Source organism: Podarcis raffonei, chromosome 10, assembly GCF_027172205.1.
Source record: "Podarcis raffonei isolate rPodRaf1 chromosome 10, rPodRaf1.pri, whole genome shotgun sequence".
NCBI classification, from domain to species: Eukaryota; Metazoa; Chordata; class Lepidosauria; order Squamata; family Lacertidae; genus Podarcis; species Podarcis raffonei.
This window is the reverse complement of record NC_070611.1, coordinates 61,292,517-61,436,695: the sequence shown is the minus strand read 5'-3', so window position 1 is coordinate 61,436,695 and position 144,179 is coordinate 61,292,517. Positions and strand designations below refer to the sequence as shown.

The 144,179-nt window shown below is 44.3% G+C and overlaps 1 protein-coding gene and 1 pseudogene across 5 annotated transcripts; one reads left to right on the top strand and one right to left on the bottom strand.

Annotated features, from left to right (window-relative positions):
- Positions 1-36,792: 36,792 nt before the first annotated feature.
- On the top strand, positions 36,793-132,038 carry LMO3 (LIM domain only 3). Of its 5 annotated transcripts, none has more exons than XM_053404555.1 (4): positions 36,793-37,397; positions 59,730-59,943; positions 122,331-122,456; positions 130,243-132,038. In XM_053404555.1, exons 2-4 carry the CDS (start codon positions 59,738-59,740, stop codon positions 130,346-130,348), a joined length of 438 nt encoding a protein of 145 aa, XP_053260530.1. In that variant the 5' UTR covers positions 36,793-37,397; positions 59,730-59,737; the 3' UTR covers positions 130,349-132,038. The 5 variants fall into 5 exon arrangements, with proteins under 5 accessions (XP_053260530.1, XP_053260532.1, XP_053260531.1 ...); XM_053404557.1 differs by lacking the exon at positions 36,793-37,397 and adding an exon at positions 41,196-41,424; XM_053404556.1 differs by lacking the exon at positions 36,793-37,397 and adding an exon at positions 41,536-41,814.
- LOC128422937 (uncharacterized) lies at positions 55,413-55,494 on the bottom strand (annotated as a pseudogene).
- Positions 132,039-144,179: the final 12,141 nt, after the last annotated feature.

Sequence of the window (144,179 nt, the reverse complement as noted above, 5' to 3'; positions counted from 1 at the left end):
GTTGCTCTAAAGGAAATGCGCCCATCAAGCTGGTAAACATGTCCTCATTCCTGTTATGGGGCAAAGCTTTTGCCATCCATCTTGAGCTACTGATAACTCAAGTCCTCTGCTTCTGCCAAGCTCCCTCCAACATTCTTCTAATGCATCTAAAAAACAAACAAACTGCTTTTTTAACCCCACGTTCGGGTGCTTGGTGCATGTAGCGAGCCTCCTTGACAATGAACACTTAAGCCAAACCAACACACATTATTTATTCCCTTCTCAGAACATCTGAAAAGAATCTGTGCATTGGCTCCCAGAAGGAGTTGAGACATCATCTGATTCTTCTCCCTCTCCACTGATCATTAATCAGCCATCGCACAGTCTCAAGCAATCGTGTTGTGTTTGTTACAAAATTAAATGACCCGGCACCTTTTGTCCATGCCAGAAGGTACAGCTGTTAAGCAGGATTCTTTTTCCCATTAGAAGACTGAAATGTAACAAATACAGCCTGACCTTGAGCTGAAAAGAAAGATGTATGCAGAGGAGAGGGGAAAGGTCCCTTCCTAACAAAGGCGGAGATATTTCATAATTCAATTACCATCTCATTCAAAATGACTGTTATACAAAATCCAGAAGTCATTCAAATTATAGAAGTTCTAGAAAGGTTAGGCTTCTTCCCGCAAATGCATTCTTCACTTTTCTCATTGAGGAAAGATGTATTGCAGGGACCGTATAAATTAGGGATGTAATGGCAATGCATGATATGTATATGAGTCCTTTGAACAAAGGGACATGCAGTATTCACTCTTTCCATTTTTCATGATTGTCCTGCACTACTTGACATAAGGACACCTCTGTGGGTGGCTAAGAACATAGTAGAGCTTGCTGGATCAAACCAGTGGCCCACCTAGGCTTTGGATATGATGCAGAGTTATTCCAAAGCATGGGGAGATATGCTTTGGCGGGGAGATATGGGGGGATGTGGGTGGCACTGTGGTCTAAATCACTGAGCCTCTTTTGCTTGCTGATCAGAAGCTTGGCGGTTTGAATCCCTGCAACGGGGTGAGCTCCCGTTGCTCTGTCCCAGCTCCTGCCAACCTAGAAGTTCAAAACCACGCCAGAGCAAGTAGATAAATAGGGAAGGTAAAAGGCATTTCTGTGCGTTCTGGTTTCTGTCTTGGTGTTCTGTTGCACCACAAGCAGTTTAGTCATGCTGGCCACGTGACCCAGAAAGCTGTCTGTGGACAAATGCCAGCTCCCTTGGCCAGAAAGTGAGATGAGTGCCACAACCCCATAGTCGCCTTTGACTGGACTTAACCATCCATGGGTCCTTTACCTTCTTTTTATGTTCATCTCCTGACTTCAGAAGCGATGTGGGAGCATGTTAAGAGAAAGTATGAGTCATTCATGCTTCCACTCTGTGTCACACCCAAGGCTGTCCAGTAGATCATAGGTCTGTCAGCCAATGTATTTCCCCCACTAAATACAGCCCAGGCTCCAGGCTCCCCTCCCCCCTGCCCACATTCCTTTAGCTAGGAGAAACCATACAGATGCCTACGTTAAAAGCCTTCCCATGGGGCTGTTGGTGGTTTGAGCCCACTCAGGGATAGCTCTGGGCAGGATTCCTACATTGCAAGGAGTTGAACTAGATGATCATCTGGGTCCCTTCCAACTCTACAATTCTATGATTCTATGGCATGACTGTCTTACCTGATGAGATGCTGCTCATAAGACCTTCTGCCACAGACCACCTTCCCTGTGAGCTTTGAGCCTAGCTGAGAAAGGGCAGCCAAAAGAGCCAATGGACTCCAGTACAGTGGTTTTGGGAGTGTGGGTCTCAGCAGATGCCTGGTGAAGCCTGATGAATCCAGCCCTGTAGCCTGTAGCCAACATAGTGCAGTCCTCTCTATGTGCTTTGGACTACAACTCCCATCATCTTGACCACTGGCCATGTTGGGTGATGGGATTTGTAGTCCAAAACATCTGTAGGTCACCATGTTGGCTCCGCCTGTTGCAAAGTATTCTGTAACAGGACTACACATTCATCACTGACCACATCGTAGATCTTATTCATTTTTGTAATGTCAGCTAGGTACATGATGCTTTCAAGAGTAACATGTGTAAAATGGGAATCTATATAGATAATGCAATACATGAATAAATAAATAAAATACTTTTTAGAAAACTGGATGTACCACTCTAGCTTTCACAGGCCTACAAGAGTTACTATATGTTTGCAACATAGTTCAACAGAACAATGAAATAAATGATTGGACAGCAAAGCAGAGCATTTTGATGGAATAATCCAGTATGAAGCAAATATGAGGTAACCATCAGCAATTGGTACACACAGTGGGGGAGCAGGTATTGTTCATATTACTGAATATTAAAGTATTATATTAACTATTTAAAAGGTACAGTTGGATGGTACAATTGCCCCACGGTGTTCATACAGAAAAGCTCAGAAATGTATCTTGTGTTACTGCAGAACCAGCAATCAGAAACCGAACAGATCAGCAGGTAAAACTTCTAATGAGGACAGTGGAAGGCTACCCATTTATTTATTTTTCAGAAGCAGTATTTAAGATTGTAAGACAAGCCTCATGCAGGAAAAGGGAAAACAAATGAACCAATGGCATGGTTCTGTACTGGGTTCGCTTCAGACCAGTGAAAACAACAGCCATGATCAGGAACATGCTTCATGATCTCTTGATCAGTAGGACTAGTGTTCAGAAACATTCGCTCAGAGATGTGTCCCTCTGAGTTCAATGGAATTTTATCCCTGAATATAGCTGCAATCCTAATCATGCTTAATAGGGACTCAGCCCCGTTGAATTAAGTGGTGTGGTTATGGGTAACCACGTGCAGGATATATGTTTAGCAGTTCAACAGTATAACCAATTACCTAGAATTCTGGTGGATTCTCCCATTGTACAGGTCTGATAGCCATCTGTTGGAGAGGCTTTGGCCCTAGGTACCCTGCGTTGAGCAAAGAGTTGCACGATGGCCTACAAGCAATGGAAGCTGGTCCATTAGCAGAAGTGGGGCACTGCCCCACTAACCTCTGCCTGCCCATAGCCAACCCCCACCTGCCTGCCTGCTTACTTACAACCAATCAGGGGGTGACTGTGGCTGTCATGGCTCTGGCACCACCTACTTTCTCCCTATCTTCCGCACCAGCCAACACTGCCTATGAGACTCCAGATCTGTGATTCTATTACCCCCGTTGATTTACATGAAAATTGGGCACTCTTAACTTTTTAGAAGTATTGAAAGTATACTAAGACCTTTGGCAATGGGCACACCCTTGTCAAAATAATTCAGAATGTAAAGCAGACCTGCATGGCCAAGCTGAACGCAGCCCCAGCATTTCCTGTTGCCTGTCTGGTGCCCACTACTCTCTGGCAGGCAATCCAGGATTATCAAGTCCCAGAAAGGCCATAACAGACATTCAGTTGCATTTGGCTTAGAGGGTCACAAATTGTTCAGATTGCTCAGCGACAAGAGAGCTACAGAGATCAGGCAAATGTTCAGAATTCAGTTGCAAAACCATAGACTGCTGGGATCTTGTTTAATGCCCACAGAGTATGTCCTTTGCACTCATAAGTTCCCACCTTCAGTCTCCACCATAGGAGCCAACTCCTAGGGGTCAAGGTCCCTTTGCCACCCCCAATAAAATATTTGAGGGGGGCTGCCCTACCACATTAATGGGCACTGCCATTCAAATGATGTGTGCATGATGTGTCTTGTGATCGATTATGTGGGGTGGGGTTTACCTGCCCCCAATATTTTATTCAAGTTGGCACCCCTAATCTCTACCATCTCCAGTTAAAGACAACCTTGAGCCAGGCATGGAAAAATATCTCTCTTAGGCTTTGGAGAGCCAACTAGAGTAGATAATACTGACCAAGAGAGGTCAATGTCCAATATTAGACAGTTTTATACATTAATATGAGAGATTCTAACTTCCCATTGGGGCACCAAGCTTCATAGGTGAGTCTGGAACCTTGAATCCAGGCCAATTTATCCCATCCAGTATTTACCCACAGTTCTGCTGGCTTTTAAGAAATTAGTTATTCCTATTCTAGGTCTTCACAGCTCTTCTATGAATAGAGATTGACCCATATATCCATTTTGGATTCCCTCCACTTTTCATTTTTTTCTCTCCAGTCTTTCGTTCAGCTTACCACATTTCTGCATCAGTTTGCAGGTTTTTTTTAAAAAAAAAGTCCTGAAAGTTTGTCCACAATTTAATCTAATCTTCACATTTGTGCAAGCAATTCTCCCTAATATAATGCATTTTGGGACATTATTTTCACTTATATATGCATTTTTGTGCACATTCCCCCCTAATATGCACATTTTTGTATATATTGTTTGGTTAGAGAACTGCGTCATAAAATTAGGAAAAGTGCAAATTTTGAAGAACAGCTGTGCTTCACTTCGCATATTGTTCCAGGAAATCTGAATTAGATAGGTTCCCATTGAAATGTGAATGGGACCAACTTTCTCATTCCGACCCTATGGGTACTTTTCAAATCACTTGCATTTCTGTGGTTCCCAAACAAGCCTGGTTTGGAAGGAATCTAAAACTGTCTTGGCCTATTGTTCCACAACATCATGCCAATGACTCACATTTCTCCACTATATATCCAGGATAATCTTTTATGTGCCTTATATGTGCTTATGTTTACTATCACATTTTAAAGTAATACAAAGCTAATCCGGGAGGATTACAGGACCCCAGTGTGGAATCAATTCCCTTAAAAAGGGGAGAAAGAGAAGATACTAAATACCCAGACATTTCTCATTTTATATTCCCACAGTGGGATTTTCAGAAGTTCTCAGTCATAGCCAAAAATCTATTGCTTCTGAAACCTGTCCAATGGAGTTAAATAGGAGCAATTTTGAAGGATACTGCTGTAATCCTCCCCCAAATCCAACCTCTAAATTCTAGGACCAGTACACTGGCAGAGCATTCTTACTGAAGGAAAATTCTGATTGAGGTCCAGGAGAATTTTATTAAGTTTGAAAGAGGTTGGCACATGCATTATCTTTGTGATGTGGTTGTCACTGCAAAGCCACTCTCCTGTAGAAAGCTCCTATGCACCGTTGGTCATGTTCTGATCTTTGGAGTGATCTGAATCACATGAATAGGTAAAGGTAAAGGGTAAAGGTACTCCTGCCCATACAGGCCAGTCATGTCCGACTCTAGGGTTGTGCGCCCATCTCACTTAAGAAGCCGGGGGCCAGCGCTGTCCGGAGACACTTCCGGGTCACGTGGCCAGCGTGACGAAGCTGCTCTGGTGAGCCTGCACCAGCGCAGCACACAGAAACGCCATTTACCTTCCCGCTATAAAGTGGTACCTATTTATCTACTTGCACTTAGGGGTGCTTTCGAACTGCTAGGTGGGCAGGAGCTGGGACCGAAAGACGGGAGCTCACCCCGCCGCGGGGATTCGAACCGCCGACCATGCGATCGGCAAGCCCTAGGCACTGAGGTTTTACCCACAGCGCCACCCACGTCACATGAATAACTGGTGCTAATCATGCATGCCCTTAAAGACAGTCTGGAAGATTCCAGTGATTCCAGGCACAGATGCTAAGATTTTTGACCAGAGATAGCTATACTGGCTAAAGGTTTGCTTTGGGGGCTCAGTTCAAAAGTCTTTCTTTAGACCTTTGCTTTAAACAACCTGAGACAACAATATCTCGAGAATCACCAGTCTTCCTATGAACCTGATCAATAACTTTCTTGCTCTTGAAGCTCTCCTTTAAGCCCCACCACCACCACCACCACAAATCCAGTGGGCCTTTTTGGTGGTGGCCCCCATGATGTGGATTAGCCTCCCAAAGTCCCCACCTTAGACAGGCAAAGAAGACAATTTTATTAAATCAATCAATTGCTAATTATTGCTATACAGGTGCTTTTATGCTGCTGTTGCTCTTTGAACACAGATTTTAGGCTGTGATTCAGTGGCTGCTTGGACTGGAGCTCCCACTCCTCACCAGCGAGAACAAGAATCTGCTTATGTTGTGGTTCAAAGCACAGGTGTGCAACCAATGCCCCTTCCATTTGCCTGCTCTTCAGAACAAAGGCACATCAAATTGATGGGCAAACGTTCCACTTAGTGCTACAAAAATCTTGATTTGCTGCTTTGAAATGTGGACAATCTCTTTGTGCCTTTTAATAGCAGTAAGCCAGCAAAAAAAAAAAAAGCGTTTGCTGCCTCCGTACCTGTGCTCCATTCCTTTCCTGGTCCCTTCCATTGGTCACCCTCTTTCCTAGTTTACTGCAGCAAACAAATCACTTCAGATCAAGGAGGAGTGTCAGCTAAAGGACCTAAGGAGGCAAGAGGCAAGTGGCAGAATGGTAGCAATCTCAACTGCACTGGTACCACAGAAGGTACAGGGAGGTCACTCAGGTCACAAGGGAAGAGTCGTAGCTGGGTGGTAGAGCATATACTTTGTATGCAAAAGGTCCCTGGTTCAATACTTGTCATCTTGAGGTAGGGCTGGGAAAGATTCCTGCCCGAAATCCTGCAGAGCTGCTGCCAGTCAATATCAAGGTTACTGAGCAAGATGGATTGATGGTCTGGTTCGGCGTAAGGCAGCTTCCTAGGCTCCTAACCCTACTTACAAATGTGATTGCCCCAAGGTTTTCTGTCATGTGAGTAGGAGTTCCAGGAGGAAAAGAGCCCAATTTGAACTAGTATTTCATGGCCAGATGGAGGGATGCTGCAAGCTCTTCCCAAGTCTTCGAACAGGCATTGCTCAAAAAAGAACCATAGCATGTTGCTACAACTCCAGAATGCAATTACTGCAAGCTCTGGGAACTTCATTACCAACAGTCTACTGCCTGAGATGTTTATTTTTCTTCCTTGCCCAGGAAATTGTGTGTGTGTGTGTAGATGGAGAAAACTAAATCACAAACATTTAAAATGTCAGAATGATTGGCCGGATCTTACAGATGTTCCACCTCTTCCAGCGTTATGGAGACTCTCTTCGTTTTGCCGCACCCTACTCTTGTCTTAAAGAAACATCAGAACCAGCCTTTAAATCACTTGTAATTGGTTCTTTCTTTTCTCAGATGGTGCACCTCAAGCATGGGGAAGGGCCATGGCTCAGTGGTAGAGCATCTCTTTTGTATGTGGATGGTCCCATGTTAAAACCCCAGCATCTCCAGGTATGGGAGGGAAAGATCTCTCATGGAAATCTTGGATGGACCAATGGTCTGACTCAGAATAAAGTAGCTTCATAAGCCCTTATATACAAACCTTCCATTCATACCTGCAGTTAATCACATGAGCCAGTAATTCATGGATCTCAATGAAGACAATTCCCGTTGTGTCTTGAAGCTCCAAAATGTATCACAGTGACCACAGAAAGGGGTAGGTCTAAGATCCTTGGTCATAGTCTGAAAGCACACAGTGCATCAGCCTAGTTTAAGCTAAGCAGACTTGGGTCTTGACATTGTTTGGATGGGGGGGCTGCCTGGGAAAATCATATGGACATGGGTGGCTTTGCACTCCACAGAAAACAAGTGGGACGTATGTTTTAAAATTATTAATATTCCAGGCTCTCCTGTTAACACTGTTCATACTAAGGGTGAATAAATAAGGCATAAGCCAGTTCTAGCACAAACTTCCTGATCATGAACACAGTCAAGATTTGTTTATATACATCTTTCAGATACATGCATTGTCTAAGCAGCTTTATCAAGATCTTTTGAAAAGAGGCATGGCCAAGAGGTTTCTGTCCTTTCACAATATAATATAAAGTGTGTGTGTGTGTGCACAGAAAGATGTTTTAATCATGATTTTTGAACAAGGAGGAAAAAAAGAATCCTGTAAAAGTAACATTCAGGGTCCTTGACTCTTTGTTCCAACAGGCACTGAATTGAGCTTCAAAACTGTGTTTGCAAATCAACATATACGTATGGAGACTGCACTGAACAGAAACTAATGAAATTCCAAGGTGCTCTGGGATGCCTGTTTTATTCTGATCAGTGGTAGATTGCACTATTGACCAAGTGTCAGCCATAGAGCGATACAATGATTGAATAAAAGTGGATACATAATCGGAGGGGAGAACTTTGCCACAACCGGGCTTGTTGCTTTTCTCCTAATACCAAAGGACACGCTATTTTGTTTTTATTTCTTACAAAAAGTTCGGTACCCCCTTTTTTTTCTTTCCTTCCCCCTTTGTTCACTTTTAAAATATACATACATATATAATCCCCGTTCCTCTCTTCCCTTTGTGGATTCTCCCCTCGCCAACCCAGCCCCCTTGATGGCTTCCTCAGATAAAATAATGCAAGGTTCCTCCGCCGGAGATGCTGATGAAATATTTGAGGCCCCGATATTAATCTGTTATCAGTTGTGTAGGTGTGAAATGTGATGAAGATGACAGAGACTCCTGCTCAGCCGGCCTAAAGTAATTTGCACCAAAGATATTTAGATCTGTCTTTGGACACTGCAGATCAGTTATTGCAGGAGGGGGAGAGCCTGTGGGGAGCCTACCTTAAAACATATTTCAAATGCCAGGGGAACCGCATGAAAATTGGGTAATGAATGAAATTCTGATTGCAGAAAAATCACTTAGGAATGTGACTGATGCGGCTCGCTGATGTTCTATATGCAAAGCTGAAACCTGAGATGCTTAATGGCATACACCTTTGTCCTGTGGGTTCTGCAGTGCATTCAGTTTTGCTCTTGCCACCAATTCCTTCCGTATTAGAGAAGATACCAAGACTGATAACAATATTCCTCGCTAAAAAACATTGAGCTGTCATGATAGCTGAACAGGTCTGTGCCATGGGTGCTGTACCATCTATGGCTTAAAGTGGACCTGGAAACAAGCAGATATCCAGTAGCATTCCTCCAAGCCGATCAGTAAACCATCAGCATAAGTACCTACCAGGCCTAGGGATCCACCTAACCCTGTATTTTTACTCTATAACAGGGATGGGGGCATGTGGCCTTCCAAAGTTGTTGGACTACAACTCCCATCATCTCAGACCATTAGCTGCACTGGCTGGGGCTGATGGGAGATGGGGTCCAGCAACATCTGGATTTCCACAGGTTCTCCATACCTGTTCTAATAGCCAGAGTCTCTCTAGGATCTCTGGAAGGACCAAGTATGCCACCATGCACCCATGATTGAAGGGACTTTGCTGCGCCACATGTGCGAGTGATGTGGACACACCACGTGATGTGTTGATGTCATGTGCATATATCATATGGCATGCTGATGTTTTGTGTACTGGCCACAGGGCATGGTGCACAGACTGTGGGATTAAGGTGAGCTTGCCACATGGCATGTGTGCATGGCCGCTGTGGATTTTTGAGGGACCTTGCCCCCCCCCCAGATGGTGCCTATGGGAAGGATGCATTCCTCCATTGTCTCCCAACATGGATGCCAACAATGTGCAGCTTCTAAGGATTGGGCCTGGGATCTTCTGCATGCAAAGCTGATGCTCTCTCACTGAATCTCCTTTGAACTAAGAAATGCATGGTAGATGCATGCTCACTTACATGTGAAAACATTGGTGGCAGTATTGGAATGTAGACCCAAACATGCCCACTCCCACTGATGATGCTCCTCAACCTGTTCCTGTGTGAATAGTTTCATTCTTAGGTGCCTCAAAGTTCCTCATTGTTTTGGCTGCAACTGACTAACACATTTCCCTCTCTGGAAATTCTATATTCTGTTTGCTGGTCACATTGGGATATGACAACATGTTGTTGTTGTTGTTTAGTCGTGTCCGACTCTTCATGACCCCATGGACCAGAGCACGCCAGGCACTTCATGTTAGCAAATGGCAAATTTGCCCGATTGTTCTTCTGGACTCATCAATGGCCCAGTCTGCCTTCCATTTTCTACAAGAAGAATTGCCCGCTCCTCATAGTTGTGTTTCCATTTGATACCTAAATCATTTTATCTAACAAACAACGGGCAGTCGCTGAAAATCTATATCCCACCACCACCGTATGCTTTACCACTTAGTAAATGGATGGTGACAAGTTTGTTTCAGTTTCAGAACCCCTGTAGTTCTTCTGGAGGTTACAATGGATAATGTGATGTAGTACTTAATTTTTATTCTCCAAATAGCCAAACTGATAACAGCACTCTAAGTGTTTAAATACATAAGAGCTGCCTATGATACATCAGGCCAAATATTTGTCTAATCCCGCACTCTTAACAGTCTTACTGGGGAAATCACAAAATGGAAGCAGCCATGCCCTATTGCCATCTTCCAGCATTTCGTACTCAGCCTCTTGATTCAGAGGTTAGATTGAGCAAAAACAGAAAAGCTGGTTCACTTCAGATGTTGTTGAACTACAGCTCCCATCAGCCCCAGTCATAGCTGTCAACCTTCCCTTTTTTTGTGGGAAATTCCCTTATTCCAGTGCCGTTTCCCGCTGCTTCCCACTGCTATCCCAGATTGTTAGATATCCCGTAGACTGTCCCCGGGACAGGTGAGACTGCTGATCCCTTATTTTCGAGGCTGCTGATCCCTTATTTTCAAATCTGAAAGTTGACAGCTATGGCCCCAGTCAGAAGCTCCAATGGTGAGAGATAAAGATAGTTGTGGTCTGAAGGCACCCAGTGGGCACTAGCATTAAGTTCTTGTGGCAAATAACCATTAACACATGCAATATCTGTGAATTCATCTAATCCTTTTCAACGTCTCAGGCAGAGGTCAGTCCTAGACTTGCTACACTAGGGATTGAAACTGGGACCTTCTGTTATTCTCTACCAGTGTTAGGACAAACAGGGCACTGCCCCATCAACCTCAAACTGCCCGCTTGCCTGCCTTCTTGCAACCAGTCCAGAAGGTTACAGTCCACTCATTGTCAGCCTCCTCCTCCTCCGTATCAGTTTTGCCCCTGCAGAACTTCATAAGGAGGAAGAATTAGTTGGCTCTGGCCTCCTTGCTGCTCTTCCTACCATTTCCAATGGGCACCACCAACCTAGCTGTGCCCTTCCAAATATATCTGACGGTTTAACTGATATGTCCTCCATTGTCCACCCACCTGCAAACACCCCCGCTGAAATTCCATCTAACAAAATGCTCCCATTCTTTTCAATAGATGAGAAAATCCAAATGAGTTCACCAAAGACCTTGAGAAGAGTAGAACAATTATCGGAATGTACATTGGTTTTACTATGAGTCAATTTGACACATACACAAATGGCAACAATATCATAAAAATCATTGGGGCCTCATTTCTCTCCTTTCCTCTTAAAGCAGTTGGGTGTCCCCCCCCAATTGAAAATAACATCTTCATCCTATCCATTTTTGAATATATGGTATCACATTTTGCCTTACCCATTCAATGCTGGATAAAATGTGGGCATGCACATATTCCTGAGACAAGAGCTCTGACTGAAAGCTATAAAACGAAACAATCTCTTTCAGGGTTGTTGTTTTATTCTTTCTCTCTCACCCACCCCTCTTTTTTTTCGAAAAAGGAAAATTGCATAAATAATACATTTGGCCCTTGCAATACCAAACAGGCACAATAGCTACTTTACAGCTTTCATCAAAAGAAGACCATCTTTTTTCATTTACATTATGAAACTGGTAATACAATATCATCAGCTCTGATTGGCTGAATCATCTTGTTGGCATGTTCCTGCTCTCCAGATAATGCAGCCGGGTCCTTGTGTCAATGGAATGTATGACTGGGGGAACATATAAGGGAAATTTGTCATTGGCTCATGAAGTAGCCTTTTTAAAAGTGGGGAGGAAAGGGACGGCGGGTTGGGGGAGAGAGAAAGCAATAATGAAGATTTATTGAGAAATGTGTGAGAACAAGCAAAAATTCCCCAGTGGGGGGAAGAAAGGGGGGTAAAGCAACTGCCCATGATGTTGTTTCCTTTGAATCTAGGGTATATTTCGCCGTTTGGCATCTGGGCTTATATTCATCATGTTTTATTATGATAGCCAGACACAAGGAGATGTCAACACACAGCATTTGGGGGCATGGTCTAGCGGTTAGACCAAGGGCAGTGAAAAATGCCTTCTTCTCTCCCCCCCCCCCCCCGCCTTGCAGAACCCCTGCATGACCTTGAAGAAATGATTTCCTCTAGGTAAGCTAGCCTGAGAATCCGACAGATGTGTCGTGGAGGAACATGTCACTTAGAAGCCATAAAGCACACTGAGGTCTCGGAGAAGACTAGCCCAGTCACCCTGATGCCTTGCCTTGCTGTCGGCAGAAGCACCATTTAGGATCAACAGGAATGCCATGGTGCATTTCCCTATGTGTGATTATTCCTCATGAGCATTGAGGAGAAGGTTCAGTGCCAAGGGTGTCCTCAAGCCTGCAGCTAGCCCTGCTTCTGCAGCTACAGATGAATGGATGGGACACTGCCCTGCCAACCTCCATCTGCTCTCAGCTAGTCCCACCACCATCTTACAACAAGTCCAGAGGGTGGCACTGCCTGTCAACTTCCTCCTCCTTGGTCTCAGTGTTGCTCTTGTAGAACACAACAGAGAAGAAAGGAGGATTAGAATGGCCGTATTTTTCACTCCATAAGATGCACCTGACCATAAGTCATGCCTAGTTTTTAGAGGAGGAAAGCCCTGTTTTTTGGGTATCAGCTCACAGTTGCGCAGCTTCTTTTGCAAAGGGGAAAAGCCCCTTTTTTGAGGATCAGCTCAAAGTTGTTGAGATTACTTTGCAAAGGAAAAAATCCTGTTTTTATGGGGTTCAACTCACAGTTCTGCAGCTTCTTTAGGAAAGGGAAGGGAGCCGTTTCTACAGTATCCAGACAGATAATCTAATCAGCCAGTCACATGTCGCTGGGGAAACAAACAGCCTCTGTCTGCAGAACATTCAACAATGGAGGCCTGGGCCAGAAAGGGAGCCAGCGATCGACCACACATTCGCGCCATAAGACGCATAGACATTTCCCCTTACTTTTTTGGAGGGAAAAATGCGTCTTATGGAGTCAAAAATACGGTGGTTGGCTCTAAATGTTAATGACCCTGATTCTACCTACCTGCAGCCTCCTTGCCTTCCACCACCACTGTCTACACAGCATGGACCATTGGGGTTCCCATGGATGAATTTAGATGCAGGTGTACTAGAGCCAAGAAGTATCCTGCTCACTGACTCAGAAAATTAAATTCCAGAGACTGGCAGAAGGGGCTGAACCCTGAAGCATGACAACTCTAGTAACACACAACATTTAACATGAGAAGCCTTGCTCTGGATACCTGTGCTGGATAAGTTTCAGCAGATGTCACTAGGAGCAGTGTCTTTTCAGTCATGGCACCAGAGCTATAGAAGTCTCTCCCCAGAGCCAGGCTCAGAGTGTTCTAACCTATTCACATCAGGAGCCCAGAGAGTAACGGTAGGGCAGTAACATGGATAGCTCCAAATGACCAACATCCTCAGGCAAAGGCTGTAGGTAAACTGAGGCCCTCCAGCAGGCGTACTACCTGGCACACTTTGTTGCTGGCTCTCTGAGCACAGTTTCCAAAGTATCTGCTTGAAGATACTCCTGCCTCTCAGGCAGGGAAATGGGCTGAGAAAGAAGGGAGGAAGTAAGGCAAAGTTGCAATAATCTTTGGTAGTGGCTAGGAAAATTAGACAGTGGTGACAACATGAGGTCACAGAGGAGAAATCCAAGGGCCTCATAAAGTGTACAGACCATAGGTTGCCACTGAATCAGACCAACAGTCCATGCAGCCACTATGCACTACCTCAAGGGTGGAGAACCTGCAGCCTTCCAGATATTGTTGGACTTCAACTCAAATGAGCCCTAATGGTCAAGGATAATGGAAATTCTAATTCATCAACTTCTGGTGGGTCACAGATTCCTCCACCCCTGTCTACTGTGATTGACAGCAGCTATCAGGGTGTCAGGGTGAGGGCCTTGGCTCAAAGGTCAGACATGTGATTTTTATGTAGAAGATCTCAGGTTCAACCCCTGATATCTCTAGCTAAAAGGCTCCAGCAGCAGCAAATGATGGGAAAGATTTCAACTTGAGAACTTGGACAACTGCTGCCAGTCAGAATAAACCATACTGGGATCCATGAACAAATATTCTACTTAGCGTAAGGTAGCTTCCTCTGTCTTTCCCATCACTTTAGGCCTTTCTGCATACAAACCACACAGCTTCCCAGGTAGAATGACAGAATTGTAGAGTTGGAAGGATCCGCAACTAGTCCCTTCATCTAGTTCAATTCCCCGCAATGCAGGAATATGCACCCTTATGGGGATCATACCCGTGACCTTGGCATTATCAACCCCATTCTCTAACCAAATGAGCTAAGAGTATACTCCTTAGTTATGAAAGAGCAGGGTTCAAATGCAGTTTAAAAAAATATTCCTATTTAACAATGCAGACATGTCTCACATGCTCACTTCTGTCAGGATCTACTTTTGTGGATCTTCCGACAAGATTTTCTATGGGATTTCCCACTTCTCAGAGGTGAACATCAGGGAATTCTTCCTCCTCCTCCTCCTTCATGTTCATAAAATAATATTGTGATCATAAAATAAAGTCATCGGAAGCAGTGTTAGAAAGTGGAGAGGCATTCACATAAATGCATGCTTTGCAGCTGGTGAAAGAAATGTTCTGCCATTAAACTGAATTGTGCTTCAGTTTCTTTATTCAACTAGAACCTTTGAAAATAAGGAAATGTATCTGGTTTTCCTATCTGATCAAAAAACACCAACGTTATTCTTTTAATGAATTCCCCCCTTTCCCCCCCCACACACACCAAAAGCAGCTTGTTACAATGAATCTTCTGTTTTAACAAATGCGCTTTGCCAGTTTTGCAAAATATCTGCTACTGAAGGTGCATATACTAAAAGCAAAGGGAAATAATGATTGGCCAGTGGATGCTCGGGTTGCGAACGTGATCCGTGCGGGATACTCGTTTGCAACCTGCAGCATTCGCAACCGCTGCACTGCATCTGCGCACGTGTGGGTCGCAATTCGGCACTTCTGCGCAAAGCAAAGCAAAATTTAGCGCTTCTGTGCATGCACGAGTGCTGAAACCTGGAAGTAACCTGTTCTGGTACTTCCGGGTTTCGGCGCATCCGTAACCTGAAAACACGCAACTTGAAGCATCTGTAACCCAAGGTATGACTGTACAACCATCTAGTCCCCCCAACCCACCCACCTCACCCCACCCTCTCTCTCTCTCTCTCTCTCTCTCTCTCTCTCACACACACACACACACACACACACACACTTCACCAACCCATTTGCAGGTAACAAAATGGGGGGGGGGGATTTCAGCTGATTTTCAAGACTGTGGAATTTAGAGGTAAGGGATAAATTTCATTAGGAAATTTCCTTGTGAGTTTCATTCCCTGTACCATTAGATTTGCCACTAGGAAGGTTAAAACCCCTTCTTTCCCTGCCCACCACCCTATCACTAACCAAATTCAAGCCAAAGATTTTCTAAGGGGAACTTTCTGTTCTGCATTTTCAGCCCATCATCCAGGTATGCTGGCCCACTGAAGTCTCAATATATCTCCCAATTTTACTGCCTCTCTGACTGCAAAGTGAGGGTATATCAGAGCTGGCCAAAGATTTTTTTTTTCCTGCTTGAGATAAAGGGCAGTATACAGTGGTACCTCAGGTTACATACGCTTCAGGTTACAGACTCCGCTAACCCAGAAATATTACCTCGGGTTAAGAACTTTGCTTCAGGATGAGAAGAGAAATTGTGCTCCGGCAGCACAGTGGCAGCGGGAGGCCCCATTAGCTAAAGTGGTGCTTCAGGTTAAGAACAGTTTCAGGTTAAGAACGGACCTCCGGAACGAATTAAGTATTTAACCCGAGGTACCACTGTAATGCCCCTTCCCCATCCATGTTGAATGAACTGGCAGTTGAAACTTAGCTCAGCACTCAAGAACATAAGAGCCTGCTGGATCAAACCAATGGCCCATCTAGTCCTTCATCATGTTCTCTCACAGCGGCCAACTAGATGCCTGTGGAAAACCTATTCAGAAGCATTACTATCTTTGACCATGGAAGCAAAGCACAGCCATCACAGCTAGTAGCCCTCTCCTCCTTGGAGTTGTCTAATCCCTTTTTAAAGCCATCTAAACTGGCAGCCATCACTGTCTCCCTCGGAAGCAAATTCCATAGTTTAACTATGGAACATAGTTAACATCTTGTTTATCTGTCCTGAATCTTCTAGCGGTAAGATTCCTGGATGTCCACAAGTTTTAGTGATGGAATGTCATCCTCTACCAAACCTGAGGCAACAGATTCCTGGGTTGCTCCTGGAGAGTCTGTGTGACAACAAAAGGGGGATGAAGTTACTGACACAGGCAATGCACATAATTTAACAAAACCTCATCTCCCTGTCTTCCCAAACCAACTAGGTCAGTTTCCTTAGACATTCAAAGCTCTGGACTGTCTCACACTGGGCCAGCCCAAGACATTTTGCTACCTGAGGCAAAGGACAAGATGGCATCCCTCTCCATTCCATGTACAGAAGCCAACTAGACCAGTACAGTGGTACCTCGGGTTACGAACTTAATTCATTCTGGAGGTCCGTTCTTAACCTGAAACTGTTCTTAACCTGAGGTATCACTTTAGCTAATGGGGCCTCCCACTGCCGCTGCAAAATTTCTGTTCTCATCCTGAAGCAAAGTTCTTAACCCGAGGTACTATTTCTGGGTTAGCAGAGTCTGTAACCTGAAGCATCTGTAACCTGAAGCGTCTGTAACCCAAGGTACCACTGTAATTGAATCTTACTGCTGTATAGGCAACTAACTGGATGGTGCCCACCATTGCTCTCCTCCATCACAGCAGGTTAGCTATGGGGGTACAGGACAGCCCATGTGGCACTCAGAAGATGTCCAGGGGGCTCAGGAGAAACAGGGGGGCTGCCTCCATTGTCTCCTAGCATTTGCCACCTGAGGTGATTGCCTCTGTATAATGATAGGGCTGGCCCACAACACACAAAATTCTAGACCTGTGAAGTTTACAGCTAACAGGAGACTCCAGTCACCTGCTTTTTTATATAAGTACATTTTTCAGTGTAGTACCTTGGCAGCATTGTGGTTTACCAAGAAGCATACCTCATTTAGCTCTTATTTTTAAGCCAACTGTATTTGAAAACTATGTTAGTATCTGGCAAATGCAGGGAGACTTCAGGAAAATATTAAAATCACTATGGGAGTGACAGGAAAAAATGGAGTGAGACAGATTCCTCTGGTCTGATCCTTTATGATTCTTTGCTGGTTATTGCGTATATAAATTTCAATCCCCTTGAACAAGTGGAGGAGGGGAGTCAGAGAGAAGCGCATGATTATCATATCACTCAAAGCAGCACAACTTTTAAAAAATCAGCTCCAATATAAATTCACTCTATATAAAATGACTTTTAATATTCTTTTTCTTAACATAAGTATTAAATTTTATATGATTAAAAATTTATTTACTTTCTCTTTTCCCTTAATTTGGATTTTTATTTGCTATTATTGCCGGTCCCATCTGATCTTGGCAAAAGGAAAAAAAGGAAACCTCTCTTGCTGCACATTATAACACGAAAGGATGTTAAGACAAGAGCATGCCATTAACTGTGACACACTGTTAGGCTTTGAAAGTCAACTCTTTAAAAACTAAATTAAAAGTGACCTTCTCAACAGGGTGGGCATGGCCCATCATGCAACTCTGCGGCAAAAGGGGAGCCCGCGTTTCAATGGCTAGATTAGTAATTCTGTCAGAGGAGGCATGTGTAGGACAAAGCATCAAGTCCCGGTGTGTGGCCTTCACATTTAAGACCTGTGTTCAAGGTCCAGTTCTCAATGAGGACGTAAACCTATGACTGGGCTGCTCCAGTTCACACTGCAAGTGGGGTTCAGTTTCTTCCTTGATGGGGGGAGTCTCTGCACATAGAAAGGCTATAGCTCAGTGGTAGAGCATTTGCTTAGCATGCAGATGGTGTCAGGTTCAATCCCCAATCATAGAATTAGAACAGACCCCTGTGGATCATCTAGTAGTCCCACCCCCTGCCCTAAAGGAATATGCAGCTGTCCTGTACGGGGATCGAACCCACAACCTTGGAGTAACCAGCACCACACTCTAACCAACTGAGCTATCCAGGCTATCCCCCATGGCATCTCCAAGTAGGGTTAGGAATGCATCCAGTCTGAAACCATGGAGAGATGGTGTCAGTCAACGTAGACACTAGTGAGCTAGGTGGGCCAATGGACTGACTAGGCATAAATAAGCTTCCTAAGTACAGAGTAGACACACACACAAACACACACACACACAAACACACACAAAGTAGGAATAACATTGTGTACAGCCCTTCTGTGCTTCACACAGACAGCAGAAGCCTGCCAATTATTTGTTCTCAGACAGCAGGGAAAAACATACTTCTTTTCCCCAAGTCATAAAACCAGGGGGAACGTTAAAAATTTATGTTTATCAAATAAAACACACAGCCTCCTCATTGTTCTAAAATCCTGGAGAGCAGCTGCCAGTCAATGCAGAGAATACTGAACTAGATGGACCAATATCCTGACTCAGTTTAAAGGGAGTTCCTATGTTCCTACACAGGGAAAGATTCGTTAAAGTTAGGAAAAATAAGTAGAAAATTGACAGGAAGGAAGAAACTGTGATGGGATGAAAACATAGGACAATTTCAGGAGGTGCCGGGGGGCACAGAAAATTGGGTTGGGGGTGGCACTCCCAATTTCCCACCTGTGCTTTAAAATGTCCAGATCCAGATTCAGGCCTGGTAGTAGATGAGTCATGGCGATGGGAACCAACAGCTTTTCATCGCACTCTCGGGATTCTTGCGTGAAGCCTATGGCTTTACGCTTTCAAAAGAAATCAGCCCTCATGATTGAGGAGATAAATTTTAATGTGCCGTGCCAAGAATTTCCAAGGTGGGTTTCACTGGTGGCAATCTAATGATGCACTGCACACAGTTACCTGAGGAGTCACTGACATTATCATATCCTTCAAAATAGACGGCCCGGTGGATCTACATTTTCCTACCTGAGCAGTTAAGGAAACCTCTGAAAGAGGAACAAGTAGACCTATCAGAGATAATACCTGTGTAAGATAGCTCAAAAAAATGAAGATCATGGCCACTGGTTCCATCACCTCCTGGCAAATAGAAGGGGAAGAAATGGAGGCAGTGAGAGATTTTACTTTCTTGGGCTCCATGATCACTGCAGATGGTGACAGCAGCCACAAAATTAAAAGACGCCTGCTTCTTGGGAGAAAAGCAATGACAAACCTAGACAGCATCTTAAAAAGTAGGGACATCACCTTGCCAACAAAGGTCCGTATAGTTAAAGCCATGGTTTTCCCAGTAGTGATGTATGGAAGTGAGAGCTGGACCATAAAGAAGGCTGATCGCCGAAGAATTGATGCTTTTGAATTATGGTGCTGGTGGAGACTCTTGAGAGTCTCATGGACTGCAAGAAGATCAAACCTATCCATTCTGAAGGAAATCAGCCCTGAGTGCTCACTGGAAGGACAGATCGTGAAGCTGAGGCTCCAATACTTTGGCCACCTCATGAGAAGAGAAGACTCCCTGGAAAAGACCCTGATGTTGGGAAAGATGGAGGGCACAAGGAGAAAAGGACGACAGAGGATGAGATGGTTGGATAGTGTTCTCGAAGCTACCAGCATGAGTTTGACCAAACTGCAGGAGGCAGTGGAAGACAGGAGTGCCTGGCGTGCTCTGGTCCATGGGGTCACGAAGAGTCAGACACGACTAAACAACTAAACAACAACAACAAGATGGCTCAGGCTACAATGATATCCCTTGGGATTTTTTTTTTTCAACTGAACAAAAATTACCAGAGATGATTTCTTCGATTCTAGTTGCCTGGCATTTCTCTGGCCTCCGTAGTCCAATGGGGGAAGCCCCTTTGTCTACTTTCTGAGCAGCAAAGGAGGTCCCTGGACCAAGCTTGCTGCCCAAGTAGAAGATCCTGCCCATTCACCCAATTGGTGAATTGCGAGTGGGCATGGGAGCAGCCCACTCGGCGGCGTATAAGGAAAACCCACAATATACACTACAGCCACTTCTTTGTCAGATCTCCCTCCCTCCCAAATTTGCTGACACATTTTGCTCCGTTGGACCTCACTATGGCCCACAATGGCATCCACCAAGAAGGGCCATTTGGAGCATAAAAAGATGCTTTATTTCAGGTCAGACTATTTGTCCATATAGCTCATCTAGTGGGACACTGGGGCCTAAAAGAGGCATTAGTGTGGCCTCTACTGAACAGAACCTCCCTGTTGGTCTCAGATGTCATATGGCAACTACTGTCCCGTTGCAAATATCCCCTTCTTCGGCAAAGTCCTCAAGAGAGTGGTGGCTGGACACCTTCCGTTCCTGGAGGCTATGGATTATCTAGACCAGGGTTTCCCAAACTTGGGTCTCCAGCTGTTTTTGGACTACTAGTCCAACCATCCCTAGCTAGCAGGACCAGTGGTCAGGGATGATGGGAACCACGGTCCAAAAACTTCTGGGGATCCAAGTTTGGGAAACTCTGATCTAGACCCATTCTAGTTTGGTTTTAGTCTAGGGTTTGGTCACACTGGTGGATTATCTTCTCCAGGAAAAACACTTGATGGAGTCTTACCTTGTTGGTTTTCTTGGCTTTTTTCAATGGCTTTTGGTGCCATCAGCCATGGTAAACTATCAGGTAGATTCTGCAGGATGAGAAATGGAGATGTGTTGTTACAGTGGTTCCACTCCTATCTGCAAGGGTAGTTCTAGAAAGTGGCAGTGAGGGACATCCAATCTGTTCCATACCATTTGTGCCGTGGAATACCAAACGGTTCCATCTTGTTCCCTGTCCTATTTAACATCTACAGGAAGTCACTGGATGGTGGCAGCAGGGGGGTTGGAGTTGAATGCAGTCAGTATGTTATTGACATTCAGCTCTATTTCCCTCTTTCATCTGGGTCCAGAAAGTCTGTCCAGATGCTAGGCCATTGTCTGGATGCTGTACTGGGATGGATGAAGGCCAATATAACAGATTCAGTCTCAACAAGACAGGGGCCCTGTGAATAGGTGGCTCTCATGTTGAGGAGTTAAGCAGACAACTTGTAATGCAGGAATCTCATGAAGGAGCAAATCCTGCATCAAGCTTTGTTGCTGGAAGCTCATGTTGCCTCAGTGGCTCAGAGTACCTTTCACCAACTTCAGTTGGTCTGCCAGACATTGCCATTCCTGGGCAGTGATAGCCTGACCACATTAATCCACCCCCCGGTAATCTCCCAAATGTGCTGTGCTCTACATGGGGGTGCCCTTGAAGACAACATGGAATCTACAGCCACTGCAGAATGTGGTGGCCAAGCTGCTAAGTGGAGCAACACAGAGAGCAAAACGACATTAGATTTAAAAGAATTGCATTGACTGCCAAGAAGCTCTGGGTCCAATTTCAAGGTGTTAGGGATGACTTACGGAACCCTGAATTACTTGGGGCCTGGATAACTGAAGGGGCATCTCTCTATACACTGTTCTGCCCAAACATTATCAACAACATGTTGCTTTTATTCAGATTATATGTATACAGTGGTACCTTGGGTTACATACGCTTCAGGTTACATACGCTTCAGGTTACAGACTCCGCTAACCCAGAAATAGTACCTCGGGTTAAGAACTTTGCTTCAGGATGAGAACAGAAATCGTGCAGCAGCGGCAGCGGGAGGCCCCATTAACTAAAGTGGTGCTTCTGGTTAAGAACAGACCTCCGGAACGAATTAAGTTCTTAACCCGAGGTTCCACTGTATTTTAATACTTATTTATTTCATTTATATGCCTCCTTTTTCTCCAAGGAGCTCAAGGTGGTCACATGGTTCTCTCGCTCCCCATTTTATCCTCAGAACAACCATTTTAGCTCAGCTGGTAGAGAATGAGGCTCTTAATCTCAGGGCTGTGGGTTCGAGCCCCACATTGGGCAAAAGATTCCTGCATTGCAGGGGGTTGGACTAGATGATCCTTGTGGTCCCTCCCAGTTCTGTGATTCTATTTTATGTTCTATGTGTGTTAGGTTAGGCTGGTCACCCAGTGAGCTTCATGGCTGAGTGGGTATTCAAACCCTTGTTGCCCAGTCGTACTCCAAAATACTAACTTTTACACCACAGTGATTTTCTAGGTTTTGACATTTAGAATTGCAATTTTGTTTGGTAAACTGCCCCGGGATCCTTGGATAAGAAGCTGACTCTAAACCACCACAACAGCAACCATGTAGATTTCAGTTAATAGGCTGGCTTCTGTTAGTGTGTCTATGTATCCACTGCCTGTAAGATGGGGACATTTCCCCTGCATCTCATTCATCTGAAACTTGACAAGTCTGATCCCTCGAAGTAGTAGCAGAAGGCCTGGAAAAAAAATTATGCCAGCTGGATGGAAAACACAGATATTACTAGCAGCAGAAGAGTCTGCCGTTGGAAGCAATGGGAAATTAAAATTAATGGAAAGAATCAAAACCAGTGGGGATAAGGATGTGATTTCAACAAATGAATAACAAAATGAAAGGCATTTTAACAACAAAAGCAAATAGAGTAGAATAGAATAAATAAATAACATTCTGGCAGACCGCTGGCACTTGCACCACTCCTTCCATAGGAGTTTGATAGCCAGGGTTATATGAGAACTAAAAGGATGTTATTGTGCTACTCATAAGGTTAGGCTCTTTGGCCATCCCCGCTGTAAAAAAAATGTGCAGCAATACAATGTACCTACTGAGTATTCCATTTCCCGGACTTTATTTGCTGAAATAGAAGAACGAGAGGAATCTGAACAACAGTAAATATCACATCCGAGGCATTAGAGAGTGGAAGAAAAGATTGACAACGTTAGCTCGACTGCTCCATCCTCCCCCTGCCAAGGCACAATTTAGTCTGTAGATAGATAGACTGAACTTCCGTAATAGAACTCCTATCTGCGGTAACTATCTAAGCATTTATACTTCACACATCACGGGTAGCTATCAGAGCAGTTGTGACTTCTGGAGCTAAAGGAAAATGCCTTGGGCCTGGAATTTGCAGCTGGAAGGAAAGAGAACAAAGAAGAAATAAAGAGAGAAATCAGATTCCGGGGTAGGAAAGAAGGGGTTGCATGTGCTGTGTGTCTTCTCAGTGTATTTCAAGTGTCCCATGGGATGTCCAGTCTGGGTGTTGTGTGGTGCCTCCATTTATGTGTGCGTCTGTGTTTTGGGTGTCTGTGTTGATTGTGTATGTGGTTGATGGGAAGTGTTATGGTTTATTTCGGTAGCCAAAGCCATTCAAAAAGCAAAATACATAAAGAACAAAACCAAGTGCAATACACTGTTAAAATAATTATTAAAACAAGGCATTCTGTGGAATAAAATTTTCCGTGCTGAAGAATTGGATTTCTCATCCCCACACACTTATCGCTTTAAAATTGCCGACCTAAAGGCAATGCATTGCCCTCACATGCCCTATTCACATAGAATTTGGTGTTTGTGTCCCTCAACGGAATGCATAGACCTGAATCACAAAGCTTTGGTGAAAAAAGGAGACTCAGCACCCAATCAGATTCTGAAATCAACCAGCTCCCATTGAGAAACTGTGTACTCCCAGGTGTTGATGATGGAAGATCACGCACATAAAATTCAAGATGTTGAGGAAAGTTCCCTGCCGTAATTGAATGTCTTTCTTTCAGTATGGTCTGAATGAACGTAACTGGGTGTAGAAACATTGGTCACAATTCACTCAAATTAAAATTACACTCACAGACCAGCTTTAAATGTGTTTACTCAGAAGTAAGCCTTATTTTCAGGAGGACTCAAAAAAAAATCACAAATGGATGTGGTAAGGTTGAGAACTGAAGTTAAGACTGAAAAAGCGGGAAACAGAGAGAAACCAAAATGGAGAGATTCGCCCCTCCCTACTCTCAGGTTATCCTAGCTCTGCAGGAATCAAAGAGTTGTTGCAAATGGTGTAAAGATCTACACAATACCTCCCATCGTAGTATCTTGCCCTCTTGCCCTGGTACAGCTCCCTGCATTTTTAAAAGCATGAAAAACTCTTGTGCAAACATGCCCTTGATATAACGACACAAATCCAAATTCAGAATGCAGCCCTTATGCTTTTTAAAGCAGACATATTTCACTGATTAGAATATATAGCCCCATTGTCATTACCTGTTTTAATTAAACTGTACAGTCTGAAACTTACATGGTGACAAATCATGCTAATTACGCATGCCAGAGTTACCTCCTGAGACTGGTCCATATGTTAGACTCTGCCGTTTATTGTTTAATTGACAGGGGCACTGTGGAAAGTTAGAAGTCTCGTGTTTTCTACGGGATCACACTGCTAACTACGGAAACCTTGGTGCCGTTAAATGGAGGGGTGGGTTTTTTTGTTTGTTTCTTTCAGAAGCACTAGATATGAGAAGTCCCTTGGTGCACCCATTCCAGTGGCAAACACTTCACTGAGAGTTTGCTGAGAGAATTAGAAGGTTGGTTGCAGTAGGAATAGCTGGGGGGTGGGGTGCGTCCACATTTTAAACCGGGGGGGGGGGAGCCTTAGGGCTGGGAGCCAAGTCTGCTCTTCTGCACTGTCCACAGGCCACACCACTCACCTGCTCTACTTTATCCCATCCCTGGGTGTTTTTGCATGGCTGGAGTGTGTCCTTCAACTCTGATAATGCCTCTCGCTCGCTTGGACGGAGGAGAGAGAGAGGTGTGTGAGCATATGCATAAATTAGCCCACTGTACAAAGGTAAAACTCATACCCTCCAACATTTCTCCAATGAAAATAGGGGCATCCTATTCCATCATCATCATCAGAGCTGCACTCTGGGCAGCTTCCAACATATATAAAAACACAACAAAACATGAAACTTTAAAAACTCCCCTATACAAGGCTGCCTTCAGATGTCTTCTAAAGGTTTTCTTCTCTTGGAGGTCAAATAACTCCATACCTTTCAACAATTCTCCAATGAAAATAGGGACATCCTCAGGAAAAGCAGATCATTCTGGGATCAAATCAGAAACCGGGATGGCTTCTGTAAATCCGGGACTGTCCCTGGAAAATAGGGACACTTGGAGGATCTGAAAACTTGCATCCATTGCTCTGTCCTCTTTCACCTCTGGCCCCTCCCATTATTGGGATGTGGCCCCCGGAAGGTTTCCTAGATGGGAATGTGGCCCTTGGTCTGAAAAAGGTCCCCACCCCAGGACTCATGCATGGGCATCTAAAGGTGTTGGCCAGGCAGCCTGCTCAATTTTGGGGATGGGGTCAGGAGCAGGGCTCCCACTCCCTAGTAGTCTGGTAATGCCCCTTTTATTTGAGTAATCTAGAGGGTGCAGATAGAGGACCTAAAGCGTTCCACTTATGCAGAGAATTATGCTTTTAAGTGGATGTATTTCCAAGAGGGATTTCAGTTTTATCGCCAAAGTGTTGCGTCGAGCATGCTTTTAATCAGCGCTCTCTTATCTGCAGACCACTGCATGTTGTCCTTTCCCAAACCTAGGCTCTTCTCCCTCCCCACCAGGCACCCGCCCCGTGCATCCTTCCCCCAGAGATTAATGTGCCCTCAGTGGGTTACAAATTTCAATAAATAAACACTCTACTTAGAATTATGAAAATGCAGGCAGCAGCGTGGGATTTCTAGCAGAATATCTACTTTATGAATCAGCACAGGCTTTTTCTCCCCCGCAGTTACATGTATATTAATAATAAAAAATAAGAGGCAAACAAACACCTCGGAACACCACTGAAGGGAAATAATTTTCGTAAGATTTTTAAGTTGTGGAATCAGATTAGAAAGGTGCGGAGCCGAGGAAAAGGGGACATACATCAATGGGAGGAGAAGTAGCCTCGCAAGAAGGGCTGTTAAAATGCGGAGCATAAAACAAGGAAGCTGCATTACACCCAGGCAGAATATTGGTCCATCTAGCTTGATGTGGTCTGCACTGACTGGCAGCATCTCTCCAGTATTTCAGGCAGTGGTCTGTCTCAGCTTTACCTGGGCATGCCGGGGACTGATCCTGAGACCTTTTGCATGCAAGGCAGGTGGCTCTTCCACTGAGCTACAGCTCAGGAAATGCTACTTATAATAATACGGCTTCATCGGTAGAGCATGAGATTCTGAATCTCAGGGATGTGGGTTCAAACCCTTCGCTGGGCAACAGATTCCTGCACTGTAGGGGTTGGATGCTTGTGGTCCCTTCCAACTCTTGTTGTTGTTGTTGTTTAGTCGTTTAGTCATGTCCGACTCTTCGTGACCCCATGGACCAGAGCACACCAGGCACTCCTGTCTTCCACTGCCTCCCGCACTTTGGTCAAACTCATGCTGGTAGCTTCAAGAACACTGTCCAACCATCTCATCCTCTGTCATCCCCTTCTCCTTGTGCCCTCCATCTTTCCCAACATCAGGGTCTTTTCCAGGCAGTCTTCTCTTCTCATGAGGTGGCCAAAGTATTGGACCTCAGCTTCACGATCTGTCCTTCCAGTGAGCACTCAGGGCTGATTTCCTTAAGAATGGATTGGTTTGATCTTCTTGCAGTCCATGGGACTCTCAAGTCTCCTCCAGCACCATAATTCAAAAGCATCAATTCTTCGGCAATCAGCCTTCTTTATGCTCTTCTTCTTCTTCCAACTCTACAATTCCATAATTCTAATCTATTTTTTGCACCCAGCCCATCTGGCTGGGTTCCCCTAGCCATTCTCCAACACAATATCCAGAAACACTACCACCACCACAACCACAACACAGAACATCAGACATTAAAAGCATAACAATACAGTGTTGCCTTCAGGTGCCTAAAGAAAAGTCATACATTTATTTATCTCTTTGACAACTTCTTTAGTACAGCATAGAAGGAACCAGTTCTGACTTAGAAAGTGGAAGGGTTTTGTTTCTTGCAGAGCAACATGATGTTCTATTTTATACTCCACTCACCTGCTGCCGCCATGATGATCAGTCAGCCCTGGGTGAGAAAGCCTCAGGGACAATTAAACATCTTTAACGATGAAGTAGGGAAAATAGGAGTCTGTGGCTCAGTGGCAGAGCCCTTGGCATGGGGTGGGTTGCCAGCCCCCAGGGCCGTGTGGGATGCATGCAAATTAAACTGCCTAATGGCGTCCACATCACACATGAGATCACAGCCACAGAAATAAGAAAATAAGAGTCATTACACTGTCCGGCAAGGTCACTTCCTAGTTCGCATGGAGAAGCCATTTTAAATAGAGCCCAATGACGGAAGCACTCAGCTGTATTGAGGCAGCATAGGGTGTTGCAATTTTGCACCCCTAACGATTTTGTGCCCAGGGCCACTGACCCTGTGGCCCACCACGCTATACCACTGGGCAAAGCATGTAGCAGCTTGCAGGTTCAATGTTCCACCTCTCCACTCAGGTGGGATCTGAGACTCTCTAGCAGCAGGACTGATCTGCATCCAAGTAACTGGAATTCACAGGATAGTCAGTGTAGACCAGGGGTGAGGAACCTCAGGACCAGGAGCTAAATGTGACACCTTCCAAGCATTTCTTTATGCCCCTTGGATCTCTGCCCAGGCCCAGAGCCTCCAGGCCCATATCCTTCACTGACCCTGGACTCTCCTCTAATGGTTTTACCTGTGTTCTTGAATTGAGATACTAAATTTTGCTTGCCTGGATGGAGAGTGGTGTATGACTGGCCACATCCACTTTTGCATACATCCACTGGTATGAGGCCCATGAGCAGAAGAAGAATCCTGCTGGATCAAGACAATGGCCCATCTAGTCCAGTATCCTGTTTTCACAGTATCCAATCAGGTGCCTGGGGAAAATCTGCAAGCGGAACTTTAGCACAACAGCACTTTCCCTTCCTGTGGTTATTGACAAGTCGGAAAGCACTGGCCATCACAATTACAGGTAATGCAAGATTTTAAAAATCCACACGCTGGACTATTAACAACCAGACTATTCACTTTCTCAAAACTGGTTTCTGCAGCCACTGTCCAAATCAAATGGGAAGCTCCTTGTAATAATTGGTGCATAATGTTGGACTCCAAATCCCATCATTCCTGACTGTTGGCCATGCTGGTTAGGGCTGATGGGATTTGGAGTCAAACATCATCTGGAAGTCCAGATTCACTGTCCCTGGAGTAAACCATGAGATTAACAAGCAGAGGTTGGTGCGGAATGACAATGAGCATGACCGCACAGCACAGAATCATTATTGCACCCAGAATTTTATTTCAAATAATGTTACTGCCCCATATCAATCAGTTGGGGAGGTGCCATTTTGATTTTCTGCTTCTGCAGCAAAATATTTTCAGCCAGCCATGCATATTTTGGCATGCTTTTGTTGGGTTTTTATAAAGAGCATTTCACAATCGATCGTGATGTTAACAATTTGCCAATAATAATACAAGATAAAGCACCCCCTTAACTGAAATTTCACAGGAACGTGGAATTGAATGAAACTGCCAAATAAATCCCCATCTTTGTTCAAACACAACACAAAACACAATGGATCCTTGAAAATCCGTGGCTCCATTTGCCAAAAACTGGGTCTCATGGAACTACTAGGTTTTCCTGCCAAGGCACAGTCCTAGCTGTTGGAAAGGCTTAGTGGAACAATTTCAGCTAGAACCACATGCTTCATAGCCCTTTTTACTACAGGTAAGAGAGCTCTGAAAGCCTGGTCTGGCAAGCCAGATCATGAGCCTAAGGAGAGCCCAATTAAAATCAACAGATTCTCTTTGATACGCCAGAAAATGGGAACGTGCACTTAAAATGGAACTCAGCAGTTAACATGAAAGGCAATTTATTCACTAAACATAATTACCAAAGAAAGAGTAACTCTCGACCAAAGGGGGTGGGGAATCAACTTGTTGAGTATACAATGTGGTCACAACAATCACAAGAAACTTCCCCCAGCAATTCTTCTTCCTGTCTGTCTGGCCATCCTGTAAGTAAAAGAATTTAACTCCATCACACTGTGTCACCAGGCCAATATGAATGGAACACTAGGCACAGTAAGAAGATCAGGATCAGATCAGAGATTAATGACGTTCTACATCTCCTCCCTTTCATCATAGTTAAGCAATACACCAATGCCAACCAGAGTTCCCTCTTAACCAGAATTAACACTAGTCCCTCCAAATAGGTTGGACACAGCTCACCAATGCAAGGCAGTCAATCCAAGGCTCTATAAATCTTTCTTTTTGATGCATGCATGGCACTGCATAAAATGGGAGTGGGAGGCGTAGGAGCTATTTCCTAGTGGCCTGATCCTGGGGTCCAACAAGACTCTGAGAAGGACTCAAAGGTCTAGGGAACATTCCCCATGTCAGAGTCTACAGTAGCTTCTCCTGTGCTCCTCTAGCTGGAGAACACAGCCATGTCACCATCTTTGGACTCAGGGGACAAATCCCCAACAACCCCTGAATCTATTAGTATTCACAGAAGTCAAAGGATACAGAAGCAGGCAAGGACCCTTAAAAAAAACAACTGGCTTACTTCATGGAGTTGAGACTCAATGCAGAAAAGGGTTTGCGTGCCTCTGTAAGGCCTCAGATGATTCTCTGTCCTGGTGAGCCAAGCAAGACTGAACCACCAGGGCCCACTGGGTGCTGCCCAGGGTCCTGAAGTCTGCTTAGAAAGACCTTGCTTTTGTGCTTGCCTGGAAGACACTAGACTTGCCCACTTCCTCTGTGAGCTGTAAGTCTCAACAGAAGAGGAAGCCCCCAGCACTCACTACCTGAAACAACCACCTCACTCTCCCAAATGATCCATTACAGTTCAGCAGTTGGCTTGCAGAGGCTGGACTTTACTGCTCACCTTTCAGCGCGCGCGTGCACACACACACCCTGTTTAAAATTGTGTTGGCTTGGTTTGCTTCTGCTGTCTTTCATTATTTCAGTTATCTGCTTTGGAACTGCACAAGGAAAGGCGGAATATAAGTATTGTGATGAGTAATTAAGTTGCATAGGCCAGTTCTGGATGAAAGGAATCATTGCAGAGAATAGGCTCTTGGAGAGGGGGAGAGGCCAATCCGGTTGCCATTTCTCTGTGGAAAAAAACCCTTCTTTTGAACTACTCAGAGAAGAGAAGAATAGCGCACTGCCGAACGCAAATTTGCTCAACAGGGCTCGCTTCCAAGGCAAGACGGATAAGATGAACCCTATTATTCTAATTTCGAGAGAGCACGTAGGTGTGGCGGGGGTGTGGTGTCATTACCCCAATTGCTTTGTTTGCTTGAGACTCAAAATTATCATTTATCCCAAAGAACAAGAAACATCTCCTTTGATTCCTCGTAAGCATGTGAGAGAGGAGTAGCGATTGCGAATGCATGTGAAAAGGCCATTTAGAAAATTGGTAGTGTTTTAAAGTTTAGTTGTTCACTGTAATTTCTCAGAGCCATGTTTTTCATGAGCTCTCTTAACTCTCCCCCTTCAGGATAAGTTTGTTCAATTCATTAGGAATAGCTTTCAGCTGTTCAGTAAACTGTTATTGTCTGTATTTCTTTGCAGTAAGAGGTCACTCGCGGCTGCCATTATAAGCTTCACCACTCCTTTCTTCAGCTGTTTGTTGTAACTTGGCAGTTTCTAAATGAGAGCTGAAACTTGTTGTGTGTGGTTTTTCTGCCCAGATGCACTTAGTGTGTGCCCACGTACACGCATTAACAACACAGACATGTTGCTGTTTAAAACATGGCTATTCTCCTTTTCTAAGGTCTGCAGACAGCTCACCAAAAATGCATGCCAAAGGAAATTAGAAACAGAAGAAACAATGACAGAGAAGTCCTCTGAAAAGTCTGCAAAACTCTGGTTCAGACAATCACATGCAAAAAAAAAAAGTGGTTTACGCTCTTGCGACTGAGTCATGGTGTACCTGAGAATTGCATGACATGCAGCCCCCCTCCTACCCTCTTCTCTTGCATTTAAAGAAGAATGAAAGCTTTCAGTTTAAGAACAAACCATGGTTCCTTGTAGCATCCAAACTTTATGATTCTAAAGTTCTATAGCAACAGAGGATCTGAAACCACAGCTTGATTCTAGTTTGTTGTAACAAACTTTGGATGGTAGTCAACTAAGTAGACACAATGAAAGTAATGAACATGACTAAGTTAGGTCCATTATTTCCATGGGTCTACTCTGAGTAAAACTGGGATTGATTCCTCCATCCCTAGTTCTATGTCCAAACTGTGAGACTTCCCCACGAACATTACTCTATCCCAACAAGTTTCTGCATTGATCTGCAATTTAAGGTGGGGAATCTATATGAAAATTTGCACTTACTATGTACTTTTAAGCCTTTTACCTCAAAATGAAGAGGCAAGAAGTGCATCAGAACATTCAGGAAGCATGGAAAACAATGGGTAAGTAAGTCTGGAAGGTACAAATCATGTCTGTTCTACTGGAATTTATCAAATTCTTCAACCACCCCCAGTAAGAACAAACCACAGTTCTCTGAGTTCAGATGCACTGCAGAACTGTGGCTGGTTCTTAGTTAAATCTGCAGTTACGTCTGCAATCCTACGCACACTTTCTGATGAAGAGGTTCCATTGAGTTCAGTGGGGTCTACTCTGAAGTACACAATTACATAAGATAAGATATTATATATATATATATATATATATATATATATATATATATATATATATACACATACACATACACATACACACACTGCACATTTCTTTATTATTTTTTGTTCCCCTCTTCATCCAAGGAGCTGAGGCATATACAATTCTTCTCCTATTGTGCTTAGAAACTTTCCCACCAGTACAAACAAATTACACCAGGGGTAAGGAATCCCTTTCAATCCAAGGGCCACATTCCATCACAAGGAACTTTCTGGGGGCCACAGGCGAGTGACAGGTGAGACCAGAGGCAAAAGTGGACAGAGCAACAGGTGCAACTCTTACCTTTCTACAGTAGACTACATCCAAACCACTTAAAGGTCAGGGGTTGCTGAACACCAACACCCTTCCCTCCTTCACCCAGGTGAGCAAGAGACATGATTACGGTTCAAGGACACATTCCGGTCAGGCAAAGGCATTTGAAGAGAGTGCAGAACAGCACTGGAGGTGGGGGGGTGAGGGTGGGGGCTTAGGGAGAGTCCCAATGGCCAAATAAAGATATCTATACCTATACCCAGGACTGAAGTCCCCCATCCCTATATCACATCAATGCTTTTGTCATCTTCATTGGTTCCCAGTCCATGTCTGGGCTCACTTCAAAGGGCAGGTTGTAAATCACAGCTTGGGAGCCTGGCACCTGAAGGATCAGCTCTTATTCTATGGCCCTGTGGTCATCAGTTCATTTGAGGCCCTCATCTGAGTGTCCTCTCGAGTCAGGCTATGGAGGGTGACCATGAAGGAGTGGGGCTGTTTGGTGGTGGCTCTATGGTTATGGAACACTTCCCCCAAGAGTATATACCTGGCGTATACTTTTCTATTTCTTTGATACCGGGTGAAAACCCTTTTCAAGAAAAAAATGAAATCCAAGGCCTTTAAAAATGTGTTTCTTAACAGGTTTACAGTTTTAACAACTTACTGTTAGCATTCACAATGGTACAATGTTGTGCTTTAAACCCCATAAAGATTATTACTTACTATTGTTATTAATTAATTTATATACTGCTTGATACAAAAGAGGCTTCGAAGCAGATTACAAAGTATAAAAACCAGTTAACACAAACAATAATCATCCATAAGTAAAATGGATAATAAAACAAACCCATCAGAACATTAAAATGTACACATCCATAATTAAAATAGATAATAAAACTATCCCATTGTGATTTTTTTTGGTGGTATTCATTCTTTTGATGTTATGACTTTGGCTGAATTTGTTTTAATCTCTGGTCTGTTATTTGTGGCTGTGTTGTATTCCGTGCTGTTATATGATCGGTGTTTTTATTGCATTTTGTGTGTGTGTGTGTTGAATTATTTTCACGTTGTTCGTCGCCCTGAGAATTTTTTGTCACAGGGCGACTAATAAATGCAATAAATAAATAAGATGCGATTGTGCGGAGCAGAGAGATCAAGAAGTGAAAGGCAGAGACAGAGTAGAGAAGGCACTTCCTAGCATGATGGGGAGAGTTATATTTGATAACTGTGCGCTGGGGGCAGGAGCCCTCCCAGAAAAGAAGTTTGCAGTTCTCCATCTGGCCCCTTTGAGCTTTCCCCATCAACTTGGTTTACAATCCTGGATAGCGCTTGCTTGAGAGTCCAGAGGACTGATCCCCTGCCCCACCAATAGTGAAGTATATTATGGGGGTGGGGGAAAAGAATTCAGGTTTCCAATCCTAAATACATTTACTTGGGAATCAAGCTGGTTTAACTCAGTGGGCGTATTTCAGGAAGGACCACAGCTCAGTGGTAGGACATGTGCCTTGCATGCAGAAGGTCCCAGGTTCAAGTGCCCAGCACCTCCACTTTGGGCTGGGACTGTCTGGAACCAATGAGAGCCATTGCTGGTCATTGTAGCCAACACTGAGCTAGCTAGACGAGTGGCGTCTGACTTGTATTCCTGTGTAACATGTGATGGGAAATGCCCTGAAGAGTTTCTGCCAGTAGGAATAGCAGACAATTACTGGACAAGATGAGCAAACAGTCTGGAATAAGGCAGCATCCTATGTTCTAAGGGTTAAACGCTGTTGGCCAAACAAGTACATTTGTATGGTGATGTTCCAGTACAAAGTACAATGCAGAAGGTACCATATATCTAATGAAAGATGCAGAATTAGAGATGGCGTAAGCCTCTAAGAATGGTCAGACCACACCTGGAATGCTGTGTCCAGTTCTGGGTACCACAATTTAAGAAGGATGTTGACAAGCTGGAACATGTGCAGAGGATGGCAACCAAGATGATCCAGGGTCTGGAAAACAAGCCTTATGAGGAACGGTTGAAGGAGCTGGGTATGTTTAGCCTGGAGAAGAGGAGACTGAGGGGAGATATGGTAGCCAACTTCAAATATGGTTCTGCACTTAGGCAGCAAGAATCAGATACACAAATGTAGGATGGGGACACCTGGCTTACTAGCAGTACATGTGAAAAGGATCTAGGGGTCTTAGTAGATCACAAGCTTAACAAGAGTCAACAGTGTGATGCAGCAGCAAAACTAGCTAATGCTATTCTAGGCTTCATCAGCAGAAGTATAGTGTTCCAATCGAGGGAAGTAATAGCACTGCTCTATTCTGCCTTGGCCAGACCACACCTGGAATACTGTGTCCAGTTCTAGATGCCATAATTTAAGAAGGATATTGACAAACTGGAACATGTGCAGAAGAGGGCAGCCAATATGATCAAGGGTATGGAACCAAACCTTATGAGGAACAGTTGAGGGAGTTGGCTATGTTTAGTCTGGAAAAGAGAAAACAGAGAGGAGATATGATAGTCATCTCCAAATATCTGAAGGGCTATCAGATATAAGATGGAGCAAGCTTGTTTTCTCCTGCTCTGGAGAGTAAGGCACAAATAAATGGCTTCAAATTACAAGAGACTCTAACTAAACATCAGGAAGAACTTTCTGACAGCAAGAGCTGTTTGACAGTGGAACAGACTCCCTAGGGAGGTTGCAGACTTTCCTTCATTTGAGGTTTTTAAGCAGAGATTAGATGGCCATCTGTCAGGAATACTTTAGTTTAGATTCTTGCATTGCAGTGGGTTGGACTCCACCCTTGGGGTCTCTTCCAACTCTACAGTTCTACAATTCTATGAATATGGGGTGTGTTTTTGGTTTATTCAACACATTGGTTGGTTCCAAGACTATCAGCCTGCCCTTGCAACCTCAAAGAGTTGTATTTAGGAAAGGACTATAGTGCAGCGTTAGAGCATCTGCTTTGCATGTAGAAGGTCGCACGTTCAATCCCAAGCATCTCCACAGATGACTTGGAATGCTCCCATGCCTAAAACCCTGGAGAGCTGTTGCTAGTCACTATATACAATATCAAGGTAGATGGAACCATGTTCTGACTTGGTAGAAGACAGCTTCCTTTGATCAGAAAAGGACCATGAAATGTTGGCGCTTGAGCCAGGCAATCCAAAGCGAGTTGCCATGGTGATTTTAGGGGGGGGGGACATTGTAATAATAAGCTAAATAATTGGCAATTGGCTGCCCTTCACTGGTACTCCAAAGCCCGCCACCTGCAGCTGACTCCCTGCTGCACACCAAATGCTCAGGATCAGACTGGAGGTGCAAGACATGCGCAGTCAAACAACCAGTTCAAACAGCACTGGGGCAGTGGGGGTCTGAAATCAAAGACCAAACGGGTTGTGTGAAGGCCAGTTCACTAGACTTGCCTGCATGTAGCGGACGTTTCCCCATTTTGGTCCAGCTTGCTTTACCCACATCTCTAAAGCTGCCCGAATCACAATGCACAAGGGATAAGGTGCAATTTGTTCTGTGCCTTGGCTCAATCCAATTCCAGACAGGCTGTCATGGCGCTGCCAACTTGCGATATATTTTTGCTCACGACAGCCTGTTCAGACAACCAGTCTCCACGGCACAAAGCCACGCGTCTTGTGTGAAAGTAATGCAGATTAGCCCATCACTTGGAAAGAAAATGGAGCATTTCAGCAACCCGGCGCAGAAGTTGCCTGCCACAGATTTGGTCCCATGAGCCCCCTCTACTGGGCTAGCTTGGGCCCAGTTTCCGTAGAAAGCAAAGGCAGCTTCCAAAAGGAAAGTGAGAGATCAGAAGCGAGGAGGAGGCAGCATTCTCAGATTCCAAATGTGCTCTCTCTCCCAAACTTTTTGTTTGCCTGATGGCCTTGGGCTTTTTCTCCCCCCACTGTAGCTTTCAAATCCGTTGGCAAACAGCTCACTGCAGCTCTGTGTGTAATCCTTTGGGGGTTAAAATAAAGGTAGCTTGTGAACTCTGTTCTCCTTCAAAACTAATGGACTCTTCCCCCCTCCCCCCTGTGCTTTACACACACACACAGACACAGTTGCTCGCCCCCCCTTTCTCCCCAAATATCCCCCTTTGTCCACTTTTATGAATTGAAACATGCACTCCCAACGTGCACACACGGGGAATCCTGCCCATTAATTAAAGGACTTGTCAGCCCCAATCCTGGATTCTTACAGTGTAGGAAATGTCTCCCCTTTTAAGTGCAAAACCATAACATTACCATTTCCCCAAGTGCTCTCTGTTTTAGGCTGCTTTCCTAATTAGAGGGATGATAACAGCCCCGCTGATTGGCATTATAAAAGCACTAGTTTGGCTTCATCTGTCCCAGGTGTGCTGTGTAATTTTTCCCTCCCCCCCACCCTTCTCACCGGTTCAGAGCAATACCTCTCTTCTTCATTGTTCCTTAAAGTTTTCATCTGAGGAATTAATTCAGATAAAAAGACATTAGAAAAGAACCTCTACTGCCAAAGCCCATCAGCGAAACCTTTTATCAAAAGTACAAACTATACAAGCTAGATATTTTTTTTTCTTTTACCCTTTTGTTTCTGAGGGTTAAAAAAAGGGGGGAAGAAGAAGGAGAAGAAGAGGAGGAGGAGGAGGAGGAGGAGGAGGAAAGGAGAGCGAAGGAAGGAAGGGAGGAGGGGGAAAAATCCAGAGTTCTGTCAATGGACTGAATGCACCATTAAAACTGGCGTCACTACAAAGGTTAGCGTAGATCTAACTGTCAATACAGTGAGTGGAGTGGAGTCCGGTAAGGGGAGGGAAGGGAGCTTTGGTGAGAAAGAGATACTTTGATATTTTGGGATGTTAGAAGGGTGAATGTGAAAAATTGGAGGTTGGGGATCTAATTACCCAACCATAATTGGGGGCTAGGGAATAAGCTGCAGTCCTCTCAACTCACCGCAGATCAATTATGTTAAGAGAACATCTGTAAGTAGAACTTAATGAGGTCCATTAGAGCAACATGTACAGCCTCCTCTAACCGTACTTGTCAGCTTCTTGGATGAGCCAAAGAGAGCTGCTAACTAGGGACCTGGTGGAGGTGTTTAAATACTGAAGGAGGAGAGCTGGCCCGTTCAGGTCTTGCGCTCAGCTGGGGAAGAAAGTAAGGAAAGGGGGGGAGGAAAGAAAGAAAGCAGGCAGCAGCAAAGCGGAAAAAATCTGGGATTTTGCTCCCATTTGATGCTACTGGAACTCAAGTGGGGGAGAAGAAGGGGAGATGTGGTGATCAAGTATAGTTTTTTGCACTTCAACTGAGGGGGTGCGTGCATCTATTTTTTCTTAAAGAGGAAAAAAAACCCCACCAGGATTTGGTATCTTATTTTCTCCCTCCTGCATGTTCATTGTCTTTTTGCTCCACAATAAGAGGTGTACATCACAACGGGCATCTCTCTCTGGGACTGTACAAAAATATTACTGATCAGAGGGGAGGGGAAAATTTTAATTTCAAGAATTGGCAGGTGACTTTTTTTTTAAAAGGACAAAAGTGTCCAAGCTGTGAAACTTGGAAGAATTATTTTACGTTATTATTTTTTCCTGCAGAAGGCTTCTCTTGCACAAAGGTAAGTCTTTCTCTCTCTCTCTCTCTTTTTAAAAAGAAAATCTTAACATCCTTTTTAAATAACACTACCTTGCAAAATTGTACGTGCATTTAAAAAAAAGGAAAGCGGAAAAAAGGAAGATGTGTGGAGAGATCCTCCAGCAAGGAGGGTAAAAGAAAAAGGACCCTAGTTGTTGGTGATGGTTTTGAAACATTTTAGGGGGAAGAAAAATAAAGATTGTGATGTTTCACTGTGTGTCCGGCCTCCATCTGTAACTACACTGGACGGAGGGAGGGAACCGAAAGGAATGTGTTTTTTGTCCGTCTGGGTTTGAGTCTTTAAGAACGTGAGGAAGTAAACAATACCGACAAATCCTGTTTCTGTGGCGATCCCGGTTTGAGGTATTTGGAAACGGCAGAGCTGGAAGCGGAGGGGAGAGCCCGAAAGCAGCGGAGCTGAGGAGGGTTTCTGGTCCTCCTCGCCCCAGAGTCGGCGTGCCTCTCTTCTTCAACTAGATCACTTTGCTCTCGCCTGCATCTCTGCCTCCTCTTCTCGCCCTCCCCCCTCACACACACACACCTTGGGTACTTTGGTTTTTCATCTCCGACACAACACTACCGATCACATCTGTGCAAAGTGCTTTTTAAAGTAATAAACCACTTCGTCTTCACTTTTCTCCCCTCTTCCTTCTCCCCACCCACCCCTTACTTGTGTGTGAATAATTCATATGATTCTGAAGAAAGAGGGAGAAACTGCTTTTCCTCTTCTTACTCCCTTCTTATTTTGCTATAGCCTCCTTCATTCCCCTCTTTTTATTTTGTTATAGCGCGCATATATATATATATATATATATATATATAATTTTCTTGCTGTAAATTGCATGATTGGGGAAAGAGCCTGCTTTCAAATAATTTAATTCATGACAAAACCTAATTACTGTCAGGTAATACCCTGTCAGCTTTAATGCATTTCATCAGTCATAATGAAAAGAAGAGCATTTTATGACCCATCTAATTATCATTACATTTTAGGGGGAAATGAATGGCGTGGAGCTGAATGTTAACTATTCTATTTTATTCCTTTACACATGTGGTTTGGCATATTACTCACCAACTCCCCCCCCCCCTCTCTTTTTATTTTAAAAAGATCCCTTGATTGGTGGAGTGGGAGCGGGGAGAAAGAGGGAACGATTGCAATTAGATGCGGAGCTGTTTGTTACACGCGCGCACACGCACACACACAACGCCAAAAGTGACAAAGTGCTTAATGTCTATTGCAGGATGGTGTTGACACCGGGTATCTTATTGCCACAGTCCAAATAGAGTACTAATTACTGCGCATGATGTCACCGTAGGCAGAGGAATAATCCCATCATTTAATTAGTTGAATGATTTAAACAAAGATTTGCATAGATGCACTAATCAGTTGCCATGAATTACGGAGGCGCCGTTGCCAGCGAGGGGTAACAGATCATGGCGGGGGGGTGGAGAGAGAGAGAGAGAGAGAGAGAGAGAGAGAAGGAGAGGAGGAGGAACGGGCAGAGGGGAGAGAAAAGAGCGCGCGAGAGAATTTCATCTCCTTTAACATAATTAATTTAATTGTCCTCATTAGCTGTACCATTTGTTCTGATTTTATTTCTCCCTTTCTTCACACATAACCTCTCCGTCTCTCTCTCTCTCCTCCCCCTCATCTTGAATGCGTTGGCTGAGAGAGAGAGAATGAGAGAGAGAGAACGCGCGCGCACACTTTGCTGGGTCACTTCAGAGAGGGGCAGGCGGGGTGTTTGTAGATGCAGCGCGTAAACAGAGGCGGTCTGGAGGGTTCCAGGCTGGGATGAAAACTCGCCCTCTTGCCTGAAAGGGAACCGGGTATCAGGTCTCGGCTACCGCCTCTCCCTCGTCACTTGTGCAAATCGGATCAACAGGAAGCGTGTGGGGGGGGCGTGCTGCTTTTGGGGGGGCGCGCGCACACACACACACATCCACGCGCGCGCGTTCCTGGATCAGAGTGCACTTTGGGTTTCGCAGCGCTTGAGCATGAGTGCCAGCTTGCTAAATTAAATGAAGAACTGTCCTAGGCAGAGGCGCGGGGGGGGGGGGGCAGAAAACCCAGGAGTTAAGTGTGTGCCTTCAAGAGAAGACACATTGCACCTCTGCTTTGGCTTTAATTATTATTATTATTCTGATCAGAATTGCTGGATTATCGGGAGGGGGAGGAAGAGGGGAAAGAGAAGAGAGTGAAGGAAGGATGTCAAATCTCTCCAAGGCCTTAAAAGCTTTTCTTGGGGGTCTTGAAAGCACCCTCTCTAATAATAGGTGTCATTCATTTTTTTTAAAGGATGGGGAATTCTAAGCTGACATCTTAAAAAAAAAAGAGGCTTTGTGACAATCTTAGTGTGAGGCTCCTAATGGCAGACAACAGAGGAACACTTTGAAGTCTGCAAACTGCATTCACAAATTCTTAATCGGTTTTTACCCCCCTCTCCCCCCTTCTCTACCAGCTGTGGGTTTGACTCTTAAAAAATAGAAGATGCCGGGGGTTCTGAGATGGTGGTAGTTATTTACACAATAAGTAGGCTCAAGCCTGAAAAAGGCAAGATATTAAGGCACGGCAGCTGACAAATATTTAATATCCTATGTTTTTGAGGGTGGGGGGTAAGGAATCAACATCTGATTGCAGTTTGTCATTTAAACACCTCTATTGTCTCCAGTGCCTCTGTGATGCGCCTTTGCTCAGGGCAGCAGTCTGGGGCAAGAGCCTTCCTATAGTACATGCTTACTCAGGAGTAAGTTCATCGGGACTGACTCCCAAGTAAAGTGCCTTTGCTTTGGTTCGATGGAGCATGGAGAGGAATGGTAGAACGCATCTCTGTCACACCCCTTTATCTCCCCCACCCTAAAAAAAAAGGAAAAAAGAAAAATTGAAAGGATCCTTTAGCTCGGCCCAATACAGGCTTTCAAACCACGTGCAGTGGGATCTACTGTTTGTGCAAGTGTCAAAATGCAGAGGAAACTGGAGGTCAAAGTGCGGTCTTTTGTCCGCACTTCTGTAAAAGCGCGCTATTGGCAGTTCCACAGTTAGCGCGGAAAAGTTTTGTTGCGCACGAAAAGGAAGACTTTCTTCTCACATAACGGTCCTGAAAGCGCCACTCTAATCCTCCCCCCCCCCCGCTTCCCACCACTACTCCTCTCCGGCCACATTCTCATTTTTTCTCGAGAGTAAGAAAGCAGTGTGTGTGACCATGCATGGGTGCTGAGGTCTGCAGACGTTGCGGAAATGGTGTTTAAAACTGGGTGAGCCGAGACGTTTTGCTCACCCACTTAGGACAGAAGAAAACCAGCCAGCCCGATGGGGAGGGGGGGGTCAGGGGGCGTTAGAGCCCTGCAGCCGGATCCTATGAATGCTTACTGGGAAGCAAATTCAAACCAGAGGCTTCTTCACAGGTTAAAGCTGCGCTTCGGTTGGGCAGCGCGGAGTTGCTCTCTCTGCGCCAGAGGTCACTTTGCGCGTGAGCCGGTGGGTCGCTCGCCGGCTGCCGCTGTCCCCGCTGCTCATGTCTAGCATATGCATATGCTTTTCTTTTCCATTCCACCCTCCCGCTGACTTGAACTCGCAGGCTTGTAAATTTTCACCCTGGGAAATTAGCGACAAAGCCCAATCTGTCTCCCGGCTGCTTTGCACTTTGCGAGAGGGAGGTTGTTGCAGAGCCGCAGATCGAGGGGAGGGGGGGCGCGTTGGAGAGAGGGAGGGAGGGAGGGAGGAGGGAAAGGGGGAGGAGGGGGGACGAGAAAGATAGGAGGGGGCACATATGAGAGAGTCGCGGTAAATAGCCTGAAACCGGCCACGAGCCGCAGCTTCGAGCTCGCACGTTCACACGCTCTCTCTCTCTCGCTTTTGCAAGCGCGCAAGCGGCGCTTGGCTGTCTCCCTAATAACAAGAGTGACCTTTCCCCCTTTGCTGTATTATGTCTGGCTGGTTAAGGGATTGCGTCCTGCAGTTGATACAGCCTCTGACTTCCTACAGCTCGGCTCCAAGCACGCTGCTTTAGGTAAGTTGCCTTTTAAACGGGGGTGGGGGGTTGGTTAGGGGGTGGGGGTGGAGGAAATAAAGCCCTGGACTCCGGAGATCCACCGATGCCTTTCCAAATCTCTCTTTCTAGGTAGGAGGACACCTGTAGCTCTGCCGAGGCCAACCCAATTAACTTGGCGGCTCCGTGAGGACTTCATGATTATTATTAATAATACCAATACTAATAAAAGCCAGAGACAGGCAATCGCGTCCTTGCCATCCAACCCTCCCGTCCTCCTTTCCCTTATTACTTTTCTTTCCTGTCTGCAAACAATGCTCCTTTCTGACCTTCCCGAAAGGAAGAACCAGCTCCATCCAGAGCAGCGCCGGGGTTTCTTGAACTCACCTTGCCTTGCTTTTAATTGAGAAGGTAAGTTGAGGCAGCGGTGTCCACGCCAGCTTGGCCCCGGGGGCAGATTTTTTTTTGGGGGGGGTCCTGTTCTTTCCCCCCGCCCTCATAAAGTCGGGATCCTGCTCCTCCTCCTCGACTCTTTCCCGTCTTCTCTCTGCTCCGCAACTTGGGGCTCCCCAGCTCCTCGCTCTTTTTCCCGCGGCGTGTGCGTGCCTGTGTGTTTAAATCAGGGGAGGTTTTCCTTATTTTTATGATGACGAGAGAGAGATGCGAGATCGGGGGCTGCAGGAGGCGAAAGAGCGGCGCGATTGGAGGGCTGGCGAGCAAGAAGCGCAGGCGAAGTTAAACAATGAAACGAGAGCAAACGCCCGCTCGCCCTTTCCCTTGAACCGCGTCGCCAAATCCGGCTGGCGCGCTCCTGGTTGCCTAACAGCGCGAGCGTGAAACGCGATGGTGAGAACCGACTTCATCTCTCCCTTTCCTCCTCCTCCTCCTCCTCCTCCTCCTAAGAATCGGATCCCTTTTCTTTTCTTCCTTGCTCCCCTCGGTTTTATTTCTAATGAAGCTTGAAGGGAGGGAGGGGGAGGGGGGGTCCTGTCTTTTAACCCTAAGCGCCCTGCAATTTTTAGTGGGAGAAAGGCCACCTTTTGCGCATGGGTTTTCTCTACTCGGTGCAGCCTTGGCCGAAAATGAGGAAAGAGGTTGGGGGGGGGGGAGAGACGGGACCAATCCGATGGGCAATTGTGATATCTAGCCCTCTTTTTCTTGTGATGGTGCATTTCTCCTCTCGGTCTCTTCCCCCCCCCCCGCCCGGCCACCCCTTCTCTGCCTTAGAGCCCGAGACAGGCTTGTGCAAACGCTGCATGTGACGGTTTAATCAAATCCATTTGTTACCGCCGAGCTTAAAAAGAAGACCGCGGGGGCGGATAGAGTTAGGGACGCATGTGGCTCTTTGTAGATCGCCACCACCATTGCAAAGATAGATGTGTGTGCGTGTGCATAATCTCGCCCGCTTGCAAGTGCCTGCCGTGTGTGTTGGTAGAGGTGTCGCTTTTTCCAGCAGTCTCTTCCCCCACCCGCCATCCCTCCACCCCCTTTCCAAAGTGCTCTGCACAATAGCCCTGTTCTCTCTTCGCTTTCAACGCAAACCTCTTCCACTTGACCCAAACTACGGGGAGGGACACGGACACACACACACACACACAAACACACTTGCCGCTTCTTGCTTTGCTCAATGCGAAGGAGCTACCCGAGAGTCCTTAAATCAACTCATGCAGAAAAAGGAGAAAAGTTTCGGTAAGGTTGCCATCGATTGTTTCGTTGCTCTTTTCTTAAATAGATATTATCTCTCCTCCCTTACCTTGACGAGCGTTGAGCAGACGTGCATTTTCAGTCTGGATGTTTTGGAGAGGAGGAGGAGGAGATTTTGGGGCATGGAGGGGGTAATGCCTTTCCCCCCTGACTTCAGCTTGTGTTATGAAATGCGCGCTGCCGCTTGGTTGGGTAGGCGAAGGCTTTCATATTTTATTTTTAAGCCAGTTATTTATTTACTTTACTTTAGGTGAAGCGACCGCAGAAAGCTGCGAAACACTTTGCTCCTTTCCACCCCCCCCCAAGTCCCCCTTCCGCTGTAAAACAAAACAACATAACAAAAGCCAGCCCACACGCCATCCTTCTTGTGGCTTTGCAGGGGTGGGCAGAGAAATTAGAGGCGCCTGGCTTGTAGCTAACATTGCACGGGGGGGGGGGGCTTCTTTGTTGTTAAAGAGAGTGTTTCCTCTGTCGTGGCTTTTTTATTTTTTTTATTTTGCATGTGAACTGCATCAAAATTGAGCTCACTCTTGCAAATCTCTTGTTGGCCTTTGCCAACCACTAGCACTTTGCTGCCATGGTAACTGTAATTAAACTGATAAGAGTGGAAAAATGTCAGTATCTCTCTGAGTCTTACAGCTGCATTGGAAGAAAGGAGGTGGGGGCTGAGAGAATAAAAATTGGCTTCCAGCAGCACCACATTGAATTGGGAGAGGTGAGGTTGGAGGGGGAGAGGGAAAGAGAGGATAGGAGGAGGAAATATTGTGTATTTAAAAGGGTATATGGGTAAGGGACTTTAGGAAGAAAATATCCTCTTCCTCTACATCTTGGGGAGGGGTGTAGAGGTGTTGGCCCTTGTCCAACCTCCCAGCTCTTTAAGAAGGGTTACAGGGAAGCTCTTAGGCCCCCAACTAGCTCTCAGAAATTTAGACGATCATGACAAGTTGGGGGAAGGAGGGGGCAGCGCTAAAGAGAGGCAGAATGAAACCTTTTGTCGTCTTGGCAGTTGCCAGATTCTTTCTTCTGAATTGGTTCTCCCAGCTGTGGGGCTGCTGCCTGTCTTTCCCCCCTGCCACTCACAAATAAGTTAGAACACTTTCCTCAGCCTCTCGCTTCAACGGTGCTGTTGCAATATATATATATATATATATATATATATATATATATATATATATATAAAATAATAATAATAGTTTGTGGGGAGGGAACAATTAAAGTGCAACGTAGGAGTGATTTAAGGTGGTGGTGATGTTCCCGGGTGCTAAGGAGTTGCAGTTACTTTTGTTGTATGAACTACAGAATCTCGCCCTCTGTGTGTGTATGAATAGCAGAGAACAAGAGACCACAATGGAAGCAATCGAGCGTTAGGCTGGCTCACAATGCGATCCAGGCAATTAAAAGCTCACCAGAGTTTTTAAAATGAAATGGCCCCTGCTTCTTCCTGATCACCATGCTGCACAGGCTATTATTTGTGCATCTCTCTTTTTTAATTATGCTTTCCCTTAAACTGTCAAACAACTCAGAAGTAGCAGGGGCCTCGGGGGCAGAAGGAAAATTTCCAAGCACAGTCGACCTGAATGACTGACTCCTGAGCTGCTGGGAGTAAAGTCTTTGTTTATTTATCAAAATGCCTTTCTTCAAAATAGGCCTCCGCCCCTTCATCCCAAACCTCTCTGAATAATTGTGTGTTGTGGAGGGAGCTCTGAACGGTTGCTTTATTGCTTTTGATTGGTACTTCCCCTAACCACAAAACTTTGATATTTCTGTTGTTCGCGTGTAGTCTGAACATAATGTAAGAAATCCATAGTGGGAAAACACCTTCATTAGGCCAAACTGTTGCAAGCAAACTGCTGTTCCTCTGGCTAGATGGCGAACAACTTGTTTTGTTTACTGTCTTGCCTGATGAAGTGTTCTGGTGAACTCGAAAGCTTGCACACTACTTGGTTAACATTATGGCAACTGGCTGGCCTGATAAATGTATTGCTTTGCCATTTCCCTCAAGTGGACTTCGATTCTTCTTCTTCTTCTTCCTATGGTCCAGCATGGCTACATTGTTGCTCTTCCATTTTTAAGTTGTAGCATCTTAGCTTCGGTTGTGTTCACAGTGGATACAACCGAATTATTTTTTAAACTTTGGAGCAAGTACCGCCTAAATCAATATGACTTACTTTTAAATAAACATGCATAGGATTGTTTAGGTACTTAGGAGGTATCTAGCAGAAACTGTATAGTTTTGCCTCTAGAGCAAGCCTTGGTCACTTACCGTACATGCTGACTCCGAAGTGTCCTTCTAAATGTCCCATTGCTTTTAAAAATACCAGATGTAAATTTCTGTAGGGTTATGCTTCATGTGGAAATATTGTATGCAGTAAACATGGTGTGAACTTTATTCCTAATGATGCTACTGGGGTGAAGGAAACAGCCATAGTTCAGTTGCCTTAAATAACATTTGCGGCAAAGTTGACAAGTGTTTTAAGACGGAAGGATTAAGCTATGGAGCAGAGTTCAATGCTTGCTCATTTTTGATGCCCAAGCAATTGGAGACAAGTCAATATTTTCTTTTTGGCATTCTCGTGCATTATATGTAAACCACCTCCACCCCCACCCCATCCTCCTGATTTCAGCAGGAGTTTGTGCTTAAAGTGACCATTGAGATCAATGGGCTTGAAAGACTTACCTGTAGGAATCTTAACAAAAAGCTTTAATCTGCATGCCCAGCGCATTGCCTGCAACATCAGCAGAGCATCCTAGTTTATGTGATGGTTTCATGCACCTCATTCCCAACCACAAACTGGTGCAGCGAGTCTTGAGCCCTATAGGATGGGCAGAAGTTTCAGGCTTCCTTGTACTGCGAATCCAAAATTGAGAGTGTAGTGAATGGGGGGGGAAAGGCTGTGTTGGGCAACAGAATTGTCTTAATCGGCAAAACCTCCACCTTAAGCCAAGCAAGTCTAAGGTGACTATTTCTCATTTGAAAACTTGGCAGGCTATTGAGCTGTGACTGTATTAATGTCAAAACCACAGCTCTACTTATAAAAAAGATGGCCAGTGGTTTGCTATAGTCTTCAGAGAAACCTGGCTTTGATTTAGCACATGCCACTTCCTAAACTGAAAGTTGGGTTGGGTATTGCTTTTTTTTGCGTCGGATTTTTTCCTTTGTGGGTTTCCTTTGCATTCATCTAATATGGCAAGAATGGCTGTCTAAAGTAGTGCTGTGCCAAAAAAAATATTCTGCGTTGTATCCCACCCCCACCCCTGTTCTTGATAAATTAATATGAAAAGCGGCTGCATCTGAAAAACATCAAAAGGGAGAGGGGAAATTTGGTGAGAATCAGAGTTGGAAGGGACCCCCAGAGACATCTAGTCTAGCCCCTTGCAACTGCAGGAATCTCAACTAAAGCATCTATGACAAATAGCCATCCAACCTCTGCTTAAAAACCTCCCAGGAAGGAGAGTCCACAACCTTCCATGGGAACCTGTTCCACTGTGAGATCCTCATGGAGGAGGCATTTTGTTGTTGTTGTATGTAACTTTCATTTCACATGGGAGTGTTGATGTGAATCTTTCATTCTACAAATACTCTGCCGGCTTCTTGGATGCTCTGGCTTCCTGAAAGCCTAATGACCTCCTTGGCTGGACTTTGCAGTAAGCGCTGGAATGCTGGGAGGCTCTTTGCCATGCACCTAACAGCTGCTGCTGTTTTTTGTTTTGAAGGAAAGTGTTTTTAGTTTTAAAGAAATTAGCGTGGGAAGGTTTTTTGTTTTGCTTTTAAGTGAAAGAAGAACTTCCCTTGCTCAAGATCAGTGAGCCTGCTGATCTCAAAGGAAGCTGCCTTATAGTGAGCCAGACCATTAGTCCAGCTTGCTCAGTATGGTCTCTGACTGGCTCTTCCAGGGTTTCAGGTAGGGTTCCTCTCCCAGCCTTAGCGGGAGATGGCGGGATTTGAACCTGGGACCTTCTGCATGCAATTTTCAGTTCAGGAGCTATGACCGTTCTCGGGAACTCAGTAGCCATTTTCATGAGCTTCAGATTGGAAACCAGGGAGATGCCACGAGACTACTCCTCTCCTGGGACATTTCCAGATAAGGACGCATAGGCAGCTGGGGGAGAGTATGGGCAGAGGACTGGGGAAGTGTTTAATGGAAATAAAACTCGCACGTCACCCCCTGCCTCAACCTTGCACCCACTGAAATTCTGAAAGGACCTGCAGTGAAACAGAAAAATGGAAGCATATTTTGGGGAGAGGGTTTTTTGTTTGTTTGTTTAAAGAAATTGGAGGGAAAGTTTCTGCACAACCTCAAAAGATGAGCTATATTCGTATGCAACTATATTCGTATCCCAGTATAGCTTTAGGGGCTAATCCCATGAGTCAAAATCCTTGGGCTTACCTGAGTTGCTGCATGGCCTTAAGACAAGTCACTATCTCTCGGTTCGATCCCACATTATGAGAATAATATTGACACATCTCGCAGCATCGAGGATGTAGAAAGTTATTTGAACACTTAGAATCATAGCTGTCAACGCTTTCCTTTTTTTTAAAAGGGAAATTCCCTTATTCTGAATAGGATTCCTTGCAAGAAAAGGGAAACATTGACAGCTATGCTTAGAATGTGCTACATAAGTGTTAGGCACTCCTTAGGTTTGGGGTTTTTGTGAATGAGTTGCTGTCATGTATATGCACTAGATGTGTCTTGCTGGGGAACAGGATCGGCGGCAGTGTCTCCTATAGCTGTATAATAGAATTAAGGAAAGCATAGCCAACAAGGGACCCTCCAGAAGCTAATGGACCACAACTCCCACAAACCCTGACAAAGCTGGCTGGGGCTGCAGGGAGTTGAAGTCCAAAAACTCTGGAGTCCACCGTCTTGGTTATCCCTCGACTAAGGAATGTTTGCGATGCTTAAAAGTAAAGGGACCCCTGACCATTAGGTCCAGTCGTGGCCGACTCTGGGGTTGCGGCACTCATCTCGCTTTATTGGCCGAGGGAGCCGGCGTACAGCTTCCAGGTCATGTGGCTAGCATGACTAAGCGCTTCTGGCGAACCAGAGCAGCACACGGAAACGCCGTTTACCTTCCCGCCGGAGCGGTACCTATTTATCTACTAGCACTTTGACGTGCTTTCGAACTGCTAGGTTGGCAGGAGCAGGGACTGAGCAACAGGAGCTCACCTCGTCACGGGGATTCGAATGACCAACCTTCTGATTGGCAAGTCCTAGGCTCTGTGGTTTAATCCACAGCGCCACCCGCATCCTTAGCAGGACTTAAAAATTTGGGTGTGACACTTTGGTATCCCCATTTCCTGACACTGTGGCTTTTTGACTGAAGGGAATCCTTTTGTGGTTGCCTGGGCAGAACCCTACTTTTTATCCTTAACGCCTTTGTTGCATTTCTCCACAAAACGGCTGTTTTCTACCTGCGGTTCTGAGCCAAGCATTGCTTGTTCGATCTTCAAATTCCCATGCCTGCTTCTCTGATGATAGATGCTGCCTGCATCTGGCTGAGGCGATGCTTAAGGTAAAAAAAAAATGCTGCTTCTGCCATTGCCCGCTGCCGTTTGGTAAGACTATGGGAACCCTGGTTTCTAAAGAGGCACAATATGTAGAGGTTGGTGCTAATGAGGTGTTTCTCACCTCTTGCAAGCAAGCAGCAAATAGAGGTAAACCTCTTTATCACTTTTCCAGCCACCGCATTCAATAGAAAGCGCGTCAAATGCTGTGTAGCATGACCTCATCTGCAATGTGGATCTTGACTATTCTGCATCCGGCTCCACTTCTCCTTAAGAAAAAAAAATAGTTCCTTCAGCTGCAGGGTGTCTGCCAAATTGCCAGGCAACCCCTGCTGACTGTTCTCAGTCCAAGGTTCTGTTCCATAGGTTTGCTCCTCGAAAAGTACTCCCCAAGTCAGTGCCATAGCTGGGGGGAAGAGCCAGGACTTTTGTCCCAGGTGAAGACTCCAGAGGGGCGCCATTGAGGCTTCCAGCCTGCCAGCTATTTACTCTCTGTGCTGGACACACAATTCTACTGTTTGGAGAGACTCTCTTTTCTCCAGCCTCTTTTAAACAACAAACATGAGCAACCTTTCTTTTTCTTCTTTCTCAGAATTGGCCGTGTTTTAGGCTACTGAAGTCGGGTTGTTATTTTTAAAGCCAATTAAACATGGAGGAACTCGTTAAGCTTCAAAACTTTTGGGGAAACTGGTTCTTGACATTTCTAAACCTTCAAGTGCAAATCTTGAGTTCAGCTGAAGCCTCTGGAAGCTGCCCTGCTGTAACAGAAACATTGACAAATAAAATCTTGCCTCCTTTTTATGCAATGTGTGCCTTTAAGAACAAATGTGCTGAGGTGTGTGTGTGTGTGCCAAACCGAGTCTTTGACCCAGGTGAAAGAAAGCCCGGTTCCACCTCTGTCCCATTTGCAGCTTTATTTATTGGTTTTCAAATTACAATTTTATTAGTTGTTGGCCCTTTTCTTTCTTCCTTCAGGATTCTTTGCTTCGCTTTCTTTCAGAAAGGTGATGGGGTTAGAGGCTGTGTTGCAGAAATGTGAGAATGGGGGGCCTGATGTAGAAGGAACATTTGTTGTTTAGTTGTTTAGTCATGTCCGACTCTTCGTGACCCCCTGGACCAGAGCACGCCAGGCACTCCTGTCTTCCACTGCCTCCCGCAGTTTGGGCAAACTCATGCTGGTAGCTTCGAGAACACTGTCCAACCATCTCGTCCTCTGTCGTCCCCTTTTCCTTGTGCCTTCCATCTTTCCCAACATCAGGGTCTTTTCCAGGGAGTTTTCTCTTCTCATGAGGTGGCCAAAGTATTGGAGCCTCAGCTGCAGGATCTGTCCTTCCAGTGAGCACTCACGGCTGATTTCCTTCAGAATGGAGAGGTGTGATCTTCTTGCAGTCGATGGGACTCTCAAGAATCTCCTCCAGCACCATAATTCGAAAGGAATTCAGAAGGAACATAGGAACCTGCTATATACGAGTCAGAGTGTTGGCCCACACAGCTCAGCACTGTCTCCACTGACTGGCAGCAGCTCTCCAGGGTTTCAAAGAGGGACTCTTGCCTAGCCCTATCTGGAGAGGCTAGGGTTTGAATCTGGGACCTTCTCTGTGCAAAGCAGATGTTCTGCCCTGAGGCAGTGTCCCTTCCCACAGACTTAGATTTTGTACACATGATACCTTTGAAGCACATTCAGAGCACATGTATTCTCTCAAAGACTTCTGGGCTTTCACCACTCAGAGTTGCAGTTGCAGGGCCCACAATTCTTGAAAGGGAAAAGATGTGCTTCCAATGTGCTTCAAAGTTATAGTGTGTACACAGCCTGGCTTAGTTTTTGGCCAACTCATGTTGAAGGCCATGTAAAATACAGCAAGGCATATATTTAAAACATTCCTCCTGCCGCTGGGGGGGGGGGGGAATCATGGAAGCTGTAGTGAAATGTGTTCAGAATTGCAGTTTTGTGAGGAGTAGACTAATGTTTCCAGGATGCTTTGGGTGAGAGAGTGGGCCTTCAATTGTGTTGTGTGCCTAGCCTGACTTAAGAACCTGAATTCTTTTGCAGTAGCTCTTCATATGAATGAGGAGTGTATGTTAGGGGAAATGTCCTAGCTTCAGTTGTAGGGAAAATGCAAAGGGTCCCTTGTGGCTCCAGGTAGGGCTGGAAAAGGCCTCTCCCTGAAACTCTGGAGAGCTGCTGCCAGACCGTGTTGACAATACTGAGCTAGATGGACCAGCTGCCTGAGTTGGAACAAGGCAGTTTTCTATGTTCCTTTGTTGAAGACTCTACCTATAGTGCTTGAAATAAGTTCATTGCCTTTGAGGCCTGAGGCCCCTTCCTGGGTGGGGAGAACTTCCTGGGCATAACGCATGCTGGTGGACCCTTATAAACAGGACCAGCCCAAGGCATTTTGCTACCTGAGGCAGGAGATCCTGTTGCCCCATCTCATCCCAACCTCATCTCAAGTGTCTCTTCCTGGGAGTAACAGTAATAATAAAAATTTAACCAACAGTGCTTTCCTTCCATCGCACCCAAAATCCCCTGCCTGGGGCAGCTGCTTCACTCTGCCCAATGGTAGGGCCAGCCCTGTTGGGCTTACCTAATGGCAGCACTAGTGGTAGCTAGCTTGGAGCTGTCCTTTAAATTTCCTACAGTGTCCTAGAACACAGTCTCTCATCAACCTGCTGCTCAACGGATTGTTGGAAAAGGGAGGACAGGGATGGATGGATTTTGCAACATGTCTAAATCTCTTGGTTGTAACAATATCTCAAAGCGGTTTGCAAAAAGAAGCAAACAATAACATTACTGAGTAGCAAAAAAACCAGTTAAAAGCCACAATTCCAAACATTTTAAAAAATTAAATAACCAAGCTCAAAAAGCAGCTCAGAACACATGTCAACATTCTAATATCTCTAGACAGGTGTGTCTAAATGTTTTTAGCAGGCGCTGAAAAGAGTACAGTGAAGGCACTTGCCCAATGTCAATAGTTTGAAAGTGTGAGCTCGCTGCCACACTAAAAGATTGGCTCTTTACAAATGTGGAATGGGTGTTACATGGCTCTTTCAACAGTGCCAATTTCTGTAGATTGATCAGTTGAGTGGGCACCTAGGGGGTAAGGCAATATCACAAGTAAATGGGTCAACAGTTAACACTTCCAGAGCTCTGGCACCTTGGCAGTTGCCAAGAATGACTTGCTGTGTTTGCGGGCATGAGAGGGAGAGAGGAGAGCATAACAAACATGGGTAGAGCTGCTATCGCCCCAGATTGCACCCTGTTCCTTCTCGCAGGGTTATGTTCTGGTGGGCAAGAGACTGAAGATCAGCCTTATTGTCATGTGGGGCTCCTATGAGTCTATACCTATGTACACACACTGCATGGCGATAGCACAATGGAGAAATGACTTCTGTGCAAATGAGTGAAGAACTCTTTCTGGCAAGAATGCCTGTGTGCATTGAGTAAGTGGCCTGCCACCATTCCCTAAGCTCTTTGGCAAGAATGCCATGAAACAAATCCAAAATAGGACAGTGTGCCACCACTCTAGTGCGCTTTGCAGTGTGTGTGCCACCCCTCTGATAGATTGGAATAGTCTGGCATCATAGTCAGGGAGTGGACTGAAGCCCTGATCATAATAAGAGGCTGCTGGATCAGGCCAATGCAAATCTGCCTTCACATGGCAGTTTATTCCATTTCCCTGACCTATTTCCCAACTATTAATTTCTGCATTAGTTTTGAGCTTTCGCATGATGTGAAAGCCACTTCCAGGAAACTAATGGACTGTAGTACATGCTTAGTGCTCATTTCTATGTTGTTTCATTCCAGAAAAAAATCCATTTGCAGCCCACTTAACCTGGAAAATGGCAAGAGTTAATATGGCAGAATTTGGGGTATATTCTGCCGCACAGTTCTTCCCTGTTTTGTTTTTTAACGGGGGAATAGGTCTACAGTTCCCAGACTGTATTAACAGTCAGTCCCCTGTTCATAGGGAATTCTTGAGAATTGTGGCTCTGTGAAAGGAGTAGGGGATCTCCTAACAACTGTCAGCACCAGTAACAAACTACAACTCCCATAATTCTTCTGGAGATACCCTGACTGTGCAAGCTGGTATTGTGGTGCTTTAAAGGTGAATGTGGCCTAAAATGGTTCTGGTTATCAGAATAGCGATGACTTCCCAGCGCTCTCAGAAGCATTAAGAGTTCTGTTAGCAAATTTATGTTTCCCAATCTCTGGTCTACAGTCAATGTGGATGGAATGAAGAGGATCAGGGGCGCATCAGTGCCATACTCCATGCCTGTGGATTCAGCCTTGCAATTACTTCTCAATGCTGGTTTTACCCTGCAGCTGCTTCTAACCTCAGTCTGGCCAAGGGACAAAGCAGTTTTTGAATGGATTGGGAGGCTGCACTTGAAGAGAAAAAGTACACACCCACACCCCACAGATTTTTTCTTCTTCCCCTTTAGAAATGCATGCTACCACCAATTTGGTGTTTACGTAGCTAAAGGAGGGTTGTCACACCCACCCACCCTCATAGCTGTCAACGTTTCCCTTTTTTAAAGGGAAATTCCCTTATTTCAAATAGGATTCCTCGCAAGAAAAGGGAAAAGTTGACAACTATGCCCACCCTACTTTCTTCAAAACATGTAGCTCTGCTCTTAGGGACTCTTCTGCAAAATGGGGCTGCTAAATCAGGTGGCAGCTTTTAGTTTGTACCATAGTAGAAAGAAAAGCCTTGCGACGTTGCCCGTTTTCTACTGAACCGTTCAGCCAAATCTGTTCTTTGGAATATTGGAGAATTTTCTGCCTGTGCGATGGAACCAATATTGTTGGATGTGGGCAACTCCGCTAGGAAAGATGGGCAGCACATTGTTCTGTATGTAAAATGGGCAGGGAGAATCCCTTCGTCCTTCACGAGCCTGTATTGAAAGACTACTCTTTAGTTACCTCCTTTAATCAGGATATTAGGAAATGCTGAGTCCCTTTTGGAAGAAGGGAATAACAACTGAACAGGGCTTTTGGAGCAACTTGCGCACTGAATGCGCCTTACCCTTAGAGCAGTTCTGTGCATCAGTTTAATTCAACTTCCTTATTATTATTTCATTATTATTATTATACATTTATTAATAGTTGCAATTTTTCCTCCACTTGCTTTCAAATCTGTGACTTTAAAATTCACTAGTTCATCTGTTATGGTGTCTGACTTTCTTGCTCTATAAAGGTGATGTGCATATTGCTTGTTGTATCCAGCGATTGTGTGAGCTGAAGGCAGTTCATGTGGTTGATCTTTCCATTCTGCACTCCTCCTTCAGCATTGTCCCGAAGGTTAGGAAGCCCTCCTACACAATGACGGTTGTTTTAATTCTTTAAACTGATTTAATCCTGTAATTATTATTATTATTATTATTATTATTTTATTATTTACAAATTCTCCTTTACGTATGTCTCAAGGAAATTAACCATCATACGGTCATACCTCAGTTGAACAGAATCCATTCCGGAAGTCCGTTCAACTTCCAAAATGTTCGGCTCCCAAAGCATGGCTTCTGATTGGCTGCAGAAAGCTCCTGCAGCCAATCGGAAGCCACAGAAGCCCTGTTGGACGTTTGGCTTCCGAAAGAATGTTCGAAAACCAGAAACTCACTTCCAGGTTTTGATCGTTCAGGAGCTGAAACGTTCGACTCTCAAGGCGTTTGGGAGCCAAGGTATGACTGTACTCTAAAAAATAGTTTTTAAAAACACTACAAAAACAACAACTGGAAACAGGTGTTCATTCTGTACTGTTTTTAAACCTAAGGCATAGCCTTTTGCATTTAGCTGAAAAAACTTCTTTTTTTAAAAAAAGCATTCAGTTGTTTCCAGAAAGAACACATGGAGGGCTGTGATGTATCTCAACAATGATGCTGTTCCATAGGCCAGGGGCAGCCAGACTCAAAGCCCTGCTCCAAATTATCCCTAGGACCTTTATGGTAGAGGGCCAGTAAGAAATCATCATCATATGGGGCTGAAGTGGGAGGGCAGAATCATCCCAAAATGGGCATGGGGAAATTGCACCAGCTAATAATTCCCCATTGCTGCTATTGCCTTCCTTCCTTTCGTTGAATTTCTGTGTTAGCCCCAGTTATTGGGTGCCTTGCAGTTTCTATTAGGGACAGAGGGAGCAGGATATAAATGTGTTTTGAACTGTGGAACAGCAGTGGGTCCCCTGTAGGTTCCTCAGATCACCTGATCTAGCTGGGCTGCCAAGCGATGACACGCCTTCATTGGGACAAACGATCAAATTTGCAATGGGCAAATCTGTCAATTTCAATTCCTCAGTTTCACATGTTTCCAGTCTTTAGTTCTCCACATCATTTCTGATTTATTTTATTTAAAAAAACAAAACACCACAATTTTAATGTGAGTTTTCCTTAATATACACATGTTTGGATGGAATATTGCTAAATATACATTTATTTATTTATTTATTTTGCAAACCACTCTCACCTGAAAAAAGCAGATAATGGGGTAAAGTGTCCATTAAATGCATATATTAAGTGAAAATGTGTGTTTTTATGGGCACTTTGCCCCACTATGTGAATTTTTGTATTTGTTTCTTGGCTGGAGAACTGCATTACAAAATTCAGAGAAGTGCGAATTCGAACGGAAGCTTGTGCTTTGGGTCTCCTGTTGTTTCAGAGAATTCAGAATAGGTAGGCTTACCTCTAAATGTGAACTGAATCCAATTATTCCTGCATCCCATAGCCTTTAGTCCCTCCTGCCTCTGTTGCAGTGGGGTGGATTGTATGGACGAAGACACCCGGGTGCAACCCAGCCAGATGGACGGGGTATAAATAATAAAATAATAAATAATGCCATATTGCCTATTCTACACTTGATCTTAGCCAAAAGGCCGAGAAGCGATGCCATATTGCCTATTCTGAGCCTACACTGGTACCTTACAGTCTATGTGGGTGTTTAGTTCCTCTACAGCCATGTGTTTGCTGCAAGGAAAAATAAGCTCTCCAGTATTTTCCTCCAGTAATTGTGATGCTCGTAGGTTGCAATATTTATTAATTTCAGAAGATCTATATACCACTGGATTGTAATAAAACCTCAAAGGTATTTAGAAAATGGTCAGTAAGCCACACACCCCAGTTAAAACAATTACCTGAAACATTCAAAAAATAATAAGTAAAATAAATGATAAGCTAAACAGATCTGGGTTAATTTTCCACAGAATGCACACTTGACAAATCCCAGCTAATCCTGGTCTTGAAAGCACATTTTATCTGTGGGTGCCTGTTTATTGCATTCACGTGGTGGAAGGGAATTATACGTACACCTAAAACTGCAGTGTGTGGAGAGGTCCTTTGGAGGCCAGTGAAAAGTTATGGGTTCTGCAGAACAGAGCAACTTTGAAACTTGATATTATTTACCAAAATGACACACCGCTATTAGGCAGCTACCTTTCTGTTCATAGCACTTAATATTTTAGACATCAGGTTCTAAATGCAGCTGACTCGCTTACTGCAACTGTTGAAAACGATAAATCTCAGCTGCCCCCAGATATAACAGTGGGCGGGTAAGCATTTATTTTGTAGAGCTCTTGGCTAGAGTTTTCCCCCTGCCTTGCACTGACAGATGCCAATCTGACCTTTTGCAAAGCTCATCTACTTTTCCAAGCCTCCCCCCCCCCACCCACTGAGGAATGGGAAGAGTGGATGTGGATAACATTTGAAATCAGTGTATCCTATCCTATCTCTCATTTGCCTGTAACTAAATGGGGCGCGTAGGCTGCTGCAGTATAGACAAGCTTTCCATTTACAATTAAACAAAGCCAGGTTTCTTTCATATAAATAAGATACAGAGTCACGGTTTTATGTGTTTCACGTGTTTTCTTTGGAGAAAGTCCCACAGATTTCAGTGGAATTTTAATTTCAGTTAGTTCTCCCTGGAGCACAAGTTAAAGTTTCTGATAGAAGCAGTGATTACAAACCAAATTTCTTTTTTAACTTCTGAGAGTTGCATCATCATTCCCAATATTTGCTCGCAATGTTTTTCTCCCTTTTGTCTTTACCCTGTTAAAACTTGACATGTAATCTCCTTGGTGCAGGGACCGCCACCTCGTTTAAACTGTAAAACCAGCACGAGCACTGCCACAATATTAATAGGTTACACAGTGTGTAAGATTCAGATCCAGATAATTGTTAAATAAAGAATTAAAACATCAAGGAGTATTGTTGAAGAAAGTGAATTCTCCCCTTTGTGACTTGCAGAGAAACCTCCACCTGACATATTTCAGTCTCTGAATTTAAAAGGAAAGATGGTTTGCATCTGTGTGCTAATATTCAAAGATACAGGGCAAACGAGGTGGCGGTCCCTGCCCCGTGTGTGCTGATGACAGGACAGCTCTAAATGCATTTGCTTTCTGACTTTGTGGCATTGACACGTCTCGACACAATGCCTATATGCTGGAGAAGTGGAATAGGACTGAGGAAGCATGAGTTCTTTGAGCACTGCCATCAAAATATGCTTGAAATGAAATTTTTTAGCCAGCTGGGAGAAGCAGCTGAGAAATCTTGAGGGAAGCAGTAAGACTGGTGGTTGTTGTTATGGGGGGGGGCACACCAGCAGGTTGCAGGCCTAACTGGAAACCAAGTGTACATTAATGCAGCTGTTTAGTGGAGCTGGCATGTGGTGTGTGTTACCTGCCTCTCACCAGCATTTGCTCTTGTGTTTGGGGGAGTCCGCAGCTGGTGAGGAAATGGTGCTGTGGGCAAAGTAAATTGGAGAACCTAGGAAACCAGTATATACCAAATCGGTCTATTTCTCCACTTAGTTTGGTATTGTCTACACAAACGCGGGTGGCGCTGTGGGTTAAACCACAGAGCCTAGGGCTTGCCGTTCAGAAGGTCGGCAGTTTGAATCCCCGCGACGGGGTGAGCTCCCGTTGCTCGGTCCCAGCTTCTGCCAACCTAGTAGTTCGAAAGCACGTCAAAGTGCAAGTAGATAAATAGGTACCACTCTGGTGGGAAGGTAAACGGCATTTCCGTGCGCTGCTCTGGTTCTACAGAAGTGGCTTAGTCATGTTGGCCACATGACTTGGAAGGTGTACACTGGCTCCCTCGGCCAATAAAGCGAGATGAGCGCTGCAACCCCAGAGTCGGCCACGACTGGACCTAATGGTCAGGGGTCCCTTTACCCTTTACCTTTTACACGGACTGGCAGAGGCTCTCTCCAGGGTTTCAGGCTGGAAGACTTTTCCAGCCCTTCCTGGAGATGGTGAGGATCAAATCTGGGACTTTTGGTGTGCAAAGTCAATGTTCTTCCCTTGAGCTGTGGAATGGTTAAAGTCTCTGAGCTGTTTTTCAGTTAAGCAAGAAAAGTTGACTAGGCAGTAGGGATGGGTGATATATCGTCCAAAACCAGTTTTAAGTCCATCTCATGAAATCAGTTTCATAATTTTTGAATTGGCAATATATCATAAATCATGGTGTGTGTGTGTATGTGTGCTATGCAAAAATCACAATGCAGGAAAAACAATGAAGCCAGCCAGTGCCTCTACATAGCTCCATTCTTATTTCAGACATTGTGACATATCAGTATATTGTGATGTTTAGCTGGTGATATATCATGATGTTGAAAACCAGATATTGCCCAGCGCTACCTTTCATGAAGGTTGTGGGAAAGTGGATAGAGAGCCATTTTTTCTCTCCCATTATCATAATGCTAGAACTTTGGGTCAGGCATTTATACTACTGGCTAGAAGTTTCAAGAGAGGAGCAAAAGAAGCATTTCTTCACACATAAGTAATTTGCAGGATTTATTCCCAAAAGATGTGGTGACTTTAAAAAGGGCTTAGCCATGATGGACATATCTATCAATGGTCCTTGGTCGTGATGGGTCTATGCAGTGCCGGATTTATGTATAAGCTAAACAAGTTATAGCTTAGAACCCCACTCTCTTGGGGCCCCCAAAAAATTTAAAGGGAAAAAACTGGATGTACATTTCCAAAATGCAAGATAAAAAGCAAATAAAATAAAACCTGCATACAGCGACAGTGTTTTGTGTTGTGTAGGCTCCTGTTTGTTATGTGCAAATGGCTTTAGATACCTATTAGGCCATAAATTACCATATAGCATATATTCAACACAAAAAACAGCGACAATTTGTTGTTGACAAAGGACAGCTGGACATATAAAGGGCCCCATTACCTTCAGTAGCTTAGGGCCTCATCAAACCTAAATCCGGCCCTGGGTCTATGAAACTTTTCAGTTCTGAAGCACTATGCCATTGGATAACAGTTGCTAGCGGGTGACATTGGGGAAGGCCTGGTGCCTTCTTGCACCGTGTGGGGTTTTTTTGTAGGCACATGGAAAGCCACTCTCTGAAGGACTAAGATGCTGGGCTAGAAAGACCTCCATTCTGATCCAGCAGGAATCTCCTTACACTCCGGCTATGGACAAGACATGCCACTGCGCTTCATTCAAAACAACATTGGGAGATCCAAATAATGTTCATTCTGCAATTGCAGAGAATCAATATTTGTCTACTCTTTGGAACTCCCCGCGCACTGATATTAAGCAGTTGTTTTTTCTGTATTGGCTTCGGTGGCTGCTAAAACCTTTGTTGTTTCCACAATCCTACCCAGGCATGTAATATTATGATGCACAATAGTTTTAAGATGGATGATTCTATTTACATTTGAAAATGTTATCTTTAACAATGCTTTTGATACTAATTTATGTATATATATTTAAACGAGTATTTTAGACCATCCTTTGTGAACAGCGTACAAGTTTTTAAAATTGAGTAAACACTACACAAATTTTGTTAAACGGGTAAAAATAAATAAACATGTGATCTGGAGCGGGGCTTCCCAAACTTGGGTCTCCATCCACCTGTTTTTAGACGATAGTTCCCATCATTCCTGACGCTGCTCTTGCTAACTAGGGATGATGGGAGTTGTAGTCCAAAAAAAACAGATGGAGACCCAAGTTTGGGAAACCCTGGTCTGGAGAAACATCCAAGGAATTTCAAAGAAAGAGGAAAGCTCTGATAAGTTTCAGTTTGGGGGCAAAGGATCCTGTTCTGGGCATCCCTTGGCTGTGTCACCTGACATCCTCTTTTCCCTCTCTCCTTCTCTTCTCGTTTCAGGTATACAAATGCTCTCTGTCCAGCCAGACACCAAACCGAAAGGTTGTGCTGGCTGCAACCGTAAGATCAAAGACAGGTATCTCCTAAAGGCCCTGGACAAATACTGGCATGAGGACTGCCTGAAGTGTGCCTGCTGCGACTGCCGTTTGGGGGAGGTAGGCTCTACCTTGTACACCAAAGCCAACCTTATCCTGTGCCGCAGAGACTACCTGAGGTAGGACTTTGCTCTTTCTACACACCTCGTACATGTGCCACACTTCCAACTCCTGCTAGGTCCTTTCCCCTCGCGCAGTCTGGTGCACCACTGTCACTACGGATACTTTTCCACCTGGCTGCACCACAACAAGCATACAAATGGTGCTCAGAGTGGAGAAATGGCTTCGTAGGCTCATTCTCGGGCCTTGTGCCCTCATAAGGAAGATGTTTTTCCTAAGTGCTATGCTGAGAGGGTTTTTTTTAGGAATGTGTCTTTGACTGTGCAACCTTTCTACAAACAGTGGTGGTAGGCTGGGATCATAAATAGCTTTATTTAAAATGAAAGATCTGCATAAATCCTATTTCTGTTTTCCTCTGGACAAGCAGCTTACCCACATGATAAAAATAGGCCTCCGTTTCTGGACTGTACCAGTTCTGATGGCTGAAGGATGTACCGTATTTTTCGCTCTATAACACGCACCCGACCATAACACGCACGTAGTTTTTAGAGGAGGAAAATCTGTAGGCATGCCACCCGTAGGCATTCCCTCCATAACACGCACAGACATTTCCCCTTACTTTTTAGGAGGAAAAAAGTGAGTGTTATGGTGCAAAAAATACGGTATGTGTTTGTGTATTTCCCCCTCAGTGAGGGGGAATCCAGACCAATGGAAACTTAGCATGTCTGGGAGAATTGTAGACCAGAATATTTCTCTTGGACCAGTTGCAGAACTGTACTCAAGGTTATGCAGCTGTTAATATTCTTTAATACTGTTAATACTTATTAATAACTCTTTATTAAGCTTGGGTTCAAAAATTGCCTTCTCCTCCTAATTCCCTGTAATGAATGGTGGCACAATGTTGACCTTTCATCTTAAGCTGAACCACTTAATTTTTTACCCTGAGAGTATCTGGAGCTTATTTTACAGAGCACCCAACCCTAGTTTCACTTCATCTGCATTTGTTTCCAGTAAGTTCCCAGCAGCAGGTTATATACCATGCAGCAGGTACTATGTACATTTTGGAAGATGTCAAATCGTTTGTTCCATCCACTCGCCCGCTTCCTCAAGGACCATAGTTCCTATTCCAAACAGTTAATTAACTGCCACAAAGGATAGCTCTTTAACTATCTGCACTGAACAGTACACATTTAATTCCTAGCAGTCCCTACTAGGCTACAACTAGGCCTCTCATCTCCCTATGTTGGCGCAGAAGCCTTTTCAGTGTATTGTGAGTTCAGTGGCCCGCTTAGGCTGTACTAGGTAAACTGCTATCTCTACAAATGTTGTTTTTCGGGTTGCTGGGATATAGTTGTATTTGTAGACCCTGCGATCGTCTTCTGAGACCCTTCTTCATGTGCCCTGTCCACAAGAAGTCTGGAGGGTGGCAACACGAGAACGGGCCTTTTCTCTGGTGGCTCCTCATTTGCAGAATGCTCTCCTTCATTACATATCTTTAGGTGGCAGGCAAAAACATCCATTTTCTCTCAGGCCTTTGGCTAATTAAACAGTCTAGGGTCTTTTAAACTGTGTGTGTTGGGGGTGGGGAGTATTTTGTTTGCTGTTATGTCATGTATTTTTGAGTTTTTATACTTTAAACCACCCTTTGATCTTCTGATGAAGGGTAGCATATAAATTAAACAAACGAACAATCTCTTAATTTAATTCTCTAAGCAAATAACACTTTGGGCTAAGTTAATTGCGTTCGAACATTATGTATTTGGGGGAAAACTGTCCCTATGCAGTCTGCGCCACCCCACCCCCACAAGTGATCTGAATGCATGAGCCAATCACTCATATATGTCAACCTTGGGAATTTTCTGTCTGTCTCAGGCTGAGAACAGATGTGGTGTGGTTGAAGAGGAATCAGAGAATTGATACCAGCTTGAAAGAGGATTAGCTGCATGCAGTATATACATTCACGTCACTTTTGGCAAATTGGCGTTGCTGGTTTTTTGAAACCCCACAAAAACCTGCAACACCTATTTGTTAGAGGCAGCAGGTAGGCAAAAAACTGAGGTCAAAATTAGAGAATTCACTCCCACAAGAAGTAGTGATGACTACCAAACATGCTCCACACCCAAACATCTTTTCCTGTCCATTCTTTGGGTAGGTTTTACGTGCCCCCATCCGCCACCCCGACAAATTGTGGTGAAGAAAGTGTTGGCCCCGAACCCAGGCCTACTCCCAAGTGATGAAGTCTGACTGGAGTGGAATAAAGCTCCCAGCTTCACATGAGAACTGGCACCTTTGGTCCAGCCCCCTTTCCCCGATCTAGCCTTGTCTCTTCCCCATCGTGATCACTTGCTTATACTTAAATGCGCTATTTATGTTAAACTTCAAGTTGATGCACTTAACGTAATTGCAGACAGTCATTTGCCTCATTGCGCCCGTATGTACTTAGCTATGCAGTGAACCTGTAAAAAGAAATCTCCATTTTTATGCTAATCCGGGAGGTAAAGTGTGCTCCCTTTTGTAGGCAAATAAGCTTTCATATTTAGTCACTGACTTGATAGGGATATGAGGAACGAATTGTCTATGCTAATGACTGCATTAGGGTTAGGTTGCAGCTTCGCTCTACCTCCTTTAGAGGCTTTTAAAAAATCCCTTCCTGTATTTTAAGCATCTCGAACACGGTGTTACACACACCTGTGTACTTCTAATTCGTGGCGCTCTCTAGAGGCATGCAGGTTCTGTACCAAATGCCTTCCTCTTTCCCTTAATCGTAACACTCAAGAGAGTTTGCAGAGAAGGAGGTGAAATTTCAGGTACTTGGGTCCTATGTTGTTCAGGGCTTTAAACCCTTGAATTTGGCCCGGAAATAAACTGGAAACCAGTGCAGCTGTTTCAAAACCCCAGCCAGTGATCTGGCTGCCGTCTCTGGGAAGTCCACAAACAAAGCATGAGGGCATTAATCCTCTCTCAAGCTTGTTCTTCAGCAATGCCCTCTTTGAACCTAGAGGTGACATATAGCTATTGATGACTTCTAGCTACCAGTAGCCTTATCCTTCCCGGTTTTTCTCCATTTCCCTTGAAAAGCCACATAGTTTTGATTGCAGTCACCACGTCTTGTGGTAGCAAAACTATAACAACCTAATTCCTCATTTACCTCAGGGGGACTGTAGTATCCAACCTCTATTAATATTCTGCCAACTAGTCAAATATTGGGATTCTCCTTGTGACCTTCATTGACTTCTCTTCCGCACATGAGGATGCAACTAGTAATTTTCATTGGACCACGTCAGATTCTTTGTTTTTTTTAAAAATAGTGTTCATTAGCGTTTCCAGTTTTGGAAATATGAATGAGGTTAGCACTAGTTTGTGGTGCCTTTTGAGGAGAGAGTGGGCCAGTGAGATAATTGATTTCTGTTGAAGTGGTTTGTTTGTTTTCAAATGGTTAACACTGAATTGTGGGTCACCTTTCATGGAACACTTAGAGATGTCCATCCAAAGTCTGAAACAACATTTTGAATGGAAGTCTAAAACGGCCTCCCCCCTCTTTAATTTGAGTGCTTTGTTTCAGGAATTAATGTGGGTTCATCGATCTTTCTGGTGCACTTCTGTGGTGCCCTTTTTAAGTTGGACAGGTAAATGTTGGGTATTTGTGGAGCTTTAACGGTGGGTTTTATTATTGGGATTTTGCCATGAGTTGTCAAGGTGTCTGAAGAACAGTCCATAACAATAAATGCAACTCCTAGAGTTGTGGAACTGAATTACCCTCTCTTCCCCCATTATTGTTTCTCTTAAATTTAGGAATAGTTTTTAAGCTAGCTGATGAGTAGAAAAATTTCCAGAATCAAAGCTTAATAAATACAATTTACAAAGTGTAGTTGGATACAGATTAGCTGAAGGTCTCCTATTTAAATTCTCAGTATGATGGACGTATTGATACTTTGTGATATTTTTCTCTCAAGCAGTAGTTCTAAATTTTCTGTGTCCAGGGATACTGTTCCTGCTGAAGAACTTCCACATACCCACCACTGAGGGCAATGCAGAGGTTTTGGGAGTGTATTTTAGAGCAGCCTGTTCCAAACTTGGGTCCTCAGGTGTTGTTGGACTGCAACTCCCATCATCCCTAGTCAGCAGGGGGCGGACAAGTGTGGCTTATAGATTCCACAAGTTGGGTGCAAACTTTCCTGTTTGGTATCAACAGTCTTGCATTCCACCAGGAAATCTTGAAGACCCTAGTATAGTTCAGGTACGGAGCGCTTTCCTCTGAGTGCGCTGTTGACCACTGCAAAAGTCCCAGGGTTCTCTGGGAAAGAGGGGCGTAAGCTTTAAGTCTGTGGCGTGGAGATGAGAATTGCTAGTCCGGAGTCCATGTTACTTGCTTTTCACAATTCCTTCCCCTAGAAGAGGGGTGGGCTCTACGTGGAAACTAAGCATAGTCTCTAGGGATGCCCGAGGAATTCAATTTTTTTGTGAATTCCAATGTGAATTGGCCTGATCTGGGCCTTCTGGGCTTATACGTGGATTGGATTGTACTTACTCTTCAGATTTTGCACTTCTCCCAAATTTGCAATACCGTACATTACAACTGTCTTCAGCTAAGAACTTGTAACATGTTGTACAATGCATAATTTAGTATCAAGTATGAGTTAGACGTACATTGAGATAAAAACATAATTATGTGCAGTGCTATTTTTCTAGAAAAGAGGTGCCGTAACTCGCCATGAACACCTCCCTTGTTCTCTCTCTTAGAATGGCAATGACACCCGCTTAAGAGGTGCTGGAACTAAGTTCTGGCAAGTTCCAGCTGAAAGACAGCCCTCATTATGTGTTTACATGTGAATTTTCATGTGGATTTAAGACACAAATTAAAAACAGGATGGGATGGATTTAGGAATGAGTGCTTGCAAAGTGACACAAACTAGAAATAGGCTGATCCCTCCGGCTCTGCTCATGACAGACAGATCCCTTTCTCCCCCTTAAAACTGGCATATGGCCTATCAAGATCAAATTTGCCATTTAGCCCAACTTTGCATGCAAAAAGTTGCACTTTCAGCCTCCAACATCTTCAGGTATGGTGAGACCTTGGAGAGCTGTTGCCAGAGTGTGGTGGTTGGTCCATTAGGGCAAATGGGGCACTGCCCCACCAACCTGAGTCTGCCCTCAGCCAGCCCCCCAATTGCCTGCCTCCTTACTGAACAACAAGTCCAGAGGGACTTCCTCTGTCTCCATCTCACCTTTGCAGAACATGCTAACAGGAGGGAGAAAACTGGAATGATCTGCCCTACAAATCCCATTGGTCACTTGTCTCCACTGGGCTTTGATGGCCAAGTGGTCTAACTTGGTACAGAACAGTTCTCCATGTCCTAGTTCCACTCCTGTGGCATCCTGGGCCAGTTCCTTTTGCCCCTACGTGTTTGAGGAGCAGATAAGATTTCCAGGCAGCTGCATGGCAGGGCGCTGTGCAGCTCTGCTGCTGAAGTTAGTATCTGGCCATGTGGTATGAAATAGATGAATGCCTGGCAAGTATAGGTAATTCAGTTGCATTAACTAATGAGCTTCATCAGATGCAATGGAAATAACGAAAGTGCAGCTGCACGGAGCTGGTAGCAATGTAGGTCAATCACCCTTTTCACTTTGGGTTTTTAACTAGGCGTACCCTGCTGAGCAGCCAATGACTACAAAGTGCCGTTTCGTTTCCAATTTAATTTTGGCAGCATTTTACCAAAGAGCCGCTATTCTCCCACACGCGCACACACACACATACACGGCTTAAATTATCTTTGCACTCTGAGACTTTAACTCCAATTTGGAGATGCTAAATGTCTCTCTCTCTGTGTGTGTGTCTTAGCAAAGATTATGGTGCCTTTCTAAAACGTGTTTCCCCCCCTTAAAAAAAAAATCCCCTTCTGCATAGAAATTGAATTACTGCACTTTATACAACTGTCATGTTAAATATTCCAGCCATGCACAGGGCTCCTGTAAAGAGGATTATCAAGCTTGAATATGGGGGGAGTTCCCCCCCTGCCCTTTTTGAAAAATACATCTTGAAGCTTAGTGGTCTCTTCCTTCCCCACCCTCTTCTCATGGCCTGTTTAATTAGACTTGTAAATATACTGCTGGGTTCCTCCAAAAAGAAGCTGCTCTCATGACTGATGCAACGCTAACCTGAAAGTTTGGTGGAGGAAGAAATGAGCAAGGCCCTGGCAATTTTTTGAGTATCGAAGGCAGAGCAGACCCCAACGACACGCTGTCTCCTAATAGTTGCAATGAAGCACAGTCAGCTGATAGGGAGAAGGAGGCAGTGCATGGGGAGTGTGAGTTGTATGTTTGGCAGCAGCAGTGGCAGCCATCATCTCTTCCCCTCCTGAGCCTTCTCCCCAGCGGTTCCCCTCTGCTGGAAGACAGTACGTGGTACCTCGGGTTACAGACACTTCAGGTTACATACGCTTCAGGTTACAGACCCCGCTAACCCAGAAATAGTACCTCGGGTTAAGAACTTTACTTCAGGATGAGAACAGAAATCGTGCTCCGGTGGCAGCGTGGCAGCAGCAGCGGGAGGCCCCATTAGCTAAAGTGGTACTTCAGGTTAAGAATGGTTTCAGGTTAAGAACGGACCTCCGGAACGCATTAAGTTCTTAACCCGAGGTACCACTGTACTGTGCGCACCATGCAATCTGCTCCATGCTCCTGGAACCATCTTGCTGGTGGAGTAGAGGGCCTCATCAAGGCCAGATTTAGGTTTGATGAGGCCCTAAGCTACTGAAGGTAATGGGGCCCTTTATATCTCCAGCTGTCTTTTGTCAACAACAAATTGTTGCTGTTTTTTGTGTTGAATATATGCTATATGGTAATTTATGGACCTAATAGGTATCTCAAGCCATTTGCACATGTTGCCACGCAACCAGTCCATGCAGAATGTAGGCACCCTATATATAGATGGGAGCAAACCAGTGATATTTTAGGGAGCAGGCTAGCAGGCAGGGCCCATTGCTTACATCATAGGAGCCTACACAACACAAAATACTGTTGCTGTACGTATGTTTTATTTGTTTTTTGTCTTATATTTTGGAAATGTATGTCCAGTTTCCCCCCCCCTTTACATTTTTGGGCCCCCCTCCAAGAGAGTGGGGCACTAAGCTATAGCTTGTTTAGCTTATACGTAAATCCGGCACTGGGTCTCATCACCAAACACCAGTCTGGTCATCTTCTGCATGGCATATAGACTGGCAAAGGGACCACCTTGTCCTTTGCCTCAGGCGGCAAAAGCTCTTGGTCTTGCCGCATCTCTTTGACATGGATGGAAGTTGCACTTCCTTTCAGTGGAGAACCACCTGGGCATTTGTGGCCTGTAGGTCAAGTCTATCCACCCCCACATGCACACAGTCGGCTGCTTGAGGTAGGGGCTAGAGTTGCACAATATATTGATATAGCATCCCAAACCCGGTTTGAAGTCCATATTGCGATATCGGTTTCATAATTTTTGACCTGGCAATATATCGCAAATCATGACGTGTGTGCGCTTGTGTACTATGCAAAATTACAATGTGGGGAAACCCATGAAGCCAGCCAATGCTCCTCTAGATTCCTGCAGCCCCTGTTTATTCTGCTGGCTCAGCTGTCCCCTGCCTCCTGCAGGGGCAAGCGAATCGCAAGAGCAGGTGCTGGCAAAAGCCACAAAGTGGGAAAAATCATGAAGTCAGCCAATGCCTCTATATAGCTCCATCCTTATTTCAGACACCATGATATATCGGTATAGTCCTGCTTTCTGAAACAGTATCCAGACTGAAGCACAGCCATCGTTTGAAATTTGCGCTTCTCTGAAGTTTGCAGGGCAGTTCTCCAGCCAAGTAAAATGTGCAAAAATGCACAGACTAGGGTAAATGTCCATATAAATGTATGTATTAGTGAAAATAACAATAATGCATTGCAGTAGGGAAAACTATTTTGTAAAAATGTGTGTATTAGCAGAAATGCATACAAAAATATCTACTAAAATGCTGATGAATTGTCACGTGTGTTTTTTTAAGTTAGCAAACTGGTGTGGAGAACTGAAAATACAATTGGGGAAAAATAATTATCTTTATTTCATCAAGTTTATATACTGCAGTTGACAGATATTCCCATTCCTTGCTGTGATCCATGCTATGTTTTGGGTGGGCTTTGGGAAACTCCCCTCCATCCCGTGTCTGTGCCGAAATTCAGATTCTTAGAAAATTCATTACAGGACTGCATGCTACTAGAATCTATGAGAATTATTTACTTGGTACTGTACAAATTTCTTTATTTGGCAATTAATCCATCAATTTTGAGAGCTTTGAGTGGGTAATAAAACACATCAAAATCTGGCCTCAGGAATAATTTGACTAGGTGTCAATGTGGGCTATGGGTGAAAGCGTTTTGCTGTAGAATACTAAGTGATATAAAGAGGATTATTTCTAAGTTCACAAGCACAGTTAAGGCTTGAGTCTACTTATGTGCCCCACTATACACCAAAAATGTATTTGTGCAGCATAATTTTGTAAATATTTGTATGCACATACAAATGTGTATGGGTAGTTTAGGAAACCTGGATTGTATACATAGATGATATTATACGGATGATGCGTGGGAATTGCTTGCATTTTTTATGCAAACTGTTTTTTTAAAAAGTATTCTCATCAAAATCAAGGAATGTGATGGGAATTAGAAAAAAAAATGTGCAGATAACGCTGACATTGAGGTTTTCAGAATATTCCAACCAAAGATACAGCTATCATAACAGCAAGTCTTATCTTCCATTAATTTTTCTAATCGTGTTTAATGTCATCCTAGCCATGATGACTCACTCCCTCTTGTGGCACTGAATTCCATAGTTTAACTATGTGCTGTGTTAAGAAAGACTTCCTTTTCTTCTGCCCATAAAGTCGTGGCTTTGTTGGAGAGGGGGGAACTTATCACTATCCTCTGTCTCCATGCTGTTCATAATCCTACACACACCTCTCATTTCCTCCTCCTCCTTTTGCTTGCTTTCCTCCCCCTAAATTAAATAGTCCAAAATGTTACAACCTTTTCTCATAGGTACATGGCCCCAAAACAATTTTGCCTGCCCTCTTCTGTACCTTTCCAACGCTTTCTCTAACTTTCCCCAGCATGAATGCAGAGGCTCTCAGATTTGTGTAGTAGAACGATCTTGCAGAGTGTAGAGAGATGCGTGTCAGAAGATAACAAGGAGCTGGGAGTTTCTCCCTCCCCAGTGATTACCGTTTCTCTGTGGAAATGACCAAACAGTTTCTTTCTCCAGCTTCTGATTCTGTTGCATCCTTATCTGATTTCTAGAGCAGCCAGGGAGTCCCCATTGTGTGTGAGCAGAACTAAAAATGTGTTCGCATGTAGGGCTGGCTCCAGGTTTGAGGGGCTTCGGGCTCTGGCGGGCCCCCTTCAGGGCCGTCTTTACCCGGGGGTGCAAGGGGTGCGGGGCACCTGGGTGTTGGATTCTGGGGGGCACCCAGCGCTGAAGCCACCTAAGCGTATTGTATTGAGCTGCTATGTGGCAACGGGGCCAGCGGCACCTTTGACACGACTGATCTTGCGCCACCTGCCTGCTAATGCTACTGCAGGGAGAACTCTCTGGAAAGTCTTGCTCACCAAAGCCGGGAGGAGGGGGAGTGACAGGAAAGAGGGAGAGATAGGCAAAAGAGAACGTGCCTATCTAGTGATGGGAGTATGCACAGGATCCAGAAGAAGAACTCTTAAATGCACGCTCACAAGGGCCCTCCCAGCTGTGTGGTGAGCCAGTGTAGTGTAGTGGTTATAATAATAATAATAATAATTTATTATTTATACCCCGCCCATCTGGCTGAGTTTCCCCAGCCACTCTGGGCGGCTCCCAATCAGTGTTAAAAACAGTACAGCGTTACATATTAAAAACTTCCCTGAACAGGGCTGCCTTAAGATGTCTTCTGAATGTCAGGTAATTATTTATCTCTTTGACATCTGATGGGAGGGTGTTACACAGGGCGGACGCCACTACCGAGAAGGCCCTCTGTCTGGTTCCCTGTAGTCTCACTTCTCGCAATGAGGGAACCGCCAGAAGGCCCTCGGCGCTGGATCTCAGTGTCCGGGCTGAACGATGGGGGTGGAGACGCTCCTTCAGGTATACAGGACCGAGGCCGTTTAGGGCTTTAAAGGTCAGCACCAACACTTTGAATCGGTAGATTCGTAATCTGGGGAACCAGGTTCGCATCCCTGCTCCTCCACATGCAGCTGCTGGGTGATCTTGGGCCAGTCACACTTCTTTGAAGTCTCTCAGCCCCACTTACCTCACAGAGTGTTTGTTGTGGGGGAGGAAGGGAAAGGAGAATGTTAGCCGCTTTGAGACTCCTTCGGGTAGTGATAAAGTGGGATATCAAATCCAAACTACTTCTTCTTCTTCTTCTCCTCCTCCTCCTCCTCCTCCTCCTCCTCCTCCTCCTCCTCTAGAAATAAGGTTGCTCCCACAATGAAAGGCTGCCCAAGATGGCTCTCCCACGCATGTGCACAATGCCCACCCATCTCATCTTTCAGACACTTCCCTATGACTGTAAGTGCATGTGTGGAGTCTTTACACCGACTACCAATGTGTTCTTTGTCTTCTTTAGAAAAGCTGGTTTTAAACAACACACACACACACACACACACACACACACACACACAAATAGGCCTGAGCACTATTTATCAAATGATAATAGTGACATAAGGCATAATAAAAGTAAATTTCAGGGCTAAACTAAATTTGGGGGTTCTGGGCGGATCTTTGCACCCCGGCGGCGCATATGTTAAAGACGGCCCTGGCCGCCTTTCAGGTTGATTTGGCGCCTCAGGTTTATTTGGAAGCCACATTGGCTTTAGCACGTAGCCGGCCCACCCATCAGGCAATGTGAGGTCTTCACCTCAGGTGGCAGGATCCACAGGGGCAACAGATCCCAACACAGTTCTTTCCTGGCGGGGAGGTAGGCACCATTTTGTGATTCGCCTCAGGTGCCAAAATATCTCAGGCTGGCCCTGCTGCAGTATCAAAGTGCCCTGAGGTGCTCAGTGTAGCATTATTCTGGAGCACTGTAGGAAAGTAAAATGGAGGCTCATAGACCAGGCTCTAGGGCCAGGGCAGATGTAAGCACTGGTGGACCTTACTGGAGTCCTAGCAGCTGCCTTCGGATGCAAGTCACTGATCCTACACCTATGTACAAGAATCTCTGAACAGTTTCCACCCTACAGTTGGCAAAGGTCTGAGAGTATCCCCAAAGATACTGTCAGCTTTGAATGGGGCTGTGTTAATGGGTCCTTCAGAGGCACTTTAAGCACAGAATGAATCTTTGATTTGAGTGTTGCTTCCTTGTTGACATTATGGGCAGTTTTCCTGACTTTGGTATCTCATTATTTATGTGAAAATATTGTTAATAATATGCCATGGCTGGTATTTGGTGACTTCCTGTAAGAATGTAGGGGTGAAATACTACCTACTTCACACTATTGTGAGTGCGCATGTAAATAAAATTCCCACAATGGTGCTATCTGTGGCATCTGACGTTGTTCTGGCTCTATAATTCTCGTATCATTTTATCAAAATTAGTGCTTGGGATTATGTGTGGGTTTTATTCTCTTATGATTGATGAGATAATCCGTGTAGGGGATAAGCTCATTTTTGATGCATGCCAAAACTGGTAACGAAGGAATGTTTTATATAATAAAATATTGCTGAGCTAGACTGATTCATGTATTCTCATTTGCACAGTTTTCTGAGGGGCATATTCAATTATGTTATTACACTTCGTGTTTAATGCTTAACAGCAAATTTCTTCCAGCTTACGACAAATTAAATAAATTGCTACAAGTGTTCTTGCTGGTGGTCTGTCTCTTCTCTTAAAGCACAGCACAGATTAACTTATTTGTTTATACTGAATTGCTGTATAGGCTTGTTGACTTCCAAAATCAAAGATTCTGCAACCTGGAGGTGGCAGCTCTATAAAGGTAGTGGATAGCTCAAAAATACCTTGTTGTTTTTTTATAATTATAATTAATTTATAATTTAAAAACCCTAGGGGACTAGGGAAGCATTGGCACCCCTGTTGGTGTAAGGTTGCAAAACTGAGTCGGCATGCATACTTGAAGAGACTAATGTGATATCAAGTCCTAATGTTTTTATTTTATTTAAATGGAACTGCTTTTCAGGATCTTGGGTCCTCCCAAAATATCTTCCCCCCTCAAAAAAAAACAACCCATGAATCTCTGAAAAAAGCAAACACACAGTAGGAATAGCATTGTAGGAATAACATTTCCACAGTTAAAATCAACATGCAGTTGAAAATTCTTTACATATATATATAAAAAACAGAGCATCAAATAGCAATAATGACATAAGCTACAATCTCTCACAAAAACCCTATGAATCCCCAATATATAACCAAAGCATTCCTCAAATTAATAGCTATCCTGGCTCGCCTCAATGAAAAGCAGATTGAAAAAGGAATTGTTTGTTTGTTTGTTTATATGCTGCCCACCTCACTGCCCAGAAATCAAGAAGGGAGACACATTTATCTTGGGCAAGTGAGTCCAATAGACAAAATATGTTGGTTGGTTCCTCGACTCCCCACTTCCTATCCCTAGCCTTGTCATATTCAGTGATATCACAGGGTACTTCTGTGGCTGCTTGAAGGCCCAGGTAGGTTCATATGTGCATAAGCAGTCCTTCAGGTAACTTGGGCTTTAAATGTCATGATACAATTTAGAAATCTTCCTTAGAACCGCCCCGAATATTCTCAAGTTCACAGCTTCAGTTAGAAACCAATGGGATAGAAAATACGATTGTACATAACATTTGCCCATTTGTAGAATCCTGCTGATCATTGTTTCCATAGCATTCCCACCACCACCTTTAGCCACAAGAGTGATGGCACCATCTCTATGGTGTCTAGAGTGGAAGCTCCTTCAACAATGGTTATGAAAAAGCCTCCCTCGCCCCCTGCTGGTATTCAGCCGTGTTTTTCTAAACTTCCTAACAGGTCACCAGCTTACTGTTTTAGGCAGTGCCAGATTTACATATAAGCTAAACAAGCTATAGCTTAGGGCCCCACTCTCTTGGGAGCCCCCAAAAAATTTAAAGGAAAAAACAAACCTGGATGTACATTTCCAAAATATAAGATAAAAAACAAAATAAAACCTACATACAGTTAGAGCTTAATAATTATTTCACAATTAATATACTTCTTCTTAATTGTATTTCACTATTAATATACAGTACTTCTTCTTAAATGTATTTCAGTTCAACAATTACTTCGATAAAATACATATTTTGTTATGTGCAAACGGCTTTAGATACCTATTAGGTCCATAAATTACCACATAGCATATATTCAACACAAAAAAACAGTGACAATTTCTTGTTGACAAAGGACAGCTGGACATACAAAGGGCCCCATTACCTTCAGTAGCTTAGGGCCTCATCAAACCTAAATCTGGCCCTGGTTTTAAGCAGTACTTGCCATGATTAGAATTGTACACTTCCTTGCGTGTCTGGCCCTAGATGTGAGGATCTTCTCAGCCACGTGGACCACCCTCATACTTCATGGTGGTCTTATCTTGTTACACCATGAGGGTGCCGGACTTTACTTTAACAGTAACTAGCTGACAATACAAAAAAATGAGCCTGCTGGATCGAGCCCATGGCACATTAAGTCCCAACATCTCGTTCTCTAGGTGGACAACCTGATGGCGGCAAGCACCACCCAAACACAAGAGCACTGTCTCCACATGTGTTTCCCATCCAGTGGTCTTCAGAAGTGTTACTGCCTCTGACCGTTATTCTCTCCAGCTCCCATAAGCTAGGGTTGCCTATCTTGAAGATATGAAGGCTGAGCCACTGCCAGCCCGAGCTGGGGAAAGAAGCATGCAGGTGAGCGGGACCGCCACTGCACCCGCACGTCTCTTTCCCTGACTCGGGCTGGCAGTAGCCACGGCATGCAGAGCCGCCCGAGTCAAAAAAATCCCCCCATTAGAAATTTAAAAAGACATAAGACCATTGTTCATGTATGCCACCACAGCAGCAAGAATTATTGTGGTGAGGAAGTGGGAAAATGAAACAATACCGACAATTACAGATTGGCAGATACTCATGTTAGAATATTTACAACTAGAAAACTGACGGGAAGAGTTAGAGGAGTATTGAACCAGAAAATATTTGGAGAATGGAGAATATTTAAGGATTATATAAGATCATATTGTGCCAACCACACCATATTAGCAGAACTTGAGTGATACTTGTAAACACAACAAATACCGTTTGTGGAGTAGACAGGAACAATATTAAAGAATATAAAACTGTGCAAAAAACCCGATAGTATAAACAGTACAATGAGAATGATTGGAAGACTCGTTTTGTCGGAAGTCTTCTTTATTTAAGTGTTTATTTAAGTATTAATTAGGAAGATTAAGTTTTTTTATGCACGTAAATCTGCTTTTTCTTCTTTCTTCTTTTCTCTTTTCGTAATTGTTTTTTCTTTAATTTTCTTTTTGTAGTATGAGATTGTAAATTCTCATATATGTGTGTACCGGTAATTTAAATTAATAAAGATTATTTAAAACAAAACAACAACCCCCCCAAATCCCCCCCAACCCAGACATCTCCTTTAAAAATGTAAATATCTGCCAGGATCAATATGTTGCCCCCCCACCAAAGAGGACATGTCCGGGTTTTCTTGGACATATGGCAACCCTATATGAAAGGTTGCTTCTCAGCACCCACCATTTTGTTTTTCCGCACAATGGCCTGAATACTTGCATTTTCCAGGATATTGTGAGGGGGAAATAAACTCACAACTGACAGACAAATGGTCCCTGCTGGAGCTCAGGGCTTCATGGTGAAGTGAGGGCAGACAGCAGCATGGCTAAGCCTACAGATGCTGTGTGTTGGCACCAGGCCTGTTAACTTGTATATGGCAAAAAATAAATGTTTGAAATGGGGCTGCTTGAAACCTGCCCTTCTTGCTGCTTATCTCTCAACATGCTGATTCTGAAGCTCTCTCAGCAAAGGTCTATTGATTGTGTTCCTTTGAACGCTGGACATGCTTCTGAATTTTGCCGAAAGTGAGATTCCAGGCAAATTTGGAGTTTCCTGCTAGCAGGAGCCCTCATGCCAGTGCTTACACTAGGGTACAACGCCTGAGGAATTTTGAGAGCGCCAGTATTTTGCTAAGAGTAATGAAACTTCTCCAGACCTCCCCGGAGAAGGGAAGAGTGCTTCATCTTTGCATTGTTTTATAGACTTTTTTTTCTAAAGCCCAACTGCTCGGAATGAAGAAATAGAAAAAAATCCACTGTATGAATTGCTGAAGACCAAAGACAAAACAATGACTGAGGATTGGTGCAGATCTGGTGTGAAGAAAGCGTTGGGCCCAATTTCTGCACACTTCAGTCAAACAGCCCAATAAGGTCACCAGGAGGGCTGGAAAAGTCCTCTGTTGAGTACATGGATAAGTTTTAAAGTTCAGTGAGGGGGGGATGGGGACCAGGAAACTTTCTTTAACCAAAAAAAATCAAATGGCTGGAATAATTTTCTTCATTTATTATGAAATCTAGGAAGTGAAAAACTAGGCTGCTCCTATGGTCTGGCAAAGAAACCCAATAATTATGTGTGACTATAAAATTAAGCACATAGTTACTTGGTAAGTAAACAATTGGTGATGCAATAGTATTTAAATAGTGGATCAGGCCAGGGAGATTGTACAGCTATTAAAGGTAAGGGGACCCCTGACCATTAGGTCCAGTTGTGACCGACTCTGGGGTTGCGACGCTCATCTCACTTTATTGGCCGAGGGAGCCGGCGTACAGCTTCCGGGTCATGTGGCCAGTATGACTAAGCCGCTTCTGGCGAACCAGAGCAGGGCACGGAAACGCCGTTTACCTTCCCGCTGGAGCGGTACCTATTTATCTACTTGCACTTTGAGGTTCTTTTGAACTGCTAGGTTGGCAGGAGCAGGGACCAAGCAACGGGAGCTCACCCCGTCGTGGGGATTCAAACCGCCGACCTTCAGATCGGCAAGCCCTAGGCTCTGTGGTTTAACCCACAGCGCCACCCGCGTCCCACTGTACAGCTATTAGGACTGTCCATATTCAGCACTGATGCAATTGTAACCATGAGATCCTTGAGTTCAAGATAACCCCGGAATCTCATGTGGACATCTCTCTCATTTTAAGTCTCTCTCTGTCTGTTACAGCGAAAGCCCAGCTGCCTTTGTGCATTTGTGCAACAACCAGCTGTTTGTGGAATGTTAAAGTCGGCCTGTGCAGGGTATGCTTGAATGAAAGAAACCCAAGGTTTGCACTCAACAAAGTCGCCGTGCTTGCACAATGATTTTTGCTCATGCATTGTAACATCTCCTCCCCTGTCTGCTCTCCCCTGGATTTTGCTCTTGGTTTTTCCCCAACCCCCAGAACAGACCTGAGTTCATGGGGGAGAAGGAGGCAAGAATCCCTGCTGCATACGCAGAAGTTGTTGGAGAGGTGAAAGGACTTTGCTGAATGCAACCCATAATTTCTACCTGAGCTTTGAAGCCTGATCTGTAGGAGATCTCTTAGAATGCTGAGAGAGCTATTGATTCAGTGCTGTTAAACTTTCCTAGGCAAGAAAGAAAGGAAAAATGAGGTGGTCTTGTTGCTGCCTTGGTGTAGCTTTTTCAGGAGAAGGTGCTGAATGTGAATTAAGGGAAGGAGCTTGAGTCCAAGTACTGGCAATAGAACCATGATAGGAAGGGATTTAACTTTTTAAAGTCTTGTACTACATAGGGTTTACCCAATGTCTTACTACTGTCTTCCCCTCCTCTGTCAACTTTTCAAAAATGAAGACTGCATTATTTCAATTTAGTTGATAGTTTTGATGGATGAGTTGCTCCTGAACATTGGATTTGTGGGAATGTTCGGGGAGGCAGGAGAGGGTATATTGTTTAATGATATCCTTCCTAACTTGTGCTAGCAAGTTCTATGTCTTAGCAGAGTTTAAACATTCCCCTTTAAACGCACAGCGGTTTGCTTGTTGCAGGCTCGTCTGACCCTCTTTATATAAGATTCCTGGTAAGATCCCTTCTTGTCCCTCTTAAAAGGAATATACACGACAATCTTATTAAAGTGAATATAAAAGTAGTTTACTCACATTCATTCAGTTCACAGTTAGATCCCTGAAGGCGGACTTAGGTTACAAAAGTATATATACATGTGGAACTATCCCATAAAGGAGTTAGTCCCAAGTGACTGCAGACAGGCAGTCACTTCTGCTCACACACAGAGAAAAACAAAATGGAGAAGAGAGGAGCAAAAGAAGATGGTTTGCTCCTCTTCCCCAGATTAGGCCACACACACACACACACTCTAGTCACATGCAGAGGCTGTTTGTCCCAGATCAGGAGAAAACAGGAAGTTTTCTCCTGGCTGGTACAAAGCATCTCCTAGCATGTCCATTCTACGAACGTTGTACTTGACTGCTATGTGTTAAATATCCCACAGGATTATTACTGTTTTTTTATATTAAAAAAAACCCTTAAACTATAGGTTACAAATGTGCCATTAAGGGGCATTCATTCCCATGCATGAGGCAGGGTAAGTAATGCTTCTTCTGAGGTGATGCCTGCTCTAACACATGAACCTCCCCTCCATGAATATGCATGCAACCAATTAAAAACCTGTACAATTTATTTTTATTATGGTGACAGTCCTCCTTAAGATGTTTTACTTATTTCCCAGGTTCCAGTACTAAAAGCTTACCTACCTTTTTATTTGGGAAAACCTTTGGCCCAAACTCCTAGTCACTATTGCCCACTGCAATGGACTCTTAAATATGTTTGACTGCAATATTCTTCCCAGTTTTCCCCCTCTCTTCATTTCCTCTTCTCCTCCTCTTCTACTTTGGAAGCCTCTTGAGGCAGAGACTTGATCCCCACCCATTCTTTTGTAACTAGCACTGTCTCAATAGCTAAGTCGTGCACACAAAAACAAGAGGCCTCTCTTTACGAATTCTAAACTAAATATCAGGGCATTGCAAAATTCTATAATTCTGGATCTACTAGTTGTGTGTGTGTGTGTGCCAAGGAACCCATTTCCTCGAAATGTATGCTCTTCCTTCTGCATGGAAAACTGTGTCCGAACCCCTCCAGTTTCAAAAGACATTTGTGATATGGCAAGGAGGACGTGACTGTTATCCCAAGCAAAAAGGCGTAAAAATGCATAGTGTCCCCTACCCCAAAAAAAAATTCCTGACCCAAGTATTGAGTGTTTCTGTGCTCTGTTTCTATTTTGGACTTGCTGTTATGGAATGCCTGGAGAAATGTTGTAATTAAGTGAGGTCTCCAATCCCAGGATTTTGTTGCCTGTCATATATGAAATACTTAAAAGTGTTTTTTTTAGCTCCAAGTGACTGAGCAAAAGAAGCCAGGCTTAAAGAAAATTAAGCTTTGGTATGCAACCTGACAATCACGTAATACTTGGGTATTGCTGCTCTCCGTTTCCCTAAATTGCAAATCAGCTGGTGGGATGGGAGTGGAGTTTTTCCACCCCACCACCAAGTTGTGAGAGAGCCTTAAAAACCAGTGAATGTGTTGCTTTCAAGACAGGCATATTATATGGGGTGGGATGATGACCCAGATGTGCTGTATGGTCAAAATCCCAAGCTCACTTTGTGACCTCTCTAGTTAAAAGTGATGCAGGAAAGTTTTCTGCCTAAGTCCCTGGAGAGTCTCACTGTCATTGTAGAAATTTCTGGGCTAGGTGGGCAAACAGCTTGACTTGGCATAAGGTACCTTTCTGTGTTGCATTTGAGGGGGAAGTACCATGGCTTCGGGCTTAACCACAATTACCGTTCCTCCATGCTTTCCAGGCACGGCTTGCACTTTAACGTTTCTTACCCAAGCATCCTTTGTTTTTGCTCTAGGGCTTTCCCTGTGAAAATCTACTCTTTAAAGCTGAATCAGAGCAAACAGCAATCTGCAGAAAACCCAAATAGCCATTTGCTTCAATTCAGCTTTAAAGAGTGGGTTTTTTGTGGGGAAAGCTCTGGAGCAAAAACCAAGTGACATGGAACTTTAAAGTTTAGACCTCTGCCTGGAAAGAGCAGGGGAAAAGGCAAGTGTGGATAAGCCTTTAGTGGCAGAACACATGACTTGCATGCGAAACATCTCAGGTTCAAGCCCTGGTAGTGCTGGGAAATATTCCCTCTCCGAAACCTTGGAGAGTTATTGGCAGACCAGTGGTAGGAAATCTCAGGTGGAGGGCTGAACGCCACCCTCCAGACCTCATGAGTGTTTTTCCCCCTGATTGAAATATATCCTTGAAATTCCTCTTACTTGTTGGGTGGGGAGGGGTGTATGTGTGCATGTGTGTGAAACCACACTGGCTGTTGTGTGGCTGGAATGTAGCATACAGGTAAAGGACCCCTGGACACTTAAGTCCAGTCAAAGGCGACTATGAAGTTGTGGCGCTCATTTCGCTTTCAGACCAAGGAAACCGGCGTTTGTCCACAGACAATTTTCCGGGTCATGTGGCCAGCATGACTAAACCGCTACTGGTGCATGGAGGACCATGACGGGTGCCAGAATGCACAGAAATGCCATTTTACCTTCCCACCACAGTGGTACCTATTTATCTACTTGCACTGGTGTGCTTTTGAACTGCTAGGTTGGCAGAAGCTGGGACAGAGCAACGGGAGCTCACCCCATCACATGGATTTGAAACGGCGACCTGCCGATAGGCAAGTCCATGTGGCTCAGTGGTTTAGACCACAGTGCCACCCACGTCCCTTTTTAGTGTGCAATGAAAAGCTAAGGGTTGCAATTTTTTCCTCCACCAGCTTTGCCCCTGGCCCCGTCCACCATTGTCCTGTGGCCTGTGGAAGACTACTCATGAGGAAACACAGCTCTCAGGCCAAAAATGGCCCCTGAACCACATTTGTAGATAGTCCTGAGCTAGGTGGACTTGAAGCTCTTGAGAACTTAAGAAGCACCTGCTGTGTTAGACCAGTGGCCAACATCCTGTTCTCACAGTGGCCAACCAGATAGATGCCATGGGGAAATCCGCAAACAGGCTCTCAAGAGCACTCTCTCCTCTTACTTAATGTAAGACACCTTTCTAGACTTCTAAGCAGTTTTGTGACTGAATCTTTCAAGGAAATTGGGCACTGCAGAAGACCTAGCTGACTTTGCAGGGGGAAAGTGCATTCTGCTCTTTAGGTCACCAGTGAGCTTTCTTTGCGCTGCTGAGATTGCACATTTTGAAAATGTAGCAAAAACCGGGGGCTGGATTGGGGCAAGTAGGAGCTGCCAAACAAGTGAAAAGTCCCGGCCAGTGTGTGTGTGTGTGCGCGCCTGTATGTGTGTGCCCAAATATCCCTGCCTGTATAATAAAAATGAAGCAATCTTGTCTCCTTTATTACAGGAACAGCTTTCACGTTTTGTAAATGGGGATATTGTTTCACTTAAAGGGCATCAGATGGAATTTGTGCCTTAAAGCAAGTTATACCATATTATAAAATCTTGGTAGTAATCTTTTATGGCTTAAGCAGCAAGGTAAATCATCGGTTGCCGAGGAGGCCGACTGAACTGGAGAGGCATTGAACATCACAGAAGCGCTTAGTGAATTGAATTCTTGGCTTTGGTATTGGGTGGGGGCAGAGAGGAAAACTCCTTGCTTTGACAGATTAGCCACCTTGGTCAGTAGAGGTGAGTGTGGCTGGGTGGTGGGTGGGTAGTGCTGTACTAAAACACGCCTGGCAATTTTTCAGAACTTTTCTTCCCCTATAAAAGAGGCTTCCATTTTTCCACCTCTTTTCATGATGCTTGGGAACTTGGGTGGGTGTACAGCTGAGCTTACCTTATCCTTGAGAGGTAGCTAAGGGCAATGCATGTGTTTACCCATCTATGAAATATTTCTCCACTGCTCTGCTGCCTGCCTGTGGTTCCTGATGTGAAAAAGCTCTGTGGGAGGCTGGCTACTGAGGGCAGGAGAACGGTAGCCTCATTTATTTCATTTGATCATAGAATTGTGAAGTTGGAAGGTACCACGAGGGTCATCTACTCCAACCCCCTGCAATACTGCAATCTTTTTATCCAATGTGGGGCTCAAACCCACAATCCTAAGATTAAGAGTCTTATGCTCTAAAGCGTTAAAATCGTGATGTGGAAATATGGAAATAACGACGAGAGGCAGGATTGAGATTTGGAGATATGCTTCAAGGTCCAGACTATGAGAAGTCCCCAAAATTAATAATTATAACTTGGAAGATAATTTGATCTTTTTTTATTGGATGATGATTTGATATGTTAATTGGATGTTTTTTATTGGAAAATTAATAAAAACAATTTAACAAAAAAAGAGTCTTACTGACTGAGCTATCCCACAGGAAAGTCCTTGTTCTTCCTTTAAAAAAATTCTGCACAGATTTGTTGAAATGTAAAAAAGGAACATATTCGCTTAAATAATACTAAACAGTTGTTTGAGGCATGCTGGGTACAGCGGCAGAGGAAGCGGCTCGGGCACCTGGGGCGGGGTGCCCAGGGGTGGAGCGAGCTGCCCATAGGGGTGGGGCGCACTGCATGCCCCTGGAGTCTGCCTGCCTCCTCCCACTCAGCCACCCTACAGCTGGGGGGGAGGCAGCGGGTGGACCATTTGGGCAGCGTGGAGAGGTGCGTGGCTCAGGCGTGCTGCATTTTGTCACCCCCCGAATTTTGTCACCCCCTCAGTGGTGACACCCGGGTCAGCCTGCACACACCCCTTTCTCCACCCCTGGTTGGGTAGCACCGATAAGGTAGACCAGCTGAGGATGTCACATGTTTTTCCAGAGGCACAGTCATCTAGGGTGGTTGTGGAATGCAGATCACTGGGAATTTGCAGAATGCAAGAAAAGACACTCACAAATGCTCCTTGGCAATGGCAAAATTAAGGCGAAAGAAACTCTGCATCCCACCCATGAGAATTTCATTATATCACTGCTGCTGACAAGGGATTGGAAAGGTACAGTAGAAATTCCATTTTTAACAGAAGCGTGCCGAACCTTCCCATCCCCATTCTCTTAGCCAGCTGCAATCTCACTTGCTCACCAGCACCTACTGATCTTCATCGCTGAAATCCACTCTGAGAAGAAGGTGCACAATAATAAAATGAACCTTCCTTGTGGCCGAAATGTGGCCCTCTGCAGTCTCTAGCTGCACATGCCCAGAGGCATGTGTGATGAGGCTAAGGGAGGCTTGCAGTGGGGCCTGGGATACAAATGTTCTTGCAAAACAGGACCAGCATGATTTTTCTAGGATCCAAAATCCTAGATGTGCTGAAGGAGCAAAGAAAAGAACTAAAGCAAGAACAGATGACTGATTCTATGGTCAGCAACGTACACAAGAGCTGGAAAGTGTGTGCTCATTCAGCATCTTAAGACTTGGGATTGGCTAGTTTTCTGTATATCTAGTGAGATATATTTTACCACCAGCAGCTGCAGTTTTACACCCCTCAGTGGGTTTTGCTTTACGCTTACAGTGTGCATGAATGAGAATGGGTGGGACTTGTACCCAGGAAGGGGTGAGGTTCTAGGATCTGGTGACACAGGTGGGTAGAAAGTGAAGGAATATCTGTGGGTGTGAATGAGGAAAGCAGGTAGGTGAGGCTAGCGGATCCTGGTTTGATAGCTAAAGTATTGACCCTAAAGGCAGAAAATGGGCAACTCCTTCACTCTCTGTTCTGTTCTGTTCTTTTCTTTTCTGTTCTGTTCTAACAACTTAATCAGAGCTGACCTATTTGTAAAATTCACTAGAGTTTAGCCGATTTCTTGTGCATTTGCAGGAGGCAAAGAAAGTTGAATCAACTACACTCTGCTTTTGAGCCTGGGTACGTCTTGCTATCTTAGCACATGAAAACATTTGGAGCCGATAAAGACATGGAATTCTCTTCCTTCCCCCAATGTCATCTTTAAAAGGTTCTTTATAAAATTCTAAGGGTTACACACACGCACAAACCTCAGGTGCACACTGCTGGTTGGCTTAATTCTTTGGCGAGCTGTGTCTTAACCACCTGAATTCCTGTAGAGCAAAGTCAGATTCCTTCCTATTAAGAGTGATGCCATTCCCAAGGTAGCAATTTGTGACCAATTAGACTGGCTAATGCGAGGCGCAAGCAATACAAGCACTGGGTATCTTTGTAGATGGTTAAAAAGACTTGTGCTATCAAGTCTCTGCCTCCTACCTCGTTTTCCTTTTAGGCTCGATGGATTGAGAATCTTTTGTTCAAAATCTTTCCTTTCTTAGGTGAAGGGATTTGTCTAGATGGAAGAATTTCAGTCTTGCGGGGGAGACTACTTGATCTGCAGTGCTTGAAATCTCAGAGAGTTTCCCCTAAACCCTCTCTAGCAGACCCCTAAACCCAAGCCAATGCCTTCTAGACGTTGTAGGATTTCAACTCCTATTATTGCCAGTCAGCTTGGCTAATAGTCAGGGGTGATGTGTTGTGGGGCTGTAGTCCAGCAACATTCAGAAGGTGCTGGGTTTGGAAAGCTGGTCTGCAGAGCTGCTACTGCTTCTGGCAAGGTTCTCACTTTTCCTTAAATCATCTTCTAAACTGGAAAGTTATCCAGTGTTTTACCCTTGCCTTACGTCGTCTTGATGATGAAAAATGCCACGTCTCACCTTACTTTGCATTTAAGAGTAAGTCCAGCACTTCATCTGTAAGTGAACAGTATGGCTGGGTGATATCTGGTTTTCAACATTGTGATATATCACCAGCTAAACATCGTGATATACTGATATATCACAATGTCTAAAATAAAGATGGAGCTATGGGATGGCTTCATGGTTTCCCCCCACATTGTGATTTTTGCATAGCGCATGCACACACACACACACACACACACACACAGAGAGAGAGAGAGAGAGATTCGCAATATATTGCCAGGTCAAAGATGATGAAACTGACATTACAATGTGGACTTCAAACCAGTTTTGGACGATATATATATTGATATATTGCCAAGTCCTAGTGAACACTCAACAAGACAAGCAGGAGTTGGGAATCTGTAGGCTTGCATAACTTCTAAATACATAAGTAAAAGTATCCCTAATTCAGGATGAGAGAAGGAGACCTTCATGAGGACCATGTGTGCTCAGTAGGCACCAAAATGTAGCTGGCTGTTTCAGGGTAGGGGAATGTAAAACCAGGATGGAGGGAGAATGGAACAGTATGTCCTGGAAAGGGCATGGCTGGCTGGCTGGAACTGTGAGCTGGAGCATTTTTGCCACATCTTGCTTGCTTAGTCTGAACACTGTTGATAGATTGACCCCCTAAGACTGAGGTTTAGGGGCAAGCTGCCCTGTGCAGTTCCTCCTTAATGCTTCCACTGCAGCCACACAGTGCACCCTGTTAGATCAAGGGGAGATGGAAGGAACCGGAAGACACTCAAAAGTGCAGAGAAGAGGAAGTGATGTAAAAGATTCAGCTCTGCATCAAGAATACAAGAAAATTGTAGAGGAAGTTTGTGAAAAGAAGGGTCACTTGCCACGTGAGGCCAGGAATGAAAAATAGAACAATGATTTTGGGATTTAGGGTAGTGCAGGCATGCCACTTCATTATCAATTAATGCCTTGAGATGGATTGCAATGGACTGTATGTAAATGCTTCTATAATGATATTAAATACTCTCCCCCACTGCCCCCTTTATTTTAGAATGACATTCCCTTTGTGAGTATATTAGAAGGTTTGATGACCTGAATGGTAGATGATCCCAAGGCCATGACCAGTAACACGTTCAGGTGAGAAGTTGATTGTGCCACAATCCATTTAAGCGTCGAAAGTGCCTTGTGCGTGCTACTACAATCTATTCCCTTTCATCATTTTTGATGTTGTTTGCTAGTCCCCAAGGACTAATAAAAACCCACATTTGCATAATGTGTTCTTCATGATCAATGCAGCTGCAGAATTTGAAGTGGCATGTTGGTTTGGTATTAAAATTCCATACAAGTGTGCACAGCCCTGTTGAAAAGTTTGCAGGGGTGATTTTTGGATTTCTTGCCCGTGTGAATGTTGGCCATGGAAGCACTAGGCCAATGTGATTCCTCTTTCAAGGAAGCTACAAGAATGGATGCAGGTGGTGCTGTGGTCTAAACCACTAAGTCTCTCGGGCTTGCCGATCAGAAGGTCAGTGGTTCGAATCCCCACAACATGGTGAGCTCCCGTTGCTTGGTCCCAGCTCCTGCCAACCTAGCAGTTTGAAAGCATGCCAAAAAATGCAAGTAGATAAATAGGTACTGCTCTGGCAGGAAGGTAAACGGTGTTTCCATGCGCTGCTCTGGTTTTGGTGTTCCTTTGTGCCAGAAGCGGCTTAGTCATGCTGGCCACATGACCCAGAAAAACTGTCTGTGGACAAAACACCGCCTCCCTCAGCCTGTAAAGCTAGATGAGCGCCGCAACCCCAGAGTCATCTGCGACTGGACTCAACTGTCAGGGGTCCTCTTTTACTTTTACCTTTTACAAGAATGCAGAGAAAAGGGAGCTGGAAAAGAGCATCTTGCTCTCTAGGCAAAAGGTGTTAATAGAAATTTTTGTACTACTAGCATTTAGTACTTCCACCAGCCCCAGTAAGCGTGACCAATAGGCAGGAATGATAGGGGTGGTAGACCAGGGGCATTGGCTACTAGTTCTATAAGAGTATAAAAGAGTATAGCAAGAGCTTTGTTGGGTTGGGTGGTTCCATCTAATCAGGCATCCTGGTGTGCATAGTGACCTTACATCTTTGTTCCTAGGTGATGGGCTTCCTTGGGACAATAGCCCTCTCATGCTATTTTTCCCCAGCATCTAGAAATCATAGACTGAGTCAGAAGGGACCATGGAGGTCATTAGCCCCAACCCTTTGCTCGGTGCAAGATCTGCAATGCAGGATGCAGCTAAGCCACCCCGAGAGATAACCGAGCCCCACAATTTTCCAGGGCAGAGTGTTTGACTGTACTTACCATGAGAAAGTTTCTCTTAGCGTTCTGTCAAGATCTGCTTCCTTGCAATTTCCACCCACCGGTTCTAGTCCTTCCCTCTGGAGAAGGGAGAAGGGAGAACAAGTCTGCTCCATCTTCTCTTTGAAGGCTGCTCTCATCATGTCTCCCATTAATCTTCTCTTCCCCAGGCTAAACATATCCAGCTCTTTCAACCTTCCCTCCTAGGACTTGGCATTCATAGGCATACAGTGCCTCTGAAGACAGAAGAGCCATGTATCCATCATAATTAATAGCTATTGATAGAGCTATCTGCCATGAATCTGCCTAATTGGCTTTTTATATTTGACTATGTTCTTGCAATGAAGGTGGCTGCGTGGTTTTGAACACAAGCAAAACATACAGTATTTGGAAAGGGCTCAGAAGATGGAACTCATCTCATGATTTACTACTATTAGTAGTATTTCATTTAATTTGTATAAGGTGTCCAGCCTGCCCATCATCATATGGCAGGCCACCATAGAGCAAAACAGTAAAAAGAAAGAAAAAAAGATTCACATACTGTTAAAAGAGAAAAATAAAAATGGGCAGCAGCCAACTAACTGATTCTGTTGGTGTGAGGATTTCTGCTTGCACAATAGGTTTTTCTCCCTTTGCTTTCCTCTAAATTTGTTCTGGGTCCCACTCCCACCCCCCACCCCCCAGGCAACCCTCTGGAGCAGATTTGAGGAGGACACAGGTTGATTCAGGTAAGTTCCATCACACAAGCAGAAATCCTTGCCTTGATGGAACAAGTTGGATGCCACCCTATATAGCTGGAAAATAAGGGAAGCCACAGCATGGGTCCACACTAGGGCTGGGCAAAACTGCTTTTCAACAGCGTGATATATCACCAGCTAAACATTGCGATATATAACAATGCCTGAAATAAGGATGGAGCTATGTAGAGGCATTACCTGGCTTCACGGTTTCCCCCCACATTGTGATTTTTGCATAGCACCCACCCACCCACATCATGATTCATGATATATTGCCAGGTCAGAAACTATGAAACCGATATCATGATATGGACTGCAAACTGGTTTGGGACGTTGTATCGCCCAGCTCTATTCCACTCTTTCCAGCAGCAACAGTAGCGCAAAGAACTTGCAAAGACCAGCATAGGAAGTGCCAGTATTGTATTTCACCACACAATAGTCACATTTTTAATGCCGATTTTTCTTTTCAAAAAAAGGGGGGTGACTATTGTGCAGCGAAAAACCTGAGGCACGACCAATATGTGAGGAAACAATTTTTATTAATGAACATACTTACGTTAATGTTGCTTCTTATTTGTTACTGACTGTTTTCGGTGCAATCCAAGTCTCTCCTCGCTCTCTCATGGCAGCTTCGTCCACCAGCCCACTCCCTTTGCACCTTCGGCTTGTACTGAGAATGTGCGCTGAGAATGCCCTGTGACTATTATACAATGAATGCTTTGGGACCAATTTTAGCCATGCCCCCCAAAAGGGTGAGACTATTATGTGGTAAAATACAGTATGTTGAACTGGACCCTTGGTTCATCTAGTTCAATATTGTCAACACTGACTGGCAGCTGCTCTCCGGGGCTTCAGCTGGGTCTACATTCCCAGCCCTGCCTGCAGATGCCAAGGGTTGAACATGGAACCTTTGCATGCAAAGCTACAGTCAAGGTGCCTTTTCTTTGAATCACTACACTTTTTAAGCAAGAACTTCAGAGGCCTATTTCTAGGAATTACTTGGTATGTTTATCGGTGAGAAGAAGATATAAGGGATTTATTTGTGTCCTCCTGCTCTCTTCTTGCCCCCTGCTCACCCCCCCCAACATTTTTTAACATACCCTAATCCACTTTTCTTGGGTTTTCTTCCGCCTCACATAATAGTCTATCAGGCTCTTGTTTTGTGAAAAATGTGACAGTGTGTTGTTGGCAGTTTACAAAGCTGCAGCCTTCGGCAATTGTTAATGAGGCAAGGTTCCCCCCCCCCCGCCCCGTCCAGGACGCAATGAGATTTTTTAGACAGATGAATGCTAGGAGAAGCCTGTCTACCAAAGGCAATGTTTACTGCATGTAATACATATCATTGTTTGTGTCTCCTGTAGTGAAAAATACTTGTGTCGTGCTGTTAAAATGTACTCCTGACAGAACAGTTCTTGCTGCGCTAGGGTCTACTGCTTTAAAAAAAGGGGAAAAATGATATACTGTCAGAAAATACAATTTAAGAAAATTTAACACCAAGGGTAGTCAACCATGTAGGCTACTATTAAGGGGCCAAAAACTCAAGGCCATGGTTTTTATTGAAAAGGATAGTGTGTGTACATTTGCTGCTAGCTAGTGGGAGGGAGGCTTAAAAAAAAAATGCATAGAGAGAGAAAGAGAAAGGTTCTGAGGGAACTCGCAACTTTCACCTGTAAGAAATGAGGGGGAAAGAGGAATTCAGCCAGGATTTATTGCAGAAATCTTTCATGGAAATTTGCAGGATTTCTTTTTAAAATGGCTGTGGTTCAGAGGTTTTGGATCGTTTGCTTTCATAAATTGATATTACTGAATGCCAGGCGTGTGGGCCATGTATAGCTTTGATTTGGATGGGGAGGTGGAATTGGGAACAAAAGCGCAGAGTCTGCACGTGTAACATTCCAGGTCCTGTGTCTCTGTTGTGCCATTGGAAATTTCTGCATTCACACGCCAGTTTGTTCCATTTCCCGATCATCTTCCGCATTGTGTTTGAGCTTTCACACAATTTAAATGCCAGTTCTGGAATGCTAGTGGAAGTTCGGCTCTTCTTTCAGTGTTAATTGCATGCGGGGGGGGGGGGAATCCATTTTTTGAAGCTTATTGCGACAGTGGGACATGCCGGCATATTGGTCGTAGAATCATAGAACTGTAATAATAATAATAATTAATAATACTAAAATTTTATTTATATCCCACCCTCCCCAGCCGAAGCCAGGCTCAGAGTGGCTAACAACAATAAAAGTAACACAGCATTCTAAAATCAATTCATTTAAAAATCAGTTCAGTAGTGTTGGAAGGGACCTCGAGAGTAATCTAGTCCAACCCCATGCAATGCAGGAAGCACAACTAAAGAATCCCTGGCAGATGGCTACAGAATAACAGAAAATATATTGGTCCAACGGGACCAGAAATGCACAACAAATGGAACTACAGCTTTTGGTGAGAACCAACCAGAAAAGAATCACTGGTGGGGAAGGAGAGGGAGAACTCTTGACTCTTGAACTTAGACTGGGTTGCAAAGGAAACTGCCTGCAGCAGATCCTAGCAGTGGCGGAGGAAGGGGGTGCAGGGTGTGTGGTCCGCCCCAGGTATCATCACTGAGGGAGGGGTGACAAAATGACAAAAATACAGTGGTACCTCTGGTTGCAAATGGGATCTGTTCCAGAGGCCCGTTCACAACATGTAAGGAACACAACCCACGTCTGTGCATGCGTGGGTTGCGATTCGCCACTTCTGCGCATGCACGAGCGACAAAACCCAGAAGTAACCCTTTCTGGTACTTCTTGGTCGCCGTGGGACCTGAAAACACTCAACCTGAAGCAAATGTAACATGAGGTACGACTGTATTAGTTTTTTTAAAAATGGGCTCACAAAACTTTTTAGTTCAGTCAACAAATGTAACGAAAAGTGGCTGGCACTGGGCGCCACACCGCAGGGCCGGCACTTACCGGGGGGCCTACAGAATGCCTGAGCCACGTGCCTCTCCTGGGAGTGATGTGGTGGCTTGGGCGCCTTCAGGCTCTGCACTGCCTGAAACGGCAGTGTGGGCCTTACGCCTGCCCACTGCCTCTCTCTCAGTGCCCCTACGGCTGCAGGATGCACGTGCCGCACAAGGCACCTGAGCGGCTAGCTACGCTGCTGGATCCTAGTAGGGATCACTGGCAGCAACGATCAGCTGATCAGTGCTGACTTCAACCCCTGCTTTTGTCATAGACCAGCCTTACTCAGAAGCTCCAGTTATGAACTGCCAAGTGGAGCTGACCCCATGTAGAGCTTGTATTTGGTGCCAGATTTAAAGGGCATTGTTGAATGATGGGGAAACACTTCAAGGCTCCTGACTATACTTTTGCAGGTACATATTTAGGTGTCCCACACCAGATGTTGTGTATGATGTCAGGTATGGGGCAGGTGGGCGTGGTTTGGAGGGAATTGTGTCGCAAGGCAAATGAGGATCCCTGTTGCGTTTAATTCGGCTTGAGGATCAGAAATTCCTCCCTGCTGATGTAAAACAATCTTCTTCTGGGTGGCAAAACCTGAGGAAGAGTTTTGGTCGTCTCAATCCCACCTCCCAAAATTTAGATGAATGTGATGTGCATATGTCATGCGCTCTTGTGTCCTGTGTTTGAGTTTCGACATTTGCGAATTGACCATCGGTAAACAGGGATAAGTACCAATTTCATAGCACTGTTTATAGCTCCAATAGACCTTTTCTACATGCTACAACCTTGGGCTCCTGTGTGTATGGGAATGTGGCAGTGTTTTCAGGGTTGGTTTATAAATAATGTGCCTGCCATGTTTTCCATCCACTCGGTAGATCTGCTGAAGCAGACTGCTGGCTCTGAAAACTTGTGCTGTAATAAACCACTTAGTCTTTAAGGCGGCCCGATGCTCTTTGTCCTTGCGACCCTATCAAAAGGGTGCTGCTCCGTATCCTTCTGACAATCCGTATTAAAGTAATGGAGGTTGCCTCTTGACACAGCAAGTGCTGGCTACTCGAGCTTTCTCCCGGCACATGAGCAATGTAATACAAGCGGCATTTCTGACCCGCGGCTGATGCACGTCAAGGGAAATGCACTGCTGGTAATCATGTTGCACTTCCCCTGAACTGCACAAGTTGGATTATATTGCCGACGCGCATGAGAGCAAACGTGTGGGAACAACTCCTCTGAATTTTGGCATGTTAGGTGGGAACCCGTGTTCACTCAGGGTTGCTGGCAGCCTTGGGAAGGCAAGCCAATAAGATTTGTTTATTTGCAAAGCGCTGGTATTTGCCGTTTCCCCCCGCTAGATTGGCCTGTGCAAGAATACCTTCAATTGCCTTCATTGTTGTCTCTTAAACAGCAGGCTGTCATTTCTTCAATACCTTCAAGCCACTGCATAACTGTGTGGCTTCCTTTCCCAAATATTCAGAATTGGTTATTTTACTTTTGGCTTGAAGGTTTATCATCATCATCAATCTTTATTACGGTCCAGAGACCCAACAAATCATTACAAATCAATACACAATTTGAAGGTTTATATACATTTAAGTTTTTCCAGTAGGTAAAGAGGGGGAAGAAAATCCTTCAGTTCCCATTTTAATGCTGACCTACCTAATTCGCACTTCCTAAAACAAATCAACCAAACATCAACCAACTAAAACATCAACCAAAACTCAGATAACCTTGGAAAAGGATGCTTCTCTGAATGTCTTGATACAGTTTTCCACCACACCCACCCAAAATATCATGTGCAGACAAGTTCATATTAAGGAAAAGTGCACACACAAATATTAGACCGAGTGAAAATGAAGGACAGAAATGGCATTGTATTAGGGGAGATTGTTTGTGAAAATGCAGACATTGGGTATAACTACAAAAATGCTTACCTGGACTTTTTTTTTTTAAAAAAAAAAATGCAAATAGGGGTAGAAATGGGAAGACAGGGAAGAAAGAGAAATTGAGAGAATCCGAGGCTGACAGATGCATCCATCCCTACCAGAGGATATTTTAATCAGTTGTCTAATTTCTCAATAAAATTACTTGATAATTGCTCAAAACCGGGCCCCCTCCTTTGTTTTGTTTGCTTACCTTTGAAAACTACTTGGGTCCCCCCTCCCCCGTTTGGATAAGTCGATGGGTGGGTGGATAGAGGGGTGAATTTTTCTATGGGTTTAATTTATCGCATTTCCTTAACTTTGTGGGTATGTAAAGGACCTTTCTCCCCAAGTCAAACTGTCTAGTAACCCACCTGTTTCTTCTTCCATTTTGCCCCATTTGCCCCCTACAGCAACAGTTGGGAACCTTTGGCTTGCAGGCCTAATTAGGCCTACCCATTTGGCCCACAATGTGATTTGGCCCCAAACCATGCCCTCCTGCTCGTCATGCGACATAATAATGATGTCAGGCATGGAACAGGTAAACCCGTAGGCTCTGGTTGAAAAGGAAGGAGCTCTGCATTTCTTTTCAGGCATTCCTGCAATTGAAATATTGAAGTAGCCTGTGGTGGGTTTTAGGCAAAATGGCATAGCGAAGAGGACTATGGATTTTTCAAGGATTTGAGCAGAGACACTGGCAAAAACAATATCCCTTCAGCATTTGTTGCAAGCAGAGCCCTGATGTACCCACCCCTGTGAGTGTCCTCTCTCTCTGCCTCAAGTGTCCCAGGTTAAGGGGATGGGCAGCAGTCAAGTCATCAAGCTTGACCCCCTGCTGAAAACTAACATTTTTGTTGTTTCTACCAGGGCTAATGGGGCTGGGAGTCTCTGTTCCATTTCCACCTGAGGAATGAATTCCACTTGGGCCTCTGTGTGGAGCCAGTGTGGTGTAGTGGTTAAGAGTGGTGGACTCGTAATCTGGTGAACTGGGTTTGCGTCCCCGCTCCTCCACATGCAGCTGCTGGGTGACCTTGGGCTAGTCACACCTCTCTGAAGTCTCTCAGCCTCACTCACCTCACAGAGTGTTTGTTGTGGGGGAGGAAGGGAAAGGAGAATGTTAGCCGCTTTGAGACTCCTTTGGGTAGTGATAAAGCGGGATATCAAATCCAAACTCTTCTTCTCTGATGGAAGGGAAATGGGACAAATCCTGGAGATCTGCTGCCAGTCAGGGTAATAATAATAACAACAACAACAACAATTTATTTATATCCCACCCATCTGCCTGGATTTCCCCAGCCACTCTGAGCAGCTCCCAATAGAATATTACAAACATGATAAAACATCAAAGATTAAAAACTTCCCTAAACAGGGCTGCCTTCAGATGTTTTCTAAAAGTCAGGTAGTTGTTTATTTCCTGGGCATCTGATGGGAGGGCGTTCCACAGGGTGGGCGCCACTACCGAGAAGGCCCTCTGCCTGCACTCAGTACTGAGCTAGATGGACCAGTAGACTAAGTATAAGGTAACTTCCTGTTTGGGGCAAGGGAGAGAAGGGTCATAGTTCTGTAGCAGAACATCTGTTTGCATGCAGAAGGTCTCAGGTTCAATCCTAGGCATCTCCAAATAGAATTGAGAATGTTCCTGGCTGAGCTGCCGCCAGTCAGTTTAAATAAAGCAGAGCTTGATGGACCCAATTGTCTTGACTGAGAACAAAGCTGCTTCTTCCTGTGTTCCTATGAGGTAGCAAAGCCTGGTGCTTTCTGAGCTCTTGAACCAAGTGCTTGCAAGAGCACTCCATCCGATTTGGTGCTGGTGCTGGGATGCTCCTGCCATCCTAAAATGGATAAAGTTGTTGGAGCAAAAAAATGGATAGCCATGTGCCTAACCTTCTTTTCAGTAAGCTGGGAAGTGCTGAAGTCTGTAGAAAAATGTACAGCGAGGAGCCCGTGCGCTGGTCCTCCTGAAGGCGACGTGCTTTTCAAGCCTGAAGCATTTGCTCCATTGCAATTGGCTTGAGCACTTTGGAGCATCATGGGTTTGAATGGTAGTTGATTGTCTGCCCCCTGATTAGAGCCTCTCAAGTGTCAATTAAAGCCTAGTGTGAGCGGATTCTGCATCTCTCTTCTCCCTTTATGTGTCTGCCTATGATGAATGTGATTCTCCTTTTCATCTCCAAAATCAGACCCAATCTAGGCACTAAAATTAACTGTGCTTTTAATAAGAGCCAAATTTTAAGGCTGGGGTGGGGAGGGGGAGGCAAACTTGGTAGGTTTCTCCTCCATCCATCTCTTGCCCCCCACCCACCCCAAAACATCTCAAATCTTGGGAAATAATTAGGAATGCATCTGTGAAGTGCTCTCAGATAAATGGTTGATCTCTCCCCATTTTGGCAAGGAAGTTTGTGTGAATTGTTCTTCTGTAATGCTTTGAGAGGGGACACGTCCTCATCCTAAATTGGGCAGGGACACACGCTGTAGGCTTAGCATGCAAGAACTTTCAACAGACAGGAAAGTCTCTCCAAGTGAGAAGGCTGCGTATTTTTCTCTGCCTGAGTTCATACTGTATTTGCAAACTAAAATGGGCTGGCAAAATTTTGTGTCAGCTAGTAAGCTATGTAGATTTGTATATATAAAAAAGACCCTCTAAATGTCATGTGACCCTTCAGCCCTATGGATCACCGCTAATTGTCAAGAATGCTGAGTGTTTTAGTCCCAACAAACAAAACTGGTGCAAAGGAATGGAACTGAGGGCCAGGATCAGAACTTCAAAACTCCTCTTCTATTTGTCTGCATTGGCTTATAAAGTGGTGGGGGGGAAACTTGACCAGTTTCCCTGCTTTTCTTTCCAGATTTCAGATCTAATCAGTGTTAGCCAGGTTTCTTTTTTAAAAAATAATAATATTTTATTAAGTTTAACAATAGAAAAATAGAACAATAAAAACACAGAGAAAATATAAAACACAACAATACAAACTTTCACAATACATAAAATACAAACATTTAACAAGGGGGGAAAAAGAACAATCAACACACACAAAAAACCAAAAAAAACAGATCACTCTTTTCTAACTATTCATCTTCAATTAACTTATTTTCCTGACTTCCTCACGCCTCCCTTTTTTATATCCCTTTTTAACAATTAGTTCAGCAAATTCGTATCCTACTACTTTGTCCTTATATATTTTACCTCCCAAATTTATAATTTCAAATTTTTATCTCTTATTATTAGAACCCCTTCATTTTATTTCAATGTCATCAGCATTCATACATTTTACAATACTTCTGTAAATAAATTTTAAATTTCCTCCAATCTTCTTCCACCAACTCTTCTCCCTGGTCTCGGATTCTGCCAGTCATCTCAGCCATTTCCATATAGTCAATTACTTGCATCTGCCATTCTTCCAAGGTGGGTAATTCTTGTGTCTTCCAATACTTTGCGATGAGTATTCTTGCTGCTGCTGTAGCGTACATAAAGAAAGTTCTATCCTTCTTTGGCACCAATTGGCCAACTATGCCCAGGAGAAAGGCCTCTGGTTTCTTCACAAAAGTGTATTTAAGTACCTCAGTGTTAGCCAGGTTTCGATGCATATAAAACTAGCTGACTAGCCTAACATAAGCAAAATGGACAGGGGCCGCCACTCTTACCTATAAGGTTGCAGCCTGCAGGAAGTCAATTGGGGGGCAAACCTATGATGATTTTCATATCGTCATTATGTAGCATTGTCAACCAAACTAGGTTTGACTATAGCCCAAAATTATCTTTGCTGTTTCCTTTTTATTTTATTTTGTTCACACTTGGAAACTATAGTTCTGTGAGTAGGAAGGGCTAGGGATCTCCAAAAGGGAATCATTAATACCCTGCTCAGCACATAGATTATTTTGGGGAAACCATGGTAGTTCTATTGGTTTATATTAGTTTTAAGTTTGCGGTATCAGGAATGTCTGATAGTTGCTGATACCCAAACATGATGTGTCTACATTATTCATTTTCAGGGTCTTAGCATGCCTTGCTTAGTTTCATTTTACCTGCAAAGATACAATGGTTTTGCAATGGTTTCACACAATGGCGTAGCATGGGGGGGGGACAGGGGCAGTTGTCCCGGGTGCAAAACTGCTAGGGGGTGCAAAATTTCAACGTCCAATGCTGCCTCAAGACAGCTTTGTGCTTCTGTAGCTGGGCTCCACTGAAACAGCTTCTCCATGTGAATCAGGAAGTGATCTCTCCTTAGCTGGGAATAGGCAATGTGGTGCCCTTTAGATCAGGCATCCCCAACCTGTGGCCCTCCAGATGTTTTTTTTTTTATAAGATATTTATTGGAGTTTAACAATTACAGAAAAAAGAAAAACAGGCAATAATAATAATAAAAAGATTACAATACTTCAAAAATAAAGAAAAGTACAACACTAAGGCGAAAAAAGAAAAAGAAAAGAAAAAACCCAAAAACAATACAACTAAAAAATAACATTTAAAAAACATTAACATCCAGTATTTTCATATCATTATCTTTCATTTACTTATTTCCTTGACTTCCTCATGCCTCCCTTTTTGTATTCTATTTCATAATTGTTCCAGCAAGTCCTTTCCCTCTTTCTCAAATTTTGTTCCTTAATTTATCTTAACGCAATTTAACCTTAAATTTTACACTTTAACCCATTAACAGTCCATTTTTACTTAATTCTTTGTAGCCTTTCTGCTAAGACCATGTAGATCCATTCCAGCATCTTTCTAACATTCATTAATTTTACAGTGTTTTTTAAAATATACTTTAAATTTTTTCCAATCTTCTTCCATCGACTCTTCTCCCTGGTCTCGGATTCTGCCAGTCATTTCCGCCATTTCCATGTAGTCCATCAGTTTCATCTGCCATTCTTCCCTGGTGGGTAGATCTTGCGTCTTCCAGTACTTTGCAATAAGTATTCTTGCTGCTGTTGTGGCATACATAAAAAACGTTCTGTCTTTCTTTGACACCAATTTGGCCCTCCAGATGTTTTGGACTACAATTCCCATCATCCCTGACCACTGGTCCTGTTAGCTAGGGATCATGGGAGTTGTAGGTCAAAACATCTGGAGGGCCGCAGGTTGGGGATGCCTGCTTTAGATGCTGCTAGACTACAATTCCCATCAGTGACCCCAAGCTAAGGGCCCTATATCTTCCAGATTACAACTGTAATGTTACAACAATTTCAGTATTATTTCTGTCATTGATGGTTAGGGGTATGGAAAACAAGGCCTATGAGGAAACATTGAAGGAATTGGGGGTAATTATCCTGGAGAAAAGATCAGGGTGGGGTGAAAATAATAGAACTATTCCAAACACCTGAAAGACTGCCATATAGAAGAGGACAAGGGTTTGTTCTCTGCTGTCCCAGAAATAGGGCAAGACCTAACAGGCTTAAGTTATAGAAAGAAGTTCTAAAATGGAATCATTTTATCTAGAGGGTGATGAAACCTTCAAACAGAGATTGAAGGATGCTCTGACTCTAGATATCAGGCATCTAGTTGGAGATTGGTCAAATTACCCTTCCAACTCTTGAGTTTTTATTATACTTTTCTGGGATTGTAATTGGTTTTGCAGGCTGCCTGGAAGGCTTTAGGCTGTCTGCACACTATACCTTTAAAGCAAAATCAAAGCACATTTCCCCCCTCAAAGAATTCTGGGCCCCGTCGATTACCCCCCACAGAGTTACAATTCCTAGCAATGCTCAACAAACTACAGTGCCCAGAATTCTTTGAGGGAAAGAATGTGCTCCAAGTGTGTTTTAAAGGTATAGTGTGTACAAAGAACAAGAGTGGGAAGCCAGCATAGAAATGCTTTCAAATAAATTCTGAACGCCTTTCAGTCTTTCAGCTGCAGCTATCCTTGTAACAAGCCAAAGCAGATCCACTGGAAGACTTAGGATTCTATTTATCATTGAGGTTTGGGGACAAAGGAAACTGTTAAAATCTTTGCTCAGGGGTGCAAGAATCTATTTTGGGGAGGGAAAAGAACTGAAGGCGCTGTAAGAGGGATCATAGTTCAGTGCCAAAGACCATGCTTTCATGCCGAAAGTCACAGGTTCTGTTTGAGTGGTGAGCAAAACCTTTTAGTGGGATAGGATTCATCTTTGTTATTCTTGCTGGTGAATGGACATTTGTGTTGCTCATATGTTTTGTTCCATGTTGCAGATTCTAAAAGTTTGGCATTTTAACATTTTGCAAGTCACTTTGAAACATTTTGTAAAATGTGGTGAACAAACATAAGGTAAAGATAAAGAGCCCCCTGACCATTTGGTCCAGTCGTGACTGACTCTGGGGTTGCGGCACTCATCTCGCTTTATTGGCCGAGGGAGCCGGTGTACAGCTTCTGGGTCATGTGGCCAGCATGACTAAGCCACTTCTGGCGAACCAGAGCAGCGCACGGAAACGCCGTTTACCTTCCTGCCGGAGTGGTACCTATTTATCTACTTGCACTTTGACGTGCTTTCGAACTGCTAGGTTGGCAGGAGCAGGGACCGAGCAACGAGAACTCATCCCGTCACGGGGAATTCAAACCACTGACCTACTGACTGGCAAGCCCAAGAGGCTCTGTGGTTTAACCCACAGCACCACCCGCATCCCATGGTGAACCAACATAACCAATGATAATAATAATAAACCTCTCTCTTTCTGAGACAGTAGACAGGGACAATAGGCAATACTAGGTTAGATGGACACATCATCTGATCTGCTGCAAGACAGCTTCCAACATATGCTCCTTGGTTTTTTCGGAGGCAGCTTGGATAGAAAGAAAAATGGAGACACAAGCATACCCAGTGGGAGAGCCTCATCTTCTTGGAGTGCTCTGGTTTCTTCCTTTCCCCCTTATCTCCACAGCAGAGGTTTAACTGTGAGGAGGCAGCATTCAAACACACCCAGAAAGCTGATTCAGCAGCTCATCCAGCGGCTGCTGGTTGCAACTGAGAATAAAGGAAAATAAGGATGTGGGAAGGTCCCCTACAAAGCAACGCACCAGCAAAGGAGGAGGAGCAACCACCAGTTCCTTCCTCTCTTCAGCTACTCAGGTGCACACCTAGATTTTAGCGCCAGTGATACTGCATTAGAAGCCTGTGCAAGGCAAGCTCTTAGAAAAGGTTAAGGGAACATATTGGATAAAACGCAAAACAAACACCACCCCAACCGCCTTGAGTAGTTTGGAGTGTGCAAAGTAAGTGGCTGATTGATGGATAAAGCATAGTTTCTAGATTAGGAAAAACTGATCAATTTGTATTCTGCTCACAGTGATGACAACAAATAAAATGGAATGATAATTTGGACATAGAACAGCAGCGAGAACAGCGACAAAGCAGTCAGTGACAAAGCACAATAAAACTAGTCAAGTGGGATGCAGTAGACATCCTAAAAGGATGGGGGGGGGGACTACAGTGGTACCTTGGGTTAAGAACTTAATTTGTTCTGGAGGTCCGTTCTTAACCTGAAACAGTTCTTAACCTGAGGTACCACTTTAGCTAATGGGGCCTCCCACTGCCACCGCGCCGCCACTGCTCGATTTCTGTTCTCATCCTAAAGCAAAGTTCTTAACCCGAGGTACTATTTCTGGGTTAGTGAAGTCTGTAACCTGAAGCGTATGTAACCCGAGGTACCACTGTAAATATATTTTCCAAGCACCAAAAGGATGCTAAAGTCTGCACTGGGTGATCTGCTCTGGAGATAAGACCAGGAGCCACCACTGAAACGACTCTGTCTTGGTTGCTACTGACCCCTAAAAGCAGGGTGACCTTAAGATAGGCCATGGAGGGGGGCGGGTGTCAACATCCAGGCAAGTTCATGGGAGATCAAGAAGTCCTTGAAGTACTCTGGATAGGCCTTTAAATCTCAAGTTTAGCTCTGTTTGACTTGATATCCCACCTTTCACTCCCCTTAAGGAGTCTCAAAGTGGCTAACAATCTCCTTTCCCTCCCACCCCCAACAAACACTCTGTGAGGTGAGTGGGGCTGAGAGACTTCAGAGAAGTGTGACTGGCCCAAGGTCACCCAGCAGCTGCATGTGGAGGAGCAGAGACGCGAACCAGGTTCACCAGATTACGAGTCCACCACTCTTAACCACTACACCATGCTGGCTTTGTAAATTGTGTCTGGAAATGGGGCTGGTGTCAGTGTAGCTTCCGTAAAATTGGCATTGTATATTAGCAGCAACCATTCCCAATCTTGACTGGTCTGTTTTGTACAGCGTCACATGTCACCAGACATGTGGTTTTTTGTAGATTTAGAATTATGGACCACTGGACCTCTGAGTCCATGTTCAGCCTGGGAATTTGTCTTCAAGACCACAACTATTGACTTCTGGGCTAGTACTGATCCTGCAGGCCTTTCACTTACAAATACACTCCTTCTTTTCTCCCACATTTCCTTTGTTTCAGCAACCTAATTTGGGGGAGTGGGGTGCGGAGAGTTGCTGTTGCTAAACTGTCAGGAGTAAAAAGCTAATCAGATCACCCCAATACTTACTATCCCTGGTTTGGGCAAGAGAATAGGAAGAATGCAAAATTGTTCCTGGCTTCAGCTGTGAAATGTTAAAGGGTGGGTTAAGTCCCAATGACTCTCAATTATTGTTGGAAGTTAATTACAGTGGTACCTCGGGTTAAGAACTTAATTCTTTCTGGAGGTCTGTTCTTGACCTGAAACTGTTCTTAACCTGAGGTAACACTTTAGCTAATGGGGCCTCCCGCTGCTGCCGTGCTGCCGGAGCACGATTTCTGTTCTCATCCTGAAGCAAAGTTCTTAACCCGAGGTACTATTTCTGGGTTAGCGGAGTCTGTAACCTGAAGCATCTGTAACCCGAGGTACCACTGTATTATTATTATTAATAATAGAGTGTTTGAGTTGTGTGTGTTTTTCTACCATGTTTCTACTCTTTGAAATGTGAAGTTCTCCTTGCTAGGGGCAAAGGAGTGGAACAGATAATGGCACCGCTCTGACGCTTGAGTAGGATTTGCTACTTCTAAGGGACTTCAAGGAGCAGCAATTAAGTCTGTCCAATGAAGGCTCTTAAGGGGCAAGGGCTCCAATTCGCCAATCCATTCCTTTCTTAATGCGACTTGATGTAGATGGAGTGAGGGCCTATCAGGTGTGAAAAGCCCGGCTGCTCCTGGCTTGGAATGGCCTCCAGACAGCGATTTGGCGGCATCAATCCAGTCATGCTTGATTTCGATGCTTAACGTGGTAAGGCAGGATCTCTCTACCCCTGATCAGCTTCTCAATTAGCAAGCTGCCTTCTGTAAAGACCCTTGTTCCGCAATCCCTCTGGGCTGTTTGTGTCTGTGGCGGGGGACGTTGGGGAGAGAAAACTCCCTAATACCAGAAGAAGAAAAGAAACAAGGGAGGGAGGAATAAGAGATTTTCTAATAGCCTACTTTTCTTTCAAATTGTTTGCTTTCCTGCGTTTCATTCATTAGAAACATGAGATATAAGTGTCTTTTAAAACACTCATCATCTTGCTACCTGACAGCTTTTTCTCTTTGGATATATGCAAAGTTATGAAGTTAGGGCTTGTCTTTTGTTCTGTGTGTGTCTTCTGTGCTTTGCTTGTGTTGCGCTAAAGAATCACCCCACATACATTGCATGAATTATATGGTATCGTTTGCTCTTTTCAGGGGGCATTAGAAAGTAGGATCTGCTACCTTGTAGTCCATGCTAGCTGTTTTTATTCTTTTTCAAACATGCTGGGGTGTCACAATGTAGGCAGCATAAAATATGAAAAGCAGACAAGCAAAGATAGGTGTGTGGTGCATCTATCTTGTGCTTCCAAATTTCCTTTCTCCTGTTAGGAATCCAACTATTGTTGCATTAAATATTCAAACTGTGCTAAATCTCCAGGGCTTTTTCCTTCCTGCAATGTGTTGCTAATATTCATACATGGGAAGAGTTGTGACCCAAATACAAACAGCACCTTTATCTAATGAGCAATAGGCGTCAACATGACACCTGCTTTTCCATTTTAAGGTGTTGCCTTTATGGATGCAGTAATTGAAATGTTTACTAATGTAACATTTCATTAGTAAGTGTTGTGGTGCTGTGCCTGTTTTAAAGATTTAAAGATAAAACAGGTGGTGTGCCTGTTTTAAAGATTTCATTTGCCTTAGCTTACTCAACATATCAAACTTCCAGAACAACCCCCGACGTCTGTTTCTATATAGCTGTTTCATTGAAGTTGGTCGCCATTTATTAGGAGGCCAAGTCTCCTAAAGAATTCTTCTCTTGTTCTGTGTTTTCCCACCCAAGCAGGGGACGAAAGGCAAAGCCTTATACCTATAGGAAAATGTGTCTGTGGGTCTGTATTAGATCTGCAGCTTCATTAACCTGCAAAATAAAGACAGTGTCTCATTTTAAGCCATATTTCAATGGAATTGGTGACGACAATCTTAATTTTTGGAGTCATTAAAATATAAAAAAGCACAAAGGCTTAAAAATCAGATAAGAAATATCAAGTCCATATAAAATATTATGATTGATAGCTTGAGCTAAATGTAAAAAGAGCCTTTGCTGGATCAAGCCAATGACCCATCTAGTCCAGCAATCCTGTTCTCACAGTGGCCAACCAGATGCCTATACAAAACCCACAAGTGGGATGCAACAATCACAACACGTTTTCTCCCCACTTGCAATTCCCAGCAACTTGCATTTTTAAAAAACCGCATAAAGCATTAAGCTGTAGATTCCAGATTGGTTTACCAATAAGCAACATTCCATTGGGCAAATACGGCTGCCGGCCTGTATTCACTTTCCTAGAATAAGTCACGCTGAACGCACTGAGTGAAAATGCATAGGGTTGTGTAGTAAGCTGCACGTTCATGTCTAGTTAATTCCAACACTTGTTGAAACAGCTCTATAACTTTTTCCCCCCTCTGTCCCAAATTCCATCTTATAGCATCTTGGTTTGTTTGTTTGTTTCCCCCTTGGAATTACCAGACTCCAAGGTTAGCATCCATGCATATGTACTTCAAAGCAATGATACTGTCTAGGCGCATGCAGGATCTATCGATAGGCAGTCCGTGTGCTATTTGTACAGTGGGTGCACGTCTTTGGAATAGCCGGCTTTGATTTCCGTAACTGTTTTAAGGTTTTGCTTAAAATTCTGAACACTCTGTGTACTGTAGCCCTTGCAACGCAGTACTTCAAACAGCAAGTCCTAAAGGTGACACAACAAAGCCCAATGCCTTGGATACGCGTGCCTTTTATAAATAAAAGGAAGAATATGCGCACAGTCCAAATACAGGGAAAACTTAACCCATTTCTTTTTTCCCCTATGAAAAGAGTCAGATGCATTATTAAGAAATAGCTTTTCTGGGAGAAAATTTGCAAAGCAGTCGAAAGAGACTTAGCATTTCCCCACGTTTTGCTACGTAGAAGGCTTTTTTTAGAACCTTGTTTGTGTTAACATTACTGTACGGCGGCATTCTAAATTGTGTCGAGTGTAATTATAGGGTGCAGTAACTTGCATCTCTTTCTTCTGTCTTAAATCTTTTTTTTCTTTTCCTTTTTAATTTGAAGAAAGACACCCCCTCATCTCTGCGCACAAAGTGTTGGCCGCATTTCTCTACCTCTTCTGCAAATCCCATCTACAAAGTGAATATTTTGGATCTTTAGCACTGTGTGCTTGCAAGCAGATCTGACAACAATTTCACACGCATATGCCCTAAAGAACTGCGAATGCTTCCAAAGCATCTCTCTCTTGGCAAGCTCTGTTAAAAAGCTTAACCTTTCAGTGTGCTTATAAGGCAGTTTAAAATGCTCCCATTTATTGAGAGGTAAACTGAGGGTCACACCATAAGCTGCTAGAGGGAACTTCTTCTTGATATATGGTATTTTATTATTGTGACTGTGTTGGATTTTTTAAAAAAATGTACAAAAATATAATAAACCCAGAACACAAAATAAAATTAAATTAAGGTGCAGTTAGGAATTTTAGATGTCATCAGGGGCCTCATCTTTTGTTCCTCTGTGTTTTGGATGATGGCTGTGATTATTGTTTGAGAGTGCCTGTATTTCTGGCAAGTTATCTGCTTCAGCACATTAACTATTGTTATAAGCAACAAAGTTGACCTGTAAGGCTAAAAGCAGGTATGAAAGGCATAAATCCATTTGCTTTAATAATAAGATGTGTGGCCATGTTGCTGTAGCTTTGTATGTATGAGGGAGGATGTAATTTCAGTCCAGATTTAAAGGTGAACTGATTTAAAGGTGAACCCACCCCCCCAAAAAGAGTAGGCAAATCAAAACACAACCACCATTTGAAATTCACATTCTCTGAATTCTCTCCAGCCAAGTAAGGTATACAAAAGATGCATGTGCTAGCACAAAGCATGTATAAAAGAAGCATAGAGAAAATAATATACACAAATGAATTTTATTAGGGGAAATGTGAATACTGGGCAGATTTGGGTACAAAAGTGCATTAGGAGAAATTTGCGCTGAAATGCTGGTGAATTTTCATAAGGACGTTTAAAAAAATTATAATAATTGCAAAATGATGTGGAAATGTAAAAGAACTAAACTGAAGAGTGGGGAAATGAGAAACTGAAGTGGTCAGATTGACCAATCCTACTTGTCATCACACTAAATGTTTCTTTAAATGTTCAATGATGCCCCGTATTAATTCTGAACAGAACGAAGATCAGACTATTAAGTCCAGGGGTTATTTCTGAGAATGCTATTCCTGAAATGGTGGCCCTGCATGCCTTAAATGCAAAACTGAATTATTATTATTAGTAGTAGTAGTAGTAGTAGTAGTAGTAGTAGTAGTAGTAGCACCCCGCCCTCCCCAGCCAAGACTGGGCTCAGAGCAGCTTACAAGCAATAATAAAAACAACTTGATTATTGCCATTTTGACTTCTGCGCCTCTTTTGGCTGCTGTCAATATCGTACTTTTGGACGTGAATGGTGACATGTGACTCTATGATTATGGGTGTTGCATGATTATTGTGCAACATTGGAGCCAGACAACTGAAAAACCAATAAAATTGTGCCAAAGGAATCCAATGTCACGTAAAATAATTAATGCAAAAAAAGCACTCAAAATCTGGTAGCTTACTTTAGGAAAATGCAAAGTTTAGCATTCAATACCATAAAAATTAAAGGGTGTGTTTGCTTGGGGGCTTGAGGTATATAGTGACTACTCTAGAAATACTGAATCGTGCTGTTTCATAGTTGGGCATTTAATCAGATCTTCTGTTTCTTTGCCTGCCTTGCATTATGTAGTGTAAATTGGGAGACAGACAGACTGACTACTTGTTTGTTTTAAGATCTGGCCACTAATTTTCTTCACTCAGCTCTATACATAATGTGGTTTGCTGAATGAAGAAAATGCCTGGCCAGATCCTATATTTATGTGTAATGCCCCAGTTCTTTTATTTATAAGAACGGGATAAGGGAAAAATTCAGTCCACTTTACATTTAATGGCAAAGCTACTTTTATTCAAACTTTCTGAAACAATATGCAAATCAAAACACAGCTACCCTTTGAAATTTGCACTTTTCCAAATTTTGTGATGCAGTTTCCTAGCTTCATAATGTGTACTCAAAATGCATATATTTGGGTACAGTGTGCATAGAAATGCACGTGTTAGTAAAAATAGCATCAAAATGTGATCGTTAAAGGAAACTGTGTTGCAAAAATGCATATGTTAGGCAAAGTAGAATACACAAATGCAGTGCAAAAGGCTTTTAATGAAAGAGCTGGTACTGTGCTGTTTTTATGGTAATTGTCTTACATTTTACTAGATTGGATATATAGAGAGAGGGAGAGAGGGAGAGTTTTAATTCTATTAATGTTTAATTCTTTTTAAATGATTAGGGATATGTTTTTACCTGTTCTTATTTTATCTATAAGCTGCCTTGCGTCTCTGTCAGGGGAAAAATGGGTATAAATAAATAACCTGTCCTTTGTTTTTTTTGGACACACAACTTGAGGAGGAGAGCTCGAAAGCCATGTTTGGTTCAGTGCTCCCCAAAGTGGTCAGTAGCGCCCCCTGGAGGGAGCAAAGAAGCAAGGGGTGCTGGGGGTCTTAATGACAATCAGACTTGGAAAAGCTGGTATCATTGGATCAAATTCATCAATTGGGTTGAATTGATTAAACTAAATAGCTTTTACTGAATTTGGAATAAACATGCACCTAATTATTACCCAGAGTCGTCCACAACTGGACCTAACGGTCAGGGGTCCCTTTACCCTTTACCTTTAATTATTCCTGTACAATTGTACCTCGGGTTATAGGCGCTTCAGGTTACAGACTCGGCTAACCCAGAAATAGTACCTTGGGTTAAGAACTTTGCTTCAGGATGAGAACAGAAATCGGGGGGCGGTGGCGGGAGGCCCCATTAGCTAACGTGCTACCTCAGGTTAAGAACAGTTTCAGGTTAAGAACAGACCTCCGGAACAAATTAAGTTCTTAATCCTAGGTACCACTGTATTGAATTTTATTGTGCTATATCTTTCTTAGTGGGCCATGCAAACCACTATTCTGGACATTGCCTTTTGTATGGTAGGTTTGGGTTGGGTAGGATGAGTTTTTGAAATCAAGCGCATGGTATCCCGAGAAAGTTTGGGAACTACTGGCTTATTTGGCCCTCCTAAAGATACATTGGCACAGCTTCTACCTTGCAGCTTTGTTGGGATAGACCAAGGGTGTTATGAGATCCTTGGAGGAAGAGCCGGGATGCAAAATGTGAGGGAGATAAACAGATAGAATTCTCCCCCTCGTGGCTTCTCACAATTTTTGTGTGTAAGGGAATTTCCCAGCCCCCAGGAAGCACTGTGCCCATGACCTTTGCCAGCTCCAGCGGCTCTGCTTAGTGTCGTGTCCTTAATTCAGTTTCCTTGGGCAACATCTCTGGTGTGTTTCCTAGGAGCAAGTCGGAAGTGTGTCACCTGACGCTTCACAGGTTCCTCCTTGACGTCTCTCCCAGCAGCCCTGAGTCTCGGAAGCTTGACAAGGAGCTGAGTTCCGCCTTCATTCTTCCTCCTGCCTTTTTTACCCACGACGCCGTGAGCCTCGAGCAAAGCCACTAATGATTATTGAATATTCATTCTCACGCGTTGCCTCTCAGAGTGTGCTTCTCACCTGGAATGACCCGCGTGCCTGAATTTCAAAGGAAGGGCACCTATTTTCTACGTGGTACATATTTTCTCCCCCTCAGTCCCCTGTCTCCTAAAAGCCCTTTATTAGTGGAGAAGTGCTTACGGCATTCTTCAATTAGCATGTGCCGTATTGTGACTGAAACAGCTGTTTACCATTTAATAAAGCATGGCATAATTTCTTTCGCAGCCTAGCAGCCTTCCTGGCTGCTGTACCAAGGGGAGAGATTCAGCGGCGGCTCGGTTTGTAGTTGCGACCGAAGAGAAACTTTGAAAAAGAAAAAGGTTTGAACTAGGGATGTAGGGAGCTGCCTTCAACTGGCCTCAACCAGGGCCAAGGCCTTTTCGGCTTTGGCCCCAGCCTGGTGGAACACTCTATCGCAGGAGACCAGGGCCCTGCGGGACTTGACATCTTTCCGCAGGGCCTGCAAGACAGAACTGTTCCACCTGGCCTTTGGTCCAGGCCCAGTTTGACCCCCCCTCTATGGGACCCTGTAAGCTACCTCTTTGGCCCTTTTATTAGCTCATGTGGGGCCAACATGGATAGCTGGCCCGGATGAATACTTGAGGTTCCCAACCCCTATGGTTGTAAGTCATGGGCAATCATGTCATTTTATCCTGATTATAATTTTTAAGCTGCATTTTAATCGTTTGATTGTGTTTTAATGTACAGCGGTACCTCGAGTTACATACGCTTCAGGTTACATATGCTTCAGGTTACAGACTCCGCTAACCCAGAAATATTACTTCAAGTTAAAAACTTTGCTTCAGGATAAGAACAGAAATCGTGTGGCAGCAGCGCAGTGGCAGCAGGAGACCCCATTAGCTAAAGTGGTGCTTCAGGTTTAGAACAGTTTCAGGTTAAGAACAGACCTTCAGAACAAATTAAGTTCTTAACCCGAGGTACCACTGTATTTGATGTTAGCTGCCCTGTGTGAGATCTTGGCCAGGGAGGGCAGGGTATAAATAAAAATTTACTTAACTTAGTTATTTACTTAGGTGGACACCGGGCCATTGAACCACTAAGTCAGTAGTGGACAGTGTGGTGGTACCAAGATGCTTACCTGACCTCCCAGCAGGTGAGTCACTGCTGCTTACTTGGACGAAGAGAGGCGAGGTTGTGGCAATGTCAGTGTCATGCAAATGCACCACTGGAGCTAATGCAAAACTCCTGCAGATGCATTTGCACCACCTCTCCTTCCCAGTAAGCAACAGTGACTCACCAGCTGGGAAGTCATATGAAGGTCTCTGCCCCATCACACCATTGGCTGCTGCATCTACTTCAATATTGTCTTCACAGACTGGCAGCACCTCTCCAGGGTTTCTCAAAAAGTCTCTTGCCAACCATATCTGGAGGTGCTAGTGTTTGAACCCAGGGCCTTCTGTGGAGCAGGTGCTTTTCTACTGAGCTATCCCCCTTGACTCCTCTGTTTTAAAAGAGGTTATTTTCATATTTGCCCACTTGACTGCTTCGATTGGTGGATTTGGCACTTTGACAGGTGCCACATTGTACCTGACATCGGTAAGAATTTGATAGTTCAGTGTGGCAGCACCAACACTTTGGAACTCCCTGCCTATTGATATCAGGCCTCCGCTGTATTCTTTTTGGCTCCTCCTGAAGACATTCTTATTTAGACAAGCCTGCCCAGATGTTTGGAAAGTTTGTGTGAGTTTTAATTTGATTTAGTCTATTCTACTGAGTTTTTAACTTGCTGTACATTTATACAGTGGTACCTCGGGTTACATACACTTCAGGTTACAGACTCCGCTAACCCAGAAATAGTACCTCGGGTTAAGAACTTTGCTGCAGGATGAGAACAGAAATCGTGCTCCGGCGGCACGGCGGCAGCAGGAGGCCCCATTAGCTAAAGTGGTGCTTCAGGTTATGAACAGTTTCAGGTTAAGAACGGACCTCCGGAATGAATTAAGTACTTAACCCGAGGTACCCTTGTAAATTTTTTATCGATAATTTTATTGGTTTTTTTCTGAAGTTTTTTTGTACAGTCAGGCGGTATAATTTTTTTTAATAAAATAAATAACAATTCTAGAGGTCTGAAATCCTCCGCCCGCCCCCCTTGAGTTTTGGGACAGCATGAAAACTGTGCCTTCAGTCTCCTCTTTTCCAGACTAAACATAGCAAACTCCCTCAATTGTTCCTCATAAGACTTGGTTTCCATACTCTCCTCTGTACACGTTCCAGCTTGCCAGTATCCTTCTTGAATTATGGCACCTAGGACTGGACACAGTATTCCAGGTGTGGTCTGACCAAGGCAGAATAAATCAGTGCTATTACTTTCCTCAGTTGGGACACTATACTTCTGTTGATGCAGCCTAGAATAGTATGAGCTTTTTTTGTTGCTGCATCACACTTTTGGCTCATGTTAAGCTTATGATCTACCAAGACCCCTAGGTCCTTTTCACATGTACTGCTAGTAAACCAGGTGTCCCCATCCTATATTTGTGCATCTGGTTCTTCCTGCCTAAGTGCAGAACCTTACATTTGTCCCTGTTGAAATGCCATTTACTGCATGTGTTCCTTTTAGTATCTTAAAGAAGCTCAATGTGTGGCATAGATGGGTTATTAGGGCATGTTGAATTTTTCAACTTTCAAATGAAGGGTGCTAAAAGGTTGTAACACAACCACTGGTTGAATGTCTTCAGCTCTTGACATTCCTTCACTTTACACAGACAGATGGATGTGAATGATCTGCTGAACTAGTTACTTTTGTCTGCATGGGTATGGATGGAATGGTAATATTCACTAGAGGTGCTAAACATTTAGGTCAGGCATAGGCAAACTCAGCCCTCCAGCTGTTTTGGGACTACAACTCCCATCATCCCTAGCTAACAGGACCAGTGGTCAGGGATGGTGGGAGTTGTAGTCCCAAAACATCTGGAGGGCCGAGTTTGCCTATGCCTGATTTAGGTGAATGAACAGCGAACCTCGAAATGATTCGTAACTGGGTGTGTGGGATTTTTGGTACAGTCTAGGTGTTTTGCAGTATTCTATAAACAAACAAACAAAAAGCTTGCGAATTACTTGATATGAACTGTATAACTTCTCTCCTCACCCATCCCCCAAACCATTAGTATGGTCATTGTGTTGCTTCTTTATTTTGCCTAAAGTGAAGTTTTCAGGTGCAGTTCTTTGCTTCAGAAAAATACCATTCGAGTTCTGCAGAAGGAAAAATTAATTTTGAATAAAGGCACCACTTAGGCTAGTGAAGTTTCCCAGGGAGGTTCCAGGGACGTGGTCCTACAAGGGGGTCACACAAAATAGTATATGCAACATGTTTGAGCTGCAGCAGGGAAGGGTTTGCATCCTGTGCACTGAGCTCGCTGCAGGGAATCAATAGTTGAGGTAGACACAAAGGAGACTGGGGGTTCTTGAGGAATTGGTTCTGTGCAAATTCTCATATGAACTGACCCCAATCGGCACTTTCTGAGACTAATGCATGAATCAGAACACAGTTATACTCTGGACTTCGCCCCTCTCTGAATTTTGAGATGCAGTCCTTGGCTTTAAAAAAAAGAATCAAAATGTGTATTTTAAGATAAAGTGTATTTGAAAATGCAAAAGTTTTGTGCGGATTTTCAAATCCGTATCTTTATGTTGTGAACCACCCTGAGATCTATGGATGAAGGGCAGTGCACAAATTTAATAATTAAATAAAAATTGGATTAATACTGAAATGTGAGGAACAGCCTTATGAATGAATATATATGAAATAGATAGTTCTGCCCATCCCTACTGGAGATTTTGCCATACCTTTTTGCTATGGCAGTGTCAAACTGATATCGACTCCTCAACCCTTTTCCTTCCAGCCTCCCTCCCTTGTGTATCTGGTTCCTTAGAGTATCTGTGTACACCTTAACTGTTTGTAGCACAAAAAAATGTGGCTTTTCTCAATCTGGAAATGTTCTGGCTCGTCTTCAACATGCTGCTTTCATTCTAGATTGATTCTAGATCCTGTCATCAGTGAGGGTGGCTGTAGGTACCGTACTTGATATGCTTTTGAATACCCTCCCCTTGATTAGGTTATCAACATCTTTTTCCTTCTGAACATGCCCAGATGAATGAAGAGGTAATTTCAGCCTTGTTATATTACACACCTATCCTTGACAACATCACTCAGCAGATGTGGATATGTTCCCAATCTCTGGGACCACCCATGTTTCTTCTCATCCATTTTCAAATGGACACACTGCGGGGCAAAATAGAATTAATCTGCCATGAGCTTTTATTTTCCAAATGAAACCAGTTTCCCAAGAAGCACTTTTCAGGGGCCAAAAAAATATACAATAGGTCTGGATTGTGTGTAGACTAGGTAAAAAACACACACCAAGAACTCTGTATTTACTGGTTCTAGTATGAAATATTGTGTAAATGCAGCCTAAGTCTGAGAGGAAAGTCCCTGCCTTTCTGTTGTTGCTGTTGGTTGTTTATAGATACTGCTCCAAAAGCAGCAGCACCTGAAATTTACCTTTGGAGTCTTCAGCCTGCCTAGGGATGGATGAATCTGTCAATTGCAGTATCTCTCAGTTCCTCATTTTTCCAATCTTAAATTAAGTTCTCTACATTTCCACATCAGTTTCTGATTTATTTATTTTTAAAAAGTTCTCATGAAAACCCATCAGCATTTTTGTGTTAATTACTCGTACTGCACAAATTTATATGCAGCGTTGCAAAGCCATTTTTGTTTGTTATTTTCAAGAATATATGCATTTCATGCACAATCTAGTAAATGTGTTTTTGTACATATTACTTGGATGGAGAACAGCACTGCAAAATCAGGAGGAATCTGAATCTTGGTGGATGGCTGTGTTTTCGGTTTCATGAATTGTTTTGGATGGTGTGGATTCGGTAGGCTCTCCTTCAAATGTGGAGTGAATCAAATTCTTCCCTCTTCCGTATGGCTGACTTTGCCTAGTGATAGGAGCAGCACTGTCCCTAGCAAAGATTTGGGGCTATTTTCTGGCCAGGGATTTTCTTTTGGCTTTTTGCTGCATTTTTCTCCCCAGTTGTCCTGCTGCGTCCCCAGTGGCCAGTCTGGTCCTGCTTAGAATTCTAGGCACTGCAATTGATGGCAGTCTTGGTATCAATGAAGATATGGACTAAAAAGGTAAAGGTAAAGGACCCCTGACAGTTAAGTCCAGTTACAGACAAGTCTGGGGTTGTGGCTCTCATCGCACTTTACTGGCCGAGGGAGCCAACGTTTGTCCGCAGTTTTTCTGGGTCATGTGGCCAGCATGACTAAGCCACTTCTGGTGAAACCAAAGCAGCACACAGAAATGCTATTTACCTTCCCGCCAGAGCAGTACCTATTTATCTACTTGCACTTTTTGGTGTGCTTTCAAACTGCTACGTTGGCAGGAGCTGGGACCGAGCAACGGGAGCTCACCCCATCGTGGGGATTCAAACCGCCGACCTTCTGATTAGCAAGCCCAAGAGGCTCAGTGGTTTAGACCACAGCGCCACCTGCATCTATCCAACCCTTTTTCTGCAGTTTCATCAATCAAATACGATGCTGAAATAGTAGCTACTTTGCCTCTGCCCTACCCTAGTTTCCTACCAGGAAGGGAGGGTTTGGAGGTGGAGAGCCAAATACATCTGGAACTAAGATACTGAGTCTGCACCTTTAAACCCAAGCCGTGATCCTGCTCATTATGGGCCCAAGAACACATGTTGGCAGTTAATCGGTATCGATGAAAGATATTGAACACACCCCTATTGAATGCACAGTTTAATTTGGAGACGTGGTGGAAGGTTGTGAAAGGTGCTATTGGTTGCTGGTTCATGCTGAGATTCTGTATTGGGATAGTCTACAATAGTGCTGTGCTATCTGAAAAACTGTTTGCTTGTTAAGCACACAACTGTCTTTCCTAAAAATGGAAGTACAAATGAAGCATTACGTGTCACACACTCATGAAAATCAGAAGAGCTCTTTACCTGGAACCCCACTTTTGAGCCGGAACTCACATGGAAAGAACCCCTTATTTCCTCAAAATCCAGAGTCAATGGGTTATTTTGTTTGAGTGTGTCTGTTTTATATCATAACACACTATAGAACTATGGATAAATAAATGCTTCCCCACTTACCACTGCGTAACCCCTTGTACATTGGAGCGTGGGTGATATCACCGGCAGGTCTAGTCCAGTGCCTTAGGAAGACAATGAGCTGGATCACTGCTTTCTCTTTCTGTTGCATTCCTATTAGATCTTTTGGAGCCCATGCTATTTTGAAAAGTTTTAAAGGCATGAAACTGCAATATAACAGCTATCTGTGTTTTCCCTTGAAATGACTGTAGCAGTTGCATATGGAAGCTCTCTGCTAGCATTGCCAACTGCTCGTTCAGTTGCCGTTCTTCAATGGAAAGCTGCAGTATACTGTCTGCTGAATAAAGACACTGAGTGCGAAGCAGCACTGACAACACTGAAGAGATTGGAAAGGGGCTCCACTAGTGTGCCTGTAGTAGCTGTCTGGGCAAATAGCTGCTACTGGCACTTGGAGCCTAATTCATAGGCTACTCGCTGAACTGTGCCTCTGCTGGAGTTTGCCCTCTTTAACTTGGAAGGAGTCTAAGACGAGCCCTTCCAACCAGTCTGACTGGTGATGCATTTGTCTGGCAATTGGTCCTGGGACCTGAAAAGCCAATGGATTTTACGTTCTGCTAGCTTCTGCTGTGTCCTTCCATATCCTGCTTTCCTCCTAACAACGGATTCTGACCCCTGGCGTGACAAATTCTTTTTCAAGCTCCATCCATGGCTTGCCACATTCTTCCCCCTGATTCTCTTCTTGCTCCACCATTCCAGGCATCTCATCTGCAAAATCAAAATGTGGTGGTTTTAGGCTGGATGGAGGTGGAAGCATGTAGAAAGACCAACAATATAGTCGGAAGCAGAGTGAGACAGTGCTTAGGACCAAGGCCAAGGTGAACCTGTCTTGGTGGAGGGACTATTTCTTGCCCTGAGTAGAATTTTTCTTCCTTTCCCAGCTAAACAAAAACTTGGTTTCAATTTCTATTATCTTGAGCCTCCTAGAGAACCTAACCGACGCCACCCCTGCACTCTCTTTCTCTCCCTCTCCCTCCCTCTCCCTCTCTCCCCAGCAAAGGAGTAGGCAGTGCCTGGCTACTGACTGATCTCTTGATCCTTGGGACGAAACGGAGGGAGAAAAGTCTAACAAGTGCGTCGTTTTGCAGTAAATTAGATCAGATTTCCGCATCTCCGCACTCGGTCTGTGAGCTTGACAGTTCAGTAAAATGTTCCCTTGTAAGGTTCGCCCTCTTAGGGAAAGGGGCAATAATTCATCATTAGGATTTCAGAGTCCAGGTGCAGATGAAAACTGATGGAGCCTCCAGCGAGGCAGGAGAAGTGCGGGGAAGAAGAAAATTTTATCTGAAGCCTAATTCCCTGGTTACAGCAGAGAATAATTAAGATAATATTGCTCCAAGAGTTCTTTAATGATTAAAAATCACATATGCAGAATCCATAAATTGGAGAGCAACAAACTGGGAAAGGTATAGTATTGGGAAAGGCATTTCTTTCCTTCCACCCCCTCTTTTTTCCTTTTTTTTTTTTAAATGCACATTATACAAGAAAGTGCACCGATGGCAGAGCGTAACCGGCCCGAGGAAAACCACAGGAGACCAGGCCCGTTCCAAGGACTTTGTTTAGATGCAACAAATCATTTGTCTGTTATTAACCCAGAGCTTGTAATTATGCAGATTGCCATAGATTTTCCTGGGCCTGGAAGTGAGATTGAGGGTTGTTCACACTATACCAGGCAGCTCGGGGCTGGCCATGCATTACTGAACTTGCCACATTTATCATGTTGACTGATGGCAGGAGAAGCAGGTCTTGGGTCCCAGTGGTTAATGTAGTGGGTAATTAACTGTCATTTGCCTAGTAATAGGCTGATGATCAATGGTTTGTGTGGAAACAAATTCTAATCAGGTAGCTGATAAATGCTCGGGGAAAGAAAGCAATTGAAAATTGGGGACGGTGGAATAGAAGAACTCGGTTCAGAATTTCAACGTGGCATTGTGGGGTAGTGGTAATAATAATATAACAATAGCAAGAGGGGGACGGCTGTTCTTAATGCAAACAAGCAGCTATATTCAGAATTAACACCAGCTCATATTTAGCCCTGGTCTGAGTGCAAGAACGCAACTGCAAGAAGTCTCTTGCGTAGCCTTAAAGCAGCTAAGATTTTAGAATAAGCTTTTCAGCAACATTTGTGGGAGTCCTATATAACTAGACAAAGTGTGTGTGTTTTCTCATTCTTCAGGATTTATACCTTACCCTAACTCAGTGTGTAATTCATGGAGGTTAGGTCTATCAACAACCATGATCCATACTATCAAGATACCTCTGGGAGGCAGATGCTGGGTGGGAGGTGGGGGCTGTTGCAATTTCTGCCCTACTTAAGGAGCCTCCAAAGGCCACCTGCTCTAGGGAGGTTGCCAAAAAAAGAGGAGATGCATTGCCCGAAAAATAAGATTCAGATTTGCATGAAATTTGCCTATGCTGACTTATGCAGATTTAGGAATGATATACAGTACATCCCACCATAGCAAAGAAAGGTGACAAGGTGGTATGTGCCTGTTCAGTCTGTTATCCAGGCGCTCACTGTTGATGGACAACTTCAAGGTCCCTGCTGCTCTCCCTTCTAATGTTACAGATGGATGGATGGATGGGGCATGGATCAAGCATATCTTCAAATAGAGGACTGCAAAGTAGGATGTGTGGACACCCCAGCCTTCCCTCTGTTGGTGACAAAAGAGTGGGCTTAGGGTTGCCATATTTTGAAGTGCAAAAAAGAGGATATACTTCCCAACCTCTAACTCTGGGTCGCTATGATGACTCTAGCCATGAAAAAGAGGGCGTGTCCTGGAAAAAGAGGACATACGGGCTTTCTTGGTCTGATCAAGCATATATTCCTTCAGCTTAATAGTCCCCCAGTTCTGCAGAGGATCACCTTCAAAGTCACATGCATATGCTACCCTGCACAGTTAAGATCAGTTCCTCAAGACGGGTCCTTCCCTCTTCATTCATTCTTCATTCATTTATTGAATTTGTATACCGCCCTAACCACGGAATGGGTTGTTCCGTGTAGATTGTTCTCTCTAGCTGAAGTCTTTTGGAAGAAGAGAGTCCTTTGGAGAGGGCTTTTACCTTCCCATCCCCCCTTCCTTCTTTCTCTTGACACTGGGGGTGGGATGAAGGTCAAAGAGGCAGCTTTAGGTTGATGAGCACCCTCTCCAAGAAACTGTTGATGGAGCAATGCCTTTTGGAATGTTAATGCTGTGAATCTCCACCTAGGGTCAACCCATATTTTGTCAAGGAATGTGAATAGGGCACAATGTCAGAAGCCTCTCCTGATGTCCTCTACAACGATAACCACCAGAACCTCCCGAAATCTCTCATGGCTCAGAGAATTGGGGCATGCAAATTTAGATGCAGCATATAGTGGAGAATGAATAATCCCATCTCCTAGCGTGGCTTTCCATCGGTAACACTTGTGTTTGGTCTATCATGGAGTAAGGAAGCTTTTACATGTTCATAACCTGGATTTAAAAAACAGCCGCCACCACCAAATGGATCTGTCCTACGTACTCCTGTTGAAAAGCTGCAAGGCAGGTATGAAGCACCTGTGGTTTATAATACATTGATGGAATTCAGCTCGCATCATGCTTTGAGCATTCGCCATGCTCTGTTGGGAAGTGAAGTCTGACACCTGCAGGGCCACAGGTTCCCCATCCCTTCTTTAGAGAACCTCAATTTTCGATGCAGCTTAGGGCCCTGGTAATTGAAATGAAAGGAAATAATGATACTGAATTGCTCATTGTAGTCCCCGGTGTGGTTCTATAACATATTAGTCAATTATTCTTCAAAAGCGACAATAAGGTGCTGCTGTAGATTGGTGGTTTCCAAATGTTCTCCCCCATGGACCACTTGAAAATGGATGGAGTCTTTGGAAGACCGCTTAATGAATTTTCTGCCTATTGTAGAAATTGTAATGCAATAGACTAGAAGCTGCATGGTGTTTAATTGTATTTTTATCTATGGAATTCAAATTGTAATACAGTAGAATGCGGCGTGAGAGATAAAAGTAGCAATAAAAATACAATTAAAAATCATTATGAATATTTAATGCGGACATGCCGTGGGCCACCTGAATGAAGCACGGTTTAGCAACCCCTGCTGTAGATCAAGAGATCTCAAACCTTGTCTAAGGTAAGCCTTCCTAAATGAAATTAATTTACGACATGTATATCCTGACCTCCCAATGAGTTCAGTGCTGCATACGCAGAGCTCTTTTAACCTTGTGAGTTAGGCCTTGCCAGTTTCTTGGTGAGCTCTGTAGCTGAGCCGCTCTGAGTGCTGGAGGTGCCGTTTTTCAGGATTAACCCATTTGAACTCCTGTCTGCCTAGTCGGAAACTGACACATGTTCCTCCCACATCAGACTGAACATTGGAGGCTGGGGACACAGAGGTGAATTCTATCCATACCTTGGCACTATTTAGGGTGGATCAAGTTCCATGCGTGCATGGAAATAGGACTCTGTCCCTTTGGTAGCAGCATTCACGCATGGTGGAGATTGGGCTTCCAAATTTCAGCGGCACCTTGTGTGATACCAAAATTTGTTGTGTCCCCTGCCTCTCACGTTCCATTCTACATAATTGTTGTGGCGCCCTCTCAGCTTGGTACCCAGTGCAGGTGAACTGGTCCCTTCCCCTCTCACTCATTTATCCTGCTGACCTTTAAAGCCCTAAATGGCTTTGGCCCAGTATACCCGAAAGAGCATCTCCACCCCCATCATTCAACCCAGACACTGAGGTCCAGCTCTGATAGCGTTCTGGTGGTTCCCTTCCTGTGAGAAGTGAAGTTACAGGGAATGCCCTCCCATCAGATGTCAAGGAATTAAACAACTATCTGACTTTTAGAAGACATCTGAAGGCAGCCCTGTTTAGGGAAGTTTTTCATATTTGTTGTTTTATCACTTTATTATTATTACTAATATTATGTTGGGAGCTGCCCAGAGCGGGTGGGGAAACCCAGCCAGATGGGCTGGGTATAAATAATAAATTTTATCTATCTATCTATCATCTATCTATCTATCTATCTATCTATCTATCATCTATCTATCATCTATCATCTATCTATCTATTATTATTATTATTATTATTATTATTATTATTATTATTATTATTTATTCTCCTCTTCCTGGCTCTGCCAGAGTCCTGTTCTCTCTCTGCTGTACTGGTAGTAATAACCATGTTGAGTCAGCTCATGCCGATATCCAGTGTTGTTGGCAGGCCGAGGGTTTTGTCCGCAAAGGGGTTCAAACCTGGATTGGCCTTTGCTGTGCCATTGCACAGCATAGCTGTTGGAGCATAGTGCTAACAAAGACTAATTTATATGTGTGTTGCTGGCAGGCGTGTAACCACCTTGGTCTACAGCATCTGCTGTCCCATGTAAGGTTGTTGGAGAATAAAGGGAAGCAGGAGTGGAAATTGCTGGAGCTCACTTATTCATCCCATTTCCAGTATGGAAATCAATCAACAGCTGTTGCTTTCAGACCACAAAAGATAGGTAATCGATTACGTCCCCATCACCCCAGTTTGCATTGTCTTTCCATTGCATTGAAAGGAATAAAGTAGAGTAACATAATGGCAACAAAATTCACATACTCAATTACATAAATTGCGTAAGCTATGCAATTTTGCCACGGCAAAAAGTGAGACAGATAATGGTTTGGGGTGGAAGACGAACTTCAGCAGAAAGGAAGCAGTGTTGTGTGCAACAGATATAGGGAGGAAGGCAAAGTGATGCCCTCTTACATCCTTACTCTCCTGTTATGAAGCTAGCACAGGCCTTGTGGAATTTGTTGCTGAGGAAGGTGTGTGCACCTCTTCCCTGGAAGGTTTCCAAAGGCTGGGGAAGATCTGTAGCTCAGTGGTAAAACACCTGCCTTGCACACAAAAGGTCCCAGGTTCAGTCCCCAGCATCTCTAGGTAGGAGAGACCCGAAACTGAAATCCTGGAGAGCCACTGCTGGTCCATGTGGACATTGCTGAGCTAGATGCAATTCAGTATAAGGCAGCTATGTTCTATGTTCCTATGCCCAGTTTGATCTCTTCCAGGTTGGGTGATGTTGAGTGCTGCAACCTCTTAGTGAGCTGCTTGACCCATCGTCTAGCAGACCTGATCCCCGTCCAGATATTGGGAGACGATCTGGACGCTCACAAGTTCCCCTTCCCTGATCTAGTGCATGCCTTGTTCTGGCCTAGATGCGGCTGTTTCATTAAAAACAACAACCCACTTCTGGGTTCTGCTCTTCTAATTTAGTTCAAAATTTGTTTATTTATTTGGTGGATCAGCTTTCCCCAACCTGGTGCCCTCCTGATGATGTTGCACTCCAAGCCTCATCATCCCTGTGCATTGGCCAGGCTAGCTGAAGCTGATGAGAGTGGGAGTCCAACTGGCTGGAGAAGGTCAAGGTGGACCACCTTACTTGAAACCAGGGGACTTGCTCTCCTGACCAAGCTTCTTGGAAACAAGCTGTGGTTGTTATTTTAACTCCCCAAGCTGTTTAATTTAGATTAATTTAATTGACTTACGATTGTGGGATCAGGTTGTGGGGCCAGTCACTGACACTTCCCCATGCCATGTAAGGTAGATACTGAAGACCATGTCTGAGTGTTACTCCATTCAATTGTACTGTTCAGAACGGAGGAAGCAAGAGCACCGAATCACCAGAGATGGCTATTAAGCCAAGCACCACCGCCAGGCAAATGGACTACCATTGAATTTGAGTGCTGCCAAGGTGTAAGCTCTGTGGATGAGCAGTTCCTATGTCTGCCTGCCCTGTGTGGAAATACAGTGGTACCTCAGGTTAAGTACTTAACTCATTCCGGAGGTCCGTACTTAACCTGAAACTGTTCTTAACCTGAAGCACCACTTTAGCTAACGGAGCCTCCTGCTGCTGCCACGCCGCCGGAGCACAATTTCTGTTCTCATCCTGAAGCAAAGTTCTTAACCTGAAGCACTATTTCTGGGTTAGCAGAGTCTGTAACCTGAAGTGTATGTGACCTGAAGCATATGTAACCTGAGGTACCACTGTATCCTGAAGGAGCAAGCACTCAGCTTGGGGGGGCTGCTTCTCGCTCCAGCCTCTTCCACTAGATGCCCAGGTGAGCTCTGTGGCTAGTAGCATCTTCCACCAACATTGACTGGAGCATCAACTGCTGCCGCTCCTGGATTGGCATAGATTGACTATGGTCGTTTTAAGAATGGGTAGCGTCAAGGTGGGATTATTGCAAACTGGGGCTTAGCTTGCAGTTGCTCAGGAAGCCGCTGTTAGTGCAGAACACTGCAGCACGGTTGCTGATAGGCCTGAGATCCTGCCTGCATATTGCACCTCCGCTCAAATAGGTGCTGATTTCCAGCTATGCCAAGTGCAAGGTCTTGCTATTATAATATAAAGCCCAAAGCCTTCCGTTTGTTTCAGCAAGCCTCTCCAGACTTGGGAATAAGTCATGCATATCTGTTTTCAAACATTGATTCTTTTATTTGCACATCAATAATTGTTTTGATTTGTTCAATGTACGCTGCTTAGGGGCTATCTAATTAAGCGGTATACAAATTATTTGAAATATATGAATGCATTTGTGAAAAGTGGCCTCAGTTTTACCCTGAAGTGCCTCTCTGCTAGTTTTTGAGATGTTGTGTTGTATTAGCCCTACTCAGAGTAGACTCACTGAAGCTAGTAGTACCAACTTAGTCCCATTCATTTCAGTGAGTTTACTCTGAGTAGGGCTTAGTTGGATCCAGCCTTTTTTTGTTTTTGAACTGGCATGGCTTGCCCAAGGCCATTTGAGAATTGCTGGGGTGGAATCTTTTGAGAAGTGATTGTGGAGAGACACACAACCCTCTGTCTCTCTGTGTGTACATATAATTTTAATCATCCGTCTTCACAATTAGCAAAATGAAGTTGACATGAGCCTGAATAATAAATCTACCAGGAGTTGATGAACATAGGGATGCTGGTGATTAAGCCTTGTTGTTGTTTTGTTTATCTCTGAACATTTTAGATATATATATATAAAATCAGGGTAAACTGGTGCACCAGACAATCAGCAGAAAAGTGGTTCATAACTTTAAAAATAAACATGCTGTATGTATTATGCAAAATGTGTGCACTGTGCTGATGTCAGGGCTTGGTTAGCTGTGCAGGCACCACTGGTGCACCCCTTTCATACGGGAAGGTTTGCGCTCATCTGTGTGTGTTGCCAAACCAAGTTTTCAACTGTAGCACCTTTGAATTCATTAGCTCAGAACTGCTTTTAATTCGGCATTTCCCCCGAGAGCCATTAATATTTTTCTGCTGTCAGCCTGATGTTGAAGAGCAAAAAGGAAGGCGGCAGATGTGGCATTTTCATCTATTTTGTATCATACTTTAAAATGGCATTAACTGCTAAACACAGAGGAAGAGCATTGCTACTTTTTTAAAAGGGGGGAAAACCCATTTGCATGTATTAAGTAGCTTTGCATTAAAGTTGGTTTCAAAGATCGGCGGTGTGTGCATCCGAAAAGGAAAGGAAGAAAGTTTATAATCCTCCCTTATTAGAATTAAAATTCTGTATAGATGTGTGTAGGATTATTTCATTATTTGGAACATACCAGCTGTGTGCGGAGGAAGGGGACCACCTTGAGCAATGTGCGACTGTGCTTGTATGCACGCGCATCTGTTTTAAAAATGGAAGTGGGTTCTCCCCACCCCCCCATCACCAAAGTTAAAACATTTCATAAGAGATTTGAAATTGTTCCTACAATATAATGTACCTGCGCTCCTAATGTGGCTATATATAGCTGACTGCCTCATTTACTTTAATGGGCTACTTGAATAACATAATCATAGCTATAAGCATGGTACAAGGTTGGAAGGTGCATGAACCACTAATGCTTTCTGACGCTTTAAATGACTTCTTCATAAAATGCTCTTTAATAATGGTAAAGCTTTTAGCACTAGGTGTCAAAAATGACTGCAATGGGAGCCTTCCCCGCACCAGCACCAAAGTATTATTTCCTCTTTTGCTAAAGCTTGTGTGTTACAAAGAAATAGCACAGAGGCCAAGGTTTTATATCACACTCATATTTACAGTGAGCTCCAAGGAGTTGTGGAGTATTATTATTATTATTATTATTATTATTATTATTATTATTATTATTTATTTTACTGCACTATCGGACAAGCTCACTCCATAATCCGTGCCATAGGCTAACATTTTGCTGAGCTTTATTTATTATTATTTCTTATTTATTTAAGAAATTTCTATACCCTATAACATAGTCCTGGGCTTGTTGTTTTCCCCTTCCTTTATCGTCTTTCCAAGAATGAGAATCCTCACCCCCTACCACATCGAGTAACTTTACGTACTGTATGCTAGCTATGTAGATTTTTCTATTGAAGGGAGAGAATAAACTATTTCCCCGCAGTTCCGTATCTTTCCGCCTTTTGTAGAAAGCTTTATGACAGTAGAATACTTATCTGCGAGTGGAGATGAAAAGCAGCTCACGCCTCCACCATCGCCCTCTCGGTACATTTGCACTTTAGCATTTCCGAGAGAAGTTTAGTCTCGTGGTAAAATCAAATATAGATTTATGTCTGGGAAGGAAGAAAAATGCAAGTGTGATTATTGGGTACTATATAGGGGGTTTCTCTTTTCTTGACCCAACCAATCATGCCTCCTCCACTCATCTTTTTTTTTTAATTTTCTGTAGGTTATTTGGCGTTACGGGGAACTGTGCAGCCTGCAGCAAACTCATCCCTGCTTTTGAGATGGTGATGAGGGCCAAGGACAATGTTTACCACCTGGACTGCTTCGCCTGTCAACTTTGTAATCAGAGGTAGGAGAGTTTCTTAAGTCTCCTTCCATGTACTGAGACCAACTTGGGACTGACCTAGAATTAGGAGGGCATGGAGGTACAATAGCTTGCTATCATTCTCTGGGCAAAACTGGACACAGTGTACCTGCTCTCACCTAGCTCTTATCACAGCAACCCTACTCTTGCACAATAATTATCTGTGGTTCAGTATTACAGGCATGAACTTAGTTTTCCCCTTTGCCCCACATCTACGGTGATTGTACTGTATACGTTGTTCATGGTTTAGCGGCAAACATGGTAAACCATGGCTTGCAAACCTGAGGCCATTCTTGACTGTAATGCTAAAATCCATTGGTGCAAATTGCATCTGAATGCAGCTCCAAATTTGAGTGGCAGCTCCATCGTAATGCTGCCACCATCACTGAGCCCCAGTATCACATAGAGCAAAACCTTCTGTGGCCATGAAATTATGGAGGTCCTATCCTTTTGGAGATCCGCTTCATTTTGACTTTGAGCATGTTGGTTTGAATCCAGACTTAGACCTGCAGAAACCAACTGGGCTCAAGTAAGTCATCGCTACTTTTAGACCCACTGAAATCACTTGATTCTTCTCTGAGCTTGACTAAGTCTAGACCCAACCCATTATAAAATTGTACATGGACAGATTCTTTTGGAGTCTCAGGTTAAAATGCTGCAGGGCTGTGAAACTTTAAAACTCTGACTTTAAAACTTTAAAACATTCGCAGAATATTATGATTCAGTTTTCAACACTTCATAAGTGTTGAAATCCACTGTTAGGATATTGAGTTTCCGTTCCACCTTTAGAACAGGTATGTGGAGTTTTTGTATGTCACATGTCTGTTTACTTCCAGCAGAACTTCCATTGTATTTAGCTTTTGCCTATGCTTTTTGCTTGGACACGAATTGAAGCAGACATGTTTTTCCTTTGTTCTAATGCTGAATAAATATGCTTACATATGCCTCTGTCCGCTACTTCCGTTGCAAAGAGTTCTTATCTCTGCTGGCTTGCGTGCTCAGTCTCTAAAGGTTTCTGATGCTGTTCCAAGCAGTTTTTGATGCTGTTCCGAGACGTGGAGTTCGCCCCGGCTGCCAGCCGGTGGGCTGGAGCCAGCTGTGGGCCTGCCAATTACCCCATCTCCTAAGATGTATCCCGACATCCACTTGCACAGCAAACTTCCATGAGCACAAAAGAACTTCCTCTTCTCCTGGCCCTTCCGGCCACCATGTGCACCCTGCAAGTCAGATTTCAGGGAGGTGTTGGTAGAGCAGAAGAAAGGGGAGTCCTCTTGGGTGAGTGGAACTTTGCTTGCATAACAATGGGTACAGCCCATTTTTTGGAAGAAGGCACACATTAAATATGTTATAAAATACATAAAAATGTTTGTTGAGGTGGCTCTCCTACTTCCTCAACCTTAACTGGCTTAACATGGAAGCCACTGGAATGGAATGTCACTGCAACTAACCTGCACTGGAGTGGGGCAGTGTCAGGGACTGGCAGGACGCTGGAGTCCCACTCAGGAGAGGAGGAACAGTGGTCTGTGGGTTCCTGAACCAACCAGGAGGCAAGAATCAGAGGGAGGGGAAGCTTCAGAGTGGAGGAAGAGGCAGGGCAGGCAAAGAAAGTGCTGGGTGCTTCCCTACCCTCTCCTGCACAACTCTCTCCCAGAACCAGAAGGGAACTGAAGCAGGAAGAGCAGAGGCAGTTTCCACGCAGGCATAGTCTCCAGCTACCTGTGCTCACCCTGTCAGGGGAAGGTACATAAACTGGTGGGAAGGGAGTGGTCTCCAGCTGCTGCAACAGCTCCATACAGCACAGACCTGGAAATAGCTGCCTAGAGGTCATATTGGTGTGCAGAGGTATCCAGAGCTGTAGAAGTGACTGTAAGGGTTGTCTTTTACAAGAAAGTTAGCTCTCTGCTGTGTGTATACCTTTGGGCTGTGCACTTGCCCTGGTAGGGCCGCCAGATTGGTTCCAGTGCTTGGTGCGCTGATGGAGCCCCAACCTCACAGCTGCCCAGCTCTACCCCAATGGCATCCGGGCAAGCTGCAGAAACCCCAGGAGGGCCGTTCTGCGGCTCTGTCTCACCACATGGACCACTCCTGTGGAGACAGAACTGAATGATGGGTAAAAACAGGGCTAGCCCTCTAGATGTCCTTGGCCATAACTCCCATCAGTGCCAGCCAGCATGGCCAATGGTCAGCTGATGATGGGAGTTGTAGTCCAACAGCACCTAAAGAGTGCCACATTAGCTAAAGGTAAAGGTAAAGGGACCCCTGACCATTAGGTCCAGTCGTGGCCGACTCTGGGGTTGCGGCGCTCATCTCGCTTTATTGGCCGAGGGAGCCGGCGTATAGCTTCCAGGTCATGTGGCCAGCATGACTAAGCCACTTCTGGCAAACCAGAGCAGCGCACAGAAACGCCCTTTACCTTCCCACAGGAGCGGTACCTATTTATCTACTTGCACTTTGACGTGCTTTCGAACTGCTAGGTTGGCAGGAGCAGGGACCGAGCAACAGGAGCTCACCCCGTCGCGGGGATTCGAACCGCCAAGCTTCTGATCGGCAAGCCCTAGGCTCTGTGGTTTAACCCACAGCGCCACCCGGGTCCCCATGCCACATTAGCTAGTCTTGGCTTAAAAAACCTCCACAAAGTGTCAAGGTCAGGAAATGAATGGATCTGCCCGTTTCTCTAATGTGTTGGGTAAAATAATGGAAGAGGCAGCCCACGCTGCTCCGCTTCGTTCTGTAGAGACGTAGTGAGTTTTAAAACCACACACGCACACATACAGCCGAGCATTCCTCATGCAGTGTGAATTGTGCAGCTGCCATAATTATAGCTTTCTACAATTACATTCTAAAACAAAGCCAAATTGACCTTTTTCATCACGATGTGCAGAAAATTAAAATATCAGACAAGTAATAACCACTGTTTAAACTATGTAATAATGCTAAGCAATTAGAAGTTACAGGGCCATTTACAGTTCCTATACATCAGCCTTGTTTTGGTGCAGAACTAAAGAGTCTGCATTCAAAATAAGGTCAGCCTTACCCTACCAGTGGAATCCATTCAAGTACGAAATAATTGCATACTCTTTTGAATTGAAACTCTTAAAGACTTTCCCCCATCCTTATTGCTCCAAACCACTGTTACTGTTCTAGTGTCATTATTAAAACTGTCTAATACGTTCTTGTTGTTCGCTTCATTTATTGCATGTCGTAATGGGCCTGCATATCTTTAGCACTGGTTATGCACAATTAGCACTTAGTTACTGTCTTGTCACTTCATCCCGTACAAGATAAACTTCTTTAATGCAAGAAGTCGGCTAATCTTTATCAGTCAAGCAAGGCAGATAATTTTTGTTAGCCACAGAACAAAAGACGGTGGGCTTCTTTTTCAGTGTATAGAGGTTTCGGATTAGTGACAGGTTTTCTTTTCTTTTTTTAAAAAAAAAGATAGTGGCCATCACTACAATCTTCTTGCCTGCAAAAAAAGAAGAAGAATTAAAATATAAAAATAATATAAATATTTGCAAGTATGAATGATTTGTGTAACCAGCAGAGAGGGAGATTCTAGGGGCACAGCTAGATGTGATGTTGGAAGTTAACAGATGGATTTAAAATCGCAATTTAGCAAACAATAAAATAGCACAGGACTTTTTAATGGCCAAGTACTAACTTTTTCAGGTATGCTTGCATGTTGTAAAAAGTGTTGAAATAACTCTTTAGTCAAAGCCTGTTCTCACCAGAGAACAGGACATCCAACAGAGAACACGAAGAGGGCTCAAACCTCACTGGAAGCTGTACATGCAGAATTTCTCAGGCGCAATCTTTTGTGCCTCTGCTCAAAAGGATCAGGTAATAGCAGATGGGGGAAAATTCTTCCTGAGACTTTGGAGAGTCACTGCCAGTCAAAGTACGATTACATAGTACTTGGCTAGATGTACAAATAGGCCCGATTCAAAAATAACAGTGTAATTTCAATTTTAAACCTTGGTTCATTAGACCAAGGAGTCTTGTGCCTGCACCCACCCACCCCCCACCTTGCCTGGCTTTGACATTGACATCTCTGCTTGTTAAACCACTGTTTCCTGTGATGCCTAAACCAGGAAACTGTGGCTTAAGTGCTCCTTACAAATCAGAATATAAGGAGAGCAGGTGCTGGGAGAGACATTTGCCCAGAGAGCTGCTGCCACTAAGAGTACAGAAGTAGATAGTCCATTGGTTTGTGTAAGATAGCTGATGGGATCCGTAGTCCCGAAGGATGCCAGGTTGGCCAAGGCCAATATCAGGAAATGTCATATTTTCTTCTTTGAAAGTAGAAAGTTGGAAAACAACTGTTCTATCTACATTATCTAGAGTGGCATTCTTCAGACTCGTTCCTGGACTGCACCTCCCACCCCATTATTCCTGCCCATTGACTGCCCTGGCTAGGGATGATGGGAGTTGTAGTCCAGCAACAGCTGGGGACCAAGGTTGAAGAATCCCATCGATGTTGTCACTGCTACCACCACCATGTAAGCCTAACAAGGGGTCTGGTGGGGGAAGGCCATTTCACCTTCTTTGTGATATTGGAATAGGTTTGCAAGCATTGCCCATGGCAGGGGTGAAGAACTTGTATCCCTCCAGATGTTGCTGGACTCTCATCAGCCTTGACAATGCCCATGCTGGCTGGAGCTGATGAGAGTAACATCTGGAGAGCCACCCGTTCTCCACCTTGAGCTTATCTGTCAGCCCAACAGTCTGCCACTACTGCATTTACATAGGAAGCTTCCTTATACAGACTGTTGGTCCACCTAGCTCACTAATGTCTATACTGCCTAGCAGCTGCTCTCCATGATTTCAGGCAGGAGTTTCTCCTAAACCTACCTGGAGATACCAGTGATTGAACTTGGGACCTTCTGCTTGCAAGGCAGATGCTCTTCCACTGAGCTATAGACCTTCCCCAAGGGAAGGAAGAACCACCTTTGTTCTGGTGATGCTCTGGGAAGGCGTGCATGAGGCAAGGCTACCATTGTTGTGTTAAGTGAGGATAGGGATGCGGGTGGCACTGTGGTCTAAACCACCGGCCTCTTCAGCTTGCCGATCAGAAGGTCAGTGGTTCGAATCCCCACGAGGGAGTGAGCTCCTGTTGCTCTGTCTCAGCTCCTGCCAACCTAGTAGTTTGAAAGCACGCCAGTACAAGTAGATAAATAGGTACCGCTGTGGCAGGAAAGTAAACAGCATTTCCGTGCGCTCTGGTTTCCGTCATGGTGTCCCGTTGTGCCCGAAGCAGTTTAGCCATGCTGGCCACATGACCTGGAACGCTGTCTGTGGACAAACGCTGCCTCCCTCAGCCTGAAAGCGAGATGAACGCAGCAACCCCATAGTCGCCTTTGACTGGACTTAACCACCCAGGGGTCCTTTACCATTGTTGTTGTTGTTTAGTCATTTAGTCATGTCTGACTCTTCGTGACCCCATGGACCAGAGCATGCCAGGTACACCTATCTTCCACTGCCTCCCGCAGTTTGGTCAGACTCATGTTGGTAGCTTCGAGAACACTGTCCAACCACCTCTTCCTCTGTCGTCCCCTTCTCCTTGTGCCCTCCATCTTTCCCAACATCAGGGTCTTTTCCAGGGAGTCTTACCTTTACCTTTACCCCTTTACCTAAGTGAGGATGGACCACTCTGTCCACAATCAACAGGGGAGATGTGATTGGGGGGCAGACTCTTCCCCCCACCAACACACACCCAGTTATATATTCATACGAGCTTCTTTTTATATAACTGAGGTATGCTTTGTGGGAGGAAGAACTCTGCAAGTATTGTGCAATTTGGCCAGAAAAGCTGTTTAACATGGGGGTGGTTTTTTTTACTTTTGCAGAGAAACAAAAATGGTCAGGTGCTAAAGAGCTCAGAAAATAACTGCTTCTCCTCTGCAGGAGCCCTTTTTTATTTCCATCTGCTCCACTCAATAAGATGTAGGTGGAATATAACGAAATATAAAAATATGTCGGGAAAGAGTGGGGGGATCCGAAATTAGGAGTGTGTGTTTTCTCTATGAAGCTGCTTTGACCATAAATAACTTGAAAAGCGTTTTCAGGACCGGTTCCATAATCTGTATTTTCAGTCAAGAGCTATGAGCGGGTATTAATCCGAGAGATGGGGGAGAGCGTGAGGTGGGGAAGAGAGGGGAGTCCACACATAAACAGCCCAATTTTCCTTCAGGAGCCAAGCTAATTCTTTTCAATCCACTTTTTTATTACACTATTTTCCCTCACTCTATTTAGTGAGTATAAGGATAAATTTCCAAAGCTACCCGGTTGGAAAATAAATGGGTTCGCTGTTTGTCTAGCATTCCAATCTTTACAAATGTAAATCAGTCCAACTGCTGCCCCATTTAAAACCTCACAACTTCACAAAACATTAAAGGCCTCCTTTCAATACACAATTTACTCTGTGACAATTCCCTCAGATTTCTGCTTCAGACATCATTAGAAACTGACTGACTGATAAAAAGGGTGGGGGCCCCACAATCGAAGGTCGCCAAGGTCAACTTGTGTAATTATACGTACTTTTACTGGGTCAACTACACCAGACACCGCTATTTGAAGGTTAAATTGTTACAATTAAGTACATATACAGCCTATTCCCATAGCTACTCTGTTGTTAAATCTACCGTAAACAACGTGCACATTTATTTCTGCTTCTAATTGTGTCCAAGATGTCGCTCGCTTGGAAAATTATACGGCAAAAAAGAACATTGTAATCCATTACCGAATTAAACAATAGTTTCGAGAGTAAAGCGGGTAATTAGCTGAGGGAGACTGGTTTTCATCTGTCTGCCTCAATGCTAAGAAGTTCATTTAGGTTACTCGATTTGGTTTAATTGGAGCTTCTGGGTGTCGCACCTCCCAATATGTTTTTATAGATGGAGCGTTGGCCACAAACAGAATGTGACCCCCCGATGCACGATCATTCATTAGTGAAAGCTCTTCTGTGCGCCAAAAGACCCCTTGGGGTGTGGTGCTCCCCCCGTTTCTCCAGGCGGGCGTTAAAAGAGAGCTCTCTTTTTGTTATTAAGGAAAAATGAACCCATTGAAAAAGTAATGCCCATGCCACACTTAGTGCGAAATTAGCTTGGCTGTATATAAAGGCCAATTCACATGACCCCTCCCGGGCCTGAAATGTCGATTGACAGCGATGTGGATGGAATTAAATAGTGTGGCAAAGCCACCAAGTGAAGATTTTTGTGATGCTGTGGCGCAGCCTTCCCTAAGCTGGGGCTGATGGGAATTGTAGTCCCAAACATCTGGTGGGCATCAGGTTGGGAAAGGCTTCTGTAATGTCTAACGTTCTACAGTGCCACCAAGAGAAGTGGTCAACAGTGGCTTAGTCTTTATACAACTGCTGTGGTCCATGGGTTCATAACCCCAGGGCTGGATTACTGCAACATGCTCTGGGTGGGGATGCCATTGACTCTGCTCCTGAAGCTATAGCTGGTGCAGAAATTGATGAGGGAACATGGCCCACAACATCTGACACCATTGTGGAAATGGTGCTCCTCTACTACCAAGCCTGGTTCATGGTCCTTGTATTAATGTACAAAGCCCTGGACAATTTAGGTCCCTGGGTATATTCCAGTTCAAACACTGAGGTCATCGGCAGGAGTGTTTCTGGTCGTTCCCCACATTGGCGAGGCTCATCCAATGGCAACAAAAAACTGCTTGTTTTCCTGACACCTATGTTTTAAATGCAACTTGGATCCTCCGTGTTTCTCATCTTATTTTCCCCCTCTTGTATTTCCAGATTTTGCGTGGGAGACAAATTTTTCCTAAAGAACAACATGATACTGTGCCAGACAGACTATGAGGAGGGTTTAATGAAAGAAGGTTACGCGCCCCAAGTTCGCTGATCCGATGGCTCGTCGCGGAGAATATTGAAGCACTATGTTCTTACCCTTTCTTTTCTTTGCTTTTGTTCAACGTGTATATATATATACATATATATATATATTAAAAAGAAAAACAATGGCAGAACCTACTGAATAGCGTAGAAATAGGGAGACAGGATGGTCGTGTGGAATAAAAGGAGGACTTCAAATATATGTAGTGGAAATTGCACCAGTTCACAGTTGAATGTTTATTAAAAGATAATGTAAATACTTGCTGGAGTTTTTTTCCCTTTCCTTTTTCTCTTTTGCTTGCTGTTTTGGTTATCTTATTTTACTTTATTTTTTCTTTTGCGTCATTTGGCATGAGATGCTTATTTTGGACCAATGTATATAATGTACTGTAATATTCAAAGCACAAATGTAATACAGTTTTATTGTGTTACCATTTGCTTCTTTGTATTGTTGCATTTAGTACAATCGGTGTTTAAACTTTATTGTATATTTATGCTTTCTGTATCTACCAGCTATTTTGAAAGAGCTGTATCTTTCTAGTAAAAACAAAACAAAAGCAAAAAAAGAGAGAGAGAGAGAGAGAGAGAGCCAATCCCATGCATTCTTCTCCGTTTTAAGAGCTTCACCAATGCTTGATCTATTGAATTAAAACTGATGGGTAAAACTGGCCAAAGTTAAGTGCACAGTTCCATTGACTTGAATTGGGTCTATTTAAGTGCATGCTAAACTCTCCCATTGAAACCGATGGGATTTGGAGGTGCTTAATTTCAGACTGGATTATAATTCTAGCCACCACACTGAAGCTTCTAAGGTTCTCAGTCTTTCATTAGATCTCATGCAAGCTTTTCTTATCATTACTATTATTATATTGAACGATGTTAGCTATTTTATTCCATACAGTTCAAAAAGTACTTTCTGTTTGCTACGGAATTTCAGCGGGGGTTTCCCCCCGCAACTTTGTTGGCAGTACTTCTCAACCTTACGGAGTGGGCGTTTAATTATTTGGGGCGGGGGCTACTGTGTTCTGTATACTTCCCCCCTCCGATATATATATATATATGTAATTGCTTGTTTCCAATGTAACTGGGAATGAGGAGCTGAGCCCCAATGCAAATCAGTGCCTTTGGGTGTCATGTAAAAATTTTATATGTATATATATATTTCTGAAGTTATTTTAATGTAGCATAGTGATTTCTGCTCCTGTACAGAAACGTTATTTAAGAAAAGAAAAATCAGTGTCCTGCCTAAACATCTATCCGGTTTGGGTAGAGCATACCTAAGAGACTGTCTCCCTCCATATGACCATCACAGCCCATAACGTTGACCAAGACTGCCCTCTTGAGGTCACCTCTTGAGTACCAACTCAAGACATCTGGGCCTTGCAGAGGGGCATTCCTAGGGGCTGCCCCACAGCTATGGAAGTGCTGTCATGCTGGAGACTCGCCAAAACCTGCATAACCTTTCAGAAGCGTTGCCAGGCATTTTCGATACGAGCTGCTGTTTTTCGGTGGGGGAAGGGGAGATGGAAATGAAGAACCTCCACTCAGAGCGCTGAGGCTATCACATCTGTTGACTTTTGTAGATGCGTTTAATCAGAATTCGACTGGATATTGTATTCTTTGTTTCTTAATTTATTGTTGTCCATTCCAAGTTGTTTGGGGTGGGGCAGTCTAAAAATAAATAAACTCTAAGGATTGGATGGCAAAATCTCAAGCTGGTGCTTCTCATCTACCGACTCAACACCACCACTTTTTTTTGGCCAACTACCAGTTCCCCAGTTACCGCATTTGCCACTGGTTTGCAAAGAAGACAGCGGCCATCACTTCACGTAACCTAAAATTCCTCAGAAAACAATTTTGAGTAATTTTCAAAAAGTTCTCCTAAGCTGTTAGAGAATTTCAGTCCCCCACTAGAAAAAAAAATGATCAGTGAAATTATCTTTCCAATCCCACCATCTATGAGTTTGGGGTACAGCTGTGGATCCAATTTTAATCGCTATTGGCTAGCATGAGTTTCATTCCTCATTAAGTGAGCATCAGTTTCTCGAGAGAAACCCTTGGGAATATTTCACTGCTTCCCCGAAAGCACGCAGCAAAATGCTCTCCCCAAATAGCATGGGATGTTGGGGGGGGGTGTTATTTTAGCATCAACCTTTGCAGCTCCATGGTGTCATCCAACCAGAATCCACTCCTATGTTTGACATCTCTACCTGATTAAATCATGCAACCCCTTTTAGACAGTTTGGTGGTCGTACAGCAGAGGTGAGGAACATCAGGTCCAAGGGACCAATGCAGTTCTCCTGGCCTCTATCCAGTCCTCAGGCCCATATGCTTCACCCGGTCTGCTTCCCATCCTTTCTCCTAGCTGGAATGTGCCCTTAAATGGCCCTCCTACATGCCCAAATGGAGGTGTGTTTGTATTAGATGGCTTCTGCACAGCACAAATGGACCCTGCTGTGGCACCTGTTAAGAGTGGCACCTGCACTTACTTACTTACCTCTACCCGGCCCACCTCTGGCATCCAGCTCCTTCAAGGTTGCCCTCAAGGTATTGCAGCCTCCAGGCTGGGGGAGGGCAAAACAAACCCTGCTCTACACTTTTTCTACAGGAAGGCTATTGTGTCATAGCCAAGTAGTACCATTGGTTCCTTTGGGGCATCGCTGACTGCTTTTGGTTGGTGATAGCTCTTCAACGCATCATGCAGGGGGTGATCCTGTCTGTTTCCACCATGGCTTGTCAGATACTGACCCCAAAGACAGTTTGCTGTGGAGCTCCAGCTGTGAAGTGAGGGTGACCAGCCACATTATCCCGTCATCTGCCTACATGGCATGTTTAGTACAGCTGTGAGTTTAGGAAGCATCCAGAATAGGATGCAGCCATACTAGACATGAGGCAAAGCTATGGGATATGATCAAGATCAGGCTTCCTCAACCTCGGCCCTCCAGATGTTTTTGGCCTACAACTCCCATGATCCCTAGCTAGCAGGACCAGTAGTCAGGGATGATGGGAATTGTAGTCTCAAAACATCTGGAGGGCCGAGGTTGAGGAAGCCTGATCAAGATGATCCTATTTCCTTTCTTAAAAGCACTCACCACAAAGATATTCATACACAGATGTGCAAGAGCACAAGTCTCAATAGGAATAAAAATCTAAAAACGGCTATTGGCCATGAAAGCTTAATTGAATTCACATATGCAGATGTGATAATGGATAATAATAATAATATATAATAATAATTTATTACTTATACCCTGCCCATCTGGCTGGGTTTCCCAAGCCACTTTGGGCAGCTCCCAACAGAATCAAAACAGAAAACATCAAACATTAAGAACTTCCCTAAACAGGGCTGCCTTCAAATGTCTTCTAAAAGTCAGGTAGTTGTTTATTTCTTTGACATCTGATGGGAGGGCATTCCACAGGGCAGGCGCCACTACCAAGAAGGCCCTCTGCCTGGTTCCCTTGTAATCTCACATCTCGCAGTGAAGGAACCGCCAGAAGGCCTTTGGAGCTGGACCTCAGTGTCCGGGCTGAACGATGAGGGTGGAGACGCTCCTATACTTGGGCTTGGGAGAGACTGTGGGCTTAGTCACACCTCCATTTGACCCACCACTTCCCCCTGGGGAAACCGAATCTTTGGAACAAATGGCAGTAGGGTTTTCTGCAGAGTGCCAGCAGGGCCAAGGCAAAACCGCTACGGCACAGGACAAATGGAAGTGTGGATTAGCCCTGTTGCAACATTTTGTTTGCTAAAGAGGCAACTGGAACTCATTTCCAGGTTTGTCTGCATTTATCACATAAAGCAGTGGTCCCAAAGCTTCCCCCAAAACTGCAGCATGGCAGCACCAACATCTTTTATTATGTGTACTAGGAGCTGCACCCCTGCTCACCAACCCCACTCCCCCCTTGCGGGGTTTCCAAGCTCCTGCTGCCACCGAGGGAACCATAATAAAATTCAGGTTTCTTCCACATGCTTCCCAAAGGAGCAGCAGTGATGGCAGCCTTTCACACACACCTTGCCCCTGCCCCTGCCACTGGCTCTTTCACTGTAAATCCATAGGACAATCTCCCCTGTTCTCTCCTTACAGGTGGTCAGTGCTATTGGTTGCTGCCTGTCTCATCGGGGCTGCATAGAAAGTTGCTCAACTAAATTGGCTACAGCAGAAGCTTTCCACCTTTTTGAGTCCACGACTCCCTTAACCAACTACTGTGGCACTCCTGTAGGGCTCAAGAGCCCAGTTATGTCACCCCTTTCCTGCAGAACTGGCACCCTCTCACCCTTTTTCGAACACCCTCCCTTGTCCCTAAGTGTTCCCTCATCCTCCTCTCCTCTCCCCTCTCCTTGGGAGTCATCTGGGCAGCAGCTGCTGCTGTCCCTGGTCTCTGAGCTGCCCTCCCTCAGAGGTGCCCTCAGAGGCATCATTCACCTGCAGAGCTTGTAGCCAGGGCTGCTGTGATAAAAAACTATGCAAGCCTTTGGGAGGCAGAGACACGAGAGGACATCAGAGGCAGGGAAAGAGGGACAGAGGTCAATGTTGCCCTCGGCACCCCTGGCTATCATTCAAGGCACCCCAGGGTGCCACGACACACTGGTTGAAAACCACTGGGCTACAGTGACTGTCTATAGGGGGTTGGTTAGCTGTGGTTTCTGCATGGCTGGCAGTTGGACTGGGTGGGACTTTGGGTCCCTTCCAATTCTCTGATTCTAGGACTGGCAGCAGTTCTTGGCAGCTTCTGACAGTCATCTTTCCCTCCCCTACCTGGGGATGCCAGGGATTGGATCGAGACCCTCTGCGTGTGAAACCTGAATTACATAAGCACAGTCTGTGTTTGGTGGAGTTTTCTCCCGATCTTGAGTCATCACTCTTTCAAAATCACGTCCCAATGTTCTTTTTTTAAAAAAAATAAAATTAAAAGAATTCCTCCCCTACATCAGTTTGCAGTTGGTTTTAACTACCAGTGAACAAAAGTGTTCATCAGAGAGAAAGACAGGAGGGGGAGCAATCTTGTTAACATTTTTGGACTCTGCAGGCAAAGGGAGGGTTTTAAAGATTCCCACTGCCAACACACACACACAATGTAATGCTAAGTAGTTTCTTGTAATTTTCTCAGCAGTGGGCAGTTTGCAGTCATCTGTGCCTAGAACAAATCTTGTCCAGAACCACACCCCCACTCCCAGAAGATCTGGGGTGATTGCTGGGCATAATTTGATGCATTTAATTGATTGTTCTGAAAGCTTCATCCGTGCTGCCATCGCCCAACTACATTATCAATTTGCCCATTTGCAGTTCAAGGGATTAAACAAAAAATCCACCTAAATCCTATAAACGAATATTGCACATGGGGTTTAAATAAAGCATAGTTTCAACGGCCCTTTGTGCCATATCATGCCCCAGCACCACAAACGAAGGAAATGCAGTTTGCCGTCCTAAACCCCATGGCCTAAGTAAAATAAATAGCATCTCCTCCCCAACTTAAACGCATCGGCTTCCTGGTTCTATGTTCTGCACTCATTGCAAGTGCTATTGAATGGAATGGGTATTGCTCAAGAACTCTCCTATGGCTGAAGGAAGATCTCTATTCTTTTCCATTTCAAATGGTGTCCATGCAGGAGAAGGAAGCAGTTGTGCTCCCCACAAAAAAAAGAATACCACTGAAATGCACATACTCAATTATAATGCCAGAGAGTGATGGGCAAGAGAACAGCTTAACATCACTAGTTAGCAGTGTTATAGAAGGAGTGGTGTGAAGGAAAGCATCTGAAGCTGTCAGCCACCTGGCTCAGATACATTCTAAATGCCCTTTGGATGATTTAGTTCTCCTGGACCTGCCATTAAGGAGGCTACAGGAAGGATGTTCGGCTCCTTCCTTCTCTCCAGCATGTCCCTGGGACGAAAGCTTCCCAGAAAATATCTCATGTAATCAATGTGTTCAGAGAGTTACCCAGCACAAATTACTCATTAATTCAATAGCGCACAGTAAAAAGAGAACAATTAATTAATGAGTCACCCTTAGATCACTTTGATTGCAATGCGGTTTGGTTGACGTGGCAGGCACTTACAAATGAAGCTGCTTTCCCGTGTTATAGATATATAGATAGTGCCATGGCCAGTGTCATATTTAACACACGCCTACGAGTAATTGTGTGATTACTAGCTTCATTAAAGTGGGGCATAGGAAGAGTGCCTTCTGTCGTGGATATGCTCCAAGACAGAGGAAACCAATTATTCAATTCTGTTTGATTTGCAAACTTCGCCGTTCTTATCTTGTGCTCCGTAACAAGATCGCCCATCGCTGTTATTCCCATTTTACAGATAAGAGGCTGAAGCTAAAGGCTTTTCCGGATTATCCATTGGTAGTTCAACAACTCTGCAAGTTGTTTCTCATTTCTTGTACCAGAGCCAGCTGTCTGACACTGAGCAAACAGAGGAAGGGGGACACTCAAACTCACGGCTATCCAATGAAGCTGCATGTTGGAAGATTTGGGACGGACGAATTAAAATACTTCTCCAGGCAACACATTGTTAGTTAAATCTATGGAACTCACTCCCACAGGAGACAGTGGTGACCACCAACCTAGGTAAAGGAGTAAAGGGACCCCTGACCATTAGGTCCAGTCGTGACCGACTCTGGGGTTGTGGCGCTCATCTCGCTTTAGTGGCCGAGGGAGCCGGCGTACAGCTTCCGGGTCATGTGACCAGGATGACTAAGCCGCTTCTGGCGAACCAGAGCAGCGCACGGAAACACCGTTTACCTTCCCGCCAGAGCGGTACCTATTTATCTACTTGCACTTTGACATGCTTTCGAACTGCTAGATTGGCAGGAGCAGAGACCAAGTAACGGGCGCTCACCCCGTCGCGGAGATTCGAACCGCCGACCTTCTGATCAGCAAGTCCTAGGCTCTGTGGTTTAACCCACAGCACCACCCGCGTCCCGATCACCAACCTAGATGGCTTTAAAAGAGGGTTAGACAAATTCATGGAGGAGAGGACTATTGATGTCCTCTCCTCCATGTGGGCTATGCTCTGCCTGAAGGCAGCAGTGCTTCTTGGTGGAAACAACCGGAGGGGAGAGTGCTCTTGTGTTCAAATCCTGCTCTTGTGTTCAAATCCTCCACAGGCATCTGGTTGGCCAAAGTGAGAAGAGGATGCTGGACTAGATGAGCCACTGGCCTGGTCCAGCAGGAAGTTCTTGTGCTCTTATTTTGTGGAGGCCAGGTAAGGTCGTGGCTAAAGTGTCCCTCCTTTGTAACTTCAGAAGAGATGCACATGGGTTTGTGTTAGTCCCAATCTTCCTTCTCCTCTATCCTGTAGGCCAGCGGTCAGCAAACTTTTTCAGAAGGTGGCCGGTCCACTGTCCCTCAGACCTTGTGGTGGGCTGGACTATATTTTGAAAAAAATATTGAACCAATTCCTATGCCCCACAAATAACCCAGAGATGCATTTTAAATAAAAGCACACATTCTGCTCATGTAAAAACACCAGGCAGGCCCCACAAATAACCCAGAGATGCATTTTAAATAAAAGGACACATTCTACTCATGTAAAAACACCAGGCAGGCCTCACAAATAACCCAGAGATGCATTTTAAATAAAAGCACACATTCTGCTCATGTAAAAACACCAGGCAGGCCCCACAAATAACCCAGAGGTGCATTTTAAATAAAAGGACACATTCTACTCATGTAAAAACACGCTGATTCCCGGACCGTCCACAGGCCAGAAGGCGATTGGGCCAGATCCAGCCCCCGGGCCTGAGTTTGCCTACTCATGCTGTAGCCTCTTCTTTCTACAGGCCAGGACACTATAGCCTTTGCTTCTTAACATGCCCTAATAGCTCAGCGGCAGAACACATACTTCTCATGAAAAAAGGTTCCAAGATCAATCCCCGGCATTAATCTCTTCAGTTTAAAAGGATCATAAGGCCAACCTAGTTTGACACCAAACGCATCGTTGTGTTTAAAATGCAGGTTTTAAAAAAATGCAAGTAGTATCAACCGGAGGTAGGGGCAATAATGATCAGGATCATGGCAGGCATGGAGTGGGAATTTAACTCAATTTGCATTGCAGAGAAATCCCCTACCGGGGCCAATGGGATATTTCCCCACACAAAAAAATACATTAAGAGCTAACCCCACCCCCTGACTCCACCTGCATTCCTGCTGTGCTTTCTATAATTATTTTCGGGGGGGGGGGGACGGACTGGTACTTATTGCATTTTTGAAAACTTGCAGGTTAAAAGCAAAGATGCATTTGACATCCCATCTAGCTTGGCCTTCCGATAGGTGATGTGGAAGACCGCCTTCCTGGAACTCTTGAGAGACGCCACTGTACTGGGTGAGGGGAGAACCTGAAATGGTACAAGGCGGCTGCTAGTATTCTGAAGGGCTGCCCTGCAGAAAATGGAGCAGGCTTTTTAATCCGTTGCTCCGAAAGGATCAAGGCAATTTATCTGATGACATCACATCTCCTCAAGACACAAAGCTACAGGATCATAACTCTGAATCATGTCTCGGTTTTAAAAGCCCTTAGGCTTTGCCAGGCTTTGACTCAGTAGATTATTACCTACACCCTTAAAACAGTCAGACATTAACTTTTGTTCTGTATCTCAAGAGCATGGGTCAGCAAACCCAGTTGCCTTCTGGATCTGGCCCATGGACGGTCCGGGAATTGCCATGTGGATCGCCAGCACACACGTTCTTTCCCTCTCCCTCCCCTTCCATCTCCCTCACATGACTGCGGCGGCGCCCCCTCCCTCCCTCCTCCTGGCTTCTCCCCGCCCTGCCTAGAGGAGGAAGGAGGCTGGGCTTTGCTAGTGCCAGCAGCAGCAGCGCTCGAGTGGCCGCCATTTTAAGTAGCTGCTCATCGTCCCCCCGCTGCTCACAAAACACATGTAAGCAGCCACCGGGGTTCGTGGTGCTCTTGCACCATCCAAAAATATATATAGTCCAACCCCCCACAAGGTCTGAGGGACAGTGGACTGGCCCCCTGCTGAAAAAGTTTGCTGACCCCTGCTCAAGAGCATTTAACATCTGGGAAGACTTTACAAAAATCTTCAGTTTTGCATTTCATTCCTTCAAATAAAATTCATTTTTGAATGAAGAGAGCTCTTCATAAAGTACTCTTTAGTAATATAATAGAAGATAGCCCATATTATTAAGTAACTCATTCTGATACATTTAGCATCATAACCACATTTATTTAGGTAAGTGAATAGCACCCCCCAAAAAAAAATAAAGGGCTGCACACAAGACCCCAAAGTCCATAAATCCACAATGGCTTTGTGTTTGTCACCCTGGGCTTCATTAGGAGGAAGGATGGTGTTATGTATTCATCTGCAATTGCCTGAGCTTGAATCTGGACTAAGGGTTCTGAGCCCCTGTGTTCTGAATCGATACGTGATATCCAATCACAGAACATTCCATGATTTGGGCCTCTGGCATTGGCCCTTAAACTCTGAGTCATGATTCGCAGCTTGGAAGTTTAGACAGCCAATCACGCTGGGAGTGGGAGTGTCCCAGGCCTTCAGAAATGTATATAAGCAGTTGCTTTGCCCCTGTTGTCGAGTTCTGTTAGTTCAATAAAGGTTCTTGCTGTTATCACTGTGTCTTGCCTTGTGGGAACCCACCTACACTTCAGGTGGGGTACAAATTAATAATAATGATAATGATAATATTTCCCAGTGTTCTTCCTTTTGGGACACATTGTTAATCTCGCTGATTTTCCAGCGCAGCAATCAGCCACACTTTCAGTTCTGTGCAGTGTCCCAGACCACAAAGCTATGCCAGGTTGGGGGCACTTTGGCAAATCGAAAGGGTGACTAGATCTGGTGACCTAGCACTTTAAGAGGAGTCAAGATGAAAGCCAGCTGAGGCCTTGCTAGGTAAAGGTAAAGGGACCCCTGACCATTAGGTCCAGTCATGGCCGACTCTGGGGTTGCGGTGCTCATCTCGCTTTATTGGCCGAGGGAGCCGGTGTACAACTTCCGGGTCATGTGGCCAGCAAGACTAAGCTGCTTCTGGCGAACCAGAGCAGCGCATGGAAACGCCGTTTACCTTCCTGCCGGAGCGGTACCTATTTATCTACTTGCACTTTGACGTGCTTTCAAACTGCTAGGTTGGTAGGAGCAGGGACCGAGCAATGGGAGCTCACCCCGTCGCGGGGATTTGAACCGCCGACCTTCTGATCGGCAAGTCCTAGGCTCTGTGGTTTAACCCACAGCACCACCCGCATCCCGAGGCCTTGCTAGCTGTTGATAAACCCCAGCCATCAGCCTTGAATTCTCTAGCCAAAGAAAGTCAAGATGTAATCCTTTGAAACAACATTCAAAAATGACTCATTAAGTCACAGGGTTCACAGAGTTTTTGCGGTAAGAACAGCCGCCCACCAAGCCCACATTTTGTGTTGTGGGGAGCCTGAGAATACTCTGTGGGGCTGTTGTCAATGCAAAATATCAGAAACTAAAACAAAGGTAATTTTAATAAAGTAGAAGAGGAGAGCCAAGTGAAATTGGCAGCCATCCCAGGCTTTTTGCACATCCTGCTTTACATTTCAATAGACTGTTGCCTGCATTTTTCCTTCTTATATCTAAAGATGTAAGAAGGGCAAGAGAGGATTTTCTTTTTGTTTGTTTTTTTGAATCAAAAACACTGAAAAATCTGGGTCCTGGTCTGCAGCAGGAACTTCTGGCTGTAGTCTCACCCACTCCAGTGACACCCAGAAAGCCACTCCTGAAATCCAGGAGAACGATGGGAGTGGCCTCCGCTGCAATAATCTGCTGTTCAAAACCAGAGAAGTCATATTTGCGTACGTAGAAAGACTTGTGTATGTCCATGGGCACCTTTGGATCCTGGCTCGTGTTATGGACTAGTTGGACTCAGAGGCTGGTGAAGAAACATGGGGGTCTTCCCCTCCTGCTACAACAAGCTCCCCTCCCACCTGGTCTCCCAGAACCAGGAGAGGTGTGAAGAGGGTGGAAGAGAAGTTAGCTTCATGTAGACATAGTCTCAGAATGCTTGGGGGAAACTCTGGAGAGGAGGGGACTTAGGCAGCTGTGAGGGAGTGGAGACCTTCAGGCTCAGAAACTGCTTATGAGGACAAGACCTGCCAGAGACGAGTTGCTGTGCTCATTAGGACTGGCACTCCTGTTCTTGTTAAGAAAGAGTCAAGTCCAACTCACTCTGTCTAATTTACTGCTGGCTTGCTCTTGTCTTTCAGGGTTGGATTGAAGACAATGAGTAAGGTAAGGACTATATCACAGTGCTAGAGCATCTGCTTTGCCCTACACAACAACATAATATACAAAACCCTCTAAAAGAGGGCATGCCCAGTAAAACCATTATGTCTAGGGTCTAAAATTGTCTCTATTACTTGATGTAGGGTCACATATTATTATTATTAAAATAACGAGGTGTTTCCAGATCGCTTGTCATTGCTAGAAAACCCACTGCAGTCAGTATCTGTTTGGCAGCAGATTCTACAGCCACAGATTGCAAAATATGGTGGCTAGGAACAGATTTTCTGCAAAGCTCCTTGTTACCTCACGTTTTCTCCCTTCAACCCCCGAGAGAAAATCCTAATAAAAGAACACAAAGTCACCACCTGAAGTTCCTACACTACCTTGGTTAAATGCCATTCCACAAAGCTTATAGTGTAATTATAACAGTTCCCTTAGGTAAGTAAGAAACATCTGTTAGTAACACATAGCAGGTGTTAGCAATTACACATACTGATTTTTTTTAACAAAAAAAATGGTTTTAATTAAAAAGAATTCTGTTGTCTGAAAAGCGGGGCATGCTAAGTCCAAACACACTCTTGTCAGCGTGTCTCCACATAATGTAATATGCAAACTTAGATAAAGGTTTGTGTGAGGTTTTCCTACAGAAATGGGAAGAGGGGGAGAAGAAATCAGAAGAAATTAGAAAAGTATGTTTTACGGAAGATGCCAGTTCGCCGCAATCCAGCTGGCATTGTGATTCAGTGTAGTTCATTTACTCTTTCATCTAAAACCCACAACCAATTTGTATTCCAGCATGAGGCTTGGTAGAATCTGTACAGTTCATCTGATCACCGAATAGCCGAGCAAAAATATTTGAGTGCAAACAGAATGAATGCACTTCAGGAGCGAATATAATAGCCAGACTGGGAAAGCAGACAGCAACAATGCAAGTATTAATTTGCAAACCAAGGACTCTACTCTTCAGTTCCTTTTGAGAGAGAAACACTTACACTTGGGTTTTTGAATTTCCTATACCTGCACCATGGTGCCGCACTGACCTTTATTATTCATGTTTAAGTTAATATAGGTGTCTGACACCTGCAATTTTGATATTTAAACATTAAGAACACAATGAGAACTCTGCTCAATCAGACCAAGGTTCCATCTAGTACAGCATCCACTTAACCACTATAGAGCTAAATGCTTTTAGGAACATAGGAACCAGTTGCCCATCTGGCTCAGAATCCTGCTTTCATAGTGACCAGTCAGATACTGGTGGCTGAATCTGAGCAGGATCTGAGCACAAAAGCACTTCCCACCCCTCTGGTTCCCAGCACCAGGCATTCAGAAGCATACCACTTCCAACGGTGGAGGCAGAACATAACCACCAGGTTAAGGTAAAGGTAAAGGGACCCCTGACTGTTAGGTCTAGTCGTGGCCGACTCTGGGGTTGCGGCGCTCATCTCGCTTTACTGGCCGAGGGAGCCAGTGTACAGCTACTGGGTCATGTGGCCAGCATGACTAAGCAGCTTCTGGCAAACTACAGCAGCGCACAGAAACGCCGTTTACCTTCCAGCCGGAGCGGTCCCTATTTATTTGCTTGCACTTTGATGTGCTTTTGAACTGCTAGGTTGGCAGGAGCAGGGACCGAGCAACGGGAGCTCACTCCGTCTCAGGGATTCGAACCGCTGGCCTTCTGATCTGCAAGTCCTAGGCTCTGTGGTTTAACCCAGAGCGCCACCTGCGTCCCTCACCACCAAGTTAGGAGCAACCAATAGCCTTCTCCTCGATGAATTTCTATAATCCTCATCCAAACTGGTGTCCATCACTGCCTCTTGTCAGAATGCATTTCACAGTTAAGCCATGTGCTGCGTGAAGTAGTACTGCTTCAGGTTACAGGCGCTTCAGGTTACAGACTCCGTTAACCCAGAAATAGTACCTCTGGTTAAGAACTTTATTCGTTCTGGAGGTCCATTCTTAACCTGAAACTGTTCTTAACCTGAAGTACCACTTTAGCTAATGGGGCCTCCCGCTGCCGCCGCACGATTTCTGTTCTCATCCTGAAGCAAAGTTCTTAACCTGAGGTACTATTTCTGGGTTAGTGGAGTCTGTAACCTGAAGCGTCTGTAACCTGAGGTACCACTGTACTTTCCTTTGTCGGTCTTGAATCCTCCAACATTCAGCTTCGTTGTCTGTCCCTGAGCTCTAGTGCTTAGAGATAAGGAGGAAATCGGCTACCATTGGGCCTTGCAAAGTCCATTGCACCATGCTTTCTTTGCAAACCTAGATGATTAGCTGATCAATGAGGTCAGGTACAGGGCAGGTGGGTGTGGCTTAGTCAAACAGACGTTCGCCTCTATGCTCTGTAATACATGTCTGCAGTTATCGACCATGGCAGACCCTCCAGGGGTCCCTATTTTCCAGGGACAGTCCCAGATTTACAGAAGCCATACTGGTTTCTGAGTTGATCCCAGAATGTCCTGCTTTCCCTTAGGACATCCCTATTTTCATTGGAGAAATGTTGGAGGGTATGGAGTTATGCAACCTCCCGAGTCAAGGAAATAAGTAACTATACAACCTTTTGAAGGAATCTGAAGGCAGCCCTGTCTAGGGAAGTTTTTTAATGT

What these genes read in the sequence shown, in the direction of transcription:
- LMO3 (XM_053404552.1), top strand. Translation starts at nt 42,780, where the DNA reads ATGTGTGTGCGTGTGCATAATCTCGCCCGCTTGCAAGTGCCTGCCGTG. An exon ending in TGCCGCAGAGACTACCTGAG is followed by an intron (nt 59,944 to 122,330) that starts GTAGGACTTTGC and finishes AATTTTCTGTAG; the next exon opens with GTTATTTGGCGTTACGGGGA. An exon ending in TGTCAACTTTGTAATCAGAG is followed by an intron (nt 122,457 to 130,242) that starts GTAGGAGAGTTT and finishes TTGTATTTCCAG; the next exon opens with ATTTTGCGTGGGAGACAAAT.